General features: G+C 53.3%; 7 protein-coding genes across 44 annotated transcripts; 4 read left to right on the top strand and 3 right to left on the bottom strand.

Annotated features, from left to right (window-relative positions):
* Positions 1-21145: 21145 nt before the first annotated feature.
* On the bottom strand, positions 21146-23880 carry FGF21 (fibroblast growth factor 21). Its single transcript, XM_016936457.4, has 3 exons — positions 22939-23880; positions 22453-22556; positions 21146-21546 (listed from the first exon to the last, which is right to left on the bottom strand). The coding sequence occupies exons 1-3, from the start codon at positions 23171-23173 to the stop codon at positions 21256-21258; spliced, it is 630 nt and encodes a 209-aa protein (XP_016791946.1). The 5' UTR covers positions 23174-23880; the 3' UTR covers positions 21146-21255.
* A 1792-nt stretch (positions 23881-25672) lies between these two features.
* FUT1 (fucosyltransferase 1) lies at positions 25673-31480 on the top strand. 5 transcript variants are annotated; one of them, XM_063800317.1, is made up of 4 exons: positions 25802-26167; positions 26370-26600; positions 26767-27002; positions 28205-31480. In XM_063800317.1, the coding sequence occupies exon 4, from the start codon at positions 28207-28209 to the stop codon at positions 29305-29307; it is 1101 nt and encodes a 366-aa protein (XP_063656387.1). In that variant the 5' UTR covers positions 25802-26167; positions 26370-26600; positions 26767-27002; positions 28205-28206; the 3' UTR covers positions 29308-31480.
* Positions 31481-31573: 93 nt separating this feature from the next.
* On the top strand, positions 31574-38610 carry IZUMO1 (izumo sperm-oocyte fusion 1). 8 transcript variants are annotated; one of them, XM_016936455.2, is made up of 10 exons: positions 31574-32765; positions 33561-33868; positions 34205-34279; positions 34955-35041; positions 35299-35319; positions 35969-36049; positions 37190-37290; positions 37557-37710; positions 38020-38197; positions 38470-38610. In XM_016936455.2, exons 2-10 carry the CDS (start codon positions 33634-33636, stop codon positions 38588-38590), a joined length of 1053 nt encoding a protein of 350 aa, XP_016791944.1. In that variant the 5' UTR covers positions 31574-32765; positions 33561-33633; the 3' UTR covers positions 38591-38610. The 8 variants fall into 8 exon arrangements, with proteins under 8 accessions (XP_016791944.1, XP_063658111.1, XP_016791943.1 ...); XM_063802041.1 differs by having other exon boundaries at positions 38020-38218; XM_016936454.2 differs by having other exon boundaries at positions 31574-33058.
* A 50-nt stretch (positions 38611-38660) lies between these two features.
* Positions 38661-56433, top strand: RASIP1 (Ras interacting protein 1). Of its 9 annotated transcripts, none has more exons than XM_054673042.1 (13): positions 38709-38975; positions 39209-39349; positions 39850-40535; positions 43949-44304; positions 47411-48064; positions 49588-49625; positions 49860-50011; positions 50130-50233; positions 52055-52298; positions 52506-52678; positions 55011-55158; positions 55759-55912; positions 56021-56433. In XM_054673042.1, exons 2-13 carry the CDS (start codon positions 39213-39215, stop codon positions 56124-56126), a joined length of 2952 nt encoding a protein of 983 aa, XP_054529017.1. In that variant the 5' UTR covers positions 38709-38975; positions 39209-39212; the 3' UTR covers positions 56127-56433. The 9 variants fall into 9 exon arrangements, with proteins under 9 accessions (XP_054529021.1, XP_054529023.1, XP_054529022.1 ...); XM_054673041.1 differs by having other exon boundaries at positions 52055-52304; XM_016936449.3 differs by lacking the exon at positions 55759-55912.
* A 95-nt stretch (positions 56434-56528) lies between these two features.
* On the top strand, positions 56529-115015 carry MAMSTR (MEF2 activating motif and SAP domain containing transcriptional regulator). 19 transcript variants are annotated; one of them, XM_054673051.2, is made up of 17 exons: positions 56529-57339; positions 57966-58044; positions 60301-60339; positions 61132-61424; positions 61603-61787; positions 62141-62243; positions 62469-62663; positions 62984-63169; positions 69565-69685; positions 83724-83817; positions 99875-99996; positions 105905-106555; positions 111645-111833; positions 112120-112269; positions 112620-112673; positions 112891-112971; positions 114381-115015. In XM_054673051.2, the coding sequence occupies exons 2-17, from the start codon at positions 57987-57989 to the stop codon at positions 114743-114745; spliced, it is 2886 nt and encodes a 961-aa protein (XP_054529026.1). In that variant the 5' UTR covers positions 56529-57339; positions 57966-57986; the 3' UTR covers positions 114746-115015. The 19 variants fall into 19 exon arrangements, with proteins under 19 accessions (XP_054529026.1, XP_524330.5, XP_054529029.1 ...); XM_054673054.1 differs by lacking the exon at positions 56529-57339 and having other exon boundaries at positions 57346-58044; positions 61282-61424; XM_054673053.1 differs by lacking the exon at positions 56529-57339 and having other exon boundaries at positions 57346-58044; positions 61252-61424.
* FUT2 (fucosyltransferase 2 (H blood group)) lies at positions 73004-74020 on the bottom strand. The gene has a single exon (NM_001009120.1). The coding sequence runs from the start codon at positions 74018-74020 to the stop codon at positions 73004-73006; it is 1017 nt and encodes a 338-aa protein (NP_001009120.1).
* Positions 96187-113220, bottom strand: LOC104001169 (fucosyltransferase 2 (H blood group)). Its single transcript, XM_054673068.2, is given in 6 exon segments — positions 96187-96352; positions 96355-97001; positions 103648-103677; positions 103680-103758; positions 108957-109093; positions 113169-113220. Coding segments are annotated over 6 exon segments (1017 nt in total). The 3' UTR covers positions 96187-96280.
* Positions 115016-116063: the final 1048 nt, after the last annotated feature.

Below are 116063 nucleotides of genomic sequence, written 5' to 3'. Positions count from 1 at the left end.
TTAGCAGACCGGGAAAGGGAGTTTCCCGTTCCTTGGGGGAATTAGAGAACACTCTGCCTCACCAGCCTCTTGTGGGAGGCCAGACATTAGCCAGGCCTGCCCACAGTCATCTGGAGGCTTAAACATCTCCCTGTGGTGCTGTGCTTCAGTGGTCATGATCCTTGTCCACTTTCATGTTCCGCCTGTACACCTGGTTCCTGTTTTAAGTTCCTAGGAGATAGCAGTAGCAGAAATAGTGAAAATATTAAAGTCTTTGATCTCTCTGATAAGTACATAGAAAAAATGCTGACATATGCTGTCTTCCCTCTCTGGAAAGGCCCCCTGTCACATGGACACATGACTTGCTTGACCTTATTAATCATTTGAGATGACTCACACTCCTTACCCTGCCCCCTTGCCTTGTATACAATAAATAGCAGCAGTCCAGGCATTCGAGGCCACTAATGGACTCCATGCACTGGTGGTAGTGGCCCCCTGGGCCCAGCTGTCTTTCATACTCTCTCTTAGTCTCATGTCTTTCTTTCTACAATCTCTCATCTCCACACACGAAGAGAAAACCCACAAGGCCCTGTAGGGCTGGACGCTACAAGGAACCTCTCCCACCCCCATACTTTAGGGACTTTTATGGAGACTTCAGCGCATAAGTAGGATAGATTAGTAATTCCAGCTCCAGTTCCCTCTTCTTCCGGAAAGATGTGGAGTGGGATGGGGCTACAGGTTCCATGCTTCTAATATTGACTGAGTCTTGCTGGTGATCAGCCCCCATCAGGAGCCCACCAAGAGTCACCTCATCACCTCATTAGAAAAAAAGGTGCTCTCAGCTGGGTGTGGTGGCTCACGCCTGTAATCCCAGCACTTTGGGAGGCCAAGGGGGTAGATCACCTGAAGTCAGGAGTTCCAGACCAACCTTGCCAACATGGTGAAACCCCCGTCTCTACTAAAAATACAAAAATTAGCCAGGCATGGTGGCGGGCACCTGTAGTCCCAGCTACTTGGGAGGCTGAAGCAGGAGACTTGCTTGAACCCAGGAGGCAGAGGTTGCAGTGTGTGGAGATTGCACCACTGCACTCCCACCTGGCAACAGAGCCAGATGCTGTCTCAAACAAAAAAAAAAAAAAAAAAAGGAAGAAGAAAATAAAAAGAAAAAAGAAAAAATGATGCTCCCATTACTCAGGAAATTCCAAGGGATTTAGGAGCCCTTTGTCGGGAACTGGGGTCAAAGATCAAATATTAGAACAAAAGATGCTACTGGCATCCCTAACATTGGGGAAATTATAAGGGGTTTCAGAGCTCTGTCCCAGAAACTGGGGGGACAGAGACCAAATATATATTTGTTATCGTGTGACAGTGCCCCTGGGGGAATTATATCTCCCAGCACCCCTTGCAAGTCACTGGGGTTATGTGAGTGGTTCTGGCCAATGAGAAGAGCCCTGCCTCACTTCCAGCCACACCCATTAGGGAACTTCTAATGTGCCCTCTCTGTCTTCTCCACCTGCCGGTTGGATGCAGATAGCAGTGTAGTAGTCATCTATTGCTGTCTAACAAATTACCCCTGAGTTAATTCCTCACAGCTTAAACAACAAATATTTATTGTATCACATAGTTTTTTTTTTCCCTTCTCTCTCTCTCTTTTTTTTTTAGTAGCTGGGATTACAGGCACCTACCACCACACCTGGCTAATTTTTTTTTTTTTTTTGAGACGGAGTCTCGCTCTGTCACCAGGCTGGAGTGCAGTGGCATGATCTCTGTTCACTGCAAGCTCTGTCTCCTGGGTTCACGCCATTTTCCTGCCTCAGCCTCCCAAGTAGCTGGGACCACAGGCACCCACTGCCACGCCTGGCTAATTTTTTGTATTTTTAGTAGAGATGGGGTTTCACCGTTTTAGCCAGGATGGTCTCGATCTCCTGACCTCGTGATCCACCTGCCTCGGCCTCCCAATTTTTGTATTTTTAGTAGAGATGGCCCTGAACTCCTGACCTCAAGTGGTCTGCCTGCCTCGGCCTCCCAAAGTTCTGGGATTACAGGTGTCAGCCATGGCGCCTGGCCTTCTCACATAGTTTCTGGAGGGTCAGGAATCCAAAGCAGCTTGGCTGGGTGTTCCTGGTTCAGGTTTCAGTCAAGCTTGTCAGCCAGGACTGCAGTCATGTGAAGGCTCGACAGAGGCTGGAGAACCCTCTTTTTTTTTTTTCTCTCTCGAGACAGAGTCTCAGAGTCTCACTCTGTTGCCCAGGCTGGAGTGCAGTGGCACAGTCTCCACTCACTGAAACCTTTGCCTCCCAGGTTCAGGTGATTCTCCTGCGTCAGCCTCCCGAGTAGCTGGGATTACAGGCATGTGCCACCACACCCAGCTAATTTTTTGTATTTTTAAGTAGAGACGGGATTTCACCATGTTGGCCAGGCTGGTTCTCGAACACCTGGCTTCAAGTTATCCACTTGCTTTGGCCTCCCAAAATGCTGGTATTACAGGTGTGAGCCACTGAGCCTGGCCTATAGAACCCTCTTCCGAGCTCACTCACAGGGCTGTTGGCTGGAGGCCTTAGTTCCTCGCTGGCTGTTGATGTCTGCATGGGCTGCTTGGGCATTCCTCGTGTCTTGGCCACTAGCTTCTCCCAGAGCAAGTGATGAAAGAGAGAGTGAGTGAGAGACCACGATGGAAGCCGCAGTCTTTGTAGCCTAGTCTCAGATGTCATATCCTACCATTCCTTTTTTTTTTTTTTTTCTTGAGACAGGGTCCCCCTCTGTCATCAAGGCTGGAGTGCAGTGGTGCGATCATGGCTCACTGTAGCCTCAACTTCCTAGGCTCAAGTGATACTCCTGCCTCAGCCTGCCAAGTAGCTGGGACCATGGGCACACGCCACCACACCCAGCCAATTAAAAAAAATTTTTTTTATTTTTTGAGACGGAGTTTTGCTCTTATTGCCCAGGCTGGAGTGCAATGGTGCGATCTCAACTCACCACAACCTCCACCTCCTGGGTTTAAGCGATTCTCCTGCCTCAGCCTCCCAAGTAGCTGGGATTACATCCCACTATGCCCGGCTAATTTTGTATTTTTTTAGTAGAGACAGAGTTTCTCCATGTTGGTCAGGCTGGTCTCAAACTCCCGACCTCAGGTGATCCGCCCACCTCTGCCTCCCAAAGTGCTGGGATTACAGGCATGAGCCACTGCGCCCGGCCTAATTTTTAAATTTTTTGTAGAGATGGGGGCCTCAGGCTGGTCTTGACCTCTTGGGCTCAAGTGATCCTCCTGCCTCGGCCTCCTAAAGTGCTGGGATTACAGGTGTGAGCCACTGCCTGGCCCATCCCACCACTTCTGCCCTGTGATATCCATCACAAAGGCCAACCCTAGTGCAATGTGGGAAAGGAATGCACATGGCATAGATACCAAGAGGTGGGGATCATTGGGGTTCACCTGGGAGCCTGCGTCCCACATCCAGAGAGACCTTGGAGGCCACGTGTGAAAATGGCAAAGCTGGCCGGGCGCAGTGGCTCATGCCTGTAATCCCAGCACTTTGGGAGGCCGAGGCGGGCGGATTACCTGAGGTCAGGAGTTCGAGATCAGCCTGGGCAACACGGTGAAACCCCGTCTCTACTAAAAATACAAAATTAGCCGGGCGTGGTGACACATGCCTGTAATCCCAGCTACTCGGGAGGCTGAGGCAGGAGAATCGCTTGAACCCGGGAGGCGGAGGATGCGGTGAGCCGAGATCGCGCCATTGCACTCCAGCCTGGGCAACAAGAGTAAATCTCCATCTCACCAAAAAAAAAAGAAGAAGGGGGAAAAAAAAAAAGAAAATGACAGAGCTGCTATCAGCCTGAGTCCTTGACCCTCTGTCTTTCTACTAATTCGACTTTACATGAATAGAAACAAAAATCAACTGTAGGGCCAGGTGCAGTGGCTCACACCTGTAATCCCAGTGCTTTGGGAGGCCAAGGCAAGAGGGTTGCTTGAACCCAGGAGTTTGAGACTACTGGGCAACATAGTGAGACCCCATCTCTCTGTAAAAAAAAAAAAAAAAATCAATTAGGCCAGGCACGGTGGCTCACGGCCACTCAGCACTTTGGGAGGCCAAGGCCGGCAAACCACGAGATCAGGAGTTCCAGACCAGCCTGGCCAACATGGTGAAACCCTGTTTCTACTAAAAATACAAAAAATTAGCTGGGCGTAGTGGCAGGTGCCTGTAATCCCACCTACCCCGGAGACTGAGGCAGGAGAATCGCTTGAACCCGGGAGGCAGAGGTTGCAGTGATCGCACCACTGCACTCCAGCCCGGATGAAAGAGTGAGACTCCGTCTCAAAAAAAAAAAAAAAAAAATTGTTCAAACCACTGATATTTTAGTGTGGGTCCGTCCCAGTGTTTCACATTGCTATAACTAATTCAGAGATCAATTACCAATGGGACAGCATGGGGAAGGTTAAACTGAACACGTAGCACTGTGTGACTTTACTGTGTACATATATAACTTTGATTAAAAAAGTAAATATGAAAAAGCGGGAATACAGAAAACCCATTCAATCCAAGTGAAGGAAGGAATAAAAAAATAAAAATAACCCACTGAATAAACTCCAGATGGATCAAAGGCTTCAGTATCAGATAGGAAACCATAACGAGTGAGAAGTAAGCATTGGAAAATTATTTTATAACATGGGCATGACCGTGACTCAAACTTCAGAGGCCAGAAAAGAAAACATTGATATGGTCAAATACATTAAATAGAAATCGGCATTCTTCCCCTTCCCTAAATTTGTCTTCCTGAACGATAAAGTTCTAAGGTTTGAGGTGGGGCAGGCAAGGCCAGCTTGGGGTGTTGGGGGCACAGTGGCCCAGAAGTGGGGTGTCAGGGCCTTAGTGGGGTGAAGGAGGCATTTACTGATGTGAGCAGCTCAGCACAGTGGGGGGCACCCAAGTAGGAAACATAAGTCCCCCAGGCTAATAGGATGGGGGGCTGTAGCTCAGGGAGTCAGCCCAAGCTGGGTGCAGAGGGCACAGGGGAGGTGGAAGGAGGGGACAGCTGTGGAGATGAGAGATGGCTAACATAGAGGAGAACTGACCAATAAGGAAATTAAGAAAATGAAGTCATATTTCTCACTGTCAGAAAAGGCAGATATAAATATGGAAAGGGAGAGAACTAGAGGTATTGAATTTGTCTTTATTTATTTATTTTTTTGAGACAGAGTCTCACTCTGTTGTCCAGGCTGGAGTGAAGTGGCATAATCTTGGCTCACTGCAACCTCCACCTCCTGGATTCAAGCGATTCTCCTGCCTCAGCCACCCGAGTAGCTAGGATTAGAGGCCTCCAGCACCACGCCCAGCAAATTTTTGTATTTTTAGTGGAGACAGCGTTTCACCATGTTGGCCAGGTTGGTCTCAAACTCCTGACCTCTAGTGATCTGCCCGCCTTGGCCTCCCAAAGTGCTGGGATTACAGGTGTGAGCCACGGCACCCGGTCTAGGTGTTGGATTTCTTTTTTTTTTTTTTTTTTGAGATGGAGTCTCACTCTGTCTTCCAGGCTGAAGTGCAGTGGCACCATCTTGGCTCACTGCAGCCTCTGCCTCCCAGGTTCAAGTGATTCTTCCACCTCAGCCTCCTGAGTAGCTGGGATTGTGGGCGCCTGCCACCACACTCAGCTAATTTTTGTATTTTTAGTAGAGATGGGGTTTTGCCATGTTGGCCGGGCTGGTCTCAAACTCCTGACCTTAAGTGATCCACCCACCTCGGCCTTCCAAAGTGTTGGTATTACAGGCATCAGCCACCATGCCTGGCCAGATATTGGATTTGAATTGGATGTGTCGTTCTCAATATGCAGAAATAGATATGGAAATATACAAATGTATACATACCTAATATATGTGTGTCTATGTATACACACCTCCTATGTAGATATATATACACATATATACATAACATGCACAAAATAGATATAATAGATATATTACATGGTGGATATATAATATACAATGTGATATCTGTAGTATATAATGTAATATATGATGTACAATGTGATATATACAATATACTACACACATACATGTATATATTTGTTTGTTGAGACGGAGTGTCTCTCTGTTGCTCAGGCTGGAATGCAGTGGCACGATCATGCGTCACTGCAGACTCTGCCTCATGGGCTCAAGCGATCCTCCATCCTCACCCTTCTGAGTAGCTGGGACCACAGGTGTGCACCACCACGCCCGGCTAATTTTTTAATTATTAGTAGAGACTGGGCCTCACTATGTTGCCTAGGCTGGTCTCGAACTCTTGGGCTCAAGCAGTCCTCCTGCCTCAGCCTCCCAAAGTGCTGAGATTACAGGTGTGAGCCACTGTGCCTGGCCCCACATATGTGCATGTTGTGTGTGTGTGTGTTGTGTGTATGTGTATATATATATGTAATCCGTCCCCTGAGAGGATCCATTAGCAGACAAAATTCAAAAACAAAAGCAACGAGCCCTGTTAGTGTTTGGATCTTGGCTTCCCATTCTAAAAGGAACCAGGGCTCCTTGGAGAAATGGCTGATTCTAGAGCTGGTTTAGAGAAAGAAAAAAAATGAGCCTAGAACATTTTGCTGTACCAGAAATCAGGAATGACTCAAGTGTGACTAATGGAGGACTGTCAAAAATGCATACTTTCCAAGCCCTTGAGAGCTGATTAAAACAAACAAACAGGCTGGGCGCGGTGGCTCACATCTGCAATCCCAGCACTTTGCGAGGCTGAGGAAGGCAGATCACTTGAGGCCAGGAGTTCAAGACCAGCCTGGGGAACATGGTGAAACCCCATCTCTACTAAAAATACAAAAATTAGCCAGGCGTAGTGGCGCATGCCTGGTAATCCCAGCTACTTGGGGGGCTGAAGTGGGAGGAAGGCTTGAGCCTGGGAGGCGGAGGTAGCAGTGAGCCGAATCACACCACTGCACTCCAGCCTGGGTGACAGAGCAAGACCCTGTCTCAAAAATAAACAAACAAACAAACAAAGCACATAGCCACCAGCTTGAGGGGGCTCCCATTGGGAAAATAGAGGACTAAATACAGAGTACCCCAAAAAGTAAATAAAGAGCCGGGTACGGTGGCTCACGCCTATAATCCCAGCACTTTGGGAGGCTGAGGCAGGCAGATCACGAGGTCAGGGATTTGAGACCAGCCTGACCAACATGGTGAAACCTCGTCTCTATTAAAAATACAAAAAAATTAGCCGAGTGTGGTGGTGCACGCCTGTAGTCCCAGCTACTCAGGAGGCTGAGGCAGGAGAATCACTTGAACCCAGGAGGTGGAGGTTGCAGTGAGCCGAGATCGCGCCACTGCACTCTAGGCTGGGTGACAGATGGAGACTCTGTCTTGAAAGAAAAAAAAAGTAAATAAAAAGAGCATCAAAATAAATAAGTTTGAACACCAAAAATAGAGAATGATATAACTGATTATAACTCATGGAATAAAATAGGAAACCATGAGTCCATACAGACATAAATAAATCCATTAATAACTGGAAGGGCCAGGCATGGCATCCTGCAGTGATGTCATTCTGTTCCCAGCTACTCAGGAGGCTGAGGTGGAAGGATCACTGAGTCCAGTGAGGTCAAGGCTGCAGTGAGCTGTGATTGCATCACTGCATTCCAGCCTGGGCAATAAAGCAAGACCCTGTCTCTAAAAAATATAATTAAAAAAATAATAACTTGGGTCAGGCACGGTGGTTCACACCTGTAATCCCAGCACTTTGGGAGGCCGAGGTGGTGGATCACTTGAGGTCAGGAGTTCGAGACCAGCCTGGGCAACATGATGAAACCCCGTCTCAACCAAAAATACAAACAATTAGCTGGGTGTCATAGCGTGTGCCTGTGGTCCTAGCTACTTGGGAGGCTGAGGTGGGAGTCACTTGAGGCTGGGATACTGAAGTTGTAGTGAGCCAAATTGTACCACTGCACTCCAGCCTGGGCGACACAGCAAGACTCCATCTCAAAAAAAAAAAAAAAAAAAAGGGCCAGGCGCAGTGGGTCACGCCTGTAATCTCAGCACTTTGAGAGGCCAAGGCAGGTGGATCACGAGGTCAGGAGTTCGAGACCAGCCTGACCAACATGGTGAAACCCCATCTTTACTAAAAATACAAAAATTAGCTGGCTGTGGTGGCATGCGCCTGTAATCCCAGCTACTCAGAAGGCTGAGGCAGGAGAATTGCTTGAACCCGGGAGGCAGAGGTTGCAGTGAGCCAAGATCGCGCCATTGCACTCCAGCCTGGGTGATAGAGTGAGACTCTGTCTCAAAAAAAAAAAAAAAAAAAAAGAAAACAAAAAATCCTGAAGATTTCCTGAGGAATGTGATATTAGTATAGTTTCAAAGCTCTCATTGCTTGGCAAGGACAAGTCCGGCTGATGCCACTTGCATCATGTGACTGAAGCAAATGTCATCAGAAACTGGAGAGGTGGACGCCGCAAGTGACCTGACTTCCAGTGAGAAACACACAACATGATCTCAGTCGTTGTGCTGCCAAAGAATCTGATCACGAGGAAACATCAAATAAATCCACACGGAGGGAGAGACGACTCGATAACCGGCCTGTAATGTTCCAAATGCCAAGGTCATGAACACCAGGGAAGACTGAGGAACTGTCCTTCCTGACTTTCAAAGAGACCTGCCCTCAGAAGCAGTGCATGACCCTGAACTGCATTCTTTTTTTGGCGGTGGGGAGAGCAGAGTCTCGCTTTGTTGCCCAGGCTGGAGTGCGGTGGTGCAATCATGGCTCACTACAACCTCCACCTCCCGGGTTCAAGAGATTCTCCTGCCTCAGCCTCCTGAGTAGCTGGGATTACAGATGCCCGCCACCACGCCCGGCTATTTTATTATTATTATTATTATTATTATTATTTTTGAGACAGAGTTTCACTCTTGTCATCTGGGCTGGAGTGCAGTGGCACGATCTCGGCTCACTGCAACCTCCTCCTCCAGGGTTCAAGTGATTCTCCTGCCTCAGCCTTCCGAGTAGCTGGGGTTACAGGCATCCATTTTTGGTAATTTTTGCATTTTTAGTAGAGACGGGGTTTTGCCATGTTGGCCAGACTGGTCTCGAACTCCTGACTTCAGGTGATCCGCCCACCTTGGCCTCCCAAATTGTTGGGATTACAGGCGTGAGCCACCGCGCCCGGCTCTGAACTGCATTCTTTTGCCATAAAAAGCATCACTGGGACATGTGGCAAACATGAAGGAGGTCTGATGATTCCAGAGTAGTCGTGGGTCAAGGCTACTTTCCTGATTTTGGCAGCCCTGCTTTGGTTGTGTAGGAGAATGTCCTTGTTTGCAGAAAGTACACACTGGAGTATGTGTTAATGTAGTGATGGGGTTTCAAGGGCACATGTGACTTTCAAATGGTTCTGGAAAATAAGAATTGCTTGTACTGTACTTCCAAATTTTTAAATGTTTGTGACTGTTTCCAAGTTAAGAAAATTTATTTATTTATTTTTAGAGACAGGGTCTTGCTCTGTCACCTAGGCTGGAGTGCAATGGTGCAATCATAGCTCACTGCAGCCTCAAACTCCTGAATTCAGGCGACCCACCCACTTCAGCCTCCCAAGTAGCTGGGACTGTAGGTGTGTGCCACCATGCCCGGCACATTTTTGTATGTTTTTTTAGAGACGGTGTTTCACCATGTTACCCAGGCTGGTCTCGAACTCCTGGGCTCAGGGAATCGATCCTCCTGCCTCGGTCTCCCAAAGTGCTCGGATCACAGGGGTGTGCCACAGCGCCTGGCCCACTCTGGAAATTTTAACATGCATCCTTAAAGTGACCAAATGTAAATATAATCATTCTGTCATATTCCAGAATAACAAAAGATTTCAAAGCATTCTAATCCTGATCACCTGCCACCTGTTTTACAGGTTTTAATTGGTCTTTTTTTTTTTTTTTTAAGTTTTATTATGAAAAAACGGCGACTATGCAAACCAAATAGACCTCTAGGGAGTGGGCTGCAGGCAGCGGGTCTCTGACCTCCAAGAGGGCGTGGCCTAATGGAGGCTGGGACCTCTCTCTGAGGGGCCTGGAAATCTACTTCCGGAAGAGCAGAAAGTAACAGGAAGCTGCAGCCATTGCTGTCCCTGGCTCCTGGCAAGACGCCGTGTGGAACTAGGGGCTGGTGAGAAATCCCTACAGCCCTCCTCCTGCCAGCCAGCGCCCTGCCAGGGCCCCGTGCTGCTGGTGCCAGCTGCCAAGGGGGTCACAGAGCTGGAGGGTCAGCTTTGTGGCAGAGACAGCGGCGAAGCTTCACCCAAACAAGTAGAGGAAAAATGGGCTCACCCTGAGTGTGTAACAAAGAGGAAACGCCCCACACGTTTCCCGAAGAAGGTCCTGGAACAAACAGCCGTGAAATAATCTCATGTCCCAACCTATTACAATACTATGACTTAGAACAAGTTTTTCAGGCTGTATTATAAAAATAAGACACTGAGTCGACTGGGCGCGGTGGCTCACGCCTGAAATCCCAACACTTTGGGACGCCGAGGCGGACAGATCACCTGAGGTCAGGAGTTTGAGACCAGCCAGGCCAACATAGTGAAACCCCGTCTCTACTAAAAATACAAAAAAATTAGCTGGGCGTGGTGGCGGGTGCCTGTAATCCCAGCTACTCGGGAGCCTGAGGCGGGAGAATCATTTGAATCTAGGAGGGGGAGGTTGCAGTGAACCGAGATCTTGCCATTGCACTCCAGCCTGGGTGACAAGAGCAAAACTGCGTCTCATAAATAAATTAATAAATAACCCAATTCATGTGGTTATGACAAACTCTAACATAACACGGGCTTTGCCCTGGAATGTCGGCTTGGTGAGAATTGACTTGGAAGAGGGCATTCAGGCTGTTGTAACAAAAATACCACAGACTGTGTAGCTTAAGGAACAAATATGTATCTCTCATAGTTCTGGAGGGTGTGGAGTCCAACATCAAGGCAGCAGCATATTCTGTGTCTGGTGTGGGCCGGTTTCCTGGTTCATTGCTGGCACCTTCTTGCTGTGTTTCCACTTGGTGAAAGGGTAAGGGAGCTCTCTGGGAAGGTATTTTTTGGGACGGAGTTTCGCTTTTGTTGCCCAGGCTGGAGTGCAATGGCGTGATCTCAGCTCACTGCAACCTCCGCCTCCCAGGTTCAAGTGATTCTCCTGCCTCAGCCACTTAATTAGCTGGGATTACAGGCATGCGCCACCATACTGGGCTACTTTCGGCTAATTTTTGTATTTTTAGTAGGGACGGGGTTTCACTATGACTTCAGGTGATCTGCCCACCTCGGCCTCCCAAAGTGCTGGGATTACAGGCGTGAACCACCACGCCGGCCATATTTATTTATTTTTGAGACAGGGTCTCTCTCTATCACCCAGGTTGGAGTGCAGTGGTGTGATCACCGCTCACTGTAGCCTTGACCTCCCCAGCTCAAGTGATCCTCCCACCTCAGCCTCTTAACTAGCTGGGACTACAGGTGCGCTTCACCACACTTGGCTAATTTTTTTTTTTTTTTTTTTTTTTTTTTTTTTTTGGTAGAGATGGGCTTTTGCTATGTTGCCCAGTCTGGTTTAGAACTCCTGGGCTCAGGTGATCCTTCTACCTTGGCCTCTCAAAGTGCTGAGATTACAGGTGTAAGCCACCTTGCCCAGCCTTCTCGAAAATATTTAAAGCATTTGTAAGAATCTGGTATATCAGACTTGTGAAAAGTATGACAGAGTATATTACTGTTTTTCTCCTATTCATGGCATTTAAAGGAAACCACAATATCAGATTTGTGAAAAGTTCACTGATTAAATGTGCAATCACTGTTCAAATATTTAGGTGAAATCTACAATTGTGAAATTTGTGGCTTGTTATTTTTAGCTGTAGAAGTAGTCTGTGAATGTTTAAAGGAAAGATAATTGTTTAAAAATTCATTGATCATTAACAAAAAAACAAATTGTTGTGAATTTTCCTGTCCATGTACAAAAGCTTCTCAGTCATTCAAGGAGCTCACCACCATGTTTTCAACAAATGGGGCTAGAAAAAGTGGCCAGGAGCTGAAGGGAGGAGAATTGGGGAAGTGGGATTTAATTGTGGTAGAGAGTTTCAATTTTATAAGATGAAAAAATTCTGAAGATTGGTTGTGCAACAATGTGAATATACTTAACGCGACTTAACTGTACACTTAGAAATGATTCAGGTGCCGTGGGGTTATGATACAGATTGGTTTTCGGCCAGGTGCAATGGCTTACGCTTGTAATCCAACACTTTGGGTGGCCGAGGCGAGCAGATCACTTGAGGTCAGGAGTTCGAGAGCCACCTGGCCAACATGGTGAAACCCTGTCTCTACTAAAAATACAAAAATTAGCCGGGCATGGTAGCACAAACCTGAAGTCCCAACTACTTGGGAGGCTGAAGCACGAGAATCTCTTGAACCTGGGAGGCGGAGGTTCCAGTGAGCCCACTGCACTCCAGCCTGGGCAACAGAGCGAGATTCTTTCTCTAAAAAAAAAAAAAAAACTCCAAAAAATTAGCCAGGTGGAGGCACCTGTAATCTGAGCCACTTAGGAGGCTGAGGCAGGAGAATTGCTTGAACCTGGGAGGCAGAGGTTGCAGAGAGCTGAGATTGTGCCACTGCACTCCAGCCTGGGCGACAGTGACCCTGTCCCCCTCCACCCCCCCCCCCAAAAAAAAGAAAAGAAAACAAGAACAGTAGTCAAATCTCTAGGGGCTCCAGTGAGTAGGTGAGGATAGGGTGCGGTGGAGAAGCTGAAAGATGCTAAATAGCCTGGCTCCCCAGGGATCTGGGAAGTGCTCACTCAGTAGAACCTCCCTCTTGGAAGGACGAAGCTCCACACGGGTGAAAACTAATAGAGAAACAAAACCCAAACTGATCTTGGCAGACGCTCAGAGAGTAAAGCAGAGGGAAGGTTCTGATAATGGTGGGGGCAAGAACCAAGGAGATAGAGTTTGCTCCTGAACACTGGAGAGGTGGCTGTGCTGAGTGGTTATATATTGCATACAATACTGTGGGGAAACAGCAAGGAGTCAGCCTATTTATTTATTGTGTGTGTGTATATATATATATATATATAGACAGAGAGAGAGAGAGAGACAGGGGCTCGCTCTGTCGCCCAGGCTGAAGTGCAGTGGCATGATCTTGGCTCACTGCAACCTCCGCCTCCTGGGTTCAAGCGATTCTCCTTCCTCAGCCTCCTGAGTAGCTGGGACCTCAGGTGCCCACCACCATGCCCAGAGAGTTTTCTTTTTCTTTTCTTTTCTTTTTTTTTTTAGACAGAGTCTTGCTCTGTCGCCCAGGTTGGAGTGCAGTGGCACGATCTCAGCTCCCTACAGCCTCTGCCTCCTGGGTTCAAGAGATTCCTGTGCCTCGACCTCCCAAGTAGCTGGGACCTCAGGTGCACACCACTGCACCCAGCTAATTTTTGTAATTTTAGTAGAGGCAGGTTTCACCATGTTGGCCAGATTGGTCTTGAACTCCTAACCTCAGGGGATTCACCTGCCTCAGCCTCCCAAACTGCTGGGATTACAGGCGTGAGCCACTGTGCCTGGCCAAACTTAAAAAAAAATTTTTTTTTAATTTTGTGAGATGGAGTTTACCTCTTGTTGCCCAGGCTGGAGTGCAGTGGCGCAATCTTGGCTCACCACAACCTACCTCTGCCTCCCAGGTTCAAGCGATTCTACTGCCCCAGCCTCCCGAGTAGCTGGGATTATAGGCATGCACCACCACACCAAGCTACTTTTGTATTTTTAGTAGAGACGGGGTTTCTCCATGTTCTTCAGGCTAGTCTCAGCCAAACTTCAAGATTTTTAAGGCTCAGAAAGCTATCCTGGCCCACCCTAGTGCTAACTGTGCAACTTTCTCCTAAGGGTACAGCTCACTTAAATGTGAGAAAAAGAAGAGGAGTGTGAGGCTGGCCGTGGTGGTTCACACCTGTAATCCCAACACTTTGAGAGGCCGAGGCGGGCGGATCTCCTGAGGTCAGGAGTTCGAGACCAGCCTGACCAACATGGTGAAACCCCATCTCTACTAAAAATACAAAATTAGCCGGGCTTGGTGGTACACGCCTGTAATCCCAGCCACTCCGGAGGCTGAGGCAGGAGAATCGCTTGAACCTGGGCAGCGGAGGTTGCGGTGAACCAAAATTGTGTCATTGCACCCCCGCCTGGGCAACAAGAGTGAAACTCTGTCTGCAAAAAAGAAGAAGAAGAAGAGTGTGACCAAATTTATGTAGAGCTGTGCACTGAGGGAAAATAGTGTCCTGGAAGCTTCAGGTCTACCTGAAACCTCTGAATGTGATCTTCCTGGGAAATAGGGTCTTTGTAGATGGAATCAAGTTAAGGTGAGTTCATACTGGGTTGGGGTGTGTGCTAAATCCTATGTGACTGGCGTCCTTGTAGGAAGAGGGAAATCAAGACCAAGAGTCAGGCGCAGTAGCTCACACCTATAATCCCAGCACTGTGGGAGGCCGAGGTGGGAGGATGGCTTGAGCCCAGGAGTTCAAGACCAGCCTGGCCAACATAGTGAGACCCTGTCTGTACAAAAGTAAAAGTTAAACTAGCCAGGGCCAAGCACAGTGGCTCACTGTGCCAGTGAGCCCCTGTAATCCCAGCACTTTGGGAGGCTGAGGTGGACGGATCCCCTGAGGCCAGGAGTTGAAGAACAACCTGGTCAATAAGCAAAACCCCGTCACTACTAAAAATACAAAAATTAGCCAGGTGTGGTGGTGCGCGCCTGTAGTCCCAGCTACCTGGGAGGCTGAGGCAGGAGAATTGCTTGATCCTGGGAGGCGGCGGTTGCAGTGAGCCGAGATCATGCCACTGCACTCCAGCCTGGGCGACAGAGTGAGACTCCGTCTCAAAAAAAAAAAAAAGAAAAAAAAATCATGAGCGAAGGCTCTATTAGAAAGAGCACGAGAGGAAATAGACACAACAGAGGAAAAAAAATTTTTTTTTAGGTGGAGTCTTGCTCTGTAGCCTGCTTGTTCTGGGGTGCAGTGGAGCCGTAATACCTCATGCAGCCTTGACCTCCTGGGCCCAAGTGAACCTCCCACCTGAGCCCCACGAGTAGCTGGGATTACACCTGGCTAATTTTTCTATTTTTTGTAGAGACGGGAATCTCGCTATGTTACCCAGGCTGGTCTCAAACTCCTGGTCTCGAACAATCCTCCCCACTCAGCCTCCCAAAGTGCTGGGATTACAGGTGTAAGCCACCATGCCTGGTCTAATTTTTTATTTTTTAGAGACAGATCTCACTGTGTCGTGCAGGCTGTAGTGCTGTGGCACAGCCACCATCAATCTTCCAGGCTCAGGTGATCCTTACACCTCAGGCTCCAGGGTAGTTGAATTTCTTTCTTTTTTTTTTTTTTAAATAGACGGAGTCTCGCTGTGTCGCCAGGCTGGAGTGCAGTGGCATGATCTCGGCTGACTGCAACCTTTGCCTCCTGGGTTCAAGTGATTCTCATGCCTCAGCCTCCCAAGTAGCTGGGATTACAGGCACACGCGACCACACCCAGCTAATTTTTGTATTTTTAGTAGAGACGGGGTTTCACCATGTTGACCAGGATGGTCTCCATCTCCTGACCTTGTGATCCGCCCACCCTGGCCTTACAAAGTGCTGGGATTACAGGCGTGAACCACCGTGCCTGGCCCGAAATTTTAATTTTTGTAGAGATGGTGTCTCGTTATGTTGTCCAGGCTGGTCTCAAATTCCTGGCCTTAAGTTATCCTCCTGCCTCAGCCTCCCAAAGTGCTGGGATTACAAGCGTGAGCCGCTGCACCTGGCCAACCTTTACAAAGGATTTGGGATCCAGATTTCACTCAACCAAAGAGCGAACTAGAGTCACTCCCAGCCCCTATAGCCAATGCTTGAGTGTGGAATCTCTGTCAATAAATTCATCCCAATTCAACATTCAATTGCTTCCATCATGCCCCATCATTCCCCAGCGATCCCGTCCCAGACCGGCTTCTCAGTGTGGGTTCTGTCAATATCAGTGAGCAAGGTCTTGCAGTTCTCCGGGTGCATATGGCAGCCCCTCACCGCCCACACCCTGCAGCTCATCCTGTGCAACCTGCCGGGAGCTGAGTCTGGATGCAGGTCTAGAAGCATCAAGAGCTGGTGGGCTTGACCCTGCGGAGGATCCGTGGTTCCCTGCGAGACAGCAACCTAGGACAGGCTTTGCAGACAGGGGACCCCAGACTGTCCAGATGAGGAAAGGGGCTCCTTCTACAGGAAGTGGGTACAACAGGGTTGGGAGTTCAAGGTCCTCAGGTACAGTGAAGTGTCCCCATTTGAACACATTTCTCAGCTTCCCTGCCTGCCTTTCCTCTCTCTGGGTCTCTGTCCCCCTCTGTCTGTGCGTCTCTGTTCCTCTCTCTCTGAGTCTCTGTCCTACTCTCTCAGTCTCTGTCCTACTCTCTCTCTGGGTCTCTGTCTCCCTTTTCCCTGGGTCTTCTCCTCCCTCTAGGTCTCTGTCCTCTCTCTGGGTCTCTGTCCCCCTCTCTCTGGGCCTCTGTTCCCCTTTCTCTCTGGGTCTCTGTCCCCCTCCCTCTCTGGGTCTCTGTCCCCTCTCTCTCTGGGTCTCTGTCACCCCCCCCGGGTCTCTGTCCCCCTCTCTCTAGGCCTCTGTCCCCCTCTCTCTCTGGGCCTCTGTCACCCCCTGGGTCTCTGTCCCCCTCTCTCTGGGCCTCTGTCCCCCCTCTCTCTGGGCCTATGTGCCCCTCTCTCTCTGGGTCTCTGTCCCTCTCTCTGTGTGTCTCTGTCCCCCTCTCTGTGGGTCTCTGTCCCCCTCTCTCTCTGGGTCTCTGTCCTCCTCTCTCTGGGTCTCTGTCCCTCTCTCTCTGTGTCTCTGTCCCCCTCTCTGTGGGTCTCTGTCCCCCTCTCTCTCTGGGTCTCTGTCCTCCTCTCTCTGGGTCTCTGTCCCCCCTCTCTGTGGGTCTCTGTCCCCCTCTCTCTCTGGGTCTCTGTCCCCCTCTGTCTCTGGGTCTCTGTCTCCCTCTCTCTGGGACTCTCCCTCTCTCTCTGGGTCTCTGTCCCCCTCTCTCTCTGAGTCTCTGTCTTCCTTTTTCCCTGGGTCTCTGTCCCCCTCTCTCTCTGGGTCTCTGTCCCTCTCTCTGAGTCTCTGTCTTCCTTTTTCCCTGGGTCTCTGCCCCCCCCTCTGGATCTCTGTCCCCCTCTCTCTCTGGGTCTCTGTCCCCCTCTCTCTCTGGGTCTCTGTCCCCCTCTCTCTCTGGGTCTCTGTCCCCCTCTCTCTCTGGGTCTCTGTCCCCCTCTCTCTCTGGGTCTCTGTCCCCCTCTCTCTCTGGGTCTCTGTCCCCCTCTCTCTCTGAGTCTCTGTCCCCCTGTCTCCCTGGGTCTCTGTCCCCCTCTCTCTCTGGGTCTCTGTCCCCCTCTCTCTCTGGGTCTCTGTCCCCCTCTCTCTCTGGGTCTCTGTCCCCCCCCTCTCTGGGTCTCTGTCCCTCTCTCTGAGTCTCTGTCTTCCTTTTTCCCTGGGTCTCTGCCCCCCCTCTCTCTGGGTCTCTGTCCCCCTCTCTCTCTGGGTCTCTGTCTCCCTCTCTCTGGGACTCTCCCTCTCTCTCTGGGTCTCTGTCCCCCTCTCTCTCTGGGTCTCTGTCCCCCTCTCTCTCTGGGTCTCTGTCTCCCTATCTCTGGGTCTCTGACCCCCCCATCAGGTCCCTGTCCCCCCTTCTCTCTGGATGTTGGGCTCTTACCTTCCCTCTGGGTCTGTGTCTCCTGGTCTCCGGCCTGGCATGGCAGGCAGATGGGAACCGGGTCAGGATGGTGCCCAGTGCTCCCTCCTCTTTCCACACTGGCCACCTCGCCTTTCCTTGACAGCAGTATGTGGTCTCTTCTGACAAAGAACTTACGTCTCACCTGAGTCACCCCCAGGACCTAAACCACTTCTCGGGAGCTTTGGGTAATTTCAAATTCTGTTTCCTTCCCTTGACTGAGCCAGGCTTGTGTGATCAGAGTTGAAAACTGCACTTTCTACAAATGGTGACTTTCATTTTTTCTGGGCATCGAGTCCCTCCAGTGACCCTCGGCCACCCACAGTTAGGGCCTTTTGACTGTGATGTTTCTCTCACTTGAACTTTGAACTTAAAATGAAGGGTCCAGGATGACAGCTCCCACCGGGCTGCAGCAACCGGGGCTGGCCCAGGCCAGCTTCCTTCCTACCAGGAAGTGGCTTGAAGAACAATATGGAAATCTCGGTTGTGTGAGGGGAGCGAGACTGGGCAACTTGCTTGCCGGGACTGGAATCTATGACGCTCATTACATAAGGACCCCCATGGAAGGAGTCCCAGCTGAAGTCCAAGCCGGGAGGGGTGGCGCACACCTGTAATCCCAGCTCCTTGGGAGGCTGAGACAGGAGAATCGCTTGAATGCAGGAGGTGGAGGTTGCAGTGAGCTGAGATCGCACCACTGCACTCCAGCCTGGGTGGCAGAAAGAGACTCTGTCTCAAAAACAAACAAACAAACAAACAAATAAATAAATAAAAGTAAACGCCGGGTGCAGTGTCTCACGCCTGTAATCCCAGCACTTTGAAAGGCCAAGGTGGGCAGATCACTTGAGGTCAAGAGTTTGAGACCAGCCTGACCAACATGGTGAAACCCTGTCTCTACTAAAAACACAAAAATTAGGTGGGTGTAAAAATTAGCTGGTGCTGCCTGTAATCCCAGCTACTCCAGAGCTGAGAATCGCTTAAGCCCAGGAGACAGAGGTGGCAGTGAACCAAGATTGTGCCACTGCACTCCAGCCTGGGCAACAGAGCGAGACTCTGTCTCAAAAAACAAGCAGCCAGGCGCGGTGGCTCACACCTATAACCCCAGCACTTTGGGAGGCTGAGGCGGGCGGATCACCTGAGGTGGGGAGTTCGAGACCAGCCTGACCAACATGGAGAAACCCCATCTCTACTAAAAATACAAAATTATCCGGGCATGGTGGCACATGCCCATAATCCTAGCTACTCGGGAGGCTGAGGCAGGAGAATCACTTGAACCCAGGAGGCGGAGATTGTGGTGAGCTGAGATTGTGCCATTGCACTCCAGCCTTGGCAACAAGAGTGAAACTCCGTCTCAAAACAAACAAACAAACAAGCAATCAAACAAACAAACGGGCGTGGTGGCGCTTGTCTGTAGTCCCAGCTACTGGGGAGGCTGGGGCAGGAGAATCGCTTGAACCCAGGAGACGGAGGTTGCAGGGAGCCGAGATTGTGCCACTGTACTCGGGCCTGGTGACAGAGCGAGACTCCATCTCAGAAAAAAAAAAAAAAAAAAAAAGGTAAATAAATAAATAAATATTAAAAAGTTCATAAGGACCCAGATGGAAGAATTCCAGGTTTCAGCTCCTTTTTCTGAGAACCCAAACTCCCACCCTCCAGCCCCTTTTTTCTCAGACCAGGATACCTAAGTCTGCAGTCCCCAGTTCGCCTGTGATCCAGGTGTCCAGATGTCCAGCCCACTGATTCCCCAGAACTTGGGTGTTACACTAGCCCCAAACCTACTCCAGGACCCGGGAGTCCTTGTCCCAGATTTAAGGCCCAACAGATCTCATTCCTGCTGCTAAATGATGCCAGAAAACTACATCTCCCATGAGGATGTGAGTGTGCTGTGTCATCTCGTAAAAGCTCCCCTGTTATTGAGGTAGCTCTATGAAATAGTTACACAATGCTCACACAAGTTGAGGGGTTGTAGAAAGAAGTCCTGCTCTTTCATTTTATTTTTATATTTATTTATTTATTTATTTTTGAGACGGAATCTCGCTCTGTGGCCTGGGCTGGAGTGCAGTGGCGCGATCTCGGCTCACTGCAAGCTCCGCCTCCCGCATTCACGCCATTCTGCCTCAGCCTCCGGAGTAGCTGGGACTACAGGCGCGCGCCACCACGCCCAGCTAATTTTGTTTTTGTATTTTTAGTAGAGACGGGGTTTCATCGTATTAGCCAGGATAGTCTCAATCTCCTGACCTCGTGATCCACCTGCCTCGGCCTCCCAAAGTGCTGGGTTTACAGGCGTGAGCCACCGCGCCTGGCTATTTGTATTTTTTAAATTAACTTATTATGTTTTTGAGACAGAGTCTTGCTGTACTACTCAGGCTGGAGGACAGTGGCACGATCTCGGCTCCCTGCAACCTCCACCTCCCAGGTTCAAGTGATTCTTCTGCCTCAGCCCCCCCGAGTAGCTGGGACAACAGACGCCCGCCACCACGTCTGGCTAGTTTTTGTATTTTTAGTAGAGATGGGGTTTCACCGTGTTGGCCAGGCTGGTCTAACTCCTGACCTCAGGCAATCCACCTGCCTCAGCTTCCCAAAGTGCTGGGATTACAGGCGTAAGCCATGGTGCCTGGTCTCATTTTATTTATTTGTTTACTTATTTATTTATTTTGAGACTTTTTGAGTCTTGCTCTGTCGCCCAGGCTGGAGTGCAATGGCTCAATCTCAGCTCACTGCAACCTCCACCTCCGGGATTCAAGCGATTCTCCTGCCTCAGCCTCCCAAGTAGCTGGGATTACAGGCATGTGCTACCACGCCTGGCTAATTTTTGTATTTTTGGTAGAGATGGGGTTTCACCATGTTGGCCAGGCTGGTCTCGAACTCCTGACCTCAGGTGATTTGCCCGCCTGGGTCTCCCAAAGTGCTGGGATTACAGGTGTGAGCCACCACTCCCGGCCAGTCTTGTCCTTTCAGAGAGCAGGGATAGTCCACAGTCCCTGGGGACACTTTAGCAGAGTAGAAAAGTGAGGCTGGGCTGGGCACAGTGACTCAAGCCTGTAATCCCAGCACTTTGGGAGGCCAAGGCAGGCAGGTCATGAGGTCAAGAGATGGAGAGCATCCTGGCCAACATGGCGGAACCCTATCTCTACTAAAATTACAAAATTAGCTGGGTGTGGTGGCACACGACTGTAATCACAGCTACTCGGGTGGCTGAGGCAGGAGAATTGCTTGAACCTGGGAGGTGGAGGTTGGAGTGAGCCAAGATCGCGCCACTGCACTCCAGCCTGGGTGACAGAGCGAGACTCCGTCTCAAAAAAAAAAAAGAAAAGAAAGGAAAAAAGAAAAGAAAAAAGTGAGGCCCAGTGGGAAGCCAGGACCCTAGGACCACGTGAGGGGAGGTGTAAAGGGGGTTGTCCGGGGCAAGGGAGACAAAACAGCTGCCATGTCTTCCCTCAAACACTCACACATGCTCATTCTTATCCTCCTCTGGAACTCTTTATTATCTCAAGTAAGAAAAATAAAAAAATAAATAAGATAAATAACCTAATAAATAAAGAGGAGATGTCATAGTAAACAGCCTCTGGCTTCAGGAAGTGTAGCTGGGGCTTCGGCCCTGGGAAGGTCCCACCATGCTCAGAGGGTCTGAGGAGCCCACATCGGGGGGCTGGGGGGCCAGGATTCCGGGTGGCTCCGGGGGTGCGGGGGGCAGGCCTGGTAGTGGCAGGAAGCGAGCTGGTCCTCGGGGTGCAGGGTCCCGGTGTGGGGACTTGTTCCCCGGCAGGTGCAGCGGGAGGCCGTGGGCCTCGGACTGGTAAACATTGTATCCGTCCTCAAGAAGCAGCTCCCGGAAGCTGCAGGCCTCAGGGTCAAAGTGGAGCTAGGGGACAAAAACAGGATCAGAGACAGGGTTCCTCTATGTTTTCCTGATGTAAGACCCAGGATCCAGGCCCCAGCCCTGCCTCCCTCAGACCCAGGGGTCCAGGCCCCCAGAGCCTCCTCCCTCAGACCCAGGGGTCCAGACCCTAGTCTCTCCTCCATCCGACCCAGGAGTCCAGGCCCCCAGCGCCTCCTCCCTCAGACCCGGGGTTCCAGGCCCCAGCCTCTCCTCCTTCAGACCCAGGGGTCCAGGCCCCAGCCCCTCCTCCCTCAGACCCAGGGGTCCAGGCCCCCAGCCTCTCCTCCCTCAGACCCAGGGGTCCAGGCCCCCAGCCCCTCCTCCCTCAGACCCAGGAGTCCAGGCCCCCAGCCCCTCCTCTAGGAAACAAAACAGCGAAGGCAGGTTTTGTTTTTACCCCAGGGCTCTCCTGCAGGGACCTGCCTCTCAGTTCAGACTTCACAGAGAACATTCCAGCCCTCGGAGCCATCAGTGCTCTCTCAGGCCAGGCGGGGGGTCTCCCTAGCACTCAAGGTCCTGGTCACTTTACTGGCCATGGCTTCCCCGAGTGTCCCTGTGCCCAGCATGAGCTGTGCACACAGGGGCCGTGTGGGCAGGAGCAGGGGTTACTGAATCACGAGACTCCCAATAACCTGAGCCTCAGGCCGCTCCAGCATCCACACATCACAGGATTGAGGTCAGTGGTGCCCCGGCCTGGGCCTCAGTTTCCTCATCTTGCAAACATTGATGACAACAACTTCAACCTCCAAAGGTTGCAGCTGGGGGCGTGCAGAGCAAATAGAATCAAGTCTGGCTCCGGGGGGGATGAGCAAGACACGGCACCCCAGGCTGTGAGGGCGACATACAGGAGGAGCATGGTGGGTGGTGAGGAGGGTCCTGGAAACTCACCGATCCATACAGGGCCCCATCTGGCCTCTGGCACAGGAACCTGGATGTCTTGACTCCCAAGATTTGAATAACTCCCGGCTTCAAGGCTTTCAGCTGCAGGAGACCTAAGGGGAGAAAGCGATAAGGTGGTTCGAGGACCTCTCCCACCCGGGACTGTCCCACCACCCGGCTCTGTCCCACCATCCAGCTCTGTCCCAGCCCTGGGAGTCCAAGCCCACAGCCCACCTCCTCCCTCAGACCCAGGAGAAGTCCAAGCCAAAGCCCCCTCCCCACTCAGACCCAAGAGTCCAGGACCCCAGCCCTTCCTCCTTCAAACCCAAGAGTCCAGACCCCCAGCCCCTCCTCCCTCAGACCCAGGGGCCCAGATCCCCAGCCCCTCCTCCCTCAGACCCAGGGGCCCAGGCCCCCAGCCCCTCCTCCCTCAGACCCAGGAATCCAGACCCACAGCCCCTCCTCCCTCAGACCCAGGCTCTGGCCCACACTCACTTTCGGGGCTCTGGTCAGCAGCGCCCCCCACCGTCCCATCCTCCCTGATCTCCAGGTGGGCTTCTGTCTGCTGGGCATCATCTGTGTAGAGGTACCGCTGCCGGACTTGGCCCCCGAATTGCAGGAGAGGACTGGAGTCAGGGATGGGGTGTGCCTGGCAGGCTCCCAGCAGAAGACCAGCCAGCACAGAAACCCACAGTCCTGAGTGCTCGAACCCGGTCTCGTCCGAGTCCATCAATGGCTCGGGTCCTCAGGTGATCTCCGGGGTGTGAGCTTGGAGAAGCTGAGTGGTTTAGAATTGGTGCCAGATTCCAGTTGTCCAGGTGAGTAGACTCAGGTGGCCTGAGTGCCTGGGTCCTCTTTCGGCTGGATCCTCAGCTGACAGAACACCCCTGTTTTTTGGGATAGATGCAGAAGCTCCAGAATTTATACCCAGACAGGCCCGCCCAGTCACCCTCCCTGCGCCTGAACCATGATATTTGACCCACTTGGCAGGAGCTACAGAATTCCATCGTGGCAAGGGCAGCCTGAATGGATGATGTAACCTGGGGTCCTTTCAATGGAGGGCCAGACTCCTGGGTCTAGGGGATGAGGGAGGGGAGGATCGGGTTAGCTGGGACCCAGGTGAAAGGGGCTGGGGGCCCACATTCCTGAGTCTCAGAGAGAAGGATCTGGGGTCTCAAGCACCTGAGTCGGAGGGAGGAGGGGTGCTGGGCTCCTGGAAGAACCACCTCTTGGACCATTTATGCAGATCACGCAGAACAAGAGAAATTTCTGCGCCCCATCTGAATTTCTAAGTTTGGGGGGAGGGCGTGATCTGACACTGAGGTTCCTTGATCTTCAGCAAGGCGGCAATTGCTGTACGAAAGAAGCGACCGCATCTGAGACACAAGTGTCCTGCCTTGGAAGCCTCTCACCTGGCCGTGGGCCAACCTCAACTTCATCTGTCCCTGCTCAGATGCTCAGACCCTGGACATCCCAGCCTCCTCCTCCCTGATGCAATCCTGGTGTTTCTTTCACCAGAGAAGCCATCCCAGGCCCAGGCAGGTGCTCCTGAAATAACCTGGGGGGAGGGGTGGCTGAAAGTCCCTGACTGGAGTTGGCAGCCAAGCCAGGCCCTGGAGTGGGCACCCAGAGGGAAGACAGGTTGGCTAATTTCCTGGAGCCCCTAAGGGTGCAAGGATAGGCCTTCTGTGTCTGAGGGAGGAGGGCTGGGGCTCTGGACTCCTGGGTCTGAGGGAGGAGGGGTGGGGGGCCTGGACTCCTGGGTCTGAGGGAGGAGGGTCTGGGCCTGTACTCCTGGATCTGAGGGAGGAGGGGCTGGGGAACTTGGGCTCCGGGGTCTGAGGGAGGAGGGGGCTTTGGTCTGGACTCCTGGGTCTGAGGGAGTAGGGGCTAGGGATCTGGACTCGTGGGTGTGAGGGAGGAGGGGCTGGGGGCCTGGACTCCTGGATCTGAGGAAGGAGGGGCGGGGGGCTTGGACTCCTGGGTCTGAGGAAGGAGGGGCAGGGGGCCTGGACTCCTGGGTCTGAGGGAGGAGGGGCCGGGGGCCTGGACTCCTGGGTCTGAGGGAGGAGGGGCCGGGAGCCTGGACTCCTAAGTCTGAGGGAGGAGGGTCTGGGGGCCTGGACTGCTGGGTGTGAGCAGAAGGGTCTGGGTGCTGGGAGTCCTGAGCCTGGAGAGATGATGGTTAAACTTCTGGGAATCAAGTCAAACTCCTGCGTCCTTGACATTGATGTATCTTGAATGCGAGGGTCAGTCTGTGGGGAGGGATTACCCAGGTGCCGAGGCAAGAGACTGAAGGCACAAACTGTTTCAGTATAATAAAGAAAATAGTTAGAATAAGAATAGTTATAATACAAATTAGATATAGAGATGATCATGGACAGTATCAATCATTAGTGTAAACATTATTAATCATTAGCTGTTACTTTTATTCTTTGTTGTATAACTAATATAACCAGGAAACAACGGGTGGGTATAGGGTCAGGTACTGAAGGGACATTGTGAGAAGTGACCTAGAAGGCAAGAGGTGAGCCTTCTGTCACACCGGCATAAGGGCCGCTTGAGGGCTCCTTGGTCAAGCGGGAACGCCAGTGTCTGGGAAGGCACCCGTTACTCAGCAGACCACGAAAGGGAATCTCCTTTTCTTGGAGGAGTCAGGGAACACTCTGCTCCACCAGCTTCTTGTGGGAGGCTGGGTATTATCCAGGCCTGCCCGCAGTCATCCTGCTGTGCTGTGCTGTGCTTCAATGGTCACGCTCCTTGTCCTCTTGCATTTTCCTCCCGTACTCCTGGTTCCTCTTTGAAGTTCGTAGTAGATAGCGGTAGAAGAGATAGTGAAAGTCTTTTTTTTTTTTTTTTTTTTGAGGCGGAGTCTCGCTCTGTCCCCCAGGCTGGAGTGCAGTGGCGTGATCTCGGCTCACTGCAATCTCCGCCTCCTGGGTTCACACCATTCTCCTGCCTCACCCTCCCAAATAGCTAGGACTACAGGCGCCCTCCACCACGCGCCCGGATAATTTTTTGTATTTTTAGTAGAGACAGGGTTTCACCGTGTTAGCCAGGATGGTCTCCACCTCCTGACCTTGTGATCCGCCCGCCTCAGCCTCCCAAAGTGCTGGGATTACAGGCGGGAGCCACCGCGCCCGCCCGAAATAGTGAAAGTCTTAAAGTCTTTGATCTTTCTTCTAAGTGCAGAGAAGAAAACGCTGACGTATGCTGCCTTCTCTTTCAGCTTCGGCTGCCTAAAAGGGAAGGGCCCCCTGTCCCATGATCACGTGACTTGCTTGACCTTATCAGTCATTTGGACGACTCACCCTCCTTATCCTGCCCCCCTTGTCTTGTATACAATAAATATCAGCGCGCCCAGCCATTCGGGGCCACTACCGGTCTCTGCGTCTTGGTGGTAGTGGTCCCCCGGGCCCAGCTGTTTTCTCTTTATCTCTTTGTCTTGTGTCTTTATTTCTTACAATCTCTCCTCTCCGCACAGGGGAAGAACACCCACCCGCAAAGCCCCGTAGGGCTGGACCCTACGTTAGCCTGCCCTGCTCGGGGTTGGCGATGCTGGAGGTGGGCCTTGGACCAGAGAAAATGCTTTAATTAGGTGACAAGCGGGCAGAGGCCTTTGTCTCTGGCGCCGGCAGCCAACGGCCCCCGCTGACGGCGTGGGAAACAGACCCTGTTCCACTCCGGTCTCCAGCCTTGGAATGGTTGCCTTCGTGCAATGCAGGTCTGGAAAGTAGCAGTTTGGCACGGGACCCTAGAATTCCCCAAAAGGAGTGACTAGGGGCTGGGATTCTGGAATTTGAGTGTGGACGGTGAGGCGGGGGGTGTGGGAGATCGGAGACCCTGGTGGGCGCGGGGGCACCTGCAGGCTGGAGGCCCTCGCGCGCTCCGGCGGCAGCCTGGCAAACAGGTTCTCCATCCCCCAGGAGGACGCGGCAGAGGGCGGACGATCGCTCCACTCGCCGGGACCAGGTGCGGGGGCCCTGCCCAGCCGCTGGGGCGTGGCCAGGCTCGAAGCACCCAGGTGTCGGGGGCCGACTCTAAGCCCTGGCACCGGAAGAGAGAGGGCGGCGGATTGCACCTCCCGGCTCCAGCATTGCAACTGGGCGCTCCGTCTCCTGGTCCACGCAATGATGCCGCGGCTGCTCAGAAGCCAGGTAGCCTGCCCCGGGTGAAGCCTTCGCGCCGGTCAATGACGGGGCGGAGGGGCAGGGCGCGGTCCCCTGCATCCCTGATCTGGGGAGCGGTGGGCCCAGGGGCCATCGCCTTAGCCCCTGGCGCTGGGGCTCGGCGCCAAGTGACGGGCGGGGCTCCACCTTCCAGCCATCCGCCCGGCCCGGGAGGGCGGACGCCGCGAGACTCCCGGCCGCGCCCTCTCCTTCCTCTCCTCCCCAAGCCCTCGCTGCCAGTCCGGACAGGCTGCGCGAAGGGGAGGGCTGCCGGGCCGGATAGCCGGACGCCTGGCGTTCCAGGGGCGGCCGGATGTGGCCTGCCTTTGCGGAGGGTGCGCTCCGGCCACGAAAAGCGGACTGTGGATCTGCCACCTGCAAGCAGCTCGGGTAAGTGGGGACTGCCCCACTCAGTTGTTCCTGGGACCCAGGAACAACTCCTTCAGAACCAGGAGGTGCACCCCCAACCTCCTCTCCAGGTCTTCCTAAGGCCCTAGGAATCTCCGCCACCTCCCCAGCCATTACTCCTCCAGCAACCAAGATGCTCCTTCCGCTCCTGACCCTCCAGCCTCTCTTGTTTTACTTGAACTATCGTTTCCCATCATCACCTCTGTGGTGGATTTTGCACCTCTCAGACAGGTACTCCTGAGAAACAGGCTGGTGGAAGAGTCCAGTATCAGCGGAACTTACAGGAGGGGAGACTCGAGATTCCTTCAGGAAAGGTGTAGGAACCTGGACCACTTTTTTTTTTTTTTTTTTTTTTTTTTTTTTTTTTTTTTAAGACAGGGTCCCTCTCTGTCGCGCAAGCTGGAGTGCAGTCAGTGGTGCTATCGCGGCTCATTGTGAGCTCCGGGGATCCTCCCGCCTTAGCATCCGGTGTAGCTGAGACCACAGACATGTGCCACCATGCCAAGCTAATTTTATTTATTTTTTTTGGAGATGGAGTTTCACTCTTGTTGCCCAGGCTGGAGTGTAATGGCATGATCTCAGCTCACCGCAACCCCCGCCCCCCGGGTTCAGGCGATTCTCCTGCCTCAGCCTCCCGAGTGGCTGGGATTACAGGCATGCGCCACCATGCCCGGCTAATTTTGTATTTTAAGTAGAGACAGGGTTTCTCCACATTGGTCAGGCTGGTCTCGAACTCCCAACCTCAGGTGATCCACCCACCTTGGCCTCCCAAAGTGCTGGGATTACAGGTGTGAGCCACCGCGCCGGGCCCATGCCAAGCTAATTTTAAAATTTTTTTGTAAGAGTGCTCTGTTGCCCAGGCTGATCTTGAACTCCTAGGCTCAAGGGATCCTCCCACCTCTCAGCCTCCCAATATGCTGGGATTACAGGTGTGAGCCACAGTGCCCAGCCAAACCATGGCTATCTTGAAAACCACTTGTCTTCCAGTCCCCATGCCCCGAAATTCCAAGGCTCTCATCCCTGAAACCTAGGAATCAGGCTCTCCCTACCTCAGCCCCAGGAGTCTAAACCTTTAACTTCCTCTTTCCCTGGGACTAAGGAGTGCTGCACCCCAGGCGCCTCCCTTACCCCACATCCCTCCTCAGCCTCAGTGCATTTGCTAATTCGCCTTTCCTCCCCTGCAGCCATGTGGCCCCCGAGCCATCGTCAGCTCTGCCTGGCCTTCCTGCTAGTCTGTGTCCTCTCTGTAATCTCCTTCTTCCTCCATATCCATCAAGACAGCTTTCCACATGGCCTAGGCCTGTCGATCCTGTGTCCAGACCGCGGCCTGGTGACACCCCCAGTGGCCATCTTCTGCCTGCCGGGTACTGCGATGGGCCCCAACGCCTCCTCTTCCTGTCCCCAGCACCCTGCTTCCCTCTCCGGCACCTGGACTGTCTACCCCAATGGCCGGTTTGGTAATCAGATGGGACAGTATGCCACGCTGCTGGCTCTGGCCCAGCTCAACGGCCGCCGGGCCTTTATCCTGCCTGCCATGCATGCCGCCCTGGCCCCGGTATTCCGCATCACCCTGCCCGTGCTGGCCCCAGAAGCGGACAGCCGCACGCCGTGGCGGGAGCTGCAGCTTCACGACTGGATGTCGGAGGAGTACGCGGACTTGAGAGATCCTTTCCTGAAGCTCTCTGGCTTCCCCTGCTCTTGGACTTTCTTCCACCATCTCCGGGAACAGATCCGCAGAGAGTTCACCCTGCACGACCACCTTCGGGAAGAGGCGCAGAGTGTGCTGGGTCAGCTCCGCCTGGGCCGCACAGGGGACCGCCCGCGCACCTTTGTCGGCGTCCACGTGCGCCGTGGGGACTATCTGCAGGTTATGCCTCAGCGCTGGAAGGGTGTGGTGGGCGACAGCGCCTACCTCCGGCAGGCCATGGACTGGTTCCGGGCACGGCACGAAGCCCCCGTTTTCGTGGTCACCAGCAACGGCATGGAGTGGTGTAAAGAAAACATCGACACCTCCCAGGGCGATGTGACGTTTGCTGGCGATGGACAGGAGGCTACACCGTGGAAAGACTTTGCCCTGCTCACACAGTGCAACCACACCATTATGACCATTGGCACCTTCGGCTTCTGGGCTGCCTACCTGGCTGGCGGAGACACTGTCTACCTGGCCAACTTCACCTTGCCAGACTCTGAGTTCCTGAAGATCTTTAAGCCGGAGGCCGCCTTCCTGCCCGAGTGGGTGGGCATTAATGCAGACTTGTCTCCACTCTGGACATTGGCTAAGCCTTGAGAGCCAGGGAGACTTTCTGAAGTAGCCTGATCTTTCTAGAGCCAGTGGTACATGGCTCCAGAGGCCTGGCATCTTCTGGAGAAGCTTGTGGTGTTCCTAAAGCAAATGGGTGCCCGTATCCAGAGTGATTCTAGCTGGGAGAGTTGGAGAGAAGGGGGACGTTTCTGGAAATGTCTGAACATTCTAGAACTAGCAAAACATCTTGTCCTGATGGCTGGCAGGCAGTTCTAGAAGCCACAGTGCCCACCTGCTCTTCCCAGCCCATATCTACAGTACTTCCAGATGGCTGCCCCCAGGAATGGGGAACTCTCCCTCTGGTCTACTCTAGAAGAGGGGTTACTTCTCCCCTGGGTCCTCCAAAGACTGAAGGAACATATGATTGGTCCAGAGCAAGCAGTCACCAAGTCCCCTTCTGTGTTTCTGGAGCGATTCTAGAGGGAGACTTGTTCTAGAGAGGACCAGGTTTGATGCCTGTGAAGAACCCTGCAGGGCCCTTATGGACAGGATGGGGTTCTGGAAATCCAGATAACTAAGGTGAAGAATCTTTTCAGTTTTTTTTTTTTTTTTTTTGGAGACAGGGTCTCGCTCTGTTGCCCAGGCTGGAGTGCAGTGGCGTGATCTTGGCTCACTGCAACTTCCGCCTTCTGGGTTCAAGCGATTCTCCTGTCTCAGCCTCCTGAGTAGCTGGGACTACAGGCACAGGCCATTATGCCCAGCTAATTTTTGTATTTTTAGTAGAGACGGGGTTTCACCACGTTGGCCAGGATGGTCTCGACCTCCTGACCTTGTGATCCACCTGCCTTGGCCTCCCAAAGTGCTGGGATTACTGGCATGAGCCACTGTGCCCAGCCCGGATAATTTTTTTTAATTATTTATTTATTTATTTATGTTTTGAGAGGGAGTCTTGCTCTGTAGCCCAGGCCAGAGTGCAGTGGCGCGATCTCAGCTCACTGCAAGCTCCGCCTCCCGGGTTCATGCCATTCTGCCTCAGCCTCCTGAGTAGCTGGGACTACAGGCGCCCGCCACCACGCCCGGCTAATTTTTTTTGTATTTTTAGTAGAGACGGGGTTTCATCGTGTTAACCAGGATGGTCTCGATCTCCTGACCTCGTGATCCGCCCACCTCGGCCTCCCACAGTGCTGGGATTACCGGCGTGAGCCACCATGCCTGGCCCGGATAATTTTTTTTAATTTTTGTAGAGATGAGGTCTTGTGATATTGCCCAGGCGGTTCTTGAACTCCTGGGCTCAAGCAATCCTCCCACCTTGGCCTCCCAGAATGCTGGGTTTACAGATGTGAGCCAGCACACCGGGCCAAGTGAAGAATCTAATGAATGTGCAACCTAATTGTAGCATCTAATGAATGTTCCACCATTGCTGGAAAAATTGAGATGGAAAACAAACAATCTCTAGTTGGCCAGCGTCTTGCTCTGTTCACAGTCTCTGGAAAAGCTGGGGTAGTTGGTGAGCAGAGCAGGACTCTGTCCAACAAGCCCCACAGCCCCTCAAAGACTTTTTTTTTGTTTGTTTTGAGCAGACAGGCTAAAATGTGAACATGGGGTGAGGGATCACTGCCAAAATGGTACAGCTTCTGGAGCAGAACTTTCCAGGGATCCAGGGACACTTTTTTTTAAGCTCATAAACTGCCAAGAGCTCCATATATTGGGTGTGAGTTCAGGTTGCCTCTCACAATGAAGGAAGTTGGTCTTTGTCTGCAGGTGGGCTGCTGAGGGTCTGGGATCTGTTTTCTGGAAGTGTGCAGGTATAAACACACCCTCTGTGCTTGTGACAAACTGTCAGGTACTGTGCTCATTGCTAACCACTGTCTGTCCCTGAACTCCCAGAACCACTACATCTGACTTTGGGCAGGTCTGAGATAAAACGATCTAAAGGTAGGCAGACCCTGGACCCAGCCTCAGATCCAGGCAGGAGCACGAGGTCTGGCCAAGGTGGACAGGGTTGTCGAGATCTCTGGAGCCCCTTGCTGTTTTTTGGAGGGTGAAAGAAGAAACCTTAAACATAGTCAGCTCTGATCACATCCCCTGTCTACTCATCCAGACCCCATGCCTGTAGGCTTATCAGGGAGTTACAGTTACAATTGTTACAGTACTGTTCCCAACTCAGCTGCCACGGGTGAGAGAGCAGGAGGTATGAATTAAAAGTCTACAGCACTAACCCGTGTCTCTGTAGCTTTTTTGGAGCCAGAGCCACTGTGTATGTGTGTGTGGGTTTGTGTGTGTGTGTGTGTGTGTGTGTGTGTGTAAGAGAGTGGAGGAAAAGGTGGGGTACTTCTGAAGACTTTTATTTTTTTTTAATTAATTTATTTTTTTTCGGAGATTGAGTCTTGCTCTGTGGCCCAGGCTGGAGTGCAGTAGTGTGATCTCGGCTCACTGCAAACTCCCACCTCTCGGATTCTGGTGCCTCAGCCTCCCAAGTAGCTGGGACTACAGACGTTCGCCACCATGCCCAGCTAATTTTTGTATTTTTAGTAGAGACGGGGTTTCACCATGTTAGCCAGGCTGGCCTCGAACTCCTGACCTCAGACAATCTGCCCGCCTCGGCCTCCCAAAGCGCTGGAATTACAAGCGTGAGCCACCGCGCCCGGCCCTGAGGATTTTTATTACTCGTGATTGGGAGTACTGTCCCTACTTAGATCTGACAGCCCCTTGTTGCTGGACTTGTGTGAGTTGTGGTCCCTGTTTTTCTGGTTCCCTGTTTCTATCACACAGGAGAGAGAGACCTTCCAGGACCCTAACGTCTGAGCCCCCAGTTGCTCACTCCTGGACTCTCAGTATTGGCCCCCAGTCCTCTCCTCCCACTGGGACCTCCGCGTGGGCAGAAGAGGCGGAGGAGGGAGCGGATTATCACTGAACTACATTTCCCGGAAAGCTATGAGGTTGGCAGCGCCAGTCAGCTACAGAGAAAGAGGCCCCAGGGCATTTTGGGAGTTGTAGTCTTAGGGCTAAAATGTCCACTTCGTGGCTCGACAGCCGTTTCCAAGGACCGCGGTCGGGGCGGCAGCGGCCTGGGGGGCCGGATCTAGCCCAAAGCCTGGGTCCTGGGGCAAGGGGAAGGGAGGAAACTGAAGGCCTGAGTCCGGTCCTTGACTCTGGAAGCCAGAGCAGTCAGGAGGCTTCCTCTTCCCTAGATGCTGGGAAAGTTCTAGTCCAAAAAGGCTGCAGCCTCTGTGACGTCATGGAGCGATAGGCGGGACCTCCCTTTGTTGCAGTCCAATCAGACAGAGTTGGGTTTCTGGGTGGGGCCGAGGAAACCCCCAAGGAATATCTATAAAGGAATTCGGGCCCCTACGTGAGAAGCTCGGAGGGGGTGGTTCCAGGAGTTCCTTGTGGAGAGGGGATCGTCCGTGACTCACACCCCGTCGAAAAGCTCTCGATTTCACGCAACCAACCTTACCCTCGTCCCCAACACAATCCTTGATTTTACCCCTGGGAAAATTAGCGTAGGTGGTCATGACCCCGGCTTCCTCTTTGAAAGCCCTCAGAACCTGGACCGGGCTCCTCAATGAACCCTAGTGTTAGAGGCCACAAATCAGGAATCAAGGTCGGGGAGCGGCTGTTTAGGGTGCATCACTGTTCAGGATGCATCGGGGCTCCTTTTTCTAAGCGGAAGGGTGCGCCCTGCAAATTGGGAGCCCGTTAGTTTTGGGGAAGGGTGAACAAGGGCCCCCTAGGTCTAGAGGACCGCATGGAGTCTCGCTTAAGTGTTAGTGGGGTCCTCAGTTCTAGGAATCTGGTATGTGTTTTGGTTTTGAAGGAGTTCCGAGTTTGATAATATCGTGGTTGGGTCTGTGTTAGATGTTTATTGGTTTGGGCATTGAATCTTCAGCTTGAGGTTCAACAGGTTTTGGGGGGCTGGCGGGGGAGTGCCTCAGTGTTGCTCTTAAGGGTTGGAGTTCAGGCTCACGTCAATGTGGGGACTTGGAAAATTCCACAGTTTGGGATTTTGGGAAGGGGCGCATGGGGTTGGGAGATTCCAGGTTCTGAGTTTGGGGACTTATGAGTGATTCCTGTTTAATGGTTTTTCTGATCTCTCAGTTGGGGGATTCAGTGAGAACCCTAAATTTTGGGTCCCCTGGATTGGGGCTCAGTTTCACACTTCGGAGGCATTTGATGAAGGACATAGGTCCTCTTTATTTGGAGATTTCCTGAAGATCCTCTTTTCGAGGTTTGCGGACCCCATGGATAGGCGGCCCAGTGGGATTTCTTAAGATGGATTTTGGCTTTTCTCCGTTTAGCGTTCTCCTGCTCTCGGTTTGGGGTGAGAGCACCCTTCCTAACGGTCTTCGGGAACTGTGCGCGCCGGCTGCAATGGGGCCGCATTTTACCCTCCTGTGTGCGGCGCTGGCCGGTTGCTTGCTTCCTGCCGAGGGGTGTGTTATATGTGACCCGTCTGTCGTGCTGGCGCTAAAGTCCCTGGAGAAAGATTACCTGCCTGGCCACCTGGATGCGAAGCATCACAAAGCCATGATGGAAAGGGTAGAGAACGCCGTGAAGGATTTCCAGGAACTGTCGCTTAATGAGGATGCCTATATGGGGGTCGTTGGTGAGGGCAGGGGGGACCACGGACCCCTGGGTCCTGGGAAAGGAGGGAGATAAGACCAGGGGAAGGAAGAGGCTGACAGCAGGGTCTCCGGGATTCGGGAATGGAGAAGGCTGAGATGCAGATTCCGAGGTTCCCCGGGGCTAGTAAATACTGTTTTCCCTATCCTCGGCTGGCCATTTTATGTAATAAAACTACAACTCCCAGAAGGCAACGGGCGGCTGAGTCCTTAACCAGGCCTATCCTTGCCCAGTGGCCTCATGGGTATTGTAGTTTCTAAGATTAGGCGCGCCAATGAGACAGTAAGGCTGGAATCTGGGGTTATATCTCCTCTGACAGATGAGGCCACACTGCAAAAGGGGTCCTGGAGTTTGCTGAAGGATCTGAAACGCATCACAGACAGTGATGTAAAAGGTAAATGCATCAAGGGGGTGGGAGTCCCGAATCTCTCAGAGAAGCCAGCGTTAGTGATGCCTGGTCTCTTGGTCAGATACTAGGCTGTGGACCCAGACCGCCTAGATTCCAATGCCTGCTCTGCCACTTCCTAGCTGTATGGCCTTGAGCAAAGGACTTTGAAGCTCCCTTGGCTCTAAAATGCTTCCTCAGTTGTTCAGTTTAAATGTGTATTGCTGGCCGGGCACGGTAGCTCAGGCCTGTAATCCTGGCACTTTGGAAGGCTGAGGCAGGCAGATTACTTGAGCTCAGTAGTTCAAGACCAGCCTGGCCAACATGGTGAAACCTTGTCTCTACAAAAAATAGACATACGTATACATATTAGCTGGGCATGGTGGTGTGTGCCTGTAGTCCTAGCTACTTGGGGGGTTGAGGCGGGAGGATTGCTTGAGTCCAGGAGTTTGAGGCTGCAGTGAGCCACGATTACACCACTGCACTCCAGCCTGGGTGGCAGGGTAAGACCCTCCCCCATCCCCCAAAATATGCATTGCCTAGCCCAGCAGCTGGCATTATGTTAGACGGTCAATTGTAGTGCCCTTTCCTGAGAAGGCCAGGAAGTAGACTGCCAGACTCTGCAGGCAGAAGTAAACTTCCAACACCTCACATGTGGGATTGGGGGTTCCTGTGTCTTCCCAGGCGATCTGTTCGTGAAGGAGCTATTTTGGATGTTGCACTTGCAAAAGGAAACCTTTGCCACCTATGTTGCTCGATTCCAAAAAGAGGGTGAGAGAAGATGGGAGTCGGTGTCCCCCAGCTCCTCTTTCCACTATCTAAGAGTCCTTGTCTCCTGCCCCTTACTTCTCCAAGCCCAGTTCCTCAGCTTCCCCAACTGCCTCCTCCTTCAGACCCAAGTCTTTTCTCCCTCGAACCCAAAAGCCCAAAGCCCAGCTCTTCCCCCAACCCCCTCTTCCATCATCTTTCATTTAGAAATCTGACTCTGTCATCTCTTTCTTGCTCTCTTTTTTTCTCTTTTGACACAGCTTATTGTCCCAACAAATGTGGTGAGTCTGGATTACAGAAGTTAACCCTCATCCTGCCCTCTGAATAGTCAACCTCCCCACTCGCCTTTTTGGATCCTGGTGGTTTTGTCATTCTCTGCCTTGGAGAGGTTCCTGGGTCTCCAGTATTCTTTCTGCACCATGGATTTCTTGGGGAGCAGGTCATATTCTACTTACACTCTTTTTTTTGAGACAGTCTCACCCTGTCGCCCAGGCTGGAGTGCAGTGGCACGATCATGGCTCACTGCAACCTCCACCTCCCAGGTTCAAACTATTCTCCTGCCTCAGCCCCCTGAGTAGCTGGGATTACAGGTGCCCGCCATCACACCCAGCTAATTTTTGTATTTTTAGCAGAGACGGGGTTTCACCATGTTGGTCAGGCTAGTCTTGAACTCTTGACCTTGTGATCCGCCCGCCTCGGCCTCCCAAAGTGCTGGGATTACAGGAGTAAGCCACCGCACCCGGCCTCTACTTACACTCTTTACTGAGGCTTGCTGGAGCCCACTTACTACTTACCTGCGTCCTGGTCCTGTCCCTTTGTCTGACCATCGAGGAATGTCATAGATGACCTGGCCCCAGCCCTTAGCCCTGACCTCTCCTTTTAGCCATGCCCCTTAGTGGGCAAATACAAGCCTTGACCCTGCCCCTCCAGGTGTGATGTTGCAAACTCTGATCTGGTGCAAGAACTGCAAAAAGGAGGTTCACGCTTGTCGAAAGTCCTACGATTGCGGAGGTGAGAGAACTGGACCCAGCAGGAGGAATTGGTGCAGGTGGGGTGGGGCGAGAGGAGAGGCAGTCTAGAGAGAGCCTAGATGGGGGTGTGGGGGCAGTAGACAAGAAAAGGTAGGGTTTAGGCCAGGTGCAGTGGCTCACACCTATAATCCCGCACTTCGAGAGGCTGAGACGGGAGGATCGGGAAGCCAGGAGTTTGAGACCAGCCTGGGCAACATAGCGAGACTCCATCTCTACAAAAAAATTTAAAAATTAGTCAGGTGTGGTGTTGCGTTCCTATAGTCCCAGCTACTTGGAAGGCTGAGGCAGGAGGATTGCTTGGACCCAGGAGTTGGAGACTGCAGTAAGCTATGATCATACCACTGCACTCCAGCCCAGGCAAAAGAGTGAGACCTTGTCTAAAAAGAAAAAAAAGAGGCTGGGTGCGCTGGCTCACGCCTGTAATCCCAGCACTTTGGGAGGCCGAGGCAGGCGGATCACAAGGTCAGGAGTTCAAGACCAGCCTGGCCAAGATGGTGAAACCATCGTTTTTGTACTAAAAATACAAAAAAATTAGCCAGACATGGTGGTGGGCACCTGTAATCCCAGCTACTCAGGAGGCTGAGGCAGAGAATTGCTTGAACTCGGGAGGCGAAGGTTGTAGTGAGATAAGATTGCGCCACTGCACTCCAGCCTGGGTGACAGAGCGAGACCTCATCTAAAAAAAAAAAAAAAAAAGAGAGAGAGCGAGAGAGAAAGAAAAGAGAAAAGACGAGGTTACAACAAATGTAAAGGATTAGGGGAGGGTAAAGAACCGTGAAGGAGGCCCGGCGCAGTGGCTCATGCCTGTAATCCCAGCACTTTGGGATGCTGAGGCAGGCAGATCACCTGAGGTCAGGAGTTCGAGACCAGCCTGTCCAATATGGTGAAACCCCGTCTCTACTAAAAATACAAAAATTAGCCAGGCGTGGTGGCAAGCGCCTGTAGTCCCAGATACTCAGGAGGCTGAGGCAAGAGAATCGCTTGAACCCAGGAAGCGGAGGTTGCAGTGAGCCGAGATCGCGCCAATGCATTCCAGCCTGGGCGACAGAGCGAGTCTCCATCTCAAAAACAAAAACAAAAACAGAATCATGAGTGTCCCATGGTCATCCCCCACCCCCAGAGCGGAATGTGGAAGTTCCTCAAATGGAAGACATGATCCTGGACTGTGAGTTAAACTGGCATCAGGCTTCCGAAGGCCTCACTGATTACAGCTTTTACAGGGTGAGGGCCTCAACTTCTGTAACCCTTGAACTCCCTAGACTACAATACTTGTGTTCTGGATCTATGGGCCTGCACCCACGATTCTCATGACCCAGGAGGGTGGTCTATTACGTGTGGTCTCTACAGACCTCTGGGGACCCCGTGCCCTGACCAGTGACACCCTGGACACTCACCTCCCACACTGAGGCCCTGTGATCTTCTCACCCCTGTACTCCCCCAACCCCTGAATTCCTCAGGCCTCAGTGACCCCTTGAGCTTGGGTCTAGGTTTGGGGGAACAATACGGAGACCTTGGTGTCCAAGGGGAAAGAGGCCACCCTGACCAAGCCCATGGTGGGTCCAGAGGATGCAGGCAGCTACCGCTGCGAGCTGGGCTCTGTGAATTCCAGTCCAGCCACGATCATCAATTTTCACGTCACAGGTCAGTGCTGTGGGGCTGAGAGAAGTGTAGGATTCAGGGCCCAGGAAAGCTGGGGTCCGCGGAGGGGGCGTGGCCTTGGCGATGGGGGCGTGACTTCCTGTTGGGTGTGGTTTCGGGGCACGGGGTGTGGATTCCTGCCGGGGGCGTGGCCTCTGGCCCCGAGGACAGGGGTTCCCTTGGGTGTGTTCAGGCTTGACACTGTTGAAGGCGTGATTATCTCTGGGATGGCCGGCTACTGGGACGGGCTTGTCTTTGCCAGGGCAGGAACTCCACGCCCTGCCAGGACTGCTTTAAAGCTTTCTCTAACAGTGTTGCCCAGAATGATCAAGGAGGAAAAACCTTCTCCAAATATCGTAACCCCGGGGGAGGCGACCACGGAGTCGTCCATAACCCTCCAGCCTCTGAAGCCCGAGAAAATGCTGGCAAGCCGCCTTCTGGGGCTGCTGATCTGCGGCTCCCTAGCACTGATAACCGGCCTTACCTTTGCGTGAGCAACCCATTGAAGAAGGCAGGCTTGGCTTGGAGTAAGGGGCGGGGCTTCCAGGAATCCAACACAGAAGCTGGTCTGGGGGCTACTGAGGCCTGAGAGCAGGACTTTCCTGGGGATGGAGTGCGGGGGGCTTGAATAGGAGGACTTCGAAGGGCGAAGCTTAGATAATTGCTAGAATAAGGTCACAAAGGGGGAGGTTGGGAGGGGTGTCCCCCACACAATTAGTACCCAAACCGGTTCCATGATCTGCACCCCACTCCCACCCCTAGGATATTTCGTCGAAGGAAGGTGATCGATTTCATCAAATCCTCACTGTTTGGCCTTGGCAGTGGAGCGGCCGAGCAAACCCAGGTCCCAAAAGAAAAGGCCACAGATTCGAGGCAACAATAAAGATTTATCTTGTTGTCTAAGCATCTGACTTACTCCCCGGGACGGGACTGATTCTAGCCTTTGGTTCCCCGAGAGGAGAGGTCTGGGGATGGGCTCCGCTCAGGGAGGAAGGGCAGGAAACCGGGACCCTTGGGTCCTGGAGGGGACCAACTGACTGCGATGTAATTCCAGAATCAAGGAATGGGGCAGGGCCAACCCTACCCAGATCTCCTCCCCCAGGCCTGGTCTCCTCACAGGACGCCCCCTCCCCGCTCTTCCTGCCGGGTTTCCTCTTGCCTTTTCCTGTCCCCCACCCAGTGCTGGGAGCCGTGGCAGAGGCAAGAGCAGTGGAACTGACCCAGGCCAGTGGAGCCAGGGCCTCCGGGTGTGCCGGACCCGAAGCAGGGTAAGAGCCAGGGACCCAGCAGCCCAAACCCCTCCTCCCTGGGCCCCAAGACTCAGTCCCCCAGCCATCTTCCATCCCAGGACCCAGGAATCCAGGGTACCATCCCTCTCCTCCCCTGGACTCGCAAGTCTGAGCCCCAGCCCCCTCCTCCCTCTGACTCGGAGTCCAGGTTCCCTCCACCCCATCCCCACAAGAATGCCTCAGGAGTTGGGGCCTTACCCGCCTTCCCTTAGGGCCATGCTATCTGGTGAACGGAAGGAGGGCGGAAGCCCCCGCTTCGGGAAGCTTCATCTCCCCGTGGGCCTGTGGATCAATTCCCCCAGGAAGCAGCTGGCGAAGCTGGGGCGGCGCTGGCCCAGCGCAGCCTCTGTCAAGTGAGTGCCATCTCTGCAGGACTCCTGCCCCTGCACACCTGCTTCCCATCTGTCCCTGTTCACTGCCCAGTCCCTGCAAAGGGTTGGCTCCGGTCCTCATCCTGAATTGGGCAAGCGAGCTGATGGGCAGGGGGAGACGGTGGGGCACAGTGATACCAGGGCGCGGTGGGAGTAAGAGCTAGGCCAGGAGGTGGAGTGAGGCCGGATGGGCACGGGGATGGGGACAGAAGGAACAGGGGGATTGATTCACCTTCCTTCCTCCCCTCCCTGCTCACCTCTTGGAATTTCCTACTGTGGGACTTGCCTTTATTTATTTATTTTTTCTCTCTCTCTTTGCCTCGCGTCTGTCCCCACCCTCACCCCCGCCCCGTCCATCCACCCTGGGTCCCTGTCCTCCCTCTGGGTCTCTGCCCACTTCCCTCCTAATATGCCCCCACCCCCGTCTTGGCGTGTCGTCCTGGGTCTCTCTCCCGCGACTCTGTTCCCCGGCGGACTCCCAGGTCTTCTTCGTCGGACACGGGGAGCCGCAGCAGCGAGCCGCTACCTCCGCCCCCGCCGCACGTGGAGCTGCGGCGAGTGGGCGCTGTCAAGGCGGCCGGGGGAGCCTCCGGTAGCCGCGCCAAGCGCATCTCCCAGCTCTTCCGGGGCTCGGGGACCGGGACCACGGGGTCCGGCGGCGCAGGAGGCCCTGGGACCCCGGGGGGCGCGCAGCGCTGGGCCAGCGAGAAGAAGCTGCCGGAGCTGGCGGCGGGCGTGGCCCCCGAGCCCCCGCTGGCTACCCGCGCCACGGCGCCCCCGGGGGTCCTCAAGATCTTCGGCGCCGGACTGGCATCGGGCGCCAACTACAAGAGCGTGCTGGCCACGGCGCGCTCCACGGCGCGCGAGCTCGTGGCCGAGGCGCTAGAGCGCTACGGCCTAGCAGGCAGCCCCGGCGGTGGCCCCGGCGAGAGCAGCTGCGTGGACGCCTTCGCTTTGTGCGACGCGCTGGGCCGGCCCGCGGCGGCGGGCGTGGGAAGCGGCGAGTGGCGGGCGGAGCACCTGCGCGTGCTGGGCGACTCCGAGCGCCCGCTGCTGGTGCAGGAGCTGTGGCGGGCGCGGCCCGGCTGGGCGCGGCGCTTCGAGTTGCGCGGCCGCGAGGAGGCGCGGCGCCTGGAGCAGGAGGCCTTCGGGGCCGTGGACAGCGAAGGTGAGCGGCGGGCGGGGCTCTGGGGCGGGGACTCGGTGCCAGAGAGGCGGGGTCCGTGGGGCGGGGCCTGGGCGGGGCTTGTGGGACTCGCGGGCTGGCTGGGGGCGGGGCCCGCGCGAGGGGACTGGACGGTGCGTGTTGGACTCTAGGCAGAGCTAGAGCAGGGCCGGGGGCGGCCAGATGGGCGGGCCTGAGAGTTGGGTGGGGCTTGTTGATTGAGCAGGAGTTTTACAGGGGCCAAGCTTGGGGCTTAGGCAGGACGGGGGCTGGTTGCTGGTGGTGGCTTGGAGCGGCCTGAAGTGGCTCCGAATTGGGGTTAGGGCCTTCTGCAGGCATTTCAGACTGCCTTGGAGGAGGTGGGGTGTGTAGCGGGGTCTGCGGAGTAGTAGATCCTGAGGAGCGTTTGTGGAGTCCAGTGGAATGGGCAGGAGTCCGCAGGGGCCTAAGGGATTCGCCCTGTGTGGTAGGTTAGAGGACACTAGCAATTTGCTGATCTTTGAAAGTTCCTTTGTCTAACCAATCCCCACTTTCTGGTAAGGTTTCTGCGAGGTCTGTTAGGTGTACATCCTGCAGCTTAATGGCTTAAAATGTACTCTCCTTTGATGTGGTCTCTTGGGGCCAATTAGGAGAAAGAGAAATCAATAGTGCAACTGTTTTGATACTGAATACTGACAAGGGTCTTTTTGAATTAAAGAACTAGTCCTGGCCGGGCGTGGTGGCTCAGGCCTGTAATCCCAGCACTTTGAGAGGCTGAGGCGGGCGGATCACCTGAGGTTGGGAGTTCGAGACCAGTCTGGCCAACATGGTGAAACCCTGTCTCTTCTAAAAATACAAAAATTAGCCGAGTGTGGTGACGCATGCCTGTAATCCCAGCTACTCGGGAGGCCGAGACATGAGAATAATTTGAACCCAGGAGGCAGAGGCTGCAGTGAGCCAAGATCGCGCCACTGAACTCCATCCAGCCTGGGGGACAGAGCGAGACTTCGTCTCTAAAAAACAAACAAACAAACAAACAAACAAAAAAACTGTCCTCCAGAAAAAGAAAAAGGAATTGGAGACCTAGGAGCCGGAAGAGCAAGCACCGACAATGTTCTTGGGAGCGATGCAGAGCAGATGGGCGGGTCATGTTGTGGGGCGGGGCCTGTGGCGGGGCGGGGCGGGGCTTCTGGAAAAGCGTGGTCTGGCGCAAAAACTGTTGGGTCCCGCGAGGAGTGGTGGCATGTGGTGAGCATGGGTCTCTGTGGTAGGAGGCAGCTCTGCCAAGTAGGTTGAGGTGGCTATTGAGCAGGGCCTATGTGGGTGGAGCATAGAAGGGGGCGACACCTGCAGAGTGAGTGAATACAGGTTCCTAGATCAGGCCTGCTGGGACTAAGATGGGCGGAGCCGCTGAGGGGCCGGCCTTGGATAAGACGGCCTTAGGCTGGGTTGGCTGCCAAGTGGGATCACATGGGAAAGGAAGGGGCTGAAGGAAGATATCACTGTAGAGGCGAAGGAAGGCCTGGAACATAGAGTCAATGGTCAAATAGCTGGTGGTGGACCGCGCCTGGCAGGGGTGGGGCCTGGCGCACTGAGAGCACGGGTCTGCTCAGGGAGCCTTCTAAACGCTTTTCTGTATCTGAGCTTCCCTTTGGGAGATAGAATGTTGTAGCAATTCAACTGATGGGCTTTGAACTGGGGTTTGAATTCCAACCCATTCTGTGCCAGTTAATCTCAGTAAAATCCTAGGTGAGGATTCAATGGGATAATATATTCAATGTATATAAAGGGCCTAGCACAGGGCTTGGCACAGAGTAGGTGCTTAATAAAGAATGACGATTATAAGCATTGTCTCCGCCACCCCCTCGACAAAGTATCCATTGAGCACCTGGTGTAGGCCACACATTTTCCTTTTTGTTTTTTTGTTGTTGTTGTTGTTGTCGTTGTTGTTGTTCGAGATGGAGTCTTGCTCTGTTGCCCAGGCTGGAGTGCAGTGGCACGATCATGGCTCACTGTGACCTCCACCTCCCGGTTCAAGCAATTCTCCTGCCTCAGCCTCCCGAATAGCTGGGATTACAGGTGCCCACTACCACGCCTGGCTGATTTTTTGTATTTTGAGTAGAGATGGGGGTTTCGCCATGTTGGTCAGGCTGGTCTCGAATTCCTGACCTCAAGTGATCCACCCACCTCAGCCTCCCAAAGTACTGGGATTACAGGTGTGAGCCACCGCGCCCAGCCTGGCCACACAGTTTTCGGGGCACTGGGGAATACAGTGGGGACGTTGACAGATGAGGTTTCCACCCTCCCATATCTCACAAGCCTAGTGGGAAACACATCAGTCCAGTCATTCAGCTCATTTCCCCTTGGTGCCTACTGTGTGCCAGGGTTCCTGCTGGGTCCAGAAAAAGCTCAGAGTACCCGGTGGTGCAGTCACCTGCTTCAACTTGGACTGTCAGGGAAGGGTGTTTAGGAAGAGGTGGTTTCAATCTCCTGGAGGGCAGGGTCTTCTCTGTTATCCAGTGACTTGAACAGTCCTAAGCATGTAGTAGGTAGTCAATAAATACTTGTTTTGTTTTGTTTTGTTTTTTGAGACGGAGTCTTGCTCTGTCGCCCAGGCTAGAGTGCAGTGGCGCGATCTCGGCTCACTGCAAGCTCCGCCTCCCGGGTTCATGCCATTCTCCTGCCTCAGCCTCCCGAGTAGCTGGGACTACAGGTGCCTGCCACATTTTTTGTATTTTTAGTAGAGACGGGGTTTCACCGTGTTAGCCATGATGGTCTCCTGACCTTGTGATCCGCCCGCCTCAGCCTCCCAAAGTGCTGGGATTACACGCGTGAGCCACCGCACCCGGCCTAAATACTTGTTAAAAGAACAAATGGGCTGGGCGCTGTGGCTCATGCCTGTAATCCCAGCACTTTGGGAGGCTGAGACGGGCGGATCACAAGGTCAGGAGTTCGAGACCGACCAGTTCGAGACCAGCCTGGCCAACATAGTGAAAACCCATCTATACTAAAAATACAAAAATTAACCGGGTGTTGTGGTGCGCGCCTGTAATCCCAGCTACTTGGGAGGCTGAGGCAGGAGAATTGCTTGAACCTGGGAGGCAGAGGTTGCAGTGAGCCGAGATCGTGCCACTGCACTCCAGCCTGGGCGACAGAGCGAGACTACATATTGAAATAAAAAAAAAAAAAAAAGAAGAAGAACAAATGATTCAATGGAAAAGAATGAATGAAATTCCTGAGCTGAAAACTGCAAGATGGGTATTAATCAGGACAGAAAGGTGTTCCACGCACAGGGAACAGAATATGCAAAAGCCTAAATCCTAAATGTGGGAAGCAGCCTCACCTCTCTGCAACCAGTTCTTTGTCTCATAATCTGCAGCTCTGTGTCTATCCCTGTCTTTCCAGGCTCAGCCTCACTGTTCTCCATCTCTCCGCAGGCACCGGCGCCCCTTCGTGGCGGCCACAGAAGAACCGCTCCCGGGCGGCGTCGGGTGGGGCAGCGCTGGCCAGTCCTGGCCCGGGGACCGGATCAGGGGACCCAGCTGGGTCTGGAGGCAAGGAGCGCTCAGAAAACTTGTCTTTGCGGCGCAGCGTGTCGGAGCTTAGCCTTCAGGGGCGGCGGCGGCGGCAGCAGGAGCGGAGACAGCAGGCACTTAGCATGGCCCCAGGGGCAGCCGACGCCCAAATCGGACCTGCAGACCCCGGGGACTTCGATCAGTTGACTCAGTGCCTCATCCAGGCCCCCAGCAACCGCCCCTACTTCCTGCTGCTCCAGGGCTACCAGGACGCCCAGGTAACCGCCGCCCCAGCCCCGCACGCCCAGAGCCCTATACCCCATCTGTTGGTGGGTGAGCAACAAAACTACAACTCCCAGAAGGCCCGGGGCGCGCTAGCCTCAAGTACTCTAGTGGGGCGTGGTCCCTCAAGGTTCCAGAGTAGAGATTCACAGGAGAGGGAGAGTAGATGGCTGAGAAAGAGTCCAATGGAGGAGGAAATAGGGAATAGTTCACTTTATTCAAAGTTGGAGGAAAGCACTGTCTTCATTAAGGAGATTCCATTGTAGAAAGAAGATCCCCGCCAGGCGTGCGGCTCACTCTCATAATCCCAGCACTTTGGGAGGTCAAGGTGGAAGAATTGCTTGAGGCCAAAAGTTCGAGACCAGCCTGGACAACATAGTGAGATCCTGTCTCTACCAAAAATTAGGCCTGGCGCAGTGGCTCACGCCTGTTATCCCAGCACTTTGGGAGGCCTTGGTGGGTGGATCACCTGAGGTTGGGAGTTCAAGACCAACCAGACCAACATGGAGAAACCCTGTCTGTACTAAAAATACAAAATTAGCCGGGTGTGGTGGCGCACGCCTGTAATCCCAGCTACTCAGGAGGCTGAGGTAAGAGGATCACTTGAGCCCAGGAGGTGGAGTCTGCAAGTCTGCAGTGAACCAAGATAATGCCACTGCACTCCAGTCTGATGACAGAGTGAGAGACCCTGTCTCAAAAAAGAAAAAAAAAAAAGAGATAAAAAAAAAAGGTTTCATTTGAATTGTTCATTCCTTGGAGGCAGGAATACCAGGTGAATCTATTGTAGGAATTCATTTGGTTTGCCGATTCATGGAGTAGCTGTGAAGTGAAAGTTCACTGTAGGTGCCAAGAAAGCATCCCTTCCTGGGTTAGGGAGCAGGAGAGCCCATTGTAGAAAGGCGGCTTTTATTTTGGGTCATCCCATTCCTTCAGACAGGAATGAAGAACAGGAGATTCTACCTTCAGAAGGTGGTAAGACTGGAAAGGCCCATTTTTCTACAAGGGTAGATGAGCAAATCTTTTGGAGGTAGGAGTCTTTTTGGAAACACCCATTCATGGGGTAGGGGTAATGGTAGAATTTAGTGTAGAAGGGGGATCTATGCATATCAAGATGCCTGTTGTCTCAGACATGGTTGGCAAATGGAAGGGGGTCAGATTGAGTGGTTCTACATTTATGGAATGGAGATGAGAGTCCATTTTTTAGGACGAGGTCTTCTGGAATGCCTGTCTTCATTTGATAAATGAGATGGAACACTCCATGGTTAGAGGTTGTCCGTGAAGGCATTTATTTATCCGTGGAGTGACCAGAAGAGCCCACTGTATGGAGATCTTTTTGGAGATGCCCTTTTTGGGGATTGGAATATTGAGAACGTCCATTGATGGAAGGGGGGTTATCTCTTTGAAATCCTCCGTTAGGGGAGTGGGAATAATAGGTGAGTCCATTGCAGGACTTAACTCCTGCAACCTCCACCTCCCAGGTTCAAGCGATATTCCTGCCTCAGCCTCCCGAGTAGCTGGGATTACAGGCATGAGCCACCTCACCTGGCTAATTTTGTATTTTTAGTAGAGAGAGGGTTTCTCCACATTGGTCAGGCTGGTCTCGAACTCCCTACCTCAGGTGATCTGCCGGCCTTGGTCTCCACTGCGCCCGGCCTCTTTTTTTTGAGTCTCACTCTGTTGCCCAGGCTGGAGTGCAGTAGCATGATCTTGGCTCATTGCAACCTCTGCCTCCTGGGTTCAAGCGATTCTTGTGCCTCAGCCTCCCAAGTAGCTGGGACTACAGTCATGCGCCACCATACCTGGCTAATTTTTGTATTTTTAGTAGAGACAGGTTTCACCATGTCTGGTCTTGAACTCTTGACCTCAGGTGATTCACCTGCCTCGGCCTCCCAAAGTGCTGGGATTGCAGGTGTCAGCCACTATGCCCAGTCCAAGGGAATCTCTTTAAAAGTACCCATTCATTGCTTTAGGAATATTGAGAAAAACTATTATTGGAAGGGGAAATATATCTGGAAGCCTTTACCATGGTGGGGTGGGGGTGAAATAATGGACAGGTGGGACCAGGGATGGGGAAAAGGAGATTTCCTTGGAAAGGTCCATTCTTTGAGGGTGAGGGTAGTTGGACAGTTCATTTTAGAAATGGGGATCTCCTTGAAAGCATCTAATGCTTGAGGGAAAGAAATGGTAGAACCCACGTTAAGAAATGGGTCTCTGGCCGGGTGTGGTGGCTCACACCTGTAATCTCAGCACTTTAGGAGGCCAAGGCAGGCGGATCACAAGGTCAAGAGATCAAGACCATCCTGGCCAACATGGTGACCCTGTCCCTACTAAAAATACAAAAATTAGCTGGGCGTGATGGTGCGCGCCTGTAGTCTCAACTACTCGGGAGGTTGAGGCAGGGGAATCGCTTGAACCCGGGAGGCGGAGGTTGGAGTGAGCCGAGATCGTGCCACTGCACTCCAGCCTGGCAACATAGCGTGACTCTGTCTCAAAAAAAAAAAAGGGGGGGGGGTCTCCTTGTACATAGCCGGTCTTCGGGATGGGTGTTATGGGACCATCCACCATACAAAGTGCCTGGGAAGAGTCCACTCAGTGGCGTTGTGGGTGCTTAGAGAGTCCTTTGAGATCCAGATCTCCTTGGAGTGTCTATTCAAAGTCGGTGGGGGGCCGGGCGCGATAGTTCACGCCTGTAATCCCAGCACTTTGGGAGGCCGAGGTAGGTGGATCACCTGAGATCAGGAGTTTAAGACCAGCCTGGCCAACATGGTGAAACCCTTTCCCTACTAAAAATACAAAAATTAGCCGGGTGTGGTGGCGGGCGCCTGTACTCCCAGCTACTCAACAGACTGAGGCAGGAGAATTGCTTGAACTCAGGAGGCAGAGGTTGCAGTGAGCCGAGATCGTGCCACTGGACTCCAGCCTGGAGGACAGAGCGAGACTCCATCTCAAAAAAAAAAAAAAAAAAAAAAAAAAAAAAAAAAAAGAAGAAGAAGGAAAAAAAAGGTTGGTGGGAATAGAAAAGTTGTTGTAGAAAACAGAGAGAACAGATCTGAAGATATGTATTGAAGTGATGTCCTTAGTGCATCCTCGTTTCCCCTCCAGGACTTTGTGGTGTATGTGATGACGCGAGAGCAGCACGTGTTTGGGCGAGGTGGGAACTCGTCGGGCCGCGGCGGGTCCCCGGCTCCCTATGTGGACACCTTCCTCAACGCCCCGGACATCCTGCCGCGTCACTGCACAGTGCGCGCGGGCCCTGAGCACCCGGCCATGGTGCGCCCGTCCCGGGGCGCCCCAGTCACGCACAACGGGTGCCTCCTGCTGCGGGAGGCTGAGCTGCACCCGGGCGACCTCCTGGGGCTGGGCGAGCACTTCCTGTTCATGTACAAGGACCCCCGCACTGGGGGCTCCGGGCCTGCGAGGCCGCCGTGGCTGCCCGCGCGCCCCGGGGCCACGCCGCCGGGCCCTGGCTGGGCCTTCTCCTGTCGCCTGTGCGGCCGCGGCCTGCAGGAGCGCGGCGAGGCACTGGCCGCCTACCTGGACGGCCGTGAGCCAGTCCTGCGCTTCCGGCCACGCGAGGAGGAGGCGCTGCTGGGCGAGATCGTGCGCGCCGCAGCCGCCGGCGCGGGAGACCTGCCGCCCCTCGGGCCCGCCACGCTGCTGGCGCTGTGCGTGCAGCATTCCGCCCGTGAGCTGGAGCTGGGCCACCTGCCACGACTGCTGGGCCGCCTGGCCCGGCTCATCAAGGAGGCCGTCTGGGTGAGCGCCCCCCATTCGCCGTCCAGCCCCACCAGCGCCCCAAGTCCCTTCTCCAGCCTCCCCTCCCTACCTTCAACCCTTTTCATAGCTGGGCTGGATGAAACTACTGTTCCCATGACGCCTCGGGAAGGATTTGGGGTTTTGGGTTTTGTTTGTTTGTTTGTTTGTTTGTTTGCTTTTGTTTTTGAGACGGAGTCTCGCTCTGTTACCCAGGCTGGAGTGCAGTGGCGGTCTTGGTTCACTGCAACCTCTACCTCCGGGGTTCAAATGATTCTTCTGCCTCAGCCTCCCGAGTAGCTGGGATTGCAGGCGCCTGCCAGCACGCCCGGCTAATTTTTTGTATTTTTAGTAAGACGGGGTTTCACCATATTGGCCAGGCTTGTCTGGAACTCCTGACCTCGTGGTTCGCCCGCCTCGGCCTCCCAAAGCGCTGGGATTACAGGTGTGAGCCACCACACCCAGCGTTTTGGGGTTATTAAGCAAGGGCCCCCCCCCCCCCCCATAGAACGCTGGGAGATGTAGATCCACTGCACTTAGAGGGAAGCCCAAACTCACCTTAGGAGAGCTCACCTAAGCACGAACTCACCTTAGGAAGAAACCACTATGGGAGATGGTGGGGGAGAGATCCCATTGGATGAGAAGTTGACAGAGATCAGTGTGAGAATTCACCGCAGCCCATTGGGCTTGGAGCTTGGATAGCAGCGAGCGAGTTCATTCTTGGAGGCGAGGAAGCACAAAGCCACTGGACCTACAGATGGAAGTTCCAGAAAGAAACCATTCAGAGTGGGGGAAACGTTCCATCCTATTGAGCTAGGGCCTAACCAGAGAGGTTTAAGGAGTTTCTTGGGGGTAAAAATTGGAGAAGAGGACCTGAAGGAGCTAGACCACTCATAATCATAGGGTGTGTATGTTTTAAAAAGTAAGGAGAGACCATTCTAAAGCTTGTGGGATTAGAATTTGTCTCAAGAGCCAGGCGTGGTGGCTCATGCCTGTAATCCCAGCACTTTGGGAGGCCGAGGCGGGCAGATCACCTGAAGTCGGGAGATCGAGACCATCCTGGCTAACATGGTGAAACCCCGTCTCTACTAAAAATGCAAAAAATTAGCCGGGCATGGTGGCACATGCCTGTAATCCCAGCTACTTGGGAGGCTGAGGCAGGAGAATCACTTGAACCTGGGAGGCAGAGGTTGCAGTGAGCTGAAATTGAGCCATTGCACCCCAGCCTGGGCAACAACAGGGTAACTCCATCTCAAAAAAAAAAAAAAAAAAAAGAATCCGTATGAAGAGTGAAGGCCGGTTGCAGTGGCTCATGCCTGTAATCCTAGTTCTTTGGGAGGCCAAGGTGGGAGGATCATTTGAGCTCAGGAGTTGGAGACCACCGGTGGCAACATAGTAAGACCCCATCTCTAAGAAAAGTAGGACCAGTCTCTATGAGAGCTGTGCTTCTATAAAAACCAGGGTATTAACTCTTAAGCCCCTCAGTGGATCCCCCTCACCTTGATTCTGATCTTACTGTTCCACAGGAAAAGATTAAGGAAATTGGAGATCGTCAGCCAGAAAAGTAAGAGAAATTCTGAGCAGAGTGCTCTGGAGGGATGCAGGGGTTGGGTTTTGCGTCTAGTTCTGTGTTCACCCCATGCATGCCCCAGTGCAAGTTTCTGCTTCTCCTTGCGCTCAACTTTTCCAGCTGCGCAATGGGAGTTGGTCTTGCTCTCCCACTTAGACTTAGATCTTGGGGTTTGTAAACTATGATGAGGGTTGGGCAGGGATCACAAATTCCTTCCTCTTTTTCAAGCCACCCTGAGGGGGTCCCCGAGGTGCCCCTGACTCCTGAAGCTGTGTCTGTGGAGCTGCGGCCACTCATGCTGTGGATGGCCAACACCACGGAGCTGCTTAGCTTTGTGCAGGAGAAGGTGCTGGAAATGGAGAAGGAGGCTGACCAAGAGGGTGAGCTCTGACTCAGGCTCAGGCTTGTCCAAGTCTCCCATCATGCCCTGCACCTGGGGACCTGGGCTCCTGGCTGCCGACTTCTGGTTCTCCCTCTTAACCCCAAGCCTGTCCTCAGACCCACAGCTCTGCAATGACTTGGAATTATGTGATGAGGCCATGGCCCTCCTGGATGAGGTCATCATGTGTACCTTCCAGCAGTCTGTCTACTACCTCACCAAGGTTGGCCCTTGCCTCTTACTTCCTGTTTGACATAGCATCACTTCCTGTTTCACGTAATATCACTTCCTGTTTGTGGTAACATCACTTCTTGTTTGAACTACACTGTGTGGCTCTGATGTCACTATTTGACTCAAGATTTTCTGCTTCTCTGCCATGACATCCCATCTCACCCAAGGACTTTGCTGTTCTGACACCACTTGTTAGAGCTTACATCACTTCCTGCCTTTCTGGCTTCTTTTCCTTTGTAATCATCACCTGGGCAAACGCGGTGGCTCACATCTGTAATCCCAGCACTTTGGGAGGTCAAGGCGGGTGGATCACTTGAGGTCAGGAGTTTGAGAGCAGCCTGGCCAACATGGTGAAACCCCATCTCTACTAAAAATACAAAATTAGCCAGGCATGGTGGCCTGCGCCTATAATTCCAGCTATTGGAGAGGCTGAGGCACAAGAATCACTTGAACCTGGGAGGCGGATGTTGCAGTGAACCAAGATTACTTCATGCCACTGCACTCCAGCCCGGGAGATGGAGCGAGACTCTGTCTCAAAAAAGTAATATAAAGCCGGATGCAGTGGCTCACGCCTGTAATCCCAGCATTTTGGGAGGCCAAGGTGGGCAGACCGCGAGGTCAGGAGTTTGAGACCAGACTGACCAACATGGTAAAACCCCGTCTCTACTAAAAATACAAAAATTAGCTGGGTATGGTAGCGCGTGCCTGTAATCCCAGCTACTCAGGAGGCTGAGGGAGGAGAATCGCTTGAACCCGGGAGGCGGAAGTTGCAGTGAGCTGAAATCGCACCACTGCACTCCAGGGCGACAGAGACAGACTCCATCTCAAAAAAGTAAAATAAAATAAAACGAAATAAAAAAAAAGTAATCATCACCACTTTTGACAGGCTGACCTCACTACTTGGTAACATCACCATTACCACCTTCTGAATCTCCCACTTTCTAAGTCTACTCTTCAGTCACTGTTAAGTTTCATATATAATAGATAGATAAATGATTGATAGATAGCTAGAGATCAAATAGTGCCAGGAACTGTGATATAAACTGAAGATCGTCTTTCATCAGGCCCCACTTCCTTCGCTTGCTGACCTCACTTCCTACAGCTCTGAATTCACTTCCCTTTCAGAACGACAGATCTTTTTCTCTGAGTGCCCTTCCTGGAAGGGCCTGCTTTCTGCCCCAGTTTCCCCACCATTACCCTTGACCTTAACACCACTTCTTGGCATTCTCAGGGTTTCTGGCTTATGGTGGGCTTGATGCCCTATGTGCAAGAATGAGAGAGGCTCTTTTGGGACAGCTAACTATCAGTCTCTAAGTTCCTCTAGCAGCCTGGATTGTGAAGCCCTTTCCTCCTTCACTTCCTGTACATTCCTGCCAAGTGTGCGTTTATTTCTTCTGTTTCTGACCTCATTTCCTGTCCTTGGCCTGATCTCATTTTCCACTGGCAAACTGCCATCCCACTCCCACTTCCTGACTCTCCATTCTTTTTCTTTCCTTCGGGAATTCAGGATGAATAATTCTTTGACTGAAAGGGAACTCTTTGTCCAGTATCCTTTGTCCTCCTTGAGCTGTCTCTGCTGAGAACTACAAGTCCCACAATGCACAAGAGGTGATCTTAAAATACTGGAGAAACTTGTATACCCTTCTATCAAGTAGGGATTTGCTCACGGAGACCCTTTGGGTGTTGACTGTAGAATGGACTACAACTCCCAGAAGACTTTGGTGGAGCTCCCCACTATCTTCATGCTCTATTACCCTGAAGCTTCCTGGGAGTTGTAGTCCAATCACTTGTTTCCACTTCTCTATTTTCTCAGACTCTGTATTCAACGCTGCCTGCTCTCCTGGATAGTAACCCTTTCACAGCTGGTGCAGAGCTGCCGGGGCCTGGCGCGGAGCTGGGGGCCATGCCTCCAGGATTGAGACCTACCCTGGGCGTGTTCCAGGCAGCCTTGGAGCTGACCAGCCAGTGCGAGCTGCACCCTGACCTCGTGTCTCAGACTTTTGGCTACTTGTTCTTCTTCTCCAACGCATCCCTTCTCAACTCGCTGATGGAACGAGGTGAAGGTTGGCTGGGAGCTGTCAGGGAGGCAAAGACAGGAGCCACTGAGACTCAGGTCATATTAGACACACCACGGGCTCAAGCCTCACCTTTGGGTACCCTGGAGAACAAGCTCCAGATCCCAGGCTGAAGGATAGGAAGAGTCTGGGAGGCAGGAGCACAGAGTCCAGCCAACCAACTGCCTCTCATACCTTTAACACCCACAGGTCAAGGCCGGCCTTTCTATCAATGGTCCCGAGCTGTTCAAATCCGAACCAACCTGGACCTCGTCTTGGACTGGCTACAGGGAGCTGGGCTGGGCGACATTGCTACTGAGTTCTTCCGGAAACTCTCCATGGCTGTGAACCTGCTCTGTGTGCCCCGCACTTCCCTGCTCAAGGTGACTCCTGGTCAGCTATACCTGACCCCTGACCTCTGACTCCTCAACCCCCCTCAGCCACCTTCTATATTCAGCTCACTGTTGGAGCTCCCCTTGAACCCCATGCCATCCCCAGCCCCAGCTCAGACACTGTGGGTAACACATTGGCAGGTAGAAGGAAACCAGCACCAACAATGACTAAACTCGGCTGTGTCTGAATCCTGGTGGAACTTATTAAAAATAGTTTCCAGGCCAGGAGCAGTGGCTCGCGCCTATAATCCCAACACTTTGGGAGGCCTAAGTAGGTGGATCACTTGAGGCCAGGAGTTTGAGACCAGCCTGGCCAACATGGCGAAACGCTGTCTCTACTAAAAATACAAAAATTAGCCAGGCTTGATGGCGTACGCCTGTAATCCCAGTTACTCTGGAGGCTGAGGGAGGAGAATCGCTGGAACCTGGGAGGCAGAAGCTGCAGTGAGCCAAGATTGCACCATTGCACTCCAGCCGGGGCGACAGAGCGAGACCCTGTCTCCAGAAAAAAAAAAAAAAAAAGTTTCCAGGGTCCCTCACTCAGACATGCTGAGTCAGAAAGTGTGGTATGAGACAAAGGAACATGATGATTAAAACATTCATTGAACATGAACTACCTACCAGGCACCCTGTTTAGCACTTCTAGTTTAATGCTGACAAAGCCCCATCGAAGTAGGTGACTGACTGTTTTTTGGATGAGGAAACAGAATCAGGTAGGACAGGTCGCTTGATTTCACTTATTTTTCCTTTTTTTTTTTTTTTTTTTTGAGACGGAGTCTCACTCTGTCACCCAGGCTGGAGTGCAATGGCATGATCTCGGCTCACTCCAACCTCCGCCTCCCGAGTTCAAGCGATTCTCCTGCCACAGCCTCCTGAGTAGCCGGGATAACAGGCACGCGCCACCACACCCGGCTAATTTTTGTAATTTTGGTAGAGACAGGGTTTCACCTTGTTGGGCAGACTGGTCTTGAACTCCTGACCTCAGGGGATTCGCCTGCCTCGGCCTCCCAAAGTGCTGGGATTACAGGCGTGAGCCACCATGGTCGGCCAATTTCAATTATTTTATTTTCCTTTCTTCTTAAATATCTTACAAAAACTGTTCCCCATAGACATTTATTTATTTATATCAAATGTTTATAATGGGCTGGGCGTAGTGGCTAATGCCTGTAATGCCAGCATTTTGGGAGGCCGAGGTGGAAGGACCGCTTGAGCCCAGGAGTTTGACACCAGTTGGCAACATAGGGGAGACACCATCTCTACCAAAAATTTTAAAAATTAGCCAGGTGTGGGGGCACACGTCTGTGGTCCCAGCCACTCCAGAAGCAGAGGTGGAAGGACTGCTTGAGCCCAGGAGGTTGAGGCTGCAGTGAGCCACAGTCATGCCACTGCACTCCAGCATGGGTGACAAAGCAAGACCCTGTCTCAAAACAATAAGAAAGAAAGCTTACCATGCATTTAATAAGCCCCAGGCAGTGTTCCAAGCACTTTACAATTTTGCCATATTGCATCCTCATACCAACTCTATTAGATAGTTCCTGTTCTCCAAATTTATGGATGAGGAGACTAGGGGACGGTGACCTGCCGGAAGGTAATAAGTGACCCACCTGGGATTTTTGAACTCAGGCAGTCTAGGTGGAGTCTCTGATGTTAAGCACATTGATGGTTCTGACGTCAGCTACATCAGGTGTAGACATTGTCAAACAGATATAGAGTGGCCACCACAGAATAATGAATCCCAACTGGGCGCAGTGGCTCATGCCTGTAATCCTAGAACTTTGAGAAGCTTGAGACCAGCCTGGGCAGCATAGTGAGATCCCATCTCTACAAAAACTTAACCAGGTGTGGTGGCGTGTGCCTGTAGTCCCAGCTACTCTGGAGGCTGGGCCCAAGGATCACTTGAGCCCAGGATCACTTGAGCCGGGAGTTTGAGGCTGCAGCAAGCCACGATCGCGCCACTGCACTCCAGCCTGGGCGACGGAGTGAGACCCTGTCTCTTTAAGGACAAAAAAAAAAAAAAAAAAAAATCCCCAAGTACCATCGCCAGATTCAATAATATAAACGAATGGCCAATCTTATTTATTTCCACCCTACTCATTTCCTGTATCCTCAATTATCCTGAGGCACATCACATTTTTACAAATTGCTGGGAGCACACCCTTCCCCACCATCACTTTGGTGATAAACAGAATTCACAGTGCCCGGAAGACACTGCAGAGATGCCATTATCTTCCCACCACACCCACTCCCCTTATGGAAGCCCTTCCATTTCATTTCTCAACTGCCCCGTAATGACCATCAACCTCTCACCTGGTCTTCCCACCAGGCTTCATGGAGCAGCCTAAGAACCGACCACCCCACCTTGACCCCCGCCCAGCTGCACCATCTGCTCAGCCACTATCAGCTGGGCCCCGGCCGCGGGCCGCCAGCCGCGTGGGACCCTCCCCCTGCAGAGCGGGAGGCTGTGGACACAGGTGAGGAGCAATGGGATACAGCATTGGGGCTGTCAGCTTTCTTCTTCTTCTTCTTTTGAGACGGAGTCTCGCCCTGTCACTCAGGCTGGAGTGCAATGGCGCGATCTTGGCTCACTGCAACCTCTGCCTCCCGGGTTCAAGCGATTCTCCTGCCTCAGCCTCCCGAGTAGCTGGGATTACAGGCATGCGCCACCACGCCTGGCTAATTTTTTGTATCTTTAGTAGAGACGGGGGTTTCACCGTGTTGGCCAGGCTGGTCTCGAACTCCTGACCTCGTGATCCGCCCGCCTCGGCCTCCCAAAGTGCTGGGATTACAGGCGTGAACCACCTCACCTTTCTTCTTTTCTCAGGATCTTGGAGTCCAGATCCCCAGTCTCCTTCTAACCCCAGATTCTGGACCCCTGTCCCTCCCCACCAGGACATAAGTGCAGGACCCAGCCCCTTCCCCCGTCAAGATACAGGAGTTCAAGCCCCCAGCTCCCTTTATTCTCTGGGGTTCGCATCCCTAGTCCATTCCCTCCACCAGCCACCCACCCACCACCCCTAGGAGTCCAGGTCTCGGGACTTTCACTCCCCTGAACTTGACTCCTCCACCTTTAGGAATCTGTAAGGCAAGTTCCCAGCCCTTTCTCAGGGATTTGGGAAGCCGTTTCCCAGGCAACGGTGGCCTTCCATCGTCTGAACTACAACTTCCATCATGCCCAGGGGCTCCTAGAGTAGCGTGTGAACGGACCCCGCCCCAGGAGTTGCTGGGGTTTGTAGTTTTTTTCTTCCTTTGGGTGTGACGCAGCCTCGGCTCTCCCCGATGGAACTACCTCACTCCCACTTTCAGACTCTAACCGCGCCGCCTTCGGCCTCACAGGGGACATCTTCGAAAGCTTCTCCTCGCACCCGCCCCTCATCCTCCCCCTGGGGAGCTCGCGCCTGCGCCTCACTGGTCCAGTGACGGACGATGCCTTGCACCGTGAACTCCGTAGGCTCCGCCGCCTCCTCTGGGATCTTGAGCAGCAGGAGCTGCCAGCCAATTATCGCCATGGGCCTCCCGTGGCCACGTCTCCTTGAGAACCAATACCAAACGAGCGCGCGAACCTTGAAATGTCACGGGCTTCTACTGACAGGAGCCCGCCTGAGCGCAGAGCTTTCTGGGAGTTGTAGTTCTTATCCCGCGTGGAATGTTGGGAGATTGAGTTTTCGGGAAGTAGCGGATGGGACGGTGGGAGCCTGGGCTTAGGATGTGAATGCCAGGGAGCAATAAAGGTATCCGTGGTATCGGCAGCGCCTCGATTGTTAAGACTCAGGGGCGCTAATGATGATTTTCTGCAGAACAAGGTTGCAGGGCCCTTGTCTGGGCCCCTGCCGAGTCTGAGGAGGTATTTATAGCCACGGCCTTGGCTCGCCCTTTTGCATGTAATCCAACCCAAGAGCAGAGGAGCCTCCCACACCCCTCAGAACACGGCCCTAAGCTTGCTCTGCCGATTATAAGGCCCTCAGTCCTGCCAGTGGGAACCAGCGATTCTCCCTTCGACACCCCCCCAAATCCATACTCCAGCCCCCTCCTCCCTCAGACCCAGGAATCTGAGTCCCCAGCCCCCTCTGGACCTTTCTGCCTGCCGGACACACCGCCGAATCCCAACACCTCTGTCCCTGTTCCCAACACCCCAGAGGCCCCTGCCTCTTTTTCTTCAAACCCAGGACTCCAGGTCCCCATCCCTCTCCTTTCTTGGATCCAGGAATCTGGGCCCCCCGTTTGAACTTTTCACTCCCCTGAACTTGACTCCAGTTGCTGCGTCAGGGAAAAAGTAGGCAACAGGTGGCACCTGCCGGTAGGGCCGGGACACGACCACCTGCCGCTGCTGCTCACCCGGCGCCCCTCTCCGGGCACCTGCTTCTGTCAGTCCGCCTGCCACCGTTCCCCCCAACCCCACAACCCCAGGACGTGCAGGAGGAGCGAGCCGGGGAACCCTGACGTCCCCGCTCTCACCCCCCAGCATCCCCCAAGGCCCGCACAGGCCCTCCCAGAGGGTGCTCCCACCCCTTCTCAGGGTCCCCGGCGGGGCTCCCGTCACACCCCAGGAAGGTGGGTTGGAGGCGGTCCCAGGCTGGTGGGGCGGAGCCTGTGGTGTCCAGCCTCGGCCTCTAGACTCAACCCGCCCCAGAGCACAGCTTCGCCGAGCCCACCTGGTGAGAAGCCCCTGGGGTGGACGGGGGGGCGCACTCCTCAACGGTTCTATCCCCTCTCTGGTCCCAGTCCCTTCCCCAGAGACCCTGGTGGCTAACACCCTACTCACTCCTTCTCAGATGCAGGTCACAGGGACCCTTCTATTCCTCAGAAACCTGTCAGGGCCCCGTTCCCCTCTCCACCCAGGATCTTGGATTCTCATCTCCTAAGAGTATTGAGTTCCAGCCCTTAACCTCCTTCTCCTTCAAGATTCCAGACTCCAGGCCCCTCTGCTTCCTCCCTTTCCTAGACACAGGGGTCCCAACCCGCAACCCTTCCTCCTCAGGACCCAGGAGTCCCAGATTGCAGGTCCCTCCCCTCCCAGGATCCCAGGGTTGAGACCCTCAGCCCCTGTCTTTCAGACCAGGTGTCTGGGTCCCCAGCTTCCTCCTTCCTCAGAGCAAGGTGTCCGGGTCTGCAGCCCCCTCCTCTACAGCCCCTGGGATCCGGAAGTTATGGCCCAAGGCTGCTCCTATTCCCACCTCCTTCGGGCCCTTTCCCTGCTGAATTCACTCTCAGGGGCAGCCTCCTGACCTCCACTCTGAGTCAGCCCTCTATGGGGCCCCTGCCCTGCCCCCTCTCCGTCCAGGTCCCCATCCCGGCCTTGGCAATGACCCTGGCGGCTTCCTCCCAGCGTTCCCAAATCATTCGCTCCAAGTTCCGATCTGGTGAGAGAGGGCTCTCTTTATGTGTGGGGGATGGGATCCTGAGAATGCTGTACTCTGGGGTGGGAAGGGAGGGGTGGTAGGTCCCATGAGGCCTGTGTTTTTTGTGCAAAAGGTCATGTTACATAAAGGAGGCCCAAGCACAGGGGTCCGGCTGTGGTGGATCAACGAGTGTGCAAATGGCTAGTAGCATGCTCACGGGGGGAGCAATGGGGATTGGAGGCCAGGGGTAGGCGTGCAGAGGGTTCAAGCACTGAAGAGAAACAAAGGCTTATACTGGCACACATGCAGGGGCAGAAGAGCAGAGGAGGGACTTCAGAGGACCAGTGTGGGAGTTTGGGTGAGGGGACAATGAGCTGTCAAGCTGTGAAAGTGTCAAAGGTCTTGTTTTAGGTCCCAGGGCAGGCAAAAAGTCTGCAAGTATAGCCGGGCATGGTGGCGCATGCCTGTAATCCCAGCTACTTGGGAGGTTGAGGCGGGAGAATAGCTTGAACCCGGGAGGAGGAGGTTGTGGTGAGCCGAGATCACGCCATTGCACTCCAGCCTGGGCAACAAGAGCGAAACTCCATCTCAAAAAAAAAAAAAAAAAAGAAGTGTGCAAGTGTTTCGAACTACAGATCAGTTCCTGAGAAGGCAAAGGGTACTTGAGTGTGCACGTGAGCGTGCCTATGTGGTTGGATGGGTACAAAGACACCAGCAATCAAAGAGCAAGGAGTATACAAAAAGGCGCATATGTCCAGAGAAAAGCAGAAATGTGCAGAGAGATCCTTGCTCCCAAATTGGGGGACAAACCCTGACTGTGCACATAAGAAAGTGAACATTCATCCAGGCGGGGCGCGGTGGCTCTTACCTGTAATCCCAGCACTTTGGGAGGCCAAGGCAGGTGGATCACCTGAGGTCAGGAGTTCAAGATCAGCCTTAGCCAACATGGCGAAACCCTGTCTCTACTAAAAATAGAAAAAAATGACGCCGGGCAAGGTGGCCCTGATGCCTGTAGTCCTAGCACTTTGGGAGGCTGAGGTGGGCAGATTGCCTGAGCTCAGGAGTTCGAGACCAGCCTGGGCAACACGGTGAAACCCCATCTCTACTAAAATACAGAAAATTAGCCGGGCGTGGCGGCGTGCGCCTGTAGTCCCAGCTACTGGGGAGGCTGAGGCAGGACAATTGCTTGCACCCGGGAGGTGGAGGTTGCAGTGAGCTGAGATCGCACCACTGCACTCCAGCCTGGGTGACAGAGCGATACTCTGTCTCAAATAATAATAATAATAATAATAATAATAATAATTAGCCGGGTGTGGTGGTGAGCACCTGTAATCCCAGCTACTTGGGAGGCTAAGGCAGGAGAATCGCTTGAACCTGGGAGGCAGAGGTTGCAGTGAGCCGAGATTGTGACATTGTCCTCAAGCCTGGGTGACAGAGCGAGACTTTGTCTCAAAAAAAAAAAAAGATAGTTAACATTCATTCTGGGCAACACAGCAAGACCCTGTCCCTACAAAAAATTAAAAAACAAAACAAAAAAATTTAGCTAGGTGTGGTGGTGCATGCCTGTAGTCCCAGGTACTCAGGAGACTGAGGTGGGAGGATGGGTTGAGCCCAGGAGTTCAAGGCTGCAGTGAGCTATGATCGCACCCCTGCACTCCAGCCTGGGCTACAGAGCGAGACCTTGTCTCTAAAAAAATAAAACAAATTTAAAAAAGGAAAAAAAAACAGTGTTAACATGGATGCTGAGGCAGAGTGAGTCAAGGATGAAGAGTGTGCAAAAACATGCAAGTGCGCAAAAATGGCATGTGTGCAAAACTAGAGTCCAGAGAGATGCATACTGAAAATGTGGATATGCGGAGAGTATTGACTGTGGGAAGGCCCCGAGATAGCACAGAAAGTAGCAGGAGTGCATGGATAAAGGGAAGCGAGGTGCAAAGGGGCCAGGCTGCCAAGATGGCGATTGCGCAGGGGGTGGGGTGGGCACACGCTTGCTCATGGAGGGGGCAGGTGGAGCCGGGGGCAGGGCTGCCTCCAGCCTGCACGCTGGCTGGCTCGTAGCCCCAGAATGGCGCTGGCCCGCGGCGCTGCGCTGGCAGGGAGCAGGCGGGAGGCCCGAGGAAGGGAGCCTGCTGCCCGCCCACCCGCCTGCACAGGCTGTGTAAGGGGGCTGGGCACGCATATCCCGCCAACAACTGCAGCTCCCACCAGCCTGCCAGGCCAGGCTCCTGGACACTCCCTTCCCGCCTTCCTCCTCCCACCTCCCTCCTCCCTCCACAGTCCTCCAGCTTCGGATCCACAGACGGAATCAGGAGCAGAGTAAGTGTGGGCCCCAAAAGGGAGGGGATGGTGACCCCCCGCCTCCCCACTGGGATATCCTAGAACACAGCTGCCAGACACCCCTCATTGGTTCCTGCAGCTCAGTCTCCATCCCCTGGGACAGACCAAAATCCCATCCTGTCCTTTCCCAAGGATCCAGGGGTCCAGGTCTCTGGCCACCCCACCCCTAGGAGCTCTGCTTCCTGCTTCTCCACCCTAATGAGATGCTTGAGCTTGGATCCTGCTTCTTTGGAGAAGACAGGCATCCTGGTCTCCACATTTGGTATACATGAGAAGCTCTGGATATAGCTTTTTTTTTTTTTTTTTTTTTTTTTGAGATGGAGTCTTGCTCTGTCGCCAGGCTGGAGTGTCAAGGCTCAATCTAAGCTCACTGAAACCTCTACCTCCCAGGTTCAAGCGATTCTCCTGCCTCAGCCTCCTGAGTAGCTGAGATTACAGGCACGCGCCACCACGCCTGACTAATTTTTGTATTGTTAGTAGAGACAGGGTTTCACCATGTTGGCCAGGCTGGTCTTGAACTCCTGACCTCAAGTGATCCGCCCGCCTCAGTCTCCCAAAGTGCTGGGATTACAGGCATGAGCCACCGCGGCCGGCCTGGATGTAGCTTTCAGCCTCTCCCTCTCCCCAAGAACCAGGAGTGCAGGCCCCACCCCTGTCCTAGCAAAACCTCAGACATCTGTGATCCTCAGCTACCACACCCCTTTGTGATAGAAAATTCCTGCTTTACTTGAGAATGTAGCAACCGGAGCCCCCCCACACCTCCGCCCTCAGATCCAGTTCAGGAGCCCATCTCCCAGCAATCAAATCTTGCTCCCTGGCCTGCCCTCCCGCACCCTGGAGCCCCGCTTTCCAAACAGCCTTGCTCCTCCCGGCCTGGCTTGCTGCCTGCAGGCCTCTCAGGGTCCTTCACCGTCTCTCCAGTCTCGGATCCGGACCCGTGGATCTCAGCCTCAGACCCTCCTCTGGCCCCGGCCTTGCCCTCGGGCACGGCCCCTTTCCTCTTCAGCTCTGGGGTCCTGCTCCCCGAGCCAGAATATTGTCCTCCTTGGAGGTCCCCAAAGAAGGTGAGTCTCGACTGGAGGGAGAGGTCCCTCTGAGAGCCTGGCCTTTGTCTCCCTTGTTGCTGCTGCCATTTTTGCTCCTCTTCGGTGGCACCGAGCTGACCCCATACTTTGCATGTAGCCCTGGGGCCGGAAGGTGGGAGCCGCGCTGAAGCCTAAAACATCACACCTGCTCTTTCAGGAGTCTCCCAAGATCTCCCAACGCTGGAGGGAGTCCAAGCCCAGGGGGAACTTGACATACCACCAGTACATGCCCCCAGAGCCGAGACAGGGATCCAGGGCAGACCCCCAAGCCGAGGGGTCCGCCCTGGGTCCTCCTGGGCCATCTCTGTGGGAAGGGACAGACTCGCAGCAGCCACATCCTAGGTATGACACCCACTTCTGTTCTCCCGGGACCCAGAAATTCAGGTCCCAGCATCCTCCTCCCTCAAACCTCGAGTCCAAGATTAGGGGATTGGGGCCCCCAACCCTCTCTTCTCCCAGGGTTTAAGAGTCCAGGATCCCAGCCCCTCCCTTCGCCCTTCAGACCCGAGTCTGAACGCCTAGTTCCTCCTCCCCCATGCACAGAAATCTAGCCCCATGTTTGCGCCCTTGGAGACCCAGAATTCTGGACCCTCACTTTTCTGCATCTTCCCCAGCTCCCCGTCTTTGAGGACCCCAGAACGCCTTTTCCCCCTCTACCTCTCTAACCTTTGTTCGCCCCTCACGATTATCACCAGGATGAAGCCCTCTCCCCTCACTCCCTGCCCACCAGGAGTCCCTAGCCCCTCGCCCCCCCCACACAAGTTGGAACTTCAGACCCTTAAACTGGAGGAGCTGACGGTGAGTTTGGGGTGTAACTTTCCAGGCCTTCTCTCTCCTTCGGTGGGGTCCCAGAATTCCAACCCCGCAGCCTCTGCCCTCTGGAAATCCAGGAGATCGGGTACCCAGTCCCAGGAGTCCGGACCCCCAGTGCCTCCTTTCTCGGTTTCCAAATATCCTGTCCAGCTCCTGCCTGCGCCCGGGAGCCCGCCCAGCACTGCCTCTTCCCACGCCCCCCCTCCCCAGGTCTCAGAGCTCCGGCAGCAGCTGCGCCTGCGGGGCCTCCCAGTGTCGGGGACCAAGTCTATGCTCCTGGAGCGCATGCGCGGCGGCGCGCCGCCCCGCGAGCGGCCGAAGCCGCGGCGCGAGGACAGTCCCGCGGGTGCTCCCTGGCCGCGCCTCAAGCCCAAGGCCCTGGCAGCCGCCCGGCGTCAGGGCTCGGTGAGGGCGGGGCTATGCGCTTGCGGACCAATGAAGAGAAAGCAAAGTGGGCCGGGGCGGGGTGTCGAAAAAACTAGCCAATGAAGTGTGGGGGCGAGGACCAGCGGTAGGAAGCCTTGAAGGCGAGGGGACGTGGTTCAGACTAACAGGGGGCGGATCTTTAGAGAAGAGGAGCCAATGAAAGAATAGGGGGCGAGGCCAAAGGGGTTGATGAGCGAGGGGTCGCGAGAGGATCAAGGGGTGGAGCCACACGTTGCGAGTGGGTGGGGTTGCGCCCTGTGGGCATGGCTTATGGGCGCTCGCCCTCTTGGCTGCTCTAGGTCAAGCCCAGCGCAGCATCTCACAGGCCACCTCTTCCACGTGCCGCGGATACCCCGGGGACGGCTCCGGCTCCAACTCCCACTCCGGCTCCTGCTGCAGCTCCAGCCCTGACCCCTTCCTCAGCGCCGGGCTCAGCGGCTCTGACTCTGGAGGAGGAGCTGCAGGAAGCGATCCGGAGGGCGCAGGTAAGAGGGTGTGGGTTGAATCCGGCTAGGGTTCTCCAGTCAGGTCCAGGTCGCAGTTCCGAGTTCACGCCAAATTTCTCCATCCGCAGTTGCTTCCTAACCGGGGCATCGATGACATCCTGGAGGATCAGGTGGAGCCTGATGGTAGGATCCAAACTGCTAGATTTAGGGGAGGTTGGGGCTGAGGTTCCGGACTCCTGCGTCCAAGGGAGGCGTGAGCTGGGGAGCTGGATCCTGGAAATGGGGTATGGGGGGCTGGCGCCCGGACCCCTGACTTTCCAAGCTCATGTACCATTCTTTATCCCGCAGACCCCCTGCCCCCTATTCCCCTGGACTTCCCTGGCTCCTTCGACGTGCTGTCCCCCTCCCCGGACTCTGAAGGCCTCTCATCTGTTTTCTCCTCTTCACTCCCGTCTCCCACGAACTCCTCCTCCCCTTCTCCCAGGGACCCCACGGACTCCCTGGACTGGCTGGAGGCCCTGAGCGGGGGTCCTCCTCTGGGTTCTGGTCCCCCACCCCCCAGCATCTTCTCCGCTGACTTATCTGACTCCAGCAGCAGCCGGCTGTGGGACCTGCTGGAGGATCCGTGGTGATGGATTCTAGGATTTACAGAGACAGAGAACTGGTGGGGGTGGAGAGAAGCTCCTTGTGGGAGGAGAGGGAACTACCAGCAGAGCCCCTCCTACCGCAGACACAGGATCGGAGACAACCTCCAACCCCACCTGCCTCCTGAAGTGCTGCTGACATGCAACTGCCTTAACTTTGCCTACCTGGCCTTCTTATGATCCCCCTCCGGCGTGGTATGGTTGGGGGGCTTCTTTTGCTGCTGGCCACGGCAAACAAGCTGCTTGCTGCTTCCTTCAGAGACCTCATGGATGTTCTTACATGCCCCCGACCCCGGTAGATGGCTCCCTGTTGTTTGGGGAGCCTGGAAGGTGGTTATGCCTTTTGGATGCAGGAGAGGAGCAAGAAAGAGTGGAGAGGGAGAATGGGGGAGCCAGACCCTGACCTCCCTGGGTTCTGGTTGGAGATGAAAAAATTAGAAGCATCAGGTCTAAGATCAGCTTCTCTTGGAAGCAGAGCCTGAGACAAGATATAAATGCCAGTCATTTATTAAAGAAGTGTTCTGGCTGGGTGCGGTGGCTCACGCCTGCAGTCCCAGCACTTTGGGAGGCTGAGGCAAGTGGATCACCTGAGGTCAGGAGTTCGAGACCAGCCTGGCCAACATGGTGAAACCCTGTCTCTACCAAAAACACACACACACACACAAAAATTAGCTGGGCATGGTGGCACATGCCTGGAATCCCAGCTACTTGGGAGGTTGAGGCAGGAGAATCGCTTGAACCCGGGAGGCGGAGGTTGTGGTGAGCTAAGATCGCTCCATTGCACTCCAGCCTGGGCAACAAGAGCAAAACTCCATCTTAAAAAAAAAGAGAGAGAGAGAAAAAGAAAGAATGTTCCCAGGAGAAACCAGTAGAAGACTGGGGAAAACAGGACAGCAAAGGGGAAGAGGAGCAAGAGGTGACTTCAGGTGAAGTTCCAACCTCAGCCTAATCCTGCAGGGAGCTCCAGAGCACAAATTAAGTTGTGGAGTCTTTCCTGTCTTAGGACACATGGAACTGGGCCTTTGTATCTCCCTGTTTGAGCTTATTATAGCCAAACAACAAACCAGGCTCAGTGGCAAACGCCTGTAATCCCAGCACTTTGGGAAGCTGAGGCAGGCAGATCACTTGAGGCCAAGAATTCAAGACCAGCCTGGCCAACATGGTGAAACCCGTCTCTACTTAAAAATACATAAAAACTGGGCCAGGCACGGTGGCTCACGCCTGTAATCCCAGCACTTTGGGAGGCCAAGGCGGGCGGATCACGAGGTCAGGAGATCGAGACCATCCTGGCTAACACGGTGAAACCTGGTGAAACCCTGTCTCTACTAAAAATACAAAAAAATTAGCTGGGCATGGTGGCATGTGCCTGTAGTCCCAGCTACTCGGGAGGCTGAGGCAGGAGAATGGCGTGAACCCGGGAGGCGGAGCTTGCAGTGATCTGAGATTGTGCCACCACACTCCAGCCTGGGCAACAGAGCGAGATTCCGTCTCAAAAAAAAAAAAAACAAAAAAAAACTAGCCAGGTATGGTCGTGGGAGCCTGTAATCCCAGCTACTTGAGAGACCGAGGCAGGAGAATCACTTGAAACCAGGAGGTGGAGGCTGCAGTGAGCTGAGATCATGCCACTTCACTCCAGCCTGGGCAACAGAGTGCTACTCCATCTCAAAACAAACAAACAAACAAACAAACAACAAAAACCCACACCACCCCAAAACTTAGAGTTGTAAAACAATAACTATCTATGACTGCTCACAAATGCATGGGTTGACTGGGCTCAGCAGGGCAGTTCTTCAGTTCTATGTGATGTTGGCTAGAGCTGCAGTCATCTCAGGGCCCACCTGGGCTAGCACATACAAGATGGCACATCAGATGTGTGTGGCACTGTGGTGGGGATAGCATGAAGGCTGGGCCCAGCTGGGTTGTGCAGTGTGACACTCCATGCAGTGTCAGCACTATTCCTCTGTGGCCTCTCCCCCAGGGTAACTAGATTTCTTGCATGATAGCTCAGGGCTCCCAAGAGTGAGTATTCCAAGAGCAGGGAGCAGAAGCTACCGGTCTCTTAAAGACTAGGCTTGAAACTGGCACAATTTCTCTTCCACTGTATTTTATAATTAATGCAAGTCAGGCAAGCCCATGTTAAATACGGGAGGGCACTATACAAATCTGTGAATATCAGGGACGTGCTCACTAGTGGCTACATCTGGAGACTTGCCACTATACCACCTCTAGTCAGTCATGAGCCATGGGTCACAGAGGGAGGGAGGAATGACATAAACTCCCAGGAACCTCCAGCCCAAGGGCAGTCCTGGGAAGAACGTCATAGGGTAAGTTGTTAGCAGCAAAATGTTTTAAAATGTAGGTTTTGGCCGGGCGCGGTGGCTCATGCCTGTAATGCCAGCACTTTGGGAGGCCGAGGCGGGTGGATCATGAGGTCAGGAGTTCGAGACTAGCCTGACCAATATGGTGAAACCCAGTCTCCAGTAAAAATACAAATATTAGCTGGGCATGGTGGCGTGCGCCTTTAATCCCAGCTACTCAGGAGGCTGAGGCAGGAGAATTGCTTGAATCTGGGAGGTGGAGGTTGCAGTGAGCCGAGATCACGCCACTGCACTCCAGCCTGGGTCACAGAGTGAGACTCCATCTCAAAAAAAAAAAAAAAAAAAAAAAAAAAAATAGGTTTCAGGGCCAAACACTGTGGTTCATACCTGTAGTACCAGCTACTCTGGAGGCTGAGGCAGGAGGATCACTTGAGCTTTGAAGTTTGAGGTTGCAGTGAGCTATGATTGCACCAGTGCACTCCAGCCTGGGCAACAGATCAAGATCCTGTGTTTCAAAAAAAAAAAAAAAAAAAGATTGGGCCCAGTGATTCACGCCTGTAATCCTGGCACTTTGGGAGGCCGAGGCGGGTGGATCACCTGAGGTCAGAAGTTCGAGACCAGCCTGGCCAATGTGCTAAAACCCCATATCTACTAAAAATACAAAAACAAAAAAATTAGCCAGGTGTGGTGGTGCACGACTGTAGTTCCAGCTACTCGGGAGGCTGAGGCAGGAGAATCACTTGCAGTGAGATGAGATCATGCCTGCACTCCAGCCTGGGCAACACAGTGAGACTCCATCTTAAAAAAACAAAAGTAGTCCCAGCACTTTGGGAGTCCGACGCAGGTGGATCACGAGGTCCGGAGATCAAGACCACGGTGAAACCCCTTTTCTACTAAAAATACAAAAAGTTAGCCAGGCGCAGTGGTGGGCGCCTGTAGTCCCAGCTACTGGGGAGGCTGAGGCAGGAGAATGGCCTGAACCCAGGAGGTGGAGCTTGCAGTGAGCCGAGATCACGCCACTGCACTCCAGCCTGGGCGAAAGAGTGAGACTCTGTCTCAAAGAAATAATAATAAAAATAAACAAAACAAAACAAAACAAAACAAAAAAGACCAGAAGAGGCAAGGTAAGTGGGTTTGAGATTACCTAGTTTGAATTTCAGCAGGCTCTGGAGCATAGAGGCTGTCCTGAGTTTTTGGTGCCTGGCTCAGGGAGCCTGTGCTCATAAAGGTGTGGATGGGGTGTGGGCTCTGGATTGGCTGGTTTACATAGGAAAGGTGAGTAGTTAACTATCTCTAGCGTTTGGCTATCCCTGGGAGGGTCAGTCCCTCCAGAGTCATCGAGGCCCCCACTTGTCAAAGCAGCAGAAGTTCAGAAAATACAAAGGCATGATTAATACGCCACGCACACAAGCTGGGGGCTGGGTGCACAGACCTGGTAAGAGGAATCTGAAGGCACTTGGGTGCGCCACCAGCACTGTCCACTGCAGGTGGAAAAGAACAGTAGACCAGTCTGGGCGCAGTGACTCATGCCTGTAATCCCAGCACTTTGGGAGGCTGAGGCGGGCGGATCACCTGAGGTTGGGAGTTCGAGACCAGCCTGACCAACATGGAGAAACCCCGCCTCTACTAAAAATACAAAATTAGCCGGGTGTGGTGGTGCATGCCTGTAATCCCAGCTACTCGGGAGGCTGAGGCAGGAGAATCACTTGAATCCGGGAGGCGGAGGTTGTGGTTAGCCGAGATCACGCCACTGCACTCCAGTCTCGGCCTCCCAAAGTACTGGGATTACAGGCATGCACCACCATGCCCAGCCATTTCTGCATTTTTTTATAGAGACAGGGTTTCACTATGTTGCTCAGGCTGGTCTTGAACTCCTGACCCCAAGTGCTCCTCCCACCTCAGCCTCCCAAAGTGCAGGGATTACAGGCGTGAGCCACCACACCTGGCCCAGAGACTTTTCCGACTGTATCACTCTCCATATCAATGTGTCCCCATCTCTGCCTGACTCAGGTCACTCTGTCCTGGTTCTGTCTTCATATCTCTTCTCTGTTCTCTGTCTGATTTGCCCTCTGGCTGTTCTCTCCTCCCTATCTCTGTCTCCAACTCCCTCCTGCCCTTTATCCCTGCTGCATCCGTCATCCCTGTCAGTCTCCGCGCTCATCTCTCTGTGTCTCGGGCACTCGTCTTTCAGCTTCTGCCAGGCCCCCCACCTGCCTCCATTGCACCTTCCCCATCTCACCTGCGTCCAGAGTGGGCTCTGTTGAGCTGAGGGTGCACGTGGTCCCTGCACTGCCCCAAGGAGTCAGGGCCAGGAAGCCGGCTTGGTGGGGTGCCTGTCTGAACCTTCAGCCTGACTGAAAGGCTTGCCTCCTGCACTGCCGGCACTGCCGAACGCCCAACACCTAACTCTTCTCCAAAGGCTTCATCCTTCCCTCCTGCCTCAGGAAAACCAGGGCTGGACCAAGGGGGATCAGATGGGGAACCCCAGGCAGCACCTTCCTGCTTTCCTCTGATCTCAACAGAAGGTGGATATTTACATCATGAGGCCTGAAAAAGACCACCAACATCAAAATACCAAAAATTACTAATTTATATTATAAACGTACTCCCTCCCCAAAAGGATATAGTCATGTTCATTGTGTAGACTGGAAAAAATATTTCTCCTCCTCCTTCCTCTCTTTTTCCTTCTTTCCTTCTTTTTTTTTTTTTTGACGGAGTTCACTCTTGTTGCCCAGGCTGGAGTGCAATGGCACGATCTCAGCTCACCGCAACCTCTGCCTCCTGGGTTCAAGCGATTCTCCTGCCTCAGCCTCCTGAGTAGCTGGGATTACAGGCATGCGCCACTACACCTGGCTAATTTTGTATTTTTAGTAGAGACAGGGTTTCTCCATGTTGGTCAGGCTGGTCTTGAACTCCCAACCTTAGGTGATCCACTGGTCTTGGCCTCCCACAGTGCTGGGATTACAGGCGTGAGTCACCACACCTGGCCTCCTTCCCCTCCCCTTCTTTCTCTTTCTTTCTTTCTTTCTTTGTTTTTCTTTCTTTCCTTCCTTCCTTCTTTGTTTCTTTCTTTTCTTTCTTTCTTTCCTCTATTTTCTTTCTTTCTTTCTCTTTTCTTTCTCTCTTTCTCTCTCTCTGTCTCTCTCTCGAGTTTCGCTTTTTTGCCCAGGCTGGAGTACAGTGGCGATATCTCAGTTCATTGCAACCTTCACCTCCTGGGTTCAAGTGATTCTACTGACTCAGCCTCCTGAGTAGCTGGGATTATGGGTGCGTACCACCACGCCTGGCTAATTTTTGTATTTTTAGTACAGACAGAGTTTCACCATGTCGGCCAGGCTGGTCTCGAACTCCTGATCTGAAGTGATCCACCCACCTCGGCCTCCCAAAGTGCTGGGATTACAGATGTGAGCCATAGCATCTGCTTGCCTCAGGATCTAATTGTATCTTTTCAATTATCTTTTTTTTTTTTTAGACGGAGTCTCGCGCTATTGGCAGGCTGGAGTGCAGTGGCACAATCTCGGCTCACTGCAACCTCCACCTCCCGGATTCAAGCAGTTCTCCTGCCTCAGCCTCCCGAGTAGCTGGGACTACAGGTGCGTGCCACCAAGCTGACTAATTTTTGTATTTTTAGTAGAGACGGGGTTTCACCATGTTGGCCAGGATGGTCTTGATCTCTTGACTTTGTGATCCACCTGCCTCAGCCTCCCAAAGTGCTGGGATTACAGGCGTGAGCCACCACGCCTGGCCTGTATCTTTTGGATTTTTAAAAATTTTGTTAGTGATGGTGTCTTGCTATGTTGTGACTTTGGAGTGCAGTGGCTATGCACAGGTGTGATTGTGGCTCACTGAAGCCCCAAACTCCTGGGCTCAATTGATCCTCCCACTTCAGCCTTCCGAGTAGCTGGTCCTACAGTTGTATTCCACTATACCCAGTTAGTTTTTTATTTTTTGTAGAGACAGGATCTCCCTATGTTGCCTAAGCTGGTCTTGAACTCTTGATCTCAAGTGACCCTCCCACCTTGGCCTCCCAAAGTGTTGGGATTACAGGCGTGAGCCACTGCACCTGGCCTGTACCAACTATATTTTGAAGTGATTTGTTAATGCCGTCTTGAGAACAGGGATCGTATCTCCTAGATTGCTTTCTGATACATGATAGGTGCACAGTATGTATTTGTGGGTAGTCTGGAGAAAATACTGTAATATTGAGATCTAAAAAATCGTTGTAAAAGTTGCCTTGTTCTTTTTTTTTTTTTTTTTTTTTTTGACCAAGTTTCGCTCTTGTTGCCCAGGCTGCAGTGCAATGGCGTGATCTCAGCTCACTGCAACCTCCATCTCCCAGGTTCAAGCGATTCTTCTGCCTCAGCCTCCCTAGCAGCTGGGATTATAGGCATGCACCACCACGCCTAGCTAATTTTGTATTTTTAGTAGAGACAGGGTTTCACTATGTTGGCCAGGCTGGTCTCAAACTCCTAACTTCAAGTGATCCATCTGCCTCAGCTTCCCAAAGTGCTGGGATTACAGGTGTGAGCCACTGCACCCAGCCAAAGCTGCCTTTTTGATCCAGACTTGTAATAGGATTCCATCTACTCCTAAGATTTTTTTTTTTTTTTTTTTTTTTGAGATGGAGTCTCACTCTGTTGTCCAGGCTAGAGTGCAATGGTGTGATCCTGGCTCACTGCAACCTCTGCCTCCCTGGTTCAAACGATTCTCCTGCTTAAGCCTGCCAAGTAGCTGGGACTACAGGCCTGCACCACCACCCCTGGCTAATGTTTTGTATGTTTAGTAGAGACAGGGTTTCACTATGTTGCCCAGGCTAGTCTCGAACTCCTGACCTCAGGTGATCCGCCTGCCTTACCCTCCCAAAGTGCTGGGATTACAGCCACCATACCTGGCCTAAGATGTATTTTGGAGTTCATGTGATACTTATGTAATACGCTCTCAGAGAACCTTTTCTCCCATCCGCAAAGTCATAATTGTGTTTATTCATTTATTTATTTATAAGAGTCAGGGTATCACTACGTCGTCCAGGCCACAGTGCAGTGGCTATTCGCAAGTCCAATCACGGTGCACTATATTCCCTAACTCCTGGCATCAAGCAATCCTCCCACCTCAGCCTCCCCGGTAGCTGGGAATACCCAACTCCATGACTGTGTGCACACTGGTGATTAAAAAAAATTATTCCTTTGATGACTGTGTAATGGTTACAAATGTATCCTCTGAGAGGGAAGGCTGCTGTGGGGGTTTTACTGCCTGACATGTAACACACGTGCTGCAAACATTTACTGAAAGAATGAATGGAACGCCCTGAAGTTCACTGAGCCAGGCTGGTCTCTCAGTTCTAGCAATGATCAACCCAGGCCCTAGAAAGCCAGGATTGAAGAGGCAGGACCTATGGACTTGGATGCACGCCAGCTACAAGCCAATATGGCACATTTGTGCAAACTGGAAAAAGGCTCCACTTCCAGATGGACTAACTAGAAAACAGTGAGCTCTAGGGCCGGGCGCAGTGGCTCACACCTGGAATCCCAGCACTTTGGGAGGCCGAGGAAGGCGGATCATGAGGTCAGGAGTTTGAGACCAGCCTGATCAACATGGTGAAACTCCATTTCCACTAAACATACAAAAATTAGCTGGGCATGGTGGCACGCACCTGTAATCCCAGCTACTCGGGAGGCTGAGGCAGGAGAATCGCTTGAACCTGGGAGGCGGAGGTTGCATTGAGCCAAGATCATGCCACTGCACTCCAGCCTGGGGGATGCAGCAAGACTCCATCTCAAAAAAAAAAAAAAAAAGAAAAAGAAAAAGAAAAGAAAACAGTGAGCTCTCTGGGTGGACACAATGCCAAGGACACCTGGTTTGATGAGTAGACTGTGGGTCTGTTTAAACCCCACTTGCCTTCTTCACCAGGGGACTTCCTGCAGTGAACAACCTACACAACCCCTCAGGGCATCCCTGTTGTCTACTCTAAAGCCATTTCCCCTTTTCTCCTTGGTAACACCACCCTAATTTTCTGCAAGCTGCATGCATGTCCTTCAGAGGTGGCTGATCAACTTCTCAGCTGCAGAATCTGAGGCTAAACTAATCCCAGAAGTCTCATTTCTTTTGCCTCCTATCGGGTCACATGGGTATGTGACAATTCCTACCCATTGGAGTTGGGGGGAAATTGCTGGAAGGCTTAGGAAGGTTTCATTCATTCTTCAAAAGGGACCAAGACAAGAACGAGCCTCTTTCTGCTGTTTTTGAAAGGAATTATCTGCATGTGATGGCTGGACGTGTAGCAGCCCTTTTGGGACCATGGGATGATACAGCTAAGAAATGGCAGCATAGCATATGAAGATGGATGGAGCTCAGGTGACTGATGACTTTGTGGAGCCGCGAAATTAACTGACCCTGGACCTGGGCCACTTCTGGTCTTATGTGATATGCATGATTATGGTCTTTGAACCCGTTCATTTCTTTTTCTTTTTTTTTTTTTTTTGAGATGGAGTCTTGCTGTGTCACCCAGGCTGGAGTGCAGCAGCACCATCTCGGCTCACTGCAACCTCCGCCTCCTGGGTTCAAGTGATTCTCTTGCCTCAGCCTCCCGAGTAGCTGGGATTACAAGTGTGCACCACCACGCCTGGCTAATTTTTGTATTTTTAGTCGAGATGGGGTTTCACCATGTTGGCCAGGCTAGTCTTGAACTCCTGACCTCAAGTGATCCACCCGCCCTGGCCTCCCAAAGTGCGAGCATTACAGGCATGAGCCACCACGCCAGGCCACTGTTCACTGAGATTTCTGTTACTTGCAGCCCAACGCATCTTCACAGAAGAGAGATGGGTCCTGCTCATGGAACCATGTGCTTCTCATGCCCGGGCACTCATCTTGAGGGAGGCAGAGAAGGAGAAAAGGTCTCAAAGGACGGGCCAGCATTAGTGCTTGAGTAAGGGGGACAGGTCTGCGGCAATCCCCATCCACTCCGGCAGGAAGGCTGCCTCTGGCTTAAAGATTTTGAGGAAAGGGGAGTCGGGGAGGGTGTAATTGGCCAGGTAGATGGTGTCTCCGCCCGTGAGGTATGCGGCCCAGATCCCGAACGTCCCAATGGTCATGATGGTGTGGTTACACTGTGTGAGTAGAGCAAAATCTTTGGCAGGTGAGCCCTCAATGCCATCGCCAGCAAACACCACATCACCGTGGGAGGTGTCAATGTTCTCCCGACACCAGGCCATGCCATTACTGGTGACCACGAAGATGGGGGAGCTGTAGCGAGCTCGGAACCAGTCCAGGGCCTGCTGTAGGTATCGCCGGTCGGCCACCACCCCCTTCCACACTTTTGGCATGACATGGACATAGTCCCCTCGGCGAACATGGACCCCTACAAAGGTGCCCGGCCGGCTCCCGTTCACCTGCAGGCCCCGCAGGAACTTCTGGGCCTCCTCCCGCACGTGGTCGTGCAGGGTGAACTCCTGGAGGATCTCCTGGCGGAGGTGGTGGTAGAAGGTCCAGGAGCAGGGGTAGCCGGTGAAACGGACGTACTCCCCCGGGATGTGGCGGTATTCCTCCTCCATCCAGTCGTTCAGGTGGTAGTTCTGCCAGGGGATCCTGCTGGCCGTGGCGCTGTGCAGCACCGGCAGGGTGATTCTGAAGATGGGGGCCAGGGTGCTGTGCATCTGGGCCGGGATGAAGGCGGGCCGCCCGTTCATCTTGGCCAGGGCGTACAGCGTGGCGTACTCGCCCATCTGATTCCCCAGGCGGCCTATCGCATTGATCGTCCACATCCCCCTGAGCTGGCTGGGTCCCAGTGCCTTTGATGTTGAGGCTAGCACTGGTATCTGCACCGGTAACTCCCACATGGCTTGAATCTTCGCTAGCCGCTGCTGAACGTGAAATATAGTGGAAACCGTAAAGACAAAGAGGATGAAGTGGGCTACGGGAAAGGAGAAAGGCATCTGAACGACCAGCATGGCTGTCAGGGGAGGAAAACGGGACATGTTAGCTGGGAGATGGAGGCCCGGGACGCTGGTGAACGTGGCCATGTGGTGGTGTGCAGGCACAGTGTGGGTGTGTGTGTGTGCTTCTACTTCAGGTGTGTAAATACTTGGCACATACTTGCCTATGTGCACAGGCATGTATCTCAAGTGTGTTTATACAGATGTGTCTACATTGTGTTCATAGGTGGGTGTGTGTACACAGGTAGATGCGTACACATTGTGTGTAATGTGGATATGGGGATCCATATACATTGTATACATATACAGGTGTGTGCAAAATTGTGTGTGTACATATACAGCTGTGTACAAATGGACATGTGTACATGGTAGTGTATGGGTAGAGATATATCGTGTACATGTAAGGGTATATGTGTAAGTATGTATACACATACATATGTCCTCTAGGTGATTGTGAACACAGCATGTGTGTATATGTGAATGTGTATACATAGGAGTATATATATATAGATACACTTTGTGTATCTATATATTGTATGCATTTTTTGTTTATTAATTTTTTATTTATTTTTTGAGACAGGATCTTGCTCTGCCACCTGGGCTGGAGTGCAGTGGTGAGAACGTGGCTCACGGTAGCCTTGACCTCCTAGGCTCAAGCAATCCTCCTGCCTTAGCCTCCCGAGTAGTTGGGACTACAGGTGCACCTCACCACGCCCAGCTAACTAAAAACAAATTCTCTTTTGCAGAGATAAGGTCTCAGTATGTTGGTCAGGCTGGTCTCAAACTCCTAGGCCCAAGTGATCTTCCCACCTTGGCCTCCCAAAGTGCTCAGATTATAGGCGTGAGCCACTGTACCTGGCCCACATGGTATGTTTAAATGTGGGTGTTTATTGACTGAGTGTACATATGTGGGTGTCCACATATGGTGAGTACAAGTATATGTAGCTATTATTTACTGGTGATCCAGTTTGTAGAGATGTTCTTTTTTTTTGAAATGGAATCTCTGTCACCCAGGCTGGAGTGCAATGGCACGCTCTCTGCTCACTGCAACCTCTGCCTCCCAGGTTCAAGCTATACTCCTGTCTCAGCCTCCTGAGTAGCTGGGATTACAGGCGCCCGCCACCACGCCTGGCTAACTTTTGTATTTTTAGTAGAGACGGGGTTTCACCATGTTGGTCAGGCTAGTCTCGAACTCCTGACCTCGTGATCTGCCTGCCTCAGCCTTGCAAAGTGCTAGGATTACAGACGTGAGCCACCACGCCCGGCCCAAGATGTTCATCTTTTGTTTTTATTTTCCTACTTGCCAGAGTCCAGTGCCAGAGATATTCATCTTTGCATGTCCTGCCTGTATCCACTTTGAAGGGAAATTGTCCACCTGGCCTGCCTGCCCTCCTGGCCGCAGCCAGTTGAACTTGAGAGGAACACCCAGCTCCACCGTGGACTTCCCATTCATCGGCCACGGCCTATGACAAGTGTAGGCTGGCTCTAAAAGATGAGTTGTGGCCGGGCGCGGTGGCTCACGCCTGTAATCCCAGCACTTTGGGAGGCCGAGGTGGGCGGATCACCTGAGGTCAGGAGCTGGAGACCAACCTGGCCAACATGACAAGGCCCTGTCTCTACTAAAAATACAAAAATTAGCCAGGTGTGGTGGCAGATGCCCGTAATCCCAGCTACTCGGGAGGCTGAGGCAGGAGAATTGCTTGAACTCAGGAGGCTGAGGCAGGAGAATTGCTTGAACCCGGGAGGCGGAGGCTGCAGTGAGCCAAGATCATGCCACTGCACTCCAGCCTGGGGGACACAGCAAGACTCCATCTCAAAAAAAAAAAAAAAAAAAGAAAAGAAAATAGTGAGCTCTCTGGGTGGACACAATGCCAAGGACACCTGGTTTGATGAGTAGACTGTGGGTCTGTTTAAACCCCACTTGCCTTCTTAACGAGGGGACTTCCTGCAGTGAACAACCTACACAACCCCTCAGGGCATCCCTGTTGTCTACTCTAAAGCCATTTCCCCTTTTCTCCTTGGTAACACCACCCTAATTTTCTGCAAGCTGCATGTCCTTCAGAGGTGGCTGATCAACTTCTCAGCTGCAGAATCTGAGGCTAAACTAATCCCAGAAATCTCATTTCTTTTGCCTCCTATCGGGCCACATGGTTATGTGACAATTCCTACCCATCGGAGTTGGGGGGAAGTTGCTGGAAGGCTTAGGAAGGTTTCATTCATTCTTCAAAAGGGACCAAGACAAGAACGAGCTTCTTTCTGCTGTTTTTGAAAGAAATTATCTGTATGTGATGGCTGGATGTGTAGCAGCCCTTTTGGGACCGTGAGATGATACAGCTAAGAAATGGTAGCTGGCTGGGCGCAGTGGCTCACGCCTGTAATCCCAGCACTTTGGGAGGCCGAGGCGGGCGGATCATGAGGTCAGGAGATCGAGACCATCCTGGCTAACACGGTGAAACCCCGTCTCTACTAAAAATATATAAAAAAAAAATTAGCCGGGTGTGGTTGTGGGGGCCTATAGTCCCAGCTACTCAGGAGGTTGAGGCAGGAGAATGGCATGAACCTGGGAGGCGCAACTTGCAGTGAGCCGAGATTGCGCCACTGCACTCCAGCCTGGGAGACAGAGCGAGACTCCGTCTCAAAAAAAAAAAATAAAAGAAATGGTAGCACAGCATGTGAAGATGGATGGAGCTCAGGTGACTGATGACTTTGTGGAGCTGCTAAATCAACTGACCCTGGTCCACTTCCAGTCTTGTGTGATATGTATGATTATGGTCTTTGAACCGGTTCACTTCTTTTCCTTTTCTTTTTTTTTTGAGATGGAGTCTTGCTCTGTCACCCAGGCTGGAGTGCAGTGGCACCATCTTGGCTTACTGCAACCTCCGCCTCCTGGGTTCAAGCAATTCTCTTGCCTCAGCCTCCTGAGTAGCTGGGATTACAGGTGTGCACCACCACACCTGGCTAATTTTTGTATTTTTAGTCGGACGGGGTTTTACCATGTTGACCAGGCTGGTCTCGAACTCCTGACCTCAAGTGATCCACCCACCTCAGCCTCCCAAAGTGCTGGGGTTACAGGCGTGAGCCACCATGCCTGGCCACACAAATTCTAGATAAAGCTCCTTTCTCATCACTACAAAAGTATATCCTTTCACTAAGTCCAACACAGAATGCTGGACTCGATGACTCAAAGACACATCACCACCAGTGGCTAGGTGCACAAGCTCTGGCCAGTTTCAGACTCACAGTCACGAGCTGTGTGATTTTGGGCAAGTGACATCACCTCTCTGAGGATTAAAACAGTGTCTGGCACATATACACAGGCGGTAAGTGTTTGCTACTGTCACCCACAAGGCAAAGAATGCTGTTCGTTATAGGCTCTGGGTGAAGAACCCAGGTTTCCCAGTTTTGATGCTGGGAGTATTGATAGTGGTCAAATGTAGCATTTAAACCATAGATCATAGAACGGGAGGGTAGCCGGGCACAGTGGCTCACGCCTGTAATGCCAGAACTTCCAGAAGCCAAAGTGGGTGGATCACCTGAGGTCAGCAGTTCGAGACCAGTCTGTCCAACATAGTGAAACCCCTTCTCTACTAAAAATACAAAAATTAGCTGGGCATGGTGGCGCACACCTGTAATCCCAGCTACTGGGGAGGTTGAGGCAGGAGAATCACTTGATCATGGAAGGCAAAGATTGCAGTCAGTAAGCCAAGATCGCGCCACTGCACTCCAGCCTGGGCGACAGAGTAAAACTCCATCTAAAAACAAAACAAAACAAAAAACCCACCCAGGTTTCCCTGTTTCTTTAGGCCTTCATTTCTGAAGGCTCCCATGTCAACACTTGCCTTAAATACATTTGTTATGCTTGTGTCTGTTAACCTTTTACTGTAGGTGCCCCAGCTGCAAACTTTGTGATAGGTGAGGAAAAGATGCTACTTTTTCTCACCTATGGAGGGAAGGAAGGAAGGAAGGGAGAGAGGGAGGGAGGGAGGGAGGGAGGGGACAGAGATGATAAAAGGGACAGAGGAAGAGACAAATAGAGAAAAAGACCAGAAGACACAGAGAGAGGCAGGACTAGAGAGACAGGGAGAATGAAACAGACAGGGACCAGGCATGATGGCTCACACATGTAATGCTAGCACTTTGGGAGGCCGAGCTGGGAGGATTGCTTGAGTTCAGGAGTTCGAGATCAGCCTGGACCACATAGTGAGAACTTGTCTCTATTTTAGAGAAAATTAGGCCAGGCGCAGTGGCTCACGCCTGTAATTCCAGCACTTTGGGAGGCCAAGGGGGGCGGATCACCTGAGGTCAGGAGTTCAAAAGCAGCCTGACCAACATGGAGAAACCCCATCGCTACTAAAAATACAAAAATTAGCCAGGCGTGGTGGCACATGCCTGTAATCCCAGCTACTCAGGAGGCTGAGGCAGGAGAACCACTTGAACCTGGGAGATGGAGGTTGTGGTGAGCTGCGATTGTGCCATTACACTACAGCTGCACTCCAGCCTGGGCGACAGAGTCAGGCTCTATCTTAAAAAAAAGAAAAAAGAAAAGCAGAATGTTCTACACGGATGTCCCTGCCTCCTTGGTAGCTCCCTACCTCCTTACCCAGGAAGGAGGAAGGTGGCTGCTGAGTGGCCCAGAGCAGGAAGCTGGGCACTGACCTTGACTCGAGCCTGCAGGGAGAGAAGGAACAGGTGGGGAGGCCTCACAGAGCAAGCTGTGCTATGAGATTGTGAATTTTTGAGGTTTGGCAAGATGCCCTGCACGGCATGATCAGGAACCGCTTATGTGCTGTGTGACTTTAACCCAGGGCTTTTACCTCTCTGTGTTTCGTTGTCCTTGTCTGTCCATCAACAGGGGGTTGTGGGGAGGGATAAAAACAACACCTCCTCAGAGGTTGCAGTGAGCTGAGATCACACCGTTGCACTCCAGCCTGCGCAACACAGCGAGACTCCGTCTCAAAAAAAAAAAAAAAAAAAAAAAAAAAAAAAAAAAAGCCAGTGCAGTGGCTCATGCCAGTAATCCCAGCACTTTGGTAGGCTGAGGCGGGTGGATCACCTGAGGTCAGGAGTTCGAGACCAGCCTGACTAATATGGTGAAACCCCATTTCTACTAAATACAAAAAATTAGCCAGGCATGGTAGCTCATGGCTGTAATCTCAGCTACTTGGGAGGCTGAGGAAGGAGAATCGCTTGAACCTGGGAGGTGGAGGTTGCAGTGAGCCAAGATTGTACCATTGCATGCCAGCCTGGGCAACAAGAGCAAATGTCCGTCTCAAAAAGATACAACAACAGCAACAAACCACACCTCCCTTAGGGCTGTGTGGGCGCAAAGGGAAATGCTGCATTACATGGGCTGTCCCTGGTATTCAGAGCAGAATTTGTGCCCCAAACTCACACTTATGTCAGGCTTGAACCAAGCACCACTCCCATTCTGCCTGAAGGCACTATTTTTTTTGAGTTGCTTTTTTTGTAGGGATGGTGGGGAGGGGGGTCTTGCTATGTGGCCCACACTGATCTCAAACTCCTGGCCTCAGGAGGTCCTCTGTTCTCCTTCCTCAGCCTCCCAAAGTGCTGGGATTACAGGCATGAGCCACCACACCTGGTCTATCTTACTGAGTTTTTTTTTTTTTTTTTTTGAGACGGAGTTTTGCTCGTTCCCCAGGCTGGAGTGCAATGGCACAATCTTGGCTCACCACAACCTCCGCCTCCCGGGTTCAAACGATTCTCCTGCCTCAGCCTCCCGAGTAGCTGGGATTACAGGCATGCACCACCACGCCTGGCTAATTTTGTATTTTTAGTAGAGACGGGGTGTCTCCATGTTGGCCAGACTGGTCTCGAACTCCTGACCTCAAGTGATCCGCCTGTCTCGGCCTCCCAAAGTGCTGGGATTACAGGCGTCAGCCACCACGTCCAGCCCCATCCACGTCTTTCTATTGCAGCCCGGCTTCCTCCTCTCCCCTCTGTCCCGTACACCCAGCGCCGGCCCTGCCCCTTCCCAGCTCGCAGCCCCTTCAGGGCTCCCTATGCCTCTTAAGACACAATCCCAGTCTCTCGCCGGCCCCGCACACCCCTCCGGCTTTGTCACCAGCTGTTCCCGTGAAATAACCCAGCTCTCCGCTCACCCGGGGCCCCGTCCTGTCCCCCAGCTCCGAAAGCCTTTCTCTACCCCAACCGCCCCGTGCCCCGGGCAGCTCAGCACATCCGGCTCAGTCGCACCCCACTGCCTCGAGCTCGCTGTCTTCCTGCACCTCCCCGGGATTCCCGGATTCCCGGCATTATCACTTCCACTCTGGGGAGGAGAAGGGAGCTTCAGACAATAACGTAGGGCCATCACTTGGAAACCCCACCTTTATTCTCCGACCCAGAACAGAAGCGGTGATTCAGAGCGGGATTAGGGAGTGCAGGAGGGACGGAGCCGCCCTCCCTGGGCGAGGGCAGGGCTCGGAGGTGAGACCAGCAGTTTGGGTTCCATGAAGCCTCTGAGGAGCCCCAGGGTCTGAGGGAGCAAGCCTCAGGGTGGAGACAGGAAAGTCGGGTCACCACCAGCTGTGCGCGAGCCATCTGCACCATTACTGCCAGGGTGGTTCATAGAAACTGCTGAGGGGAAGGAGACAAGGAAGGACCTGGTGGCCCGGGGTGGAGAAGGGGAGGGAGCTGGTGGTTGGAGCTCTAGAAACAGATCCACCTGGAAGGAAGTGGGGAGGGAGCTAAGGAGGGCGGCTGGCTGGGGAGGTCCTGGCTGCCGAGGGAGGGACCCTCCTCTCCTGGAGGTCCTGAGTTGGGGGTGCATCCCAGAGGGCACCAGGGACCCACGAGGGCACGCGGGTCCACGTCCCAAATCCCTGCTCTCCGCCTGGGCGTGTGTGCAGAGGTGTGCGTGTTGTAGGGTGGGAGAGGAGCCCCCTCACCTTCTCTCACCTGGTCCTGCTGAAGGAAACCGGGACAGAGTGGTTGGGCAGGCCCCTCAGTGTTCCCTCTGGGTCTCTCTTCACTCAGGGCCAAAGAAACCCTTCCAGCATCGGTGACTGGCAAACCCCGCCCAGGAGCTACAGGGCTTTCCAGAGCAGGTGTGGCTGGGCTGCGGGAGGAAGGTGAGCCCGTAGCCCCTCCTCCCTCCCCAGTGCCGGCCACGAAGTCCATCTTGTTATCTACCCTTAGCTCCTCCACCTGCACCAGGCACCCCAAGCCTGGCCATAGGGTGGGGGAGAGAGGCAGGACAAGGTCGCATCCCCCATCCGGGTCCCCGGGGGTCTTCCTTGGGGAACTGTTGTGATGCCCCAACAGAAAGGGGCCCCCACTCTGCTCCCCTCCTCCAGGCAGCCAGGAAGGCCTCCAGAAGGCAGCATGGAGGCGGGGGACAGAGTCCTGCTAGGCCAGGCTCTCGCTGACTCTGAGTCCCCTCAGAGTCTTATATTTATTTATTAATTAATTATTAGTAGTATTACTTTTTGAGAGAGTTTTGCTCTTGTTGCCCAGGCTGGAGTGCAATGGCGTGATCTCAGCTCACTGCAACCGCCGCCTCACAAGTTCAAGGGATTCTCCTGCCTCAGCTTCCCAAAGTGCTGGGATTACGGACGTGAGCCACCTCGCCCTGCCTATTTCAAAAAAATTTTTAAATAGAAATGGGCCCGGTGTGGTGACTCACACCTGTAATTCTAGCACTTTGGGAGGCCGAGGCAGGCGGATCAACTGAGGTCAGGAGTCAGAGACCAGCCTGGCCAATAAGGTGAAACCCCGTCCTTTTAAGAATACAGAAATTAGCCATGGCCCAGCACAGTGGCTCACGCCTGTAATCCCAACACTTTGGGAGGCCGAGGCAGGTGGATCACCTGAGGTCAGGAGTTTGAGACCAGTCTGGCCAACATGGTGAAACCCTGTCTCTACTAAAAATGCAAAAATTAGTGGGGCGTGGTGGCGTGCACCTGTAATCCCAGCTACTTGGGAGGCTGAGGCAGGAGAATTGCTTGAACTTGGGAGGCGGAGGTTGCAGTAAACTGAGATTACACCATTGCACTCCAGCCTGGGAAACAAGAGCAAAACTCTGTCTCAAAAAAAAAAAAAAAAAAAAAAAAAAAAAAAAAGATGGATGAGGAATTTTACTGAGAGAAGAGGCAGGCACCACCAGAGCTCCCAGCAGTCCTAACAGGAGGAAAGAGAAACCAGCAGCCACTCCCCAGCTTCAGCTAAGCAGCAGGAGGCTAACTACCAGCTACGGAGCTCCCTTCAAACAAACAAACAAAAAAATCAGATCAAGCTTCCCACTCTAACCACCAGTTTGCAGAAAACAGGAGGATAAAGTTCCCAGTGAAACGACACCATGAGGCAGCAATCAGCCCAGTCCAGAATGTGAGCCCGTCCACAGGACAAACGACCTGTTTCCCTGTGATTCAGTGACAAGGAAAAAAGAAACAGGGTGGGGCGGGAAAGTGGGGAGGTGAGCTGTCATAAAATATGCAAAACAGGCCAGGTGTGGTGGCTCACGCCTGTAATCCCAGCACTTTGGGAGGCTGAGTCAGGCGGATCACGAGGTCAGGAGATTGAGACCATCCTGGCTAATACAGTGAAACCCCGTCTCTACTAAAAATATATATAAAAAAAAAATTAGCCGGGCGTGGTGGCGGGCGCCTGTAGTCCCAGCTACTCAGGAGGCTGAGGCAGGAGAATGGCGTGAACCCCGGGGGCGGAGCTTGCAGTGAGCCGAGGTCACACCACTGCACTCCAGCCTGGGCGACAGAGCAAGACTCCCTCTCAAAAAAACAAAACAAAAAAAACAAACAAAAAAAAAAAACGCAAAACAGATTTGGGGCTCAGAGGCTTAGTAACAGACTTTCCAACTCCATGAATGTCCCACAGATGTTCCAAAGTCATGGGAATTACCTGGGCGCAGTGGCTCACGCCTGCAATCCCAGCACTTTGGGAGGCCGAGGCAGGAGGATCACCTGAGGTCAGGAGTTTGAGACCAGCCTAGCCAACATTTTTTTTCAGTGAAACTCCATCTCTACTAAAAATACAAAATTAGCTGGGCATGGTGGTGCATGCCTGTAATCCCAGCTACTCAGGAGGCTAGGGGAGGAGAATTCCTTGAACCTGGGAGGCAGAGGTTGCAGTGAGCCGAGATGGTACCACTGCACTCCAGCCTGGGTGACAGAGCAAGACTCTGTCTCAAAAATAAAACAAAGTCCTGAGAATGCAGGAGAAACCTTCATTGCGTAACTTTTATTGTCGCTGACCCCAGCCGCATAAACGCTGTGGTAGCATCCTAGGACCTCCACTGTGACAACTAAAAACAACCCCCACAGATTCCCATAACTCCCCCAGGGGGACAGCACTCCGGAATTCAGGACTGTTGCCCTAAACCCTCTGTTTTCCATTTCAGCTTTCCCTTACTGGTGCACGCCCCCATGCTTGGCCACCACGGCCAATTTCAAGCTACCAATAAGAGATCATTGAACATGGAATTGGAAAGAAACGCACAGTAATGCATTGTTCTATAGCAAGTCTTCTTACTATGGTAAACACTTACCAGCCAGTTCTCTGGAGAAAAAAACACACTGTATGGTAGTATCTGCCAATTTGTGTGCCAGTGTACGTGCTCACTGCAACCTCCGCCTCCTGGGCTCAAATGAGTCTCCTGCCTTGGCCTCCTGAGTAGCTGGGACTACAGGTGCCCGTCACCACACTCAGTTAATTTTGTGTTTTTTTGTAGAGATGGGGTCTCACTATGTTACCCAGGCTGGCCTCGAACTCCTGAGCTCAAAGCGATCCTCCTGCCTCAGCCTCCCAAAGTGCGGGGATTACAGGTATGAACCATCTTGCCTGGCCTATTTACATTTATTATGTCTGTGTAATAGGCTTGCTATAGAACAATGTAATACTGTGCATTTCTTTCCAATTGCATGTTCAATGATCTCATATTGGTAGCTTGAAATTGGCCGTGGTGGCCAGGCATGGGGGCATGCACCTGTAATCCCAGCTACTCAGGAGGCTGAGGCAGGAGCATAGCTTGAAGCCAGAAGTTAAAGACCAGCCTGGGCAACATAGCAAGACCTTGTCTCTCTACAAAAAATAAAGAAAATTAGCCAGACATGGTTGCACATGTCTGTAGTCCCAGCTACTTGAGAGGCTGAGGCAAGAGGAGCCCAGGAGGTCCAGCGTCAGCTATGATCCTGACGCTGCACTCCAGCCTGAGTGACAGAGAAAGACCCTGCCTCTGAAAAATTAAAAAATAAATCTGGGCACAGTTGTTCACGCCTGTAATCTCAGCACTTTGGGAAGCTGAGGCAGGCAGATTGCTTGAGACCAGGAGTTTGAGACTAGCCTGGCTAACATGCTGTAACCCAGTCTCTACTAAAAATACAAAAATTACCTGGGTGTGGTGGTGCACACCTGTAGTCCCAGCTACTCGGGAAGCTGAGGCACGAGAATCGCTTGAACCTGGGAGGTGGAGGTTGCAGTGAGCTGAGATCACGCCACTGCACTCCAGCCTGGGTGACAGAACGAGACTCCATCTCAAGAAAAAAATTAAAAAAGTTTTTTTAAACACAAGTGTGTGAGGGTGGCTGTCCAGGGACACAAGGACACCGAAGAATGGTGATCAGTGCTTCCAGTACGGGGAAAAGTGGAACTCATTTATACAGGTAAAAATGGAGAGGTCAAACGCAGTGGCTAATGCCTGTAATCCCAGCACTTTGGGAGGCCAAGGCAGGTGGATCATTTGAGGTCACGAGTTTGAGACCAGCCTGGTCAACATAGTGAAGCCCTGTCTCTACTAAAAAAAAAAAAATACAAAATTTAGCTGGCTGTGTGGTGGTGAGCACCTGTAATCTCAGCTACCTGGGAGGCTGAGGCAGAAGAATTGCTTGAACCTGGGAGGCAGAGGCGGGGTGGGGTGGAGGTTTCAGTGTTCCGAGATCGCACCACTGCACTCCAGCCTGGGCAAAAGAGCAAGACTCTGTCTAAAACAAACAAACAAAACAAACGAAAAACCAACAACAACAAAAAATGGAGATCGTGAGCAGAATGACAGCATTTTGCATACAAAGGCTAACATACAGTTATAAGATTAGATTGACAGTTATAAGATTAGATTAGGTGCAGTGGCTCACACCTGTAATCCCAGCACTTTGAGAGGGTGGCGGGCTGATCACGAGGTCAGGAGTTTGAGAACAGCCTGGCCAACCCTGGTGAAACCCTGTCTCTACTAGATACAAAAAATTAGCCGGGCATGGTGGCTGTGCCTGTAATCCCAGCTACTCGGGAGGCTGAAGCAGAATTGCTTGAACCTGGGAGGCAGAGGTTGCACTGAGCCAATATCGTGCCATTGCACTCCAGCCTGGGTGACAGGGTGAGACTCCGTCTCAAAAAAAAGGCCGGGCGCGGTGGCTGTAATCCCACCCAGCACTTTGGGAGGCTGAGGTGGGCGGATCATGAGGTTAAGAGATCGAGACCATCCTGGCTAACATGGTGAAACCCCCATCTCTACTAAAAATTAAAAAAAATTTTTTTAAATTAGCTGGGCATGGTGGCGGGCACCTGTAGTCCCAGCTACTCGGGAGGCTGAGGCAGGAGAATGGCGTGAACCCGGGAGGCAGAGCTTTCAGTGAGCTGAGATCACGCCACTGCACTCCAGCCTGGGCGGCAGAGTGAGACTCCGTCTCAAAAAGAAAAAAAATTGTAGGCCGGGCACAGTGGCTCATGCCTGTAATCCCAGCACTTTGGAAGGCCGAGGTGGGCGGATCATGAAGTCAGGAGATCGAGACCATCCTGGCTAACATGGTGAAACCCCGTCTCTACTAAAACTACAAAAAGTAGCCAGGCGTGGTGGTGGGCGCCTGTAGTCCCACCTACTCAGGAGGCTGAGGCAGAAGAATGGTGTGAACCCGGGAGGTAGACCTTGCAGTGAGCCAAGATCGAGCCACTTGCAGTCCAGCCTGGGCTACAGAGCGAGACTTGTCTCAAAAAAAAAAAAAAAAAGAAAAAGAAAAAAGAAAGAAATTTACTCTTTCTGGATGGGCGGGGTGAGGTGGCTCACACCTATAATCCCAGCACTTTAGGAGGCCGAGGCAGGTGAATCATTTGAGGGCTGAAGTTCGAGAGCAGCCTGGGCAACATAGTGAAACCCTGTGTCTACAAAAAATGCAAAAATTAGCTGGGCATGGTGGTGCACATCTGTAATCCCACCTATTCAGAAGGCTGAGGAATGAGAATCACTTGAGCCCAGGAGGCAGAGGTTGCAGTGAGCTGAGATCGCACCACTGCACTCCAGCCTGGGTGACAGGGCAAGACTCAGTCTCAAAAAAAATGTTTTTAAAGGCCTGGCACGGTGGCTCATGCCTGTAATCCCAGCACTTTGGGAGGCCGAGGCAGGCGGATCACCTGAGGTCAGGAGTTCAAGACCAGCCTGGCTAACGTGGTGAAACTCTGTCTTCCACTAAAAATACAAAAAATTAACCGGGCTTGGTGGCATGCGCCTGTAATACCAGCTGCTTGGGAGGGTGAGGCAGGAGAATCGCTTGAACTTAGAAGGGGTGGCTGCAGTGAGCTGAAATCATGCCACTGTACTTCAGCTTGGGCAACAGGAGGGAAACTCCATCTCAAAAAAAAAGAAAAGAAAATTTATTCTTTCTGAGAGCCCCTACCCATCAGGGTTTCATCTACATTAAAAGACTGCCCTCCGTAGCCAGGCCTTTCTTCTCTCTCTTCCATAACCTGTCTCACCAGTCTCCAAGTCCTGATTCTTCTTTAACCTCAGAGTGATATAAAAACTTCGTCGGGCACGGTGGCTCAGCCAGGCATGGTGGTTCACGCCTGTAATCCCAGCACTTTGGGAGGCTGAGGCGGGCGGATCACTTGAGGTCGGCAGTTCGAAACCAGCCTGACCAACATGGAGAAATCCCGTCTCTACTAAAAATACAAAATTAGCCGGGCATGGTGGCGCATGCCTGTAATCTCAGCTATTCAGGAGGCTGAGGAGGGAGAATCACCTGAACCCGGGAGGCAGGGGTTGTGGTGAGCCAAGATCGCACCATTGCACTCCAGCCTGGGGAACAAGAGTGAAACTCTGTCTCAAAAAACAACTTCAGCTATCTGGCCCTTTCTCTGAGTTTGCGTATTTTCTGTGAGTCCTGTGTGCACATAATAAAATGTGTATTCCTTTCTCCTGCTACCTGGCTATTATTAGTTTGATTTATATAGACTCAAATGTTTTAACCTCCAGGGGAAACATTTTAACTTCCCCGCAGTTCTGGCACTGTGAGCAGGATGCAAATCAAATCACTCTGTTTCGGAGCCTACAGATGGTTTTCTGGGACAAATGATAAATAGCTGGCAGAAAAAGGTGAGATTTCTTACCAGCTCCTTGGATCTCTGCCTGTGGGACCCGGTCCAGTAAAGGTGGTAAAAGTCTTGGTTTTTTTCCCTTTCCAAAACTGGATTAACGGGAAAAAACGTATGTGAACCAGTTTGCTTATAAAATAAATTGGTGGGCCGGGTGTGGTGACTCATGCCTGTAATCCCAGCACTGTGGGAGGCTGAGGCTGAAGGATCGCTTGAGGCCAGGAGTTCAAGAGCACCCTGGACAACACAGCAAGAGCCATCTCTGCCAAAATTTTATTTATTATTATTTTATTTATTTTTATTTATTTATTTATTCCAAGACAGAGTTTCCCTCTTGTTGCCCAGGCTGGAGTACAATGGCACAATCTCGGCTCACTGCAACCTCTGCCACCCAGGTTCTAGCGATTCTCCTGCCTCAGCCTCCCGAGTAGCTGGGATTACAGGCGTGCGCCACCACGCCCGGCTAATTTTTGCATTTTTAGTAGAGACGGAGGTTTCACCAAGTTGGTCAGGCTGATCTCAGGTGATCCACCTGTCCTGGCCTCCCAAAGTGCTGGGATTACAGGCATGAGCCACCACGCCAAGCCTTCTAAAAATGTGGAAAATAGCCGGGCATGGTGGTGTATGCCTGTGGTCCCAGCTACTTTGGAGGCTGAGGTGGGAAGATCACTTGAGCCCAGGAGATAGAGGCTGCAGTGAGTCACGATGGTGGCACTGCACTCCAGCCTGAGCGACAGAGCAAGACCTTGTCTCAAAAAAAGAAAAAAAAGACTTGTTTCCCCATCTACCTCCACTCTTTCTTCCTTTTGTCTCCTTCAATAGCACATGAAGAGATTTAAAAGAGACGAGTTAATGGGTGCAGCACACCAACATGGCACATGTATGCATATGTAACAAACCTGCACGTTGTGCACATGTACCCTAGAACTTAAAGTATAATAATAAAAAATATATATAAAATAAAAAAGAGACTTTTAGTGATTCTGAGACTCCTTGAGGAGCCCAGCCAAAGCACCACAGACTTCCTTTTTGGGGTCTTCTGTCTTCCTCACGGAGCCCCAAGAGTCGAGGGTGGAGTCTAATCCTCTGCTCTCTTTTGCACTAAACTCCCTGATCTCTTTGGCTTTTGAAGGTCCAAGGGTTACTTTTTTCTCTTTTTTTTGAGAGAGAGTCTTGCTCTTGTTGCCCAGGCTGGATTGCAATGGCACAATCTCGGCTCACCACAACCTCCGCCTCCCAGGTTCAAGCGATTCTCCTGCCTCAGCCCACCGAGTAGTTAGGATTACAGGCATGTGCCACCACGCCCGGCTAATTTTGTATTTTTAGTAGAGACGGGGTTTCTCCATGTTGGTCAGGCTGGTTCTGAACTCCCGACCTCAGGTGATCCACCCGCCTCGGTCTCCCAAAGTGCTGGGATTACAGACGTGAGCCACCACGCCGGGCCCAGGAGGGTTACTTTCTAAGGTAAGAAAACACTTGACCTTCGGTCATGGGATAACTAAGTAGTTACTGTCAATAGCTACAATTTTGAAGATAACTGACAAGGTTGGAATGAATGGTTATTACCACAGTGGGCAAATTTTATCCTCCTCATTTCTTCATGCATTTAGATAAGAAAAAACTCAGATTTCTGACTGAGCCAAGCAGAACTGACAGTAAAGTGTGCCTTGCAGCCCAGGCTGAGTGTGGGAGCTTTTGACAGCCTGTCCCTGGGCATTTCCCTCTTGGGCTTTGCCACTGGTCTAGGGGATCAGGGATTCAGCCTAGGAATGGGATCCTTGATTTCTGGGATCCAGGAGCTCTGCCTTCCAGCTATGCCTGCTTTTTCTATAGGTGAGGCTTAGGCCAGTCCTGGAAACTCCACGTGCTTTCTTGGCTTTATCTGTAAATGGACTCAGTAATCCAGTTAAAAAACAGAAAGTAGGGCCGGGAGCAGTGGCTCACACCTGTAATTGCAACACTTTGGGAGACCGAGGCAGGCGGATCATCTGAGTTCGGGAGTTCCAGACCAGCCTGACCAACATGGAGAAACACCCCCTGCCCCCCCCCACCCCATCTCTACTAAAAATGCAAAATTAGCCGGGCATGGTGGTGGGTGATTGTAATCCCAGCTACTCAGGAGGCTGAGGCAGGAGAATCACCTGAACCCAGGAGGCGGAGGTGGTGGTGAGCCGAGATTGTGCCATTGCACTCCAGCCTGGGCAAAAAGAGCGAAACTCTGTCTCAAAAAAAAGGAAAAAAAGAAAAGAAAAGAAAGAAAACCAGAACAGAAAGTGGGCCAGCACGCCTACAATCGCAACACTTTGGGGGCTGGAGGTGGGAGGCTCTCTTGAGGTCAGGTGTTTGAGATCAGACTGGGCAACAGAGGGAGAACCAATCTCAAAAACAACAAAAGAACTTACATTCTTTCTCTTTGCCTTGAGATATAAATTGATATCCTGTTTTCTTTAAAATTTGGCTGGGCCCGGTGGCTTACGCCTGTCATCCCAGCGCTTTGGGAGGCAGAGGAGGGTGGATCACTTGAGGCCAGGAATTTGAGACTAGCCTGGGAAACATGGCGAACCCCATCTCTACTAAAAATACAAAAATTAGCCAGGTATGGTGGAGCACGCCTGTATATCCCAGCTACTCAGATGGCTGAGGCACAAGAATCTCTTGAGCCCAGGAGGCAGAGGTTGCAGTGAGCTGAGATCGAGCCACTGCACTCCAGCTTGGGTGACAGAGCAAGACTGTCTCAAAAATAAATGAATAGGCTGGGTGCGGTGGCTCACGCCTATAACTCAGCACTTTGGGAGGCTGAGGCAAGAGGATCCCTTAAACCCAGGAGTTCAAGACCAGCCTGGGCAACATAGTGAGACCCCGTCTTTAAAAACAAAAATACAAAAATTAGCCAAGTGTGGCGGTGAGTGCCTGTGGTCCCAGCTACTCGGGAGGCTGAGGCAGGAGGAGCACTTGAGCCCGGGAGGCAGAGGTTGCAGTGAGTTGTGTTTGCACCACTGCACACCAACCTGGGTGACAGAGCGAGACTGTGTCTCAAAAATAAACAAATAAAATATTATAATAGAGCATATATAGAAACCTCATCTCTGGCACTTTGTATTGGCATTGCAGATGAAGTACAGGAGATGACTGATATTCAATAATGGTGCTCGGAGATTTGGTTTTCCATATTAAAAAAATATGAATTTAATATATATATACACACACACACCCCATCTGGGTTTGTGTAAATATACTCTATGATGTTCATACAACATGAAATTGCCTAATAATACATTTCTCAGAACACATCCCTATTGTTAAGTGACCCATGACCATATTGTTGAATGAATGAAAGTATTTCCAGAATTTTACTTCCTGGGACAGTGTCCATGAAATCATCTCCAGGACTACTGGCCCTGTGCCAAGGATACTGAAACCTTTCATCTCTAAGCTGCTTTCCTGCTAAGCCATGGGGTTCTCTTTTCGCTCTGTTTGTACAATCCATTCAATTAATATGCATTAGACGCTGTATGTGGTTTCCTGGTTGCTCTAAGAAGGTAACACACAACTGGGTCCCTCAAAGCAAAAGAAAATCATTCTCCTTTAGTTTTTCTTTTCTTTTTTTTTTTTGAGACAGGGTCTCGCTCTGTCTCCCAGGTTGGAGTGATCTTGGCTCACTGCAGCCTCCGCCTCCTGTTTAAGCAATTCTCCCACCTCAGCCTCCCAAGCGCTGCGATTACAGGCATACACCATCACGCCCGGCTAATTTTTGTGTTTTTAGTAGAGATGGGGTTTTGCCATGTTAGGCAGGCTGGCCTCAAACTTCTGACCTCAGGTGACCCACCTGCCTCGGCCTCCCAAAGTGCTGGGATTACAGGTGTGAGTCATCACGCCCAGCCCATTCTCCCTTAGTTCTGGAGGCCCAGAGTTAATCTCTGCCTTTGTCATCATGTGGCTTTCCTTTCTTTGGTGTCTGTGTGGTCACCCATCATAACGGATTAGGGACACCACACACCCTACTCCAGTATAACCTGGACTTAACCAGTTACACCTACAATTATCTTACTGTAAACCACAGATAAAATTCTCAGTCCCCCAGGTAACTGAATGGACCCTCCCTCTAGACCAAGGGCATTCTAAAGTAAACCTGAAACACTAGTTCAGCCCAGGATGGGACTGGGTGGCTGGACATGCCTCATTATACCCTCCTGCCATTGTAATTCAGGCTCAGCTGACCAGTGTTTAACATCAACACAGACCTCAAGACTGACCAGGGCTGGGCACGGTGGCTCACGCCTGTAATCGCCGCAATTTGGGAGGCCGAGGTGGGCAGATCACTTGAGGTCAGGAGTTCCAGACCAGCCTGGACAACATGGTGAAACCCCATCTCTACTAAACATACAAAAAATTAGCCAGGCATGGTGGTGTGCTCCTGTTATCTCAGCTACTCAGGAGGCTGAGGCAGGAGAATCACTTGAACCTGGGAGGCGGAGGTTGCAGTGAACCGAGATTGTGCCACTGCACTCCAGCCTGGGTGACGGACTGAGGTCCTACTTGGGGCTAGGACTTTAATATATGAACTTGGCCAAGGGAGGCTGGGTGCAGTGACTCACGCCTGTAATCCCAGCACTTTGGGAGGCTGAGGCAGGAGGATAACCTATGGTCAGGAGTTCGAGACCAGCCTGGCCAACATGGTGAGACCCCCGTCTCTACTAAAAATACAAAAATTAGCAGGGAGTGGTGGCAGGTGCCTGTAGGCCAAGCTACTCAGGAAGCTGAGGCAACAGAATCACTTGAACCTGGGAGGCGGAGGTTGCAGTGGGCTGAGATCGCACCACTGCTCTCTAGCCTGGGTGACAGAGAGAGTCTCTGTCTCAAAAAAATAAGACAAGGAAACTTGGCCGGGGACTTGTCACAAGTGAAACCATAAGGAACATGTGCTGTGCACTGGATACTGTCTGAGGTGCTGGGGTATGCAATCCCCTTCTTTAGGGGACTTAAGTGGCCCCTGTCCTGCTCAGCTTCCTTTTGTCCCCTTCTGGTGAGGGACAGGGCGGGCTTTTAGGTGTCTGTCCAACTTCTGCTTTGGAATTTGCAAACGCAGTAAGAAACTCAGTAAATATTTATTGATGAATTAGTGCAGCTTGTTGGCAGCTTGCCAGCTTCTGCTTGGGCTTTTGTAATGTGAAAGCTGTTGGCTGGGCACAGTGGCTCACGCCTGTCATCCCAGAAGTTTGGGAGGCCGAGGTGGAAGGATCACTTGAGGTCAGACCAGCCTGGCCAAAATGGCAAAACCCCATCTCTACTAAAAATACAAAAATTAGCTGGATGTGGCAGCGGGTGCCTATAATCCCACTTGGGAGGCTGAGGTGGGAGGACTGCTTGAACCCAGGAGGCGGAGGTTGCAGTGAGCTGAGATGGCGCCACTGCACTCCAGCCTGGGCGAAAGAGCTATCGCACTCAGCCCTCCTCCTGAGTTTTTTTTTTTCTTCTTCTTTGAGACGGAGTCTCACTCTGTCACCAGGCTGGAGTGCAGTGGCGCGATCTCAGCTCACAGCAACCTCTGCCTCCTGGGTTCAAGCGATTCTCCTGCCTCAGCCTCCTGAGTAGCTGGGATTACAGGCACCTGCCACCACGCCCAGCTAATTTTTGTATTTTTAGTAGAGACGGGGTTTCACCGTGTTGGCCAGGATGGTCTCGATCTCTCGACCTGGTGATCCACCCGCCTGGGCCTCCCAAAGTGCTGGGATTACAGGCGTGAGCCACCGTGCCTGGCCCCTCCTGTGTTCTTTAACACCTCCCAAGCCCAAACCCTGTTACTGGCAGCAAATCCGTATGGGTCTGCAGCAACCTCAATTCTTGTCTCCTTAGAAGAAAGAATTCGACTGAGGGGAATAGGCAGAAGGAAAGACCAAGGCAGCCTGGGCAATAGGCTCTCCTTTAGAGCAGGAGAGAAAGTTTATTGAAAAGCTTTAGAGCAGGGACAAAAGGAATGAAAGTACACTTGGAAGAGGGCTAAGCGGGCGACATGAAAGACAAGTGTGCAGTTTGACCTTTTGAGTTGGCGTTTTATATGTTGGCACACTTCTGGGGTCTTGCGTCCCTTCTCCCCAGTTCCTCCCTTGGGGTGGGCTGTCCACTTAGGCGGTGGCCTACCAGCGCCTGGGTGGGGAGCATGCGCAGTGTGTTTACTGAAGTTATACGCGTGCTCACTTGAGGCGTTCTTCCCTTACCCACCGAATGTCCCCAGAAGGTCATGTACCAATTAAACTCTGCTATTTTGCCTCTTAGTGCACATGCTTGTGCCCACTCGCCGAACTCCCAAGATCTTATTGGGAAGCTGCTGATCACCAGCTTCGGGTGTTTTCTTTTCCTTTTCTTTTTTTGAGGTGGAGTTTCTCTCTTGTTGCCCAGGCTGGAGTGCAATGGCGCGATCTCAGCTCGCTGCAACCTCCACCTCCCAAGTTCAAGCGATTCTCCTGCCTCAGCCTCCCAGATAGCTGGGATTACAGGCGCGCATCACCACACCAGCTAATTTTTTTTTTTTTTTTTTTTTTTTTTTGAGACGGAGTCTCACTCTGTCGCCCAGGCTGGAGTGCAGTGGCGCGATCTCTGCTCACTGCAAGCTCCGCCTCCTGGGTTCACGCCATTCTCCTGCCTCAGCCTCCCGAGTAGCTGGGACTACAGGCGCCCGCCCGCCACCACGCCCGGCTAATTTTTTTGTATTTTTTCTTTTTTTTAGTAGAGATGGGGTTTCACCTTGTTAGCCAGGATGGTCTCGATCTCCTGAATTCGTGATCCGCCAGCCTCGGCTTCCCAAAGTGCTGGGATTACAGGCATGAGCCACCGTGCCCGGCCTAATTTTTGTATTTTTATTAGAGACAGGGTTTCGCCACTTTGGCCAGGCTGGTCTTGAACTCCTGACCTCAGGTGATCCGCCCACCTCGGGCCCCCAAGTGCTGGGATTATAGGCGTGAGCCACCACACCTGGCCAGCTTCGGGTGTTTTCTATCTACTGGGAGACTACCATTCCTTGGCACCAGCTGCAAGCAATTTATTTATTTATTTATTTAATTTTATTGAGACAGGGTCTTACTCTGTTGCCCAGGCTGGAGTACAGTGGTGTGATCATGGCTCACTGCAGCCTCAACCTCCCAAGCTCAGGTGATCCTCCCACCTCAGCCTCCTGATTATCTGGGACCATGGGTGTGTGCCACCAGGCACAGCTAATTTTTGTAGAGATGAGGTTTCAATATGTTTCCCAGGCTGGTCTCGAACTCCTGGGCTCAAGGGATGCCCCTCCAACTCAGTTCTCAAAGCGCTGGGATTACAGGCATGAGCCACTGCACCCAACCTTGAAAAGGTTTCAAATGGGAAAGAGATGTGATTGGAATGTTTTCTAAACCACTGCACCTACATTTGGTGGAAATGTTTAATGCATGTAAATGATCATTGTATATGTCAAGTTTTTTTAATGTCCAAAAGGAGCATTACACCAATAAAACAGGAAAACTTGCACTGCAATTACTTAATCCAACTTGCACCCGTACTGAGCTTTCTCAGAGTGGCATTAGGTTCTCGGGGGTTAGGCAGTGCCAGGTGTGAGGTATCTTTTTCCAGTAACTGTCACACACGCTGCTGCTGAGATGGCCATGATTTGGTCTTAGTGGCCCCTGGGGGTCAGGTTGCTGCTTCCAGGATCTGAGGAGTCTTTTCTGCCCTCACTGTGACGCCTTCTTCCCCGCGCCCAGGGTGCCACCTGCACCTAAACCCCTCCCCTGTCCATTGCAGGGGAATCCCTCCTCATGGGTGTGTCCCTGCAAATCCTGTCTTCCCTGGAATTCTTTTTTTTTTTTTTTTTTGAGATGGAGTCTCGCTCTGTGGCCCAGGCTGGAGTGCAGTGGTATGATCTCGGTTTACTGCAAACTCTGCTTCCCAATTCAAGCTATCCTCCTGCTTCAGCCTCCGGAGTAGCTGGGATTAGGGGCGCGCACCACCGTGCCTGGCTACTTTTTGTATTTTTAGTGGAGACTGGGTTTCGCCATGTTGGCCAGGCTGGTCTCGAACTCCTGACCTCAAGTGATCCACCAGCCTTGGCTTCCCAAAGTGCTGGGATTACAGGCGTGCCACCGCACCCGGCCCTTCCCTCACATTCTTTTGTGATAAGGCCCACTAACTCCAAAGCCAAAATTTCTAGTTGCCCAGAAAATCGAGTTCCCCTATCCTTCAGGGCAGGGATGGCTTCGTCCTGGGACATGAGTGCAAAATATCTGGGCTCTGTGATACCAGTGCTGCCAGGAAGGAGAGGGCAAAACTGCGTTTCCATTGGAAAGCAATGCCAGTGTTCCTGACGTGCTGCATACATGTGAGCAGCCGACACCTCCCACACGGTCACAAGGCACTGGCTCTAAGCGAATTTGCTCAGCTCCCACCAGCTGCTACTGGTGTTTAGTTCTGTGGTTTGTGCATTTTGTGGTTGACATACTAAGGCACAGAGGTTGAGTCAGTTGTCCAAACTCACTCAGCTATGAAGTAGATAAGCCTGGATCCAAACTGCGTGAGGGACCGTGAGTCCATGCCCCGCACGCCCCACTCACTGCCCCTCGGGTCACAGGATGAGGACCAGGCACATGCAGGGCTGGCTAGAGGCTGTTCTGTCCAGCCTGTCCAAGGTCAGCCGCAAGGCCCACCCACTCTGGCAGGAAGGCTGCTTACGGCCTAAAGACCACGTTGAAAGGGGAGCTGGGCAGGGTGAAGTTGGCCAGGTAGACAGTGTCCCCGCCCGCGAGGTACGCGGCCCAGACCCCGAAGGTGCCCACGGTGATGATGGTGTGGTTGCACTGTGTGAGCAGTGCAAAGTCCTTGGCAGGTGAGCCCTGGAGGCCATTGCCAGCGAACACCACGTCCCCAAGGGAGCTGTTGATGCTCTCCCGGCACCAGGCCACGTCATCGCTGGTGACCACAAAGACCGGGAGGCGGCAGCAGGCCCGGAACCAGTCCAGGGCCCGCTGCAGGTAGCCCCTGTCGGCCAGCACCCCCTTCCATACGCGTGGCATGACACGGACATAGTCCCCCCGGCGCACATGGACCCCCATGAAGGTTGCCTGCCCTGCCCACTTGGCCTGCAGGCCCCGCAGGAACTTCTGGGCCTCCTCGCGCACGTGGTTGTGCAGGGTGAACTCCTGGAGGATCTCCTGGCGGAGGTGGTGGTAGAAGGTCCAGGAGCAGGGGTAGCCCGTGAGTCGGACATAGCGCCCCGGGATGTGGCGGTACTCCTCCTCCATCCAGTCGTTCAGGTGGTAGTTCTGCCAGGGGATCCTGCTGGCCGTGGCGCTGTGCAGCACTGGCAGGGTGATTCTGAAGATGGGGGCCAGGGTGCTGTGCATCTGGGCCGGGATGAAGGCGGGCCGCCCGTTCATCTTGGCCAGGGCATACAGCGTGGCATACTCGCCCATCTGGTTCCCCAGGCGGCCCTTGGAGTTGATAGTGAACAGGCCCTCCCGGGGCAGGTGTCTGGGGGCCAGGACCACATGGGCGGAGTATGCCCAGGGCGCAGGCACCAGAGCCAGGCGCTGGTGGCAGTGAAAGATGGTGGACACCACAAAAATGGCAAAGACGAAGTAGAAGGTGGAGAAGGAAGGGTGGGTGGCCCAGAATCCCTTGACGGCTGTGGGGAGGAGAGAGGACATGGTCAGGAGGGAGGGCTGGGGGGACAGGAGTCTCTTCACCCACCCCCTGCCAAAGTCATTCATTCACTCACTCAATCCATCCAAGCCTCTGTCCTGAGCACCACAGTGCATGGGAGAGGTCTCAGAGCACAGACCCTGGGGTCTTTCCACCTGAGGCTGAGTTCCTGCTGGAAGTCCCAGCCTCACCAGCACCTTGTGACTTCAGTCAAGTTACTGCACCTCGCTGAGCACAGCGGCTTGTGCCTGTAATCCTGGCACTTTGGGAGGCTGAGATGGGAGGATCACTTGAGCCCAAGTTCAAGACCAGCTTGAGCAAAAAAAGTGAGACCCTATCTTTACAAAAAAAAAAAAGTTTTTTAAATTAGTCAAGCATGGTGGCATGCACCTGTGGTCCCAGCTACTTGGGAGGCTGAGGTGGGAGGATTGCTTGAGCCCAGGAGGTTGAGGCTGCAGTCAACTGTGATTGTGCCCCCGCACTCCAGCCTGGGCAACAGAGCAAGACCCTGTCTCAAAAACAACAAGAAGTTACTGAGTCTCTCTGAGTCTGTTTCCTCACCTGCTAAATAGGGATAAGTAGATGGAACCGTTTGAAAGTGCCAATATTTAACCCAATTTTACCTACACTCATGGCCATTTCTTTCTTTTTTTTTTTTTTTTGGCGATGGAGTCTTGCTTTGTCACCCAGGCTGAAGTGCAGTGGCACGATCTTGGCTCACTGCAACCTCTGCCTCCCGGGTTCAAGCAATTCTCCTGCCTCAGCCTCCTGAGTAGTTGGGATTACATGCATGCACTGCCACCCCTGGCTAATTTTTGTATTTTTAGTAGAGACGGGGTTTCACCATGGTGGCCAGGCTGGTCTCGAACTCTTGACCTCGTGATCCACCCGCCTCAGCCTCCCAAAGTGGTGGGATTACAGGCATGAGCCACCGTGCCTGGCCTACTCACGGCCATTTCTATGGTTCTACCTCACAGAACTACCTCATGGGGTTGCTTGAAGATTAAATGTGATGATTTTGTAAAGCAGTGCCTCGCACACAGGAAATGCCCTGTATGTGTTGGAAAATCAATACCTGCAGTGGCTGGGCACGGTGGTTCACACCTGTAATCCCAGCACTTTGGGAGGCCGAGGTGGGCAGATCACCTGAGGTCAGGATCTTGAGACCAGCCTGGCCAACATGGCAAAACCCCATCTCCACTAAAAATACAAAAATTAGCCTGGCATGGTGGCGGGTGCCTGTAATCCCAGCTACTCAGGAGGCTGAGGCAGGAGAATCGCTTGAACCCAGGAGGTGGAGTTTGCAGTGAGCCGAGATTGCACCACTGCACTCCAGCCTGGGTGACAGAAAGAGACTGTCTCAAAAAAAATAAAAATAACATAAATAAAATCAATACTTGCAGAGTATTTATTACAATGCCAGGCACGGTGCTCAGGGCCAGGAAGCCAGCAGAGAACAAAACAGATAAGAATCTTTGGTGCCCGTGCAGAGGGAAAGAGCACAGGTGGGCCCAAGTTCATGGACAGGCTCTGCCTTCTGCAGGCTGGTGACCTGGAGGTGTTATTTAACTCCTCCTCTCCTCCTCCCAGAAATGGGGCTGCCACACCCCTGCACTGATAAGTGCTAAGCGTTTCCTGATACTATTAGTGGGTGTGGTGGGTTCAAGCCACCACAGACTCCTGGACTCCCTTTCCCTTGGATCTGGGTGGGCCCATGACTGCCTTGACCACTTTAATATAGTGCAAGTGAAATTGTGTCCATTTCTGGCCCAGGACTTAAAGAACTAACAGCTTTCATGTCTTGCCTTGAGAATGTTCCCTCTGCACTATCGTGTCAAGCTGGAGAGTTCAGCTTTTGTTTTTTGAGACAGGTTCTCACTCTGTCACCTAGGATGGAGTGCCAGTGGTCTGATCACAGCTGGGCTCAAGGGATCCTTCCACCTCAGCCTCCCCAGTAGCTGGGACCACAGGCATGTGCCACCATGCCCCGCTAATTCTTACATTTTTTGTAGAGATGGGGGTCTCACTATGTTTCCCAGGCTGGTCTTGAACTCCTGGGCTCAAGCAATCCTCCTGCCTTGGCCTCCCAAAGTGCTGGGATTATAGGCATGGGCCAGTTTTAGCTTTTGTATGTAGGGTTATGATTATTAATTTTTTTCTTTTCTTTTCTTTTCTTTTTTTTTTTATGATAGAGTTTTTGCTCTGTTGCCCTTGCTGGAGTGCAGTGGTGTGATCTCGGCTCACTGCAACCTCTGCCTCCTGGGTTCAAGCGATTCTCCTGCATCAGCCTCCCAAGTAGGTGGGACTACAGGCACCCGCCACCACGCCCAGCTAATTTTTGTATTTTTAGTAGAGAGAAAGTTTCACCATGTAGGCCAGGCTGGTCTGGAACACTTGACCTCAGGTGATCCACCCACCTCAGCCTCCCAAAGTGCTGAGATTACAGGCGTGAGCCACCACGTCCAGCCAGCTCTTTTTTGGCAACCACTTTGAGATATAATTAATATACCATACCATTCACCCACTTAAAGTGTGCGATTTAATGGCTTTTAGTATATTTACTGAGCTGTGCAACCAGCACAATCAATTTTTGAATATTTGCATAGCCCCCCCACAAAAAACCCCACACCCTTTAACCATCTCCCCACAATCTTCCCTGTTCCTTGTCCCCCCACCAAGTAATCTCCTTTCTGTCTTTATGGATTTGCCTATTCTCAATTTTTCATGTGACTGCAATCACACACTCCATGGCCTTCCGAGTCTGGCTTCCTCACTCGGCACCGTGTTTTCAAGGTCCATCCACACTATAGCACGTGTCACAGCCTCACGCCTTTCTTTTCTTTTTCTTTTTTTGAGACGGTGTCTCACTCTGTCGCTCAGGCTGGAGTGCAATGGCGCGATCTCGGCTCACTGCAACTTCCACCTCCTGGGTTCAAGCGATTCTCCTGCGTCAGCCTCCCGAGTAGCTGGGACTACAGGTAGGACTACAGGTACAGCCACCACGCCCGGATAATTGCCTCACTCCTTTCAAGACTGAAAGTCCCATTGTCCAGGTAGACCACAATGTATTCAATCATCAGGTGATAGGCACTGGAGTTGTTTCCAGTTTTCGGCTGTTGCAAATAGTGCTGCCACGAACCTGTGTGCCGGGTCACAGGGTGAACTCCACGTTGAATCGTTTTGGGAGCTGCCAGGTGGCTGCCCCAGTTTCCGTTTCCACCAGCAGTACAGGAAGGCCCCATTTCCCAGCCTCGCTCGCCGTCGTGTTTGGTTGTGGTGGGTGTGCAGGGCCATGTCACTGTGGGGCCCGCACCTATTCACCTCCAGGTCCAGCCCTGACCACTGGGCCTGACTGGGCTCCAAGGACCTCGGTCCCGGTCCTCGCCATGGGATGGATGGTCCCTTCTCCGGGGGCTGCTCTTTCCGAGTCTCCTCCAGCTCTCCCCAGGGCTCCCAGAAAGTCCTCTGCGCCCAGCCTCTACCATGTCCTGATCGGCTTTCTCTTCTCCCCTTGTCCACTCCTCTGACCAATGGCCACAGGTTTCCCTGTGGCCACTCCAATGGCTACAGCTCAGCAGTCATCCCTTCACCCCCTCCCTCCCACCCCATTCCTGCTGAAGCCCTGGTTGGCATGGGCTCACCCCTAAAACTTCTGGCTTCTGCCTCACCCCTCCCGGCTCCCCATCTCTCCCTCCGCCTGTCCTCTTAAACATCGGGGGCCTCCAGGCCTCTTCAGCTGTCATCCTCCTCTATTCCAGGGCTCCTCATTTGGTTCATCTGACTCTTCTGAGAAGCCTGAACACTCTGGGGCCCTCCTTGAAAGTCTCGCGTGGGTCCCCAGCAAGGCCAGCTGGCCTAAGGCCTAAGAAAAATGCCCCTGGTGCTGCTTTAGTTTCCAAAAAGTGAATTAAATCTGCCCAAGCCTTTTTTCACTGAGCTGGTGAAAACTGTGTCCCAAACATGATCTTGCCATCCACTCAACTCAGGGTCCTGCCCCACGGAGAAGGAGCTGAGCTCTGAGCCCAGCTGGAGCCCCCAGGCAGGTCCCAAGGCTAGGGCTGGGGTCAGTGGGGGTGCAGGGCAGGGACAGGAGCCTGGGCCACTGGCCAAGGGAAACCAGCTCAGGACAAGGGTGCCCCCCGCGGAGTCCACCTTCATTTTGTGTGACTCGTGCAGTTGCGCTGAGACAGGCCCCATGCTTGCTTTAATGATCTGGTGTTGCCATCTTAAAATCCTTCATAAATTCTAAACAAGGGGTCCCGTGTCTGCATTTTGCCCCAGGCCCTGCAGATCAAGCAGTGGGTACCGCGGCTGCTCTGGCTTTTCCTGGAATCTCAGGTGCTCCCTCTTGTGGCTGTTCTCAGCCTAGACAACCAGAAAGCCGCAGAAAAGCACCAGCCAAGGCCGAGGCTGCGAGGGTGCTGGGGGGCAGGCCCATCACGGGGCTGGCTGTCCTGGTCCGCGATTCCTTGTCAGCCATTTTCCTCAGGGGGAGCGGCAAATGCCAACCTGGACCGAACTCATCTGGGGACAACCCTGGCTTGGAGGAGGGTCATGTGGCTATTTGCAGACTTTACTTCTCTTACTGTGAACACCCATGTGCTTTGCTGCCTAAAACATAACATGTTTGACAATGTGATGCGGCCCAGACCTACCATGGATGCCATGTCACATATGTACTATGCATCCGACAACAGGGCCAGGAAGCAGAAGGTTCCGGAACACGACTTTCCCAGAGAGCTCAGATAAGAACCCGTGGGCATGTCAGCTCATTCAGTCCTCACAACCCCCTCCGCCCACCATGAGGAAGATCCATTCTTTCTTCCTCATTTAACAGATGAGGAAACGAAGGCACAGAGAGGTTAAGAAGCTTGTTCTCGGTCACACAGCTAGGACAGAGGTGGATTTGAACCCAGGCAGTATGGCTGGGGTTACCATCCTGGCCTTTTTGAACATGTCCGGGAGGGCAGGCCCTACCCAGCCACACAATGCCCAGTAACTCCTGCGGGTGACCTGCCCTGCCTCGTGGGGCCTCCGTTATGTCTGGGTCACCAAGGCAGGGGTTAGAGGTCTGTGCGAGCCCAGCACTGAGGTTCTCTCTGGGTTGAACCCACCTCAGAGCTGTGCCTTGGGCTGGCCTGGCCTTCTGTAGAAGCTGTGAGGGTGAAGGTCTCCAGCCCTTAAAGAACTCTCCCCAACAAAAAAACAGTCTCCTTCCCAGCTTGGGGCACTATGTGCTTGGCTGTGGCAGCTCCGTCTGTTCTTCCCCGCCTGCCCCCGGGCACCCGCAGGGGCGCCCATCAACTCAGGCAGCTCAAGCTGCGAGGAACAAAAGCTTCCCTCCGGGAGCCGGAGCAGGTGGGGAGGAGGACGCAGCGAGACCTAAGCCTTCTTCCTCAGTTTTGTGTGGCAGCAAAGCTGGGTTCTGTGCTGGCGGTGGGCTCAGCACAAATGCCCCTCCGCATCACCCCACTTACATCTGCAACCCCCGGGCCCCCGTGGCCGCCCCCACCACTTGCTTTGCTCCAAGGCACTTGGCACCTTCCAACAATCTAGAGCACAGAAGGACCTGCGCTGCTGGGGTCTCCCCCTCCCTCTCTGGACACTGAGCCTGATGGGGCAGGGGTCTGTGTTCCCAGTGCACACCCCCGGCAAAGTCCCATACAGGGGGAGCTCAGGCAGGGTCAGTGGAGGGACCCGCGCCTGAATCCCGAAGTTCCACTCTGACTCACACAGCCTGGGCCCCCAGCTCCGACATGCCCCCTCTGATGGGGGGCGTCTCAGCCCCATTCCATCCTCCTGCAGCTGATGCACCTCCCAGCTTTCGGAGTGACTCCCTTCTTTCAAATCCGATGTCCCTGTCCTGCTCCTGCCAAATCTGGCCCCCTCCAACGTGGTACCTAAGGGTCCAGAGTCGAGGGTCGCCTTGGCTGTGCCCTCGCACCCCCTGGGGCGGGCCTGGGGCAGTGGGTCCCAAGCCTGTCAGGATTGGGCCCACGCTACACCACGATAAACGCTGGGGCCACCCAGGGCAGCAGGTGCCGCGCCCCAACTCCATGAGGCCCTTGCTTTTCTCAGCGGGAAGTGACAGAAAACATTATTTTTCTAGTCAACCCATTCGGAGATGGAATAGAACAGACAGCAACATTTGCATGAAAATGTCACGATGAAAGCACTGAGGACTCGCAGGACACCAGCGGCACTGGGGAGGTGCTTTTGAGCTTGGTCTCCCGCACCCCGGGGGTCCCCGCCTTCTCCCTCTGCCGCACGAGAAACACTGGGGCCCAGGTGTTCTCAGCTCCTTTGTCGCCTTCCCCACCATCTTAGAAAGCGACTGAGGTCTTTTGAATTCCAGGGGCTGGTCTGAACCTTCCAAGAGCACAGATTTTACTGACCTTAAGGCTCGGTGAACCCACAGCTGACAGAAGGTTCCAGAGGGGAGGAGGAGGGGCTGGCTTGGGGTCACGCAGCCAGAGGCAGGGGCTGAGCAAAGTTTCCAACAGCGATTGTCTCCCAAAGGTCAGCCCCTGCCCGATCGCGATGGCGGCCACCACAAGGCGGGGCTGAGCCAGTGGGCAGGGGTGGAGTGGGATGGAGCGGGACCCCCGACTGACAGCCTCCCGTCCTACCTGCGGTGAGCCTCCTAGGCCAGGCTGCTCGGGCTGTCCTGCTGCTGGACCGCCGGGGGCAACGGCACTCAAGTCCCACACCGTTGCGGGTGGCCTGGCTGGCAGGGGTCCCTGTGGGGATAGCGTGGCTGCGGTTGGTGAGGGATTGGGGTGGGAGGGGGGTGGCGGTGTTAGATTCTGCGGGCTCTGCTCTGAGCCCCCGCCCAGCCCAGAAACCCCACTAGCCTGGGGCCTGAGAACAGCCACGCCACTCCCTCCTGAGAGCCCACCGCGCCACAGCTTGGAGGAAGAGCCTGCGGGGAACTGGCTGCAGGACGCTCTCTTCTTGAGTGCAGGTTTGGCCAATGTCGGGGCCTCAGGGCTCGGGTTGGGGGGTGCATGCCAAGAGCCAGGGAAAGGAAGCCTGGGTCCCAGATGGACCCCAGGCCGCCCAGGCAGGCCTCCTATGAGTCTGCTGGGGGCATGGCTAGACTCTTTCTTAAAGAGGGGTATGGGCTCTCTGTGGGCCACGACTGGTTTCTGGATCCCCCAGGAACACTAGGGAACTCACAGCCTGGTTCCTCAAAGTGCTAAGGGCCAGAGGGTGCCACCCCCTGAACTATCCAGCAACTATCCAGACATGGGGGACTGGGGGACTGGCCCTTAACAGGATGCTGCTGAGGGCCAGGCAGGCGGCTGCCACCTGAGTGGGTGCAAAATGGCGCCAGGCTCCTTGGGAGGGCGGAGGGTGAGGCCTGTCATCTGGGCCAGGGGAGGCAGCGTCTGCATGTGGCCAACAGCAGTGGGGACGTGGGCAGTGAGGCCAGGCTGGGGCAGGTGTGGCCCACCTCAACCGCCAGGGTGCCCCAGAGATGCCCAGCCCAGGGGCATTCCTGGGCGCAGATTCAGAGCCAAGGGCCTGGAAAGGCTCCGAGGCCCCTAGTCCACAGTGAGCTCCTCACCAGAGGCTGCTGGCCCTGGAAGGGGAAAGTGGGGGCATTTCAGAGTCCAGTCCTTCCCGGCTCCTGCCATTCCTAGGGTCTGGGCTTCTGCCCGCACGGGCGCCCTGGCATCTGGCACCCCACCCTGTCCCAGCTCCTGCCTTCCTGCCTCTCTCCTCCTCATTACCCACCACCCCCAACATCTGTTCCCCCATCTGCTCTGGGGAACTCTGGATGGGTGGAGAATGTGGGGACTCTGGTCTCCAGGCCCTGAGGCCCAGAATAGAGGGCAGGGTTGAGGTGAGCAGAAAGTCCCAGAACGCTAACTTCCGGTCCCCACACCCTGAGTTCTGAAGGGAACCCAGGTGTCTGCTTCCCCTGACCCCATGGGGATCCCACTGTCCCGCTCCCAAGCCCCAGAGCCACCCAGGTTCCAGCTCCCAGCATCCCTTTCCTCAGCTCAGCTCTCTGGGCTTTGCACTCGGGTGGGAAAGGGTTAAGGGTGGGGCGCTGGGGGTGGGTGGGTGGGTGGCAGGGAGGCTGGGTTGTTTGGTGATAATCCCCTTCCGTGCCCAGGGTGTGGAGAACAAGGTTAGGGCCCCATGTGGGAAAGGCAATGGCTCTGATCCCTGCAGGCCTGGGCCTCGGTCTCTCACTTCTGATCCCCCGCCAGACACCCCTAGCCTGTCCCCTTCCCTCCCCTCCCCAGGGCCTGCCAGGCTGGGTGTCTCTGAGCCCACCTGCCCACCTATCCCAGCCCCCAGGCAGTCCGAGCCTCAGTCTCCCGGCTCCCTGTGGCCTCTGGGTGCCTGGCCTCTGTCTCAGCCTCTCAGCCTCCTATCTGTTCCTCTGTCTTTGCAGCAACTTCTCTGTGCTGAGCCCCTCCCCTAGGCTGACTGTCCTCTCTCTGCCTCTGTCCTGTCCTCTATTTCTTTGTGACTGAGTCTTCATCTGTCCCTAAGCCCCCTCTCCTGCCCAGCCCTGCTTGTCTCTGTGTCCCTCTCTAGGTTTCCACGTCTGCTGGCCTTGGCCAGCCCCTCTGCTCCAGCCGCTCACCGCTCCCCAGGGCCCCCTGCCCCTCGACACTGACGGATAACTCTGGGGTGTTAAGCTACGGATTAGTTCAGGCAAAATTCTCGATTTTGTCTGCGTTCTTTCCCCTTTGGGTTATGTAAACAGTAATTCTCCCCAGATGGAACTATTTTCCTCGCTTCCATGCAGCCGGGGAGGGGGCCTGGACGGGTTGGGGGTGGAATGCCTCAGTTCCACAGGACACCTCCAGGAGGGGTAGAGGCTGCGGCTGAGATCCCCAGCCCAGCCACCTCTCTTCCCTCCAGGTGCTGGCTCTGCTGTGACCATGCCCGTGACCTTTGCCCTCCTGCTCCTCCTGGGCCAGGCCACTGCGGACCCATGCTACGATCCACAGGGCCGCCCCCAATTCTGCCTCCCGCCAGTGACACAGCTGGCTGCCGTGGCGGCCTCCTGCCCTCAGGCCTGTGCCCTGTCCCCAGGAAACCACCTTGGCGCCAGGGAAACCTGCAATGGCAGCCTGACTTTGGCCCTGGGTGGCCCCTTCCTCCTGACATCTGTCAGCTTGCGCTTCTGCACCCCAGGACCCCCAGCCCTCATCCTGTCTGCTGCCTGGGCCTCAGGGGGTCCCTGGAGGCTGCTGTGGCACAGACCCGCCTGGCCTGGGGCCTTGGGGGGCCCTGAAAGGGTGACCTTCCACTCCACACCAGGTCCTAAGGCCACTGTGGCGGCCAGCCACCTCCGTGTGGAGTTTGGGGGCCAGGCCGGGCTAGCGGCAGCTGGGCTGAGAGGCCGCTGCCAGTGTCATGGCCACGCTGCCCGCTGTGCCGCCCGTGCCCGGCCCCCCCGCTGCCACTGCCGCCACCATACCACTGGCCCGGGGTGCGAGAGCTGCCGCCCGTCCCATCGAGACTGGCCCTGGCGGCCTGCCACGCCCCGGCACCCCCACCCTTGCCTACGTGAGTCCTGCGCCCCTCACTCTCCCTGCCTTTGCCTGCCTGCCACTGGGTCCTTTGTCCCTACGGGAACAGGATGTTCCCTTCCCTCGCTGGAACTGGGTGCTCCTTGCCTCTCACCCCAGTCTCAGACTCGGTCCCCTCGTACCTCCTCCCTGCAGCCAGTCCTGTATCTCAGCCACACATGGGCCTGTCTGCTCATGAGGGGCTCAGCCTCTCCCCAACACTCATCAGCCTGTGATGATGGTGATGATGATGATGATGGTGTGATGGTGGTAATGGTGATGATGGTGGTGATGGTGGTGGTGATAATGGTGATGACTGTGGTGGTGATGGTGGTAGTGATGGTGGTGGTGGTGATGGTGGTGGTGTGATGGTGATGGTGGTGGTGATGATGGTGATGGTGGTGGTGATGGTGATGGTAGTGGTGATGATGGTGATGGTGGTGGCGATGGTGGTAGTGGTGGCGATGGTGATGGTGGTGGTGGTGGTGATGGTGGTGATGGTGATGATGGTGGTGGTAATGGTGGTGATGATGGTGATGGTGGTGGTGGTGGTGGTGGTGATGGTGATGATGGTGATGGTGATGGTGGTGATGGTGATGGTGGTGGTGGTGATGGTGGTGGTGGTGGTGGTGATGGTGATGGTGGTGATGGTGATGGTGGTGATGATGGTGGTCGTGGTGGTGATGATGGTGGTGGTGGTGATGGTGGTGGTGATGATGGTGATAGTGATGATGATGGTGGTGGTGCTGATGATGGTGATAGTGGTGATGGTGGTGGTGATGATGGTGATAGTGGTGGTGGTGGTGATGGTGATGGTGGTGGTGATGATAGTGATAGTGGTGATGGTGGTGATAGTGGTGATGATGGTGATGGTGATAGTGGTGATGATGGTGGTGATAGTGGTGATGATGATGGTGGTGGTGATGATGATGTAATAACAGTTTCTGAGCACCCATCCCAGGGCCTGGCTGGATGCAGGTACTTGGGTAATATTTATTGAACAGTTGTAGGGGAACAGGACAGCTGGACGGTACCTGACTCCTCAAACCAACCACAGGGGGAAAGTATTCGGTCATTAAACACATATTTATCAATCACCTACGTGTGCCAGGCAGGGATGTCATCAGGCCCATTTTACAGATGAGGAGACTCAGGGCTAGAGTTCAGAAGTCCCCTGCACAAGGACACACAGTGGCTGCATGTGGCAGGGCCAGGATCTGAGCTCAGGAAGCCAAGTTCTGGGGTCTCAGCCTGTCCCTGCCAAGCTCCTGCTGGGTACTGTCACACCACGTGGCAGACAAGAGGCAACAGACAGGAGCACGGCCTTGGTGGCCTGGCAGCCAGACTATTTGGGCTTGAATCCCAGCTCCTCTGCTTACCTGCTGTGAGACCTTGGGCAAGTGACCTAATCTTTTGGTGCCCCAGTTTCCTCCACCATAGATTGGGGATAGTAACAGCACATCCTTTACAGGCTGTAGTGAAAATTAAATGCATTAATACACATAAAGCCTTTAAATAAAGCCCAATGTGGTACCTGGCACAAAGGAACAGCTTCCTGAGCACCTGCCAAAGTCGCCACTCCCCAGCTGAGGAAGGTGAGGCTCAAAGAGAGGTCACTTGCCCTAAGTCTCATTGCCAGCAAGGGATTGAACCCAGGGAGCCCTGAGTTCCTAGATGCTGCGACAATCCGCTGCTCCATCCAGCTGGACAGGGGCCCCCCAGGAATGTCCCATGCGATGCCCTCTTTCCCACAGGTGCTTCCAGACCAGGCCTTCCCTACCTCCCTCCAACAGCCCCTCCTCAGAGACAGCCGGTGTCAGCTCCTTCCGGCCCTGACCCCCTCCCTCCTCCAGCCTGAGACACTTGGTACAGGGTCTGAGGTCCTGGGAGGTAACTCTACCAACAGACACAGACACATACACACGTGTGCAAGTGTACCCTGGCCTTCCCTCTCCACCTCCCATGCGCTTTGCCTCCCAGCCCTCTATTTCTTTTTTTTTTTCTTTTGAGATGGAGTCTTGCTCTGTCACCCAGGCTGGAGTGCAGTGGCGCCATCTCGGCTCACTGTAACCTCTGCCTCTGGGGTTCAAGCCATTCTCTTATCTCAGCCTCCCGAGTAGCTGGGATTACAGGTGTGTGCCACCACGCCCGGCTAATTTTGTATTTCTAGTAGAGATGAGGTTTCGCCATGTTAGCCAGGTTGGTCTCAAACTCCTGACCTCAGGTGATCCGCCAGCCTCGGCCTCCCAAAATGTTGGGATTACAGGCGTGAGCCACCGCGCCCGGCCTCTGCCCCTCTATTTCTTCATACATGAAGATCACATGGGCTAACTTACAGACCATCCCCATTCTTTGGCCAAATCTTTTACCTAAGCAGGGGAGTGAGGGGTGAGACTCACCAGGCCTGAGGATGAGGCAGCCTTCATCCTGGGCCTGGACAGGGCCTGGGCGCTGGGGAGGCTGTCCTGAGGGTCACCACATCCCCCCAGACTGAGCAGGGCAGTGCCCTCCAAACCCGGGTAAGAGACTGACAATGCTGCAGTGGAGAAAGGTCAGGGTGGCCAGGTGAGACTAATGCCTGTGGCAGAGCTATGGGCTTCACAGACATCCTGGTCTGCATCTCCTCTCCCTCATCTGAGTTCTCCACAGGGGAAGTGAGGCAAAACGATTACCCTTGGGTCAGAAAGAATCCAAAACCTGACTCAACTCACTGATCATCTGAATAGCTTTGCCACTTTGAATGCCCACAAAAACCCTGGGAGAGAGGGATCTGGATTCTCTCTAGACAGGGAGAAAACAGAGGCTGGGAGAGGGGGAGTTGTTTTTCTAAGAACATGCAGCTGTCTGAGCTCCCTGATTATCCCACAACTCTTCCGGACTCTCAGGGACCTGCCAGTCCAGGGCTCTCAAACCTCTTAGTGTCAAAACACCCTGCAGTCCAAGTCTCTTCAAAGAGTGTCCATGAGCCTGGGAGACATAATGAGTCCCCGTCTTTAAAAAAAAAATTTTTAAGTAGCCTGGTGTGGTGGTGCATGCCTGTGGACCCAGCTACCGAGGAGGCTGAGGTGGGAAGATCCCTTGAGCCCAGGAGTTGGAGGCTGTGGTGAGTTATGATCGTGCCACTGCACTCCAGCCTGGGCGAGAGTGAGACCCTGTCTCAAAAAAAAAAAAAAAGAGTGGTCTGTGAACCCCCTGTATCAGCATCTCACTCTGCAGTGCTTGCTGGAAATACAGATCCCTGGGCCCATCAGAAAGCCTAGGGAGGAGCCTTGCAATCTGGCTTTTGTTGTTGTTTTGGATTTTTGCTTCTTTTTTAAAGACAAGGTCTCACTCTGTTGCCCAGGCTGGAGTGCAGTGGTACAATCATAACTCACTGCAGCCTCCAACTCCCAGGCTCAAGTGATCCTCCCACCTCAGCCTCTAGAGTAGCTGGGACTTACAGGTGTGGGCCACTATGCCCTGTTAATGTATTTTTAATAAAAACAACAACAAAACATTTCCCTGGTAATTCTGATGAGCAGTAAGGTTTGAGAGCCACCTTAAAAAACCTGACAAACGCTCCCAGGATAATGCACATGCTAAATAATCCTCACGTGAGCTGTGTATTACTGGAGTGAGCTAAGAGCTCAGACTGTCAAGCTAGAAGACCTGTGTTTAAGTCCTGCCTCCAACTACCCGCTAGCTGTACCTCTCTGTGCCTCAGTTTTCTCCCTCTGTAAAATGGGGATGATAATAGTGCCAGCCTCACAGAGCCCTTGTGGAGATGAAATACATCAAACACAGTGCAGGGCGTCCTGCACGTACGAATGCTAGACAGCCAAGTACTTGCTCTCCGCCAGGCCTGGGCTATGCACTTTTTATCCACTTTATCTCATTTAAGCCTCAAGTAAACATTATAAATGCCATTTCACAGCCAATCAAACTACAGAAGGGAGAAATTACCTGTCCAGGGAATACAGTCAGAGAGACCGACAAGGCTAAAAGGGTCTGATTCCACAGGCCATAGCCCACTCTTTTTGTTTTTTTTTTTTTTTCTGAGATGGAGTCTTGCTCTGTCACCCAGGCTGGAGTGCAGTGGCGTGATCTCGGCTCACTGCAACCTCCACCTCCTGGGTTCGAGCAATTCTCCTGCCTCAGCCTCCTGAGTACCTGGGATTACAGACGCGTGCCACCACGTCCAGCTAATTTTTGTATTTTTAGTAGAGACGGTTTCACCACGCTGGCCAGGCTGGTTTTGAACTCCTAACCTCAGGTGATTTGCCCACCTTGGCCTCCCAAAGTGCTAGGATTACAGGCACGAGCCATCGTGCCCGGATGCAGCCTACTCTTTAGAGGCCCAGTTTCACAGATGTTCAGGAGGTTCATGAGTCCCCCCGCACTTACCAGCTCCAGTCCAATGTACCTTTTTTTTTTTTTTTGAGATGGAGTCTTGCTCCATTGCCCAGGCTGGAGTGCAGTGGTGCGATCTTGGCTCACTGCAACCTCCACCTCCCGGGTTCAGGAGATTCTCCTGCCTCAGCCTCCCGAGTAGCTGGGACTACAGGCACAAGCCACCACAGCCAGCTAATTTTTTTATTTTTAGTAGAGATGGGTTTTCGCCACGTTGGCCATGTGGGTCTCGAACTCCTGACCTCAGGTGATCCACCTACCTTGGCCTCCCAAAGTGCTGGGATTACAGGCATGAGCCCGGCCTACTCATTTAAAAGATGTGAGACCATCCTGGCTAACACGGTGAAACCCCGTCTCTACTAAAAATACAAAAAAAAAAAAAATTAGCTGGGTGTGGTGGCATGTGCCTGTAGTTCCAGCTACTTGGGAGGCTGAGGCAGGAGAATCGCTTGAACCTGGGAAGTGGAGGTTGCAGTGAGCTGAGGTCGCGCCACTGCACTCCAGCCTGGGTGACAGAGCGAGTCTCCGTCTCAAAAAAAAAAAAAGATAATAATAGAGATGTCCTGGGACCCAGGCATTCTCTTCTACCTTGGACACTCACGGCTTCCTTTCATGAGGGCAGGGCCATGGGAAGAAAGCTGAGGACTGGGGAGCAGCACACTCGGCCCTGATGCGCCCCCACCCCATTTTGCTCCTAGCCTGCTCCTGCAACCAGCACGCCCGACGCTGCCGGTTCAACTCTGAGCTGTTCAGACTGTCAGGCGGCCGGAGTGGGGGTGTTTGTGAGCGGTGCCGCCACCACACAGCTGGGCGGCACTGCCACTACTGCCAACCTGGGTTCTGGAGGGACCCTAGTCAGCCTATCTCCAGCCGCAGGGCCTGCAAAGGTGAGTGTGGACTGCAGACAGGCCTGGGGGGAACAGAGGTAGGGCTGGACTCCTGGGGCTGAGGGAGGAGGGGCTGGGGGCCTGGATTCCTGGATCTGAGGGAGGAGGGGCTGGGGGCCTGGACTCTGGGCCTGAGGGAGGAGGGGCTGGGGGCCTGGACTCCTGGGTCTGAGGGAAGAGGGGCTGGGGGCCTGGACTCCCCAGGCTGAGGGAGGAGGCACTGTGGAATTGGGAGGGGCATCTGGGGCCCCGATACCCCATGCCCCCAGCTCCTCTGCTCATGTAGCCTGCCAGTGCCACCCTATTGGGGCAACAGGAGGAACCTGCAACCAGACCAGTGGGCAGTGCACCTGCAAGTTAGGGGTCACAGGCCTGACCTGCAACCGCTGTGGCCCTGGCTACCAGCAGAGCCGCTCCCCCAGGATGCCCTGCCAGCGTAAGTCTTGAGGGGCCAGGCCACAAGCCTGAGTAGAGCGGGAAGGAGACATCCCAGGTCTCCAGTGCACAGCTGCAGTGAGGGCTGGGGCCTTGGGAACTGGGAGCCCAAGGCTGGAGGCTGGACTCTGGGCCCTCGGATAAGCAGGGACTGAAATTCTGGACTCTTGAGGAAAAGGAGGCTTGGGGCCTGGACGCCTGCGTCCCGGGAGAGGAAGGCAAGGGATGCTTGCACTCTTGAGTCCTAAAGGAATAAACACTTAAGAGTTTGGGTGCCTGGATTCCCGGGGCAGGGGCAAGGGGATCCTGGGGGAAATGACTAAGAGGTTAATTTCTCCTTTGGTCTCACAGGAATTCCAGAGGCAACAACCACCCTTGCCACTACTCCTGGTGCTTATAGCTCTGGTAAGACAGTCTGGCATGGAGGTCCCTGAGTGGCAAGTGGGAATGGGGATGGGCTGACTGGGTCCCCAGATGGGGATACACAGGTCACCCATTGAGCCCAGTCCCAAAGGTTTGGGTACCCCAGCTGGCCATCAAGATGGAACGGAGGGAAGGGCAGGGGCAGAAGGCTGTGGTCTAGGCCCCAGGAGCCCACTGCAGACAGCCTGACCCTCCCCAGACCCTCAGTGTCAAAACTACTGCAATATGTCGGACACCAGGGTACACATGAGCCTTCGGAGGTACTGCCAGCAGGACCATGGTGAGTGCTGGGGAGACAGACAGCTGAAGGCTACACAGCTGGTTCTGATGACTGCTTCTAAGCCACCCCCTTTCTGGCCTTCCACTTTCTCATCTTAAATGGGAAGGAGTGTTGGATTCCAAAGCCCCTTCCTGATCTAGAAATTGATGGGGCAGAAGACAAATGGGGAAGGGGAGTGGGGAGGGGGCATTCACTACCTTCCTGTGTCTCCTCTTTCCCCATGTTCTTGGGCTTACAGAGTTTCATCATCTCCTTCAGCCTGACATCTCTGAGGGATGGAAGACATAGGGGAACTGATTGAGTGGAATGAACTCTTGCCCTGTCCTCCCTATCTCAGAGACCCTTTCTGCTTCCCTTCATGGTCCCAGATATTTGAGTCTTAGCCCCACTTCCCATAAAGACTTGTCCCACGGTTCCCTAATCCCCAGTCCACACCTGCTTCATGACCTTGGGGTCTATGACCTCAGGCTATTCAGCTCTCTTAAGACACTCAGGAGTTCGGCCCAGCCAACAAATCTAGACCAACGCCAGCTATTTCTCTCAATGTATAGGACCGCAGACTTCTCCATCAGGAACCTCATCTGGTCACTAGTGTTCTAGGCCTTCACAGGTGGAAAGATTTTCCCCACCTTCCACAGGGATCTCCTGCCCCGCAGACCCAGCTGGCTAGTCAGAGTCCTACCCAGCCTCTCAGAAAGTGCATTTTTCTGGCCGGGCGCGGTGGCTCATGCTGATAATCCCAGCACTTTGTGGGGGCCGAGGTGGGCGGATCACTTGAGGTCAGGAGTTCGAGACCAGCCTGGCCAACATGGTGAAATTCCATCTCTACTAAAAATACAAAAATTAGCCAGGCGTGGTGGCAGGATCCTGTAAACCCAGCTGAGGCACAAGAATCACTTCAACCTGGGAGGCAGAGGCTGCAGTGAGTTGAGATCACACCACTGCACTCCAGACTGGGCAATAGAGTAAGATTCCGTCTCAAAAAAAAAATTTATGTTTTTCTGAATCACTATCAGTATGACCTCTGCCCTCACATTCCAGGAACCAGTCTCTTCCTTCTTCTGGTCCTCCAAATTTATCCCAGAGCCCCTCCCCCGGCAATGTGACCCCTCCTTCCCAAGAATTCCACCATTGATACCTTCTGACTCCACTGCATTAGAGACCCTGGACCTGCCTCTTCCGCCCTGTCCCCAGCCCCACCTACTATAGTTTAACTCCTTATCTCAAAGATGTTTCCTCCAGCAGGCTCTGCCCCTCACGATTTAGGGTCAAACTCTCCAAGGTTCAAGGTTTCTCTCCCCACTGCGGGCTAGAGTCTCGGGCTCCTGCCCACTGTGACTGACCCCACGGGACCCAGAGGTACCCTGGAAGCTCCCCACGACCTGGGCTGACATCTCCCCTCCCCACAGTTCTCCGCGCGCAGGTGCTAGCGTCCGAGGCGGCGGGCCCGGCATGGCAGCGGCTGGCCGTGCGCGTGCTCGCCGTTTACAAGCAGCGGGCGCAGCCCGTGCGACGCGGCGACCAGGACGCCTGGGTGCCCCGCGCCGACCTGGCCTGCGGCTGCCTGCGCCTGCAGCCAGGCACCGACTACCTGCTGCTGGGCAGCGCCGTGGGCGACCCCGACCCCACGCGCCTCATCCTCGACCGCCACGGCCTCGCGCTGCCATGGAGGCCGCGCTGGGCCCGGCCCCTGAAGCGGCTGCAGCAGGAGGACCGCGCCGGAGGCTGCCGCGGCGTGCGGGCACCCACACCCAGCCCCAGGCCGGAGCACTAGATGTGAGATGGGGCTGCCTCGAGCACCAACAAAGTAATTTGGGAGCGACTAGGAGCTGAGCCTTCTACCTCGACGGTGCACTGCAGAGAGCCAATCAGACGTCGCAGAGCCCCGAGGACACTATGCATGCGCCCACGCCGAACAGGCGTGCGGAACTTTTAGCAAAAGGCGGCAAGCGGGACTTCTGGTTCCAACATTTCCTCCTTTGGCCTGTGGCTTATTCCCCTCCAGTGATCTGTTTCCCCCAATAAAGTCTCAAATCTTCGGGAATTTTTGTCTACAGACCCCTGATCGATGCGGGCACACTCTCTAGAGGGAAGCGAACAAGGCCTTGAATCAATACGCGGAGCTGAAGTTAGGACCACAGCACAACGGGACCCTGACAAAGTGGCCAATCCAATAAGAACGCTCTTATGACGTCATTGGGTGCTAGTCAGATTGGTGTTGCCTGACGATAGGCCGAAGGCCAATGGGCGGGGCTTGGTTGGAAAAGGCGGGAAATCTCACAAAGGGAGGGACAGTAGTTCCAGATTTCTAGAAAATTCCAGACGTAGGAACTGTTGGTTTCTGATGGGCCTCAGGATAGGCTCTGAGAAAGGAATTGAGATACTTTGAGTGACTCATTTTTGAAAGAATAGCCAATCGGAAGCCACAGAGTGGTATCACATAACTTGGTGCTAAGCGGGATTGTATTCCCACTCGACAATTGGCCTGCACGCCAGAGGGGAGGGGCTCAAAAGGCAGGAAGCGGTAAGTACCACGGAATGGAAGGTTGCCACAGCCTGGGACCTTCCTTGCCACCCTGACCCCTGCCCCTGCACCCACAGCAAACAACATAATCTCAAATTTGGGTGATCTTTTCAGGAGAGTCACTGAGGGGGTACTCAGGGAGTCTTAGAGGAAGGAATGTGATTTAAGATCCATTTGTTTGTTTCTAACTCTTTTTTTAAAAAATTATTTTATTTATAGTTATATTTACTTACTTATTTTTTTGAGATGGAGTTTTGCTCTTGTTGCCCAGGCTGGAGTGCAATGGCATGATCTCGGCTCACTGCAACCTCCACCTCCCCGGTTCAAGCAGTTCTCCTGCCTCAGCCTCCCAAATAGCTGGGACTACAGGTGTGTGCCACCACGCCTGGCTAATTTTGTATTTTTAGTAGAGATGGGGTTTCACCACATTGCTCAGGCTGGTCTCGAACTCCTGACCTCAGGTGATCCGCCCACCTAGGCCTCCCAAAGTGCTGGGATTACAGGCATAAGCCACTGTGCCCAGCCAAAATTTTTTATTTTATTTTATTTTAATTATTTAGTTTTTTGA

The sequence above is a fragment of the Pan troglodytes genome, chromosome 20, assembly GCF_028858775.2.
Source record: "Pan troglodytes isolate AG18354 chromosome 20, NHGRI_mPanTro3-v2.0_pri, whole genome shotgun sequence".
NCBI lineage: Eukaryota > Metazoa > Chordata > Mammalia > Primates > Hominidae > Pan > Pan troglodytes.
The sequence above is the reverse complement of the archived record's forward strand: the minus strand, read 5'-3'. Positions and strand labels throughout refer to the sequence as shown.

Bases quoted from the DNA above. Each gene is read 5' to 3' on its own strand.
- FGF21 (XM_016936457.4), bottom strand. From the start codon at position 23,173: ATGGACTCGGACGAGACCGGGTTCGAGCACTCAGGACTGTGGGTTTCT. The intron at 22,557-22,938 runs GTGAGTGTGGGC...TTCTCCCCTTAG, and splicing joins TGCTGACCAGAGCCCCGAAA to GTCTCCTGCAGCTGAAAGCC. The intron at 21,547-22,452 runs GTGAGTTTCCAG...TTTGTCCCCTAG, and splicing joins ATGGGGCCCTGTATGGATCG to CTCCACTTTGACCCTGAGGC.
- FUT1 (XM_009435951.5), top strand. From the start codon at position 26,636: ATGACGGGGCGGAGGGGCAGGGCGCGGTCCCCTGCATCCCTGATCTGG. The intron at 27,003-28,204 runs GTAAGTGGGGAC...CCTCCCCTGCAG, and splicing joins GCCACCTGCAAGCAGCTCGG to CCATGTGGCCCCCGAGCCAT.
- IZUMO1 (XM_016936453.2), top strand. From the start codon at position 33,535: ATGGATTTTGGCTTTTCTCCGTTTAGCGTTCTCCTGCTCTCGGTTTGG. The intron at 37,291-37,556 runs GTGAGGGCCTCA...GCTTGGGTCTAG, and splicing joins CTGATTACAGCTTTTACAGG to GTTTGGGGGAACAATACGGA. The intron at 38,198-38,469 runs GTGAGCAACCCA...TCCCACCCCTAG, and splicing joins ATAACCGGCCTTACCTTTGC to GATATTTCGTCGAAGGAAGG.
- RASIP1 (XM_054673041.1), top strand. From the start codon at position 39,213: ATGCTATCTGGTGAACGGAAGGAGGGCGGAAGCCCCCGCTTCGGGAAG. The intron at 50,012-50,129 runs GTGAGCTCTGAC...GCCTGTCCTCAG, and splicing joins GAAGGAGGCTGACCAAGAGG to ACCCACAGCTCTGCAATGAC. The intron at 55,159-55,758 runs GTGAGGAGCAAT...CTCCACCTTTAG, and splicing joins GCGGGAGGCTGTGGACACAG to GAATCTGTAAGGCAAGTTCC.
- MAMSTR (XM_054673049.1), top strand. From the start codon at position 57,933: ATGGGGCCCCTGCCCTGCCCCCTCTCCGTCCAGGTCCCCATCCCGGCC. The intron at 62,664-62,983 runs GTGAGGGCGGGG...TGGCTGCTCTAG, and splicing joins CCGCCCGGCGTCAGGGCTCG to GTCAAGCCCAGCGCAGCATC. The intron at 112,270-112,619 runs GTAAGTCTTGAG...TTGGTCTCACAG, and splicing joins CCCCAGGATGCCCTGCCAGC to GAATTCCAGAGGCAACAACC.
- FUT2 (NM_001009120.1), bottom strand. From the start codon at position 74,020: ATGCCTTTCTCCTTTCCCGTAGCCCACTTCATCCTCTTTGTCTTTACG.